This window comes from Eptesicus fuscus, chromosome 4 (assembly GCF_027574615.1).
Source record: "Eptesicus fuscus isolate TK198812 chromosome 4, DD_ASM_mEF_20220401, whole genome shotgun sequence".
NCBI lineage: Eukaryota > Metazoa > Chordata > Mammalia > Chiroptera > Vespertilionidae > Eptesicus > Eptesicus fuscus.
Window position 1 is genome coordinate 96,091,226 of NC_072476.1, and position 144,179 is coordinate 96,235,404.

The 144,179-nt window shown below is 41.3% G+C and overlaps 1 protein-coding gene across 2 annotated transcripts; it reads right to left on the reverse strand.

The window, feature by feature from the left end:
• Positions 1–52,156: 52,156 nt before the first annotated feature.
• On the reverse strand, positions 52,157–96,234 carry BASP1 (brain abundant membrane attached signal protein 1). Of its 2 annotated transcripts, none has more exons than XM_008151671.3 (2): positions 96,037–96,234; positions 52,157–53,728 (listed from the first exon to the last, which is right to left on the reverse strand). In XM_008151671.3, the coding sequence occupies exon 2, from the start codon at positions 53,717–53,719 to the stop codon at positions 53,024–53,026; it is 696 nt and encodes a 231-aa protein (XP_008149893.1). In that variant the 5' UTR covers positions 53,720–53,728; positions 96,037–96,234; the 3' UTR covers positions 52,157–53,023. The 2 variants fall into 2 exon arrangements, with proteins under 2 accessions (XP_008149893.1, XP_054571234.1); XM_054715259.1 differs by lacking the exon at positions 96,037–96,234 and adding an exon at positions 66,218–66,236.
• Positions 96,235–144,179: the final 47,945 nt, after the last annotated feature.

Consider the following 144,179-nt stretch of genomic DNA (forward strand, 5'->3'; position numbering starts at 1 on the left):
TCTGCTTTTGTGGGGAGGTACTGTGTCTTCCATCACCATATGCCCAGTGCCTAATACGATACTCAACATACACAGAAAATCAATGAGTAGAGAGGAAAACATATGAGGATGTGCTGAGCATTTACAAGTGATACCACCAGTAAGAATGCCAAGATAGTAATACTTGCTACCTTTCAAGTAGTGAGAGAGGACTGAAGAACTTACAATCATCATTGATCCCAGGCAGAAGTAACGAGGAAGAAAGGCAGTAAGGTGAGAACAAGCAGGGCTCTAATGTAACCATAGTCCATTCTCAACTAAGTGAAGGGGTTATGCTGCAAAAATAAGAATGCTTGGAGCATGAAGCTAGACCTAAGGGCTCTGGAAACCAGACATATGGATGTAAACTGAGAGTTTTTTAATAGCAAGATAAGAGGAATTTCTTTTAAGAAAGCATGTCTAGCTATTATTCAGCTTGGAACAGAGAAGAAAGAGGAAGAAGCCAATTAGAAGGCTGTTGCACAAGGTAAATAAATCTTGGATAAGGGCATTCACAAAGTTCATGGAAAAGGGAATCTAGATACCAGACATGAAACCGAGGCTCACAAGCTACAGCACTGGAAGCAGACCAAAGAGGAGTTGTCAGACATAACGAGGAGTCTAAGAGAACTGCAAATTCACAAGCCTCTTGATTGGGAAAATAATGATGCCTTTGAGAATCAGGAACACGGCACACAATGGGAGAGAGGAAGGATACGCAGAGTTTGGGGCAGGTTCGGTTTCTTCAAACATTGGGGATATCTAAGTTATGCCTCCGGAAGGCAGTTGAAAATATGGGGGTGATGCTTTGGTGAAATGACAGAAGAAGAGAGATTAAAACAACCACAACATCTCAAGTGCATCCTACAGACCAGACATTGTGCTAGCTGGTCACAAGTGAGATCTCTGTCCGCCTTGCGATGGCAGGAACAGCAGGTGGACACAGCCCTTCCTAGGAGAAAAACTGTACATTCACAGACATGCGAAGAGTGAAGGATGTGGGAAGCATTCTTACCCTTCTCCTAAGGGCATCTTCAGTCTCTGGACAATGGGGCTCACATGGGCCTCAGGATGTGTTCCTGGGGACATCTCACTCCCACTCTTTCTGCCCTTCTCATTTTACTTGAGACAGACAGTGTGTCCCAACATTTGCTCCAGACCAGACCTCTGGGACCCATGTCCCTAATTCTATCTTGGAGTTGGGGTTCTCATCTGTCTCTCATAGGAATAGATGGAAGTCTTCCAGACTCTTCAGCGTGAAGCAGTGACAACATAAGCAAAAATCTTTCTCTGGCTAATCTCGAAGATTCTTAGCACAATTTCATGCTTTATTATGATTTTGAAATACCCTCTTCTTCATAAAAGGCAAGGGGGATAGATGGGAGATAGCACAAAAAGTTGGGACTAGGAAATTTGTTTTTCCATTAATGAAAACATTATTCCCTAAAGTGACTTACTTTTTTTACCAAGGCCTGTTGTTGTTATTGTTGTTGTTGTTGTTGTTGTTGTTGTTGTTAATCCTCACCCGGGGATATTTTCCCATTGATTTTTAGAGAGAGGGGTGTACAGAGAGAAACATCGATGTGAGAGAAACGCATCGATTGGTTGCTTCCTACAGGAGCCCTATCCAGGGCCTGGGCCAGAGAGGAGCCTACAACCAAGGTACGTACCTTCCACTGAAATCAAACCCAGGACCCTTGGGTCCTCAGGCCAATGCTCTATCCACGGAGCCAAACCGGCTAGGGCCTAAGGCCTTTCTTAAGGGTCTCAAATTTCATCCTAAAAAGAAGAAAGCACTTGATCAGGTTAGAGGGGGAGAAAGAGAGAAATGCGAAGGGCAAAGGAAGCAAAACTGATCAGGAAAAGGCAATGTGCTGGAGGGGTAATTCAGCAGAAGCCCCGGGAAATAAAGCAGATGAAAAGCCACCAGACCTGACAGTGAGAGATGGTGACCTTCATAAGAGGCGCGTCAGCAGAAACAGGTCGATTCAAATCACCCAAAAAGCCTCCCGTCTGAGCCTGTGGCTTCCTTGACCTAGCTTGCCTGACTTTTCGTATAATCATAGGGCAGATTCCCCAGATTTTATTGGTTAACTCAAGAAATCAGAATAACACGTTACGTATGTGAGTAATAAAACTGTGGGTTTGGTGGAACTCGTGATCATTTAAAAACCACATATTTTAACACGTGCGCGGAAAATTCACTTTCAAGAAGCACTTGTGGCCAGTGTTCTGTTCTCTGTCACACGGTGGCTCCAAGCGGAGTTTCTTCGTCTAGGAAACCTTGGTTTTTGTTCTTAAGGCCGTCAACGGGTTGGATGACTGTAGATATCAACCACGTCTACAAAATACTTTCACAGCAACCTCTGGGTCGATGTTTGATTAAGTAGCTGCTACTACAGCCTAGCCAAGTTGGACACATAAAACTAACGGTCACAATGTGATAATTCTACAGGTCCACAATAGCATTATAGTTTCAGTACCAGCAAAGACTATATCAGCTGGGGGAGTATGTTACCAAGATCTGAATGGCATGGCTCCTGCTTTGCAAGTAAAGATCATCTAAGTATAGAGACTGACAATCATGGGAAATTGCATAAACATACATGTGCTGTAACCACACAAGCCATAGAGAGACACCCTGTCGGTCTGAAACCCAATGCCAGTTGATTCATTAATTTTAATCCTTTTATATACTTTTATTGTCAAAGGTCTTCACCATTTTTCAAGCAAACTATACCACATTAATAAAAGGCATTAATTATTTTAGCTGAAAAAGCCTCAAATTATATAGACTTTAATTTTATGCAGGATCATTTTCTGTTGTCAAAGTATAAGATTATTTTTTAACTTGACAGCATTATATAAATTAATTACAAATCAAATTCAGATTCCTCAGCTTATTGAATATGCTCCCCTAATGGTTTTACCATATAAAAGTGCTAAAATTAAGGAAATGAAAAAGAAATGAAGACTAAGGAAGTTGCTAGAATGATTAGAATAACTTTTTTTCTAGTTGCCATATTTCTTTTACATCCTAGTTTCACTTCTTTTTTATTCCCTTATATCTGAAAAAAAAAGAAATTTATAAAACTAGAACTGTCAAAATCAAATCTCTTATTTTGAGCTTTCCAATGGGTAATCTTATATGTCAACTTGGCTAAGCTTTGGTGCCCAGTTGTTAGGTCAAACATCAGTCTAGATGTTGCTGTGAAGGTATTTATGGATGTGATTAATGTTTAAATCAACAAACTGAATATAGAAGATTACTTTCCATAATATGATGGCCCACATCCAATCAATTGGAGGTTCCCAGTAATTCTCAAGTCTGTGACATAGAATTCCTGCCTACTTCTTAGCTACTGCCCTTCAGAATTCAGACTCAAGACTGCAGCATAAACTTTTACTGGAGTTTCCAGCCTACCTGTCTGTCCTCCTATATTAGATTTGTCAATCCCAAAAATCATGTAAGCCAATTTCAGTCAATTGATCAATCACTAGATAAAAGATTCTAGATAGATAAGTAAATATATATGTATGTACATGTATATATGTGTGCATATACCTATATATGTATACAGAAATATATAGAGAGATATATACTGATTCTCTAAACTAATACAAACCTTCTTCCTTAAATCACTCACATTTTAGACAAGAAATACAACTATTGTAACAAAAAAGTAGGTTTATATACTTGTTTTTGTTGTAAATTAAATAATTTATTTTAGTGGTATCAGGTCCCTTAAGTTTTAACCGGAAAGATTTAAAATCTATTTATTTTACTTTCTCTTTGTTCTGCCCCTTCAGGAACCCACATATCTGCTTATTCACAGACTGTGATTGGCAAGACTGCATACACTCTTTCTCCTTCCAAACACTGTTTTCTATTCCCTAAAGCTTATGGGGTCTACATGGATGCCAGGTGTTCAACATGGAACCTGCATGCCTATGCCTGGAAGGATAAGAACTGGCCATGATGTGACTAGGAAACCCAAACAATGTGGCAACTTGGAGTTGGCCAGTGTAACTGCTAAGGATCATTCTAATATGATGCTTTCTTAGTGTCTCCTCCCGTGGAGCCATTCGGTCATCTAACATTCACCTAATTAGCAGTCTGAGAATTGTGGTGGATAAGGAATGGACGAAAAGCAAAGCACACATTTAATGATGTAAACATTGGTCTCTTATGAGACTGCTTTATTGATAAGGTTTTACTGAAATGAGTAAGATTTGTCCTGTTGCTAAGGCAACCTGCCTACAGGAATAACCGATCTATATATCATTCCGGCAAGTGGTCCTTGCAATTTAATAAAGGGAAAACTAAATGTAGCTATAGAACCATAACAGAGAGAACAAAGAAAACTGAAACACAAAAGGGAAAAAGATTATATGTGGCTGGTGGGTGTTGGGTTCAACATTAGAGTTAAACATGTTATCTTCCCAGAAGAAAGCCAAATCTGTGAGAAATACAAAAGATATGTCTTACATGATCTTTCACTCCTTCCCTCCCCTCTCTGATCTTATTTCTTCCCACCTTCCTGGCGCTCTCCTCTCCAGCTTCACTGGAGTCCTTGCCATTCTTCAAACATGCCGTGCCAGCGCCAACCTTGTCCCTACATTTGCTCTTTTGTCCTCCTAGGAAACTTTTCCCTTAGATATGCACATGACTCCCTCACTCCCATACCCTCCAGATCCTATCACAGACCCCTCCCCTGGCCACCATTCATAAAATAGCCTCTCCCCATCCCCACCACTGCCCTTCTCCATCACTTTAACCTATTTTATTTTTCTCTGTAGCATTTATTACCATATACTGTTACATATGCATTTGTTTCTTTATTCCCAGCCTCTACTCTTAGAACGGAAGCGCCTTTGGAGCAGATGATGTGTGCTTGTTCAGTGCCCATCATCAGCACCTTGAATGGTACTTTGTTTCTTTACAGAAAATTAATATTTGTTAATAAATAAAGTTATGTTCCCCAAAATCCAGTTAGGGAGCTAAAACTAAGACATGGTCCATTCAATTAAATAGGCTTGGACAAAAAGACAAGAAAGCTGTTAACAAGGAATAAATCTGACAGGAGGAAATGGCGTTACACAAGCCAGGTATCATCTGCGAATTTTGGACTCAACTGTCACATGCCAGGTTTGGCCCTCCAAAGAAAAATATGCTTTGTTAACAACCGAGGTAAAGGTCTGAAAATTTGGAACTATCCTACGCCTGTGTGTGTGTGTGTGTGTTGTGTGTGTGTGAGAGAGAGAGAGAGAGAGAGAGAGAGAGAGAGAGAGAGAGAGGCTCACATCAGAAAATACCTTCCAGCACTTAGCGTATAATTCCAACAGGAATTGATTTGTTATTCAGTGAACAAAGAGAAAGTCAATATCTTCTTATTACTAATAAAACCTTGAATAAGCTACTGATTTGGAACTGGGGACATATCGAAGTGAGGAACTGACAAAGATTTTATTCTTAGATTCTAGAGGATATTAGGGGAGGGTTTTCAGATGAGGTGTTCCTGCTTTATTTCCTTTGTTAAGGCACCACCATGCTGCTCTTTAAACATGGATGCCTGTGGCTTTGGAAGCCAACCAAATTAGATGGTTCTTATTGTGATAAATTACATTATTTGCATTTGTTAGTTGCTAACAATGGCAAATTGGCTATGAGAGCAGAAAATGGGTTTAGTCAAGGATAATAGGTAGCTCTCAGAATCTTCAGATGAGTCAGGAAATAGGTTTATAGGTTGGCAATGCAACCAAGCACAAAACCTAAGTTACACCACCCTGTGACCACAGGCTACCGACATTGTCCCAAAGCAAGGCCCCCACACAGCAGCTCACACCTCTGAGGCCCCCATGCTCTCCACCTCTGCTCTCTCAGTTGACAGCTTCCTAACCAAGCCAGCATGAAAACCACGTGCACAGCCCCCACTTCATTTGGTTGTTCTTTCTAAATCCAAGCCCAGCACCACTGTATAGTCGAGGGCACATCCCTTGGCTTGGCTGCAAAGGATACTGCCAATGCTGAGCCACTCTGGTGCAAAGGGGTAAAAAAAATCTGTCATGTTGATCCTATCTTTTAAATGTTGTCCATCATTGATTCTGGAATGTTTTATTTTTAAAATATTCTATTAAAATATTATTTATCGTGATTGCTGAGTTTTTGTTTCTCCCTTAAATGGTCCCCCCAAGTTGAGTACCTTACGCTCCTCACCTTGGTGCCAGTCCCAACAAAGGAAGCTGTACTGAAAGGTGATGTGGAACTCAGAACAATGGCCTTCAGAGACCCCACATTCTACCCCTGAATGTGTTACCTTATATGGCAAAAAGGACTTTGTAGATTTGAACAAAAATCTTGGATGGGAAAGTTCTCCTGGATGATCCCAGTGAGCCTTATCTAACCATGGGATTGTTTAGGACGGATGGCAGGAGAGTCAGAGTAGAGAGAAGATGTGACGATAGAAGCAGAGGACAGAGAGAGAGATTGGAAGATTCCATATGGCTGGCTTTGAATATGGAGGATGGGGCCTCGAGGTAAGGAATACAGACAGTCTCTAAAAGCTAAAAAAAAAAAAAAGCAAGGAAACAGATTAGAAATTCCAGAAGGACTGCAGCCTTGCCGTCACTTGCATTTTTAAACTAGAGAACCTAATCTAAGAGCTGTAAGAAAATAAATTTGTATTCTTTCAGCCGCTGAGTTGGAGGTAATTTTTAAACAACAGCAATGGAAAACTAACATGGGGTGTTCTCCAGACATCACAAGGATGCTCAAAATGCATGAGGCATCAGACAGGATGAAAGCTGCCCGACCCCTGAAGATTTTACATCTTTCACATTTTTACTCAAACTTCAACACCGACATATGGCTGTGGTTCTTATAATTGGGCTACAGGCAAATGGTAGCTGTCAGGTAAAATGATGATTTCTCCACTGAGCATCTAAGCATCAGTTCACCAGGAATCTGGAGTCACGTGTGCTGATCTGCTCAGTTTTCCTAGGCTGATTTGCAGAGGTTTTGTCTCTACATGTTCCAAACATTCAAGACCAAAACACAGAACCGAGCTTTAGTTTCCTCCCAAGAACAATAGCCACAACATGGCAAAGTAGTTTTTCTCATGCTTTTTCTTTAAAGAAAATAATGCCTTTATATCATTATTAAAAATGTTTTTACCCTTCTCTAATATAAGTCTCCTTATTGGAATAATAACAATAAAACCTACTCTAACTGCTTGCCCCGTGCTTTGTTTTCCATGAAAAACTTAAGTATTGTAACATTATACAAGATAATTTCCCTGTTTCTTAGAAAACAAAATGTGTTCTTCACCCCAGGATAAAAAAGAATCCCCTGGGTTTTCAGCAACTAACTGAAGGTCACATTCTGCATTTAAGAGATAAAGATGGTATCTAAGGATGCCAGATTCTGTTCCAAAATTTGTTTGTGGGTCAGTCATTTGGAATTCATTTTATCGTAGCAACGGTATAATTGTTAACATGTAACAATCATTGCAGTCTCATTATAAGAACACAGAGCAAGTTTTATCTTTGTAGAAGTTGGTACATGAGATTGAGTGCCCTCTCACTGAGGGATGCCCTTTGTTCAGAAGGTCATTTGAAGAGCACATGCCATGACGTGCCCTAAAGAAATAAACAGTAATGTATGACCAAGTGGGCTGAGCGAGGTGAATCCAGGGTCAGGGCTATGGGAGGAAGTTTCTCTTAATGTCTAATGAGAGATGATAGGAAAGGACAAATATCTCCTGAGGACAAAATTATCTATAAGTTTAATATAGTTTATTAATGCTTTTGGCATGGATGAGTTATTGGGGGCGGAAAGGGGGACCAGGATTGCAGGTGTTATATGCCCTTTCAAGCCTGGCAAAGGGCAACAGCAGATCACGTGGGCATCACCACACTGCAGGGTGACATTCTTTCACAGCCACGTTCAGGAAGTACAAGTGAGAGCCTCAGTTCTGGGCTCCGCCTACCACCTGAAATCTGCTTCTCATCCTTGAGACCTGAGCCCCAAACTATTCCTTTGTTTTTACCATCTCAAGTAAAGGCTTTCACTTGGGGGATGGGGTAGTGGATGGGGAGGAATAAACCTAAAGCGTAGTAGCTTTTCTAGAAAAGACTGGTGAAGGTACACACACAGCACTTCCTCCTGATGTAACTCTAAACTGTCTTGTGCTGGAGCACAGCCTCGTAAGACAATACTCCAGGGGATAAATGTTAATGGTGGCCCAGAGTTGTGCAAAGAGGAATGAAAAGAAATGAACACTGAAGGTGGATGGGAGGATGGGAAGAGATCAACCAAAGAATTTATATGCATATATGCATAACCCATGCATACAATAGGATGGTGAAATCCTGGGGCCTAGGGCCTAGGGTGGGGGCAGGTTATAAGGGATCAATGGAAGAAAAAAGGGGACATATGTAATACTTTCAACAATAAAGATTTTTTAAAAAATAAAAATTCTATAAGTAAAAAAAAAAAATGAACATTTTATTTTCTCTTGAGGAAAGGTGAGTATATTGTGTGTGAAAAGGGCAAGTAAACAAAAGCTTGAAAATTGTTCCGTCCTCAGTCCCCAGTCAAGAAAATACTACAGGCTGCAAGGCTCCCTGGGGACTGGGCTGTGTTCTCATGGCCCCACACTGAGTCTAGCACAGCCCAACTTGTCAGCAGGGCTTGTTAATACTACCTTTGAACCTCGTCCCAAATGCAGCTCCTGCTCTCCTTCTCCACTATTTCCACCAAATCCAAGTCACCATCACCTGACACCTAGACCAGTGACTTCCAAACTTTTGGATCACACATTCAATAGAATAGTTGGAGCACACATCCTCCTATTACACATGTTGGCTTATTTATGAATAATCTGTGGATTATGTTGTCCATATATTATGCATGTTATAATATAGAAACAATGTTTTAAAGAAAATTTTAAATATATATGTACATGTGCACATACACATGTATTCATACACTCAGTGTATTTGTATCTCAAATGGGTACCAAAAGTATTCTAGACTTTTGCTGGGGATCAACCACCTATTTGCCCTGAGCTTTCTATCAGCCAGTGCAAAGGGGAAAACTGATCAGGTGCACGATTTATAGTATCTTTGATATCAAATAAATGAGGTACTTAAGAGAAGTACACTCAGTGGCCAGATTATTATGCGTTCAGAGATCATAATAATCTGGCCACTCAGTGTATATGTGTATACAGTATATACATATATACATGCACACACAAACCACTAATGTTTTTTTCTCCATGCTAAGAAATTATTCTGCATACTCTCTGGGCTGTGTATACTCGCATTGGGGCCATTGGCCTAGCCCAGTGGTCGGCATGTGACTCACGAGCCGCAGTTTGCCGCTCTGTTGACAAATGAGTTTGCCGACCACTGGACTAGACTAAATGTTACCATGTAGTTGGAAGCTGTGAGGATTAGGCAATTGTGGCATATTGTGTGCAAAGAGGTAAAGGGTCGTATAGCCTACTATAATTCCCTCCTAACTGATCTCCTTATTTCCATTCTTGTTTCCTATAATCTATTTTCCACAGAAAAAATAAATTATGTCATGCCATTCTTCTGCTGAAATCTCTCTAATGCCTTTTCATTGTGCTTAACATTTAGATTTCTTCCCCTGCCCTGCACAGTTGTCCTTGACCCACTTAAACCAGGCCCACTTCTCTGAACCTCTCCTTCTTGAGCTCTGTGACAAGAAATTTATTTTTATTCCTCCAACACGCCAGGTCCATTCCTAGCTTGGGGCCTTTGAATCAACTCTTCAGTGCTCTTCCCTAGGTCTTCACAAGCCTCACTCCTTCTGCTCATACAGATCTTGGAGAAGTGGCTCCTCCCTAAAGGGGCTCACTCTAGTCCCCTCCAGTAAGGTGTTGACCTGGTCATTATGTAGCCCATCACCTTAGGGGAATTCTCAGCCTGGCACTTGCCTACCATATGGTGTTCATGAGGGTGTACATATTCATGTGTGTTTGTCCACTTGTGTATTGTCAAATAAGAACAGAGAACTTATCTGTTGTGTTGACTGTGACTTTTGACTCAGAGTAAGCCTTCACTGAATACTTGCTAAATATGGGAATTAATGAAGTAATTCATTCATAGAAATTTGATGCATTCTTGATTTGAAGTCAGTTGAATCGAGCAGAGTAGTGTTTTATGAAGCTCATTTTTACTTAATTTCTTCTCAAAAACAACCTATGAGGAGTAATATAGGCAGCTTTTGTAAAAATAGCCTGACAAAGGCTCAGATTTCTTTGAAACACCTACAAGCAAAGGAGTGTGAGGCTAACAAGAGAATCACAGATTTCCAAAAATAAAGATCCCTTTAAAAATAGGCAACCCGCCATGCTTTGTAAGGGAGCTCTAAAACCTCATTACTGAGCCTTTCTAGGAAACCTCAGTGATGTGTGTGTGTGCTGTTCAACTGTCTCTAATTGGCGGTGCTCTTAGGGGCCTTAAACAACTAACAGGCCTTATCTGATTTGAACTCTATCCAAAAGTTGTCATTTGAAGGGGATAATGCTCTAGTGACAGATATCACATTGGGAAAGGAATGTTGAACTTGTCTCTGCTATTTCAACAAGATATTTAAGGGGGGGAAGTTAACTCATGTGCTTATTGGAAAAAATTAAGTTTTGAGAGAACTATCCTCATAGAATCCAGATAAATTGTTAAAATAAATAGTCAAAGACATAAATATTCTGAGAGAGTCTATGTCTGACTCTATGTTATTATTTTGCAGACAGAATTTCCATTCAAAAACGTAAATTGTGCTTGGCATGGAGTAGAATTAGAATTGAATGTTATAATCAGCTGTAGGCAAAATTGCATATTAGGAAGAGTTTAAGGTTCATGTCCCTAACCTAATTCTCTCTCTCTCTCTCTCTCTCTCTCTCTCTCTCTCTCTCTCTCTCTTTCTCTCTCTCTCTCTCTCTCTCTCTCTCTCTCTCTCTCTCTCTCTCTCTCTCTCCCATGCCTCATTCAATTTTTTCATGACTCTTTCATGAATTCACGCCATTTGAGTAACCATGTACTTGTCCTAAGGGTGGCATTTTGGAAGAACAGCTCTCCACATCCACAAGAGAGTTTTGCCCTTGCCATCCAGTTGGATGGAACCATTAACAGAAACACAGACTCAAGAACTTCCACCTGTCGTCTGGAAACACAAACACACCCACACCCTCATCCACCTTCTTTTGACTAACAGTGCAGATAATGGTGCTGAATTCAGTATCAATTTCTTAATTATTCATTCTGACTGTGCTTCAGTGAAAACAAAGACATTTTTATCCCCTTTGCTTTCCCACATTTCCCTTCAAGAAGAGATTCTGTCAGAAACTATTATGACTTGTTATAAAGAAATCTAGTGCTTTGCAGCAAGCTAGGTGCTACTGGGAACACAGCCTCAGAAGAGCTTCTTATGCAAGGAACTGGCATCTTAAAGAAGCAGCTGAGACAGAACTAGGTAGACCCAACTGAATAAAAGGATAGAGGAAAAGAACAGAATTTTGAAATAGATCCACAGCATGCCTCTCACAACCTACAGACTCACCCCCCTGTCATTGTCCTCTGTTACTGTGCAGAACTGCTTGCAGGCAGTGGGTCTTCAGCTTGGGGTTGTTTCAGGCCTACAAATTAGCTCCCTAATTCTCCTGTCCCCTGCTATACCTTTAGCCAAGACTCTGCTTTTTATTTTTGTTTTTGTAACTCCGGCACCCACCCCCAACATGGCACAGTGTCAATGCCTGGTGAGGGTTGGACAAAGGAATGGAAGCTGATTGGTCCAGGCTGAACCAATCAGAGCCCTTCCCTTAAATTTTAGAATTTGAAACTACACACAATTGTTACTTATTACACAGTACAGCTACAAGATGTACACCAGTAGCTGCCAGAAGGTTTAGTGGTCACCATGTGAAAGAAGACAGTCTCAGTGAAATATGCCAACGCAGAAAGAGTAACAGAAATGAGAAAAGGAAGGAAAAGTCCTGGTGAGATTTGTGCCTTCTATCTAGTTCTGTCCACATCCCTGCTCTTCCTTTAGCTTCACAGGTCTTTCAGGACATCCCCATTTTTGCCTAAGCTGTAATTGAGTTCCATTTCTATAGTTAGCCATGAACAGGATTATAAATACTCTAGTGTGTGTTGTCTTCTCCACTGTATCATAAAGGTCTGGAGGATAAGAGGATTGTTTCCAAATCCTCCATGATATATACTATGGCATCAGGTACACAAAAGGCATTCAGTCAACATATTGATGCCTTCCAGAAAATGTGCTCAGGGTCTCTCAGTGTCATGTTGGAGCAAGACAGATGTAAGAAGCATTTAAATAGGCTTGGAGCTGGCAAAGTGTTGAACAACCAAACTGGGGTAAAGATTCCTGTAGTGGCCAGTTCATGGTAGCCTCCAATGGTCCCCACTTCCTGATTTTCATATCTTTTATAGTCCCTTCCTACATTGTACCAGGATTGGTCTATGTGACAAGTAATCTACAGCAGAAGTGATGGGCTGGCTGTTACTTCTAATATTCATTTACAAAAGAGTGCAACTTCCATTTAAGTACTCTCTGGATCACTGGTCCACTTTCTGGGATATCACTGGCTCTGTGGAAAGCCAGTGAGTAACTGGGGCCTGCTGACATCACATGGGTGAGCTTTGACATGAATCCTTTCACCCCGGTCACATCCTCAGATGACTGTGGCCCTGGCCAATATCGTAGCTACAACCTCTTGAGCATCCCTGAGTCAGGACCCCTGAGCTAAGCCACTCCAAGATTTTTTTACCCTCAGAAACTGTGAAATTATAAATGATTTTTATTGTAAACAGCTAGGTTTGGGGGTAATTAATACCTAACACAGCTTCCATGGTTTCAACAGTCCAGAGGGGTCCAAGATGATAATGCAGTATCTAGGGATTTCATTGACCCAGTTGTCAGGGTTGACACAGGAAGCCAGAAAGTAAAAACAAACAAACAAAAAAACACAGCAGAATAGGGAGTTGAGTTGATGGGAGCCAGAGGTCTTGGAGATGAGTGCAAATGGCAAGAAATCTCACTGTCATTTTTGCTATGAGCCAAACAAGTTTTTTGAAACCAATAAATCAATAATACCAAAGTGAGAAAGAGAACTCATATCTCAGTAGCTCAAAATGGCCCTAGAAGGGCAAGAGCAATCAGAATATAGAAAATGCTTCCCCTTACAATGAGAATGGTTTTCCCATTAAACTTTGTATTAAACATGTGTGACTTTGCGCCTCCCAGAAACCATAGCAGAAAGTTACAACTTATGATCAGTGTGTCATCTACTGATAGGGCAGAGGATGTGGACCTTCAAGGCTATTCTTTGACATTTTTTCAGGAATTTACATTTTCTACCTCTCTAGCATTTGTCACCCTCCAAACCTCACCAATCCCATACTTCCTCAGCACAGACACTTCACTCTCATTAGTATATCAACACATTCCCTCTCGTATTTTTTAGGCTTAGACACCCATTTCCTCTTTCTTGACTTCTTCAAACTTTACTACTTGTCTTAGACTCAGTTTAAGCCTCTTTTTACCCATGAAATTTTGGCCAAGTCCACACTGGTCTTTAAGTCTCTAGCATTTTTAATATGAACAACAGAATTTGATGCTTGGTTACATGTTGTATTGTTGACTTTCCCCCAAATGTTTTGTCTTCTCTCAAGACTGAAAGATACAGTTCTTTGGTAGTATCAAGGTCCATATCCAATCACATGTCAAAATCACCATTGATGCCTTTTTAAAGGCTTCTTTAAAAATGCAGCTTTCAAGTCCCATTGTCAGATATATTTACTACACATTTGGAAAACTGAAATCCAGGAGAATATCAAGTTAACAAGCTCCCCAGATCAGTACACCTGCACAGTTCCACAGAATCATTCTGGGAACATCATTAAATGGTCAAGAATAATTTTGGATAAACTGAAATGACTCTTCTAATCTGTCCCATTGGTCTTACTTAGAAGTGATAGTAGATTCTACAGAAACAGGAACATAGATCTAATCGACTGGAGCTCATTGTAAAAAAACAATTTGGTCATTCCTTGCATAGTTAGAATTAAATTCTTTACACATTCATGCCAGAAGGAAGGATAGATATGTGATAAAGCAAGTATATGAAATGTTAATGGTACAGTTTAGCTGATAGGTATATAGATGCTTACTTGAAAGTTTTTTAAATTTTCTGTTTAAAATTTCTCATAATAAAATGTTGAAAAAAGAAAAAATAAATTCCTATGCATTCAGAACATCTGGCCTACCCATATTTAGTCTCACTGGATTAGATTTCTCCTTCCTTCTTTCCTTTATTATTCTCACTCTTGATTATGATCACTAAAAAAAAAATCTTAAAAGAAGGAGCATTGGTCATCAAGAATATATCTCCTTGATATGAGCTTAGTTAAATATTTAATGAAGAAAACATTTTAATCTTGCAAAACATCAACTTTGACATGAGCTATATATGCTGCTTTTGATGCTTTATTATAACAGCCAATCTACATAAAATAATTCCATACTACAGGAAAAAATTATTTTAAGTATTTTGAGTTCAATGAAGGATATGACACAGTAAAGAATATATTAATTATTCAAGTTGTTCAATGATATTTTAGCATCAGCATCCCCCAAAATAATAAACTAAGACAACAGTAGATATATTTAAATAGATAATTACATTTAATGTCATATAAGTTCTATATAGATCTAAGACTGAATATTTTCTACTTCCAGAACAATAAGTATCTCCAATGGGCCTAAAATAGACAGTCCAAAAATTTGAAATATATCAAAACATAACTACTGTATGATATCTGATTAGTTTGTAGGCCCATTCAAAAAATGAGTGAAGCCCAGCTGGTGTGGCTCAGTAGCTCAGCATTGACCTATAAATCAGGAGGTCACAGTTTGATTCCCAGTCAGGGCATATGCTGGGGTTGTGGGCTCAGTCCCCAGTAGGGGGTTGTGCAGGAGGCAGCTGATCAATGATCATTGATATTTCTATCATTCCCTCTCTCTTCCTCTCTGAAATCAATAAAAAATACATTTTTTTAAAACTAGTGAAGATGTGAAGGGATTCTCTGGAGACTTTAGTACATTCTGTAGCTTTATCCTCTCTTGATTCACTCATATTAACGACCATATTGTGACAATAGTAAAGAATCAAATATGTATTCCCAACTAAAATGTTAGTGGTTATATTTTAACTTCACAATATGGTTTTTACAAAATGTATATATGCTAACAAGTTTCTACTCTAAAATGAGTCTAACACTATATATTCACCAGTTGAGTACTTTCCTTCCAACAAACTAAGTTATACACGATTCCTCCAACAGATCTCTTACTTTCTTGCCTCCATATTTCTAGCCTTATTGTTTCCCCTACCTAATACCCTCATAACCCTTGTCCTTCATCTCCACCAACAGTTTTTGTACCCAGCCCAGTGATTGCTCCCTGTGAAGCCTTCCAGACCATTCACAGCAGAGCCACTTCCACTCCTGCAGTTCACTGATACACATGCTCTGCAATGCTTATTTGGCAATGAATGAGAATTTCTTTCTCTTGTATATTTTCTAATTCATCACTTTTTTATTACTTGTCAATTGTTTGTAATCCTTTGAGAGAAGACTATCTTTATTTCTTTGTTAGCCCAACAAGGTCTTACAACTGGGAGAACAATAACTTGCTGCTTGATCATTTGTTTATTTATGGAAAAATGTATAAAAGAGAGAGACATAAAAATAAAAGCTAATATTTATGGTTTACTGTCTTCCAGGTACTTACTCTTCATGCTATGGTTTGCATATCATTTCATCTTCTCAATATCCTATGAGATAGATTCCCTTATCATTCTCTTCCTTTTACAAAAGGAAGCATGTTCTCTAAGGAAAATGTGCTTCCCAGCATCACTAAACTCTCCCCCATCCCCACTCACCCCCAGGGTTGAGTTCAGCTTGCCCTGGGCTTCAGATGAATTCCCTGAGATGCTGTCCTACCTGAAAATCTGGTTGAACTGAAAATGGTCTTATCAGCCTTGTTACTGAGCCATGGGACAAACACAAGCAGCTGGGGCCTACCTGTTCCCATTTAAAGATTTATGGTGAGAGACAATAAAAATATGAATGTTAACAATAGGTAGGCAAACAAATGCAACTTTTAAGAGAAAGAAATATAATATATATAATATTTTTATAAGACAAAACACTTAGAATTACTGAATCCAATTTCCATAATAACCTCAACTTTTTTTTAAAAAAGCAAACATTTATTTGATTGACAAATAATGTGTATTTTCTGTAGTAACTGATATAAAAATGAGAAATTCCAAAGTAATCACAACTTTTGTTCATCTCGTTTTGGGCTACAGCCTAAAAATTCACCCAAGGAGCTTAGACTATTCTAAAAAGCATAGCAATGACCATTAACCATTTCCATCTTAAAAGCAGAGCTATTGGAGGCTTTGGAAAGCCGCATGAGTAAAGCTCAATTGTCACCACCAACATATGGTTACAAGAAAGGACTCTAAAAAATAAACTGCGTTAAATGAATTGATCTCTCCAGTCCTCCTTTAGGGAATATCTAGGACATTCATAACTTATACAGAAATTAATTATGAAATAATGCATCCAGGAATTTTCCTAGATTCGCATAAAAAATTAACGTTAATAATGATAGTGTTCCCTTGCACAGCACCTGCCTCTGATCAGCCCAGTTAATTAAAGCTTACACAGTGGCTTTAGCCTTAGGCAATGCTTTGAATCATATTCCCTACCCTTGTCCTCTGTGCTCAGAGATGTTGTGCTGCCAGTTTTGTTTCCCTGATGAACTGAAGTGGTTGAACTGAAGACTACAAAGCAAGTGTCCTCACCCTGGCATTTTCCCTTACAGTTGTCCTCCGATGAAAATGTAATCACTCTCTCAGACTGGTTTAAAAGAAATTAAGAACCAATAAAAGTACAGATTAACAGGAATATTTGTTGAAGTGACAACTTAGAGAGGGATCTTGAGAAATAATGTTGGAGCCAAAATTTTAGCTTATGCTTAAATAATACATTATGTTGTTGCAGTTTCATAATGGTTAAACTAATTGCAAAGTTGAGGGACGGAGGGAGGAAGAAGAAAGGGAGGGAGAGACCAAGGAGGAACAGTAAGGATTTCTGTTGACCTGACTTCTCAAACTTTGTTCTCATATGATTGTAGTCAACACTTCAGGGCAGCAGGCCTCTGAAGCCAATTCTGCCTCTGATATTTAAGGAGAAAGTAAAAAAGGATCGTGTCTACAACAGAATCTAAGAACTTTAAAAAGCAGGTAGAGAGGGTGAAATAGATCAACCATATACCTAAGAGGAACCAAGTTAGAGATACTTTGTGTGGCACCATTGAGGTTGGTATAATTTCCAGCCTTCCAGTCGAGAAGACTAAACAACAACCATGGTAAATTGACCCCTGACGGCATCACTATATCATCGCCCAGTACTGTGAACTGACTTAAATCAATTCAACTGCTCAGCTGCTACCAGGTTCTTTCCGTTAAAGTTAGGCAGTACTGTGGTAATCGTTAGTGTTATCGTACAAACACTCAGATACCCTCCTCCGGGACACAAGGTAGTATTGTGCTTCCTGGCATACACGTGGTGGGCTGAGTCGTGTGATCAGTTCTAGCCAATGAATTGTGAGTTGTTTAATCGGCAGGGTGATGCCTGCCAGGCCTCTTTCACGTATGTGCCCGAAGCAGTCATGCTTCATCAACCTGGGCCATGATCATTCTCACAGCTTGAAAACAATTACAAGTAGGGACTGACTCTGGATTTATATTCTTTATTCTGAGCATTCAGATAAAACTAAATAACACACAACACTTCTATACAGTTTACCTAGCAAATATTTTCAATTACCTATAACAGAAGTAAAGCCTAGAATGTTAAAAACTAGCCAAATCAGATGTAACACATTTCATTTGCTACATTTCCTCTATTTAACCTCTAGGAGATGATCTCTGTGACTAACCACTCTGTACGATTTAACAAGCTTAGTGATCTAGCCCAGGTAAGATCTGAGGCTGCAGATTCGAAAGCAGGGATTGAGGGGGGATGGCTAAAAGAGGTCTAATTTTAGCAGAAAGAAGTGAGAGATCACAATGTGCCAGCATGAATGAGAGAGAAAAACTCTTCTTAGAAACAGACCCTAGAATTTAGGAACAAAAAAACCGGCAGCAGCTCGGGACCATTTAGTGAAGGATCAACTGGACCTAGAGCATCAGCAGAGGCTCTGGGCACAGAAATGTGTTAGATCACCGTGCACTCTCTTAGGTTTCTCAGAACAAGCCTGAGTTATCAGCATGGCATTCCATCTTACAAAATGCTCAGTATGCTGGAGAAGTATGTCCCAGAGTTGTAAAGATAATTAAATATATGTTTTAACGCTTACCAGGGTAAGGTCCCTCAAGACTTCACTTAACAGGAAGCCCCTCATTCCCCAACTATGCCAAATAAATGAAGTGTTAGAATATTATTAAATTAATTTTATGCTAATTAGTATACTGAGAAATCAGAACTCCTTTTACTCTTTCCCCCCGCCCCTCTCAGGGGTTACAAAGATTGAGAAAACCTTAACACCAAAGGCAAGAACCTGCTCAATTCATCCTGTCCTTGGTGGTACTGCCAACAGCCCCACAGAAGATGATTTGAAGGAGTGGCATCACCGGCAGGATTTTCCTCCTTCTAGAATCTGGAAAATTTACCTGGCAAGCTCTGTATAAGAAGTCTGATCCTGCCTAAGGAATAGGAGAGAAACGTGTAACAAAAAAGCATTTCACGCATCAGTTTGCATTTCCTGATGCACTCAAAGCTTGGAGCCCAAGACGAGGTCATTCAAGGAGTACTCAGGCCCTGGTTGGGCTACTCAGTGGTTAGAGCATCAGCCTGAGGACCCAAGGTTTGTGCGTTCAATTCCCGGGCAAGGGTGTGTACCTCAGTTGCAGTTCAATCCCTGGCCCCGATCCCGGTTGGGGCACGAGCAGGAGGCAACCAGTCCATGTTTCTCTCTCTCTCTCTTTCACTCTCTCTCTCTCTCTCTCTCTCTCTCTCTCTCTCTCTCACTCTCTCTAAAAAAAAAAAAAAATCAATGGAAAAAATATATTCTGGTGAGGATTTAAAAAAAAGATAATATTCAGATATCAGAGTCAAGTTTAAAAAGTCACTTTCAAAACTTCAGCCCTAAGAATAACTTCCTTTTCCAAGTGAAAGTTAAGCCAATTTATGTGACCCTACAAGTTTGCAGATGACCTAAGCCCTTTCAAAGGAGAATATGAAGTCATATTTTTGGCACAGACAGATCTCCACCACCCCCAGCCCTGAGTGTCCTTGGCCAAGAATTAGATCCAGGAACTGATTTGATAACCATCTCTTTGCATATCATAGACACTGGTGTCTTAGGTAAGTACTTAATATTCCCCCAGGGACTCTATTGGAATGAAGAAACTGGGTAACTAAAGGGCACAGCAATAAAACAGAATGTTTCTCATCTCCAGGCTCCAGATATTTCTCCAGTGAACCCAGATGCCAGAAAAAAAAAGTGCTCAGAGTTTCCAAGCTTCAAACTCAGAGGAGAATAGGAGTGAAAATAAGATACAAACCTTGTGTGCAGATGGGGATTTTACTACAGTCCTTCTACTCGAGCTTGAACTCTTCACCATACTGTCATTCCCCAATATGATGCTGTAAAGTCCCTTCTACAGCAATGGGTTTGACATAGCATGCAATATTTTGGATTCTTCTATGCAACCAAAAGCTCTGGTCACCAGGAATACGCCGGTGAATAAGCTCCACATCATCTTTGCCCTCAGAGAGCAGAGAAATTGAGCAAGGAAAGAGGAAATCGCAATAAAATGTGAAATGTGCTCTGACAAGAGTAATATGGGGTCTTGTGGGAGTTTATAGGAGGAGCTGTCGAGAAGGGTAAGTGGGAGAGAGCAGCTGAAGGAGGGAGCTGGGGCAGGAGGACTTACAGGAAGGTGAAACTGCAGAGAACTAGTGATGAGAAAGTGAGCTGGGCCTTGGCAGCGATGAAAGAGGTGAGTTCCCTCATGGGAACCCTTCAAGTTGATCCAAAGAGAACGAGGAACTTTGAAGGGTTATCAGTGTGCAGCGTCATCAGCAGGGCTGTAATGGGGAAGCTACCTCTGTCCGCAGCTTTTAATGGGTCTGGAAAGCCTTAAAAGAGGAGACTTATTAGAAGGCAGTGGAATGTCTCATAAAAGATCCTCATAGCCTCAGAGTGATGGGTAAACACACCCTAGGTAATATGCTGACTTCTCCTGAACTCAGCTTTGTGGCGAAGAGTTTGGTGTATATCTACTAGGCAGGAGTGTCAATCTGACATTCCTGCAGGTTAAACCTAGTGGTAACTGAATTTCCTTGGCCTGAGCAGTGATTATTTTAATAAACTTTAATGTATTTTTTAAAGTAAGACTTGTTCTCTACCACTCTCTATTTTCCTAATGCCAGCCCAATTTATACATTAATGTTACCAACATGGCAACTCTGGACATTTGAGTTTGTGAACCTCTGAGATAAAACAGGAAACTCTTTTTACATTTAATCTATGAAATCATCATCCATTTGGGCATTTGGGCCATCATTTTATGAATGACCTTAGTGAGAGCCAGGCAGATATTTTGGGTTCAAAAAGTATAAGATATTATTGCTATCCCCAGGGAGGGTTTACCTTTTGTGGAAGAATAAAAAGATAACCAGCAAAAATTTAATATACATTTTGCCAATAAAGTTATACATTGAAAAGAGGCTCAACATCTTATTCATTAGGGAAAAGCAAATGACGACCACAATGAAATACCACTTCACACCAGCCAGAATGACTAGCCACAGAAAGGGGATAACAAGTATTGAGGAGGAGAATGTGGAAATGCTGGAACCCTCACACATTGCTGTGGGATGCAGCAAAGTGCAGCCACTTTGCAAAACAATTTGGCTGATGCCTGAAAAGTTGCACGTGAATTTACCATATGACCCAACAATTCCCTCTTAGGAAATTATCCAAGAGAAATAAAAACCTGTGTCCATGTGAATGTTCACAGTAGTTTATCCGTAATAGCTAAAAGAGTGGAGCCAATCCAAATGACCACTCACTGGTAAATGGACAAGCAATCTGTGAAATATGCATGCAGTGGAATACTGTTCTGCAAGTGATATATCAGTACATACCACAACATGGGTAACCTTCAAAATACATGTTAAGTGAAAGGAGCAGTCAGAAAAGACCACATATGATATGATTTCATTTATATTCAAAGTCTAGAAAACGTGAACCTGTAGAATAGAAAGACCATTGATTAGTTGCCTGGGGCTGGGGAGAGGAACAGGGAGTGACTAGAAATGGGCACATAGCATGTTTTGGAGATGACAGAAATGTTCTAAAATTGGATTGTGCTGATGGTCACAAAACTCTGCAAACTCACCAAAAATTATTTAATTATATACTTAAAATGAGTGAATTTTATAGAATATAAATTATACCTCAATAAAGCTGTATAAAATGATAATCACATATTATCAAACATGGTAAATGTCAAATCAATGGTTTAAAAATGATCTTCAAACTCTTTTTTTGTTGTTGTTAATCCTCACCCGAGGATATTTTTCCATTGATTTTTAGAGAGTGGAAGGGACGGGGAGAGACAGAGAGAGAGAGAAACATCTATGTGAGAGAGACACGTCATCAATCAGTTGCCTCCCATGCGTGCCCCAAATGGGGCCAGGGACCGAGCCTGCAACTGAGGTGTGTGACCTTGCCCAGAATCGACCCATCAGTCCATAGGCTGACACTCTATCCACTGAGTCAAACCAGCTAGGGCTGGTCTTCAAACTTTTAATATCATATTATCATGCACCCCTCTCATTTAAAATACAAATGTTCATTTTTAATATATAATGCATTTAGTTCTTTACAAATAATAAAATAATGTGTTAGTATGTTATATAGAGCATAAGATATACTCCCAAAAAATGCATAAATAGATATCCTATATAATAAAAGTCCAGCAACCATAATGGCAGAATGACCATAACAGCAGAACAACCAGAACGACCGCTCGACCAGTCACTATGAGGTGCACTGACCACCACTCAGTCACTTTCCCCAGCCAGCAGGCTCCCATCACCCGATGGCAAACGGGGGCCCGGGGGTGGTTGGCAGGGGATGCCAGTGGCCCCAGGGTCGCCCCACACACAGAAGGTGACCTGCAGCTGGGGTGGGGTCAGCGAGCTGGCGGGAATGGCTGACCTCTTGGTCCCTCCCTCAGGTCAGCAGGCTCCAATCACCCGATGGCAAACTGGGAACCTGGGTGGGGGATGGCAGGGGGCGGGGTTGGCTGCTGGCAGCCAGGGAAGAAGGCTCTGGTCGCAAGCTAGGCCTAGGGACTAAACCTGTGCATGAGTTTCATGTGCTGGGCCTCTAGTTTTAATATAAAATTATTGATTTGATCACAAGGTTTTTTAAAAATAAAGGAATCTAGGGGTTAGAATTAGTGAACAAAATGAATTCCAGAGTAATAAACATGTAATGTGGGGAGCTGCCAAAATAGACTGAGGGTTCTGTTATGGACAAGACCACCCATGCATAATAAACCCTTGGAATATTCATCAATTTGAAAATCATGTCCAAAGAGATGCTGTGTTTGCCTCTTGAACAATGGAACATCCATCAAAATAAGCCCAGCTGTTCGGAGGATGGCAAATACTCAGAAACATAGGGCTGCACACATCATTAATAATGAATGTCTAAGAGGAGAGTTTAAAAGAAGAGGACAGACGAGAAGCTGGAGGAAGGATTACTATGAAGAGGAAGCTTTCTACACAATGTGAACTTTTTAAAAAATATATTTTTATTGATTTCAGAGAGGAAGGGAGAGGGAGAGAGAGAGATAGAAACATCAATGATGAGAGAGAATCATTAATTGGCTGCTTCCTGCATGCCCCACACTGGGGATCAAGCCTGAAACCCCAGGCATGTGACCTGATGGGGAATCAAACCATGACCTTCTGGTTCATAGGTGAATGCTCAACCACTAAGCCATGCCAGCTGGGCTACACAATGTGAACTTTTGCTTCCAGGTGGGACGGATTTAGTCACATCACTCTGTCTTACCATCTATTATGACCTAAGAGTTAATTCTAGGAAAGATTGTACCAGGTTTATGGAGAGTTATAACAGCTATTAAATCTTTAAGTAAGTTTGCTACATCCATTGTGTTTATCCTTAACCTTTTCCTTAAGGTTTAACATTGCACAAATAATGATTTCTGTTGGCTTTGAGGTTTACAATGTGATACTTGCTGCAAGTTACAAATAATAAATGAATATAACCAAGGCAGAGATCTTACTAGTGAGTTGTGAGAAACAGATAAAGTTGGATAAGGAATTAAGGATCTGATTCCAAAGAGCATTTGTACAAAATTATTAGAGGCCCAATGCACAAAATTCGTGCACGGAAGGGGGGGTTCCCTCAGCCCAGCCTGCACCCTCTCCAATCCGGGACCCCTCAAGGGATGTCCAACTGCCAGTTTAGACCCGATCCCAGGGATCGGGCCTAAACTAGCCGTCGGACATCCCTCTCACAATCCTGGACTGCTGGCTCCTAATCACTCATGCCTGCCTGCCTGCTGGCCTGATCACCCCTCACTGCCTCTGCGTGCCAGCCTGATCGCCCCTAACTGCCCCCCCTGCCAGCCTAGTTGCCCCTAAGTGCCCCCCTACTGCCAGCCAGGTGGCCCCCCACTTCCCCCTCCCTGCCGACCTGGTCGCTCCTAACTGCCCCCCCACCAGCCTGGTCACTCTTTACTGCCCCCCTTGCCAGCTTGGTCGCCCCTAACTGCCCCCCTCTGCTGGCCTGGTCACCCCTTACTGCCCCCCCTACCAGCCTGGTTGCCCCCAACTGCCCCCCCTGCCAGCCTGGTTGCCCCTCATGGCCACCCCTGCTGGCCTCGTCACCCCACACAGCCTGCTGTTCAGTCTTTTGGTTGTCCCTCACTAATGGACATGAGGGTCAATTTGCATATTACCTCTTTATTATATAGGATGGAGTTTGGGCTTTTTCTAAGTAACCATCATGGAGGCCACTAGATGTTTTTGAGCACAGAACAGTCTGAACTGTGTAGCTTTTGGAGAAATTAAACAAGTGCCACACAAGGTGGACAGCTGTGTGGAAAGATGAGAGGCAGTATTCTAAGTGATTCGAATTCTAACAAGACACAGCCCAGTATAGGCTGGAGCTGAGAGCATAGACTAAGATGATGGCAATGAGAACAGCAGGAAGAGAACAGCACAAAGTGAGAATTTCTAGATAGTGATGATGATGTAGAGTTTATAAATCTTGGTGCCTAAAACTCTCCAACACCAGGCCAGAGGGCAAGTTCAACTGACGTGCACAAAGGTAATCTACAAGATAATGCTCCACCCAGTTTCTCTGGGCTAGATGTGTGGCCTGGGACACTTTGGAGCAGGCCCAAGACCAGGACCTGCTCTATCTTTTTAAGTTTAAAATGTATCTACATTTCCTGTCCTGCTTCATTGCTTCTCAACAGCACTCTTAAAGAGGCAGGGGAAAGTATGGAAAGACATGTCATCAATATTTTTTAAGTAGTAAATAAAATCAAATTACTTTGGAAAGGGGGACTTCCTCTCCATCCTCAAATATGAGTGATTTTATAATAAGGATTCAAGAAAAAATTTAAAAATCCATAGACCCTTTATCCAGTGACTTGAATGTGAGTGAGTTGTGATTTACAATGGTCTTCAGTCACTCAGGAAGAAACAAGATTATGTTATTTTGGGGATCCTGTTATATACATATCTGTATGTGCATAGAGGCTGTAGCCAAGTGACCAGAATAGGTACCAATAATCCCTACATCTTGTAGAAAAATTATAAAAAGCTGATTGTCCACCCATGTATTTCTATTTTCTTTTTTTTTTTTTTTTTTTTTTTTTTTTTTAATATTTTTATTGAGGTATTATATGTGTACATATCTTACTATTACCCCCCCCACCCCACACCCACACATGCCCTCCCCCCCCAGAGTTTTGCGTCCATTGTTTATGCTTATATGCATGCATACAAGTCCTTCGTTTGATTTCATAACTCCCCCACCTTTCCCAAACTTTCCCCCTGTACTTTGAAAGTCTGTTTGATGCTTTACTGTCTCTGTATCTATCTTTTTGTTCACCACTTTATAATGTTCTTTACTATCCCTAAATGAGTGAGATCATGTGGTATTTTTCTTTCATTGACTGGCTTATTTCACTTAGCATAATGTTCTCCAATTCCATCCAGGTTGCTGCAAATGATGAGAATTCCTTCTTTTTTATGGCAGCATAGTATTCCATTGTGAAGATGTACCACAGTTTTCCGATCCACTCATCTGCTGACGGGCACCTAGGCTGTTTCCAAATCTTAGCTATTGTAAATTGTGCTGCTATGAACATAGGGGTGCATATATCCTTTCTGATTGGTTTTTCTAGTTTCTTCGGATATATTCCCAGGAGTGGGATTACTGGGTCAAATGGGAGTTCCATTTTCAGTTTTTTGAGGAAACTCCATACTGTTCTCCACAGTGGCTGCACCAGTCTGCATTCCCACCAGCAGTGCACGAGGGTTCCTTTTTCTCCGCATCCTCGCCAACACTTGTTGTTTGTTGATTTGTTGATGATAGCCATTCTGACAGGTGTGAGATGGTACCTCATTGTTGTTTTGATTTGCATCTCTCGGATAATAAGTGACTTTGAACATGTTTTCATGTGTCTCTTGGCCTTCCTTCTGTCTTCTTTTGAAAATATTCTGTTTAGGTCTGTTGCCCATTTTTTTATTGGATCATTTATCTTCCTCTTATTGAGTTGCATAAGCTGCCTGTAGATGTTGGAGATTAAACCTTTATCAGTGATAGCATTTGCAAATATGTTTTCCCATGCAGTGGGCTTTCTTGTTGTTTTGTTGATGGTTTCTTTTGCTGTAAAAAAGCTTTTTATTTTGATGTAGTCCCATTTGTTAATTTTCTCTTTAGCTTCCATTGCCCTAGGGGCAGTGTCAGTGAAGAAGTTCTTGTGGCATATGTCTGAGATTTTGTTGCCTGTGGATTCCTCTAGTATTTTTATGGTTTCCCGTCTTATGTTTAAGTCCTGTATCCATTTTGAGTTTATTTTTGTGTATGGTGTAAGTTGGTGATCTAGTTTCATTTTTTTGCATGTATCTGTCCAGTTTTCCCAACACCATTTATTGAAGAGACTGTCTTGACTCCATTGTATGTTCATGCCTCCTTTGTCAAATATTAATTGAGCATAGTGGTTTGGGTCGATATCTGGGTTCTCTATTCTGTTCCATTGATCAATATGTCTGTTCTTGTGCCAGTACCAGGCTGTTTTGAGAACAGTGGCTTTGTAATACAGCTTGAAATCTGGTATTGAGATCCCACCTACTTTATTCTTCTTTCTGAGGATTGCTGAGGCTAGTCGGGGTCTTTTTTTATTCCAGATGAATTTTTGGAGAGTTCTTTCTAGGTCTGTGAAATATGCTGTTGGTATTTTGATGGGGAGTGCATTGAATCTGTAGATTGCTTTGGGTAGTATGGACATTTTAATGATGTTGATTCTACCAATCCAGGAACATGGTATGTTCTTCCATCTGTTTACGTCTTCCTCTATCTCTTTTTTCAGTGTCCTGTAGTTTTCTGCGTATAGGTCTTTTACCTCCTTAGTTAAGTTTATTCCTAGGTATCTTAATTTTTTTGGTGCGATGGTAAATGGGATTGCTTTTTTAGTCTCTCTTTCTGTAAGTTCATTATTGGTGTATAGAAAAGCCATAGATTTCTTGGCGTTAATTTTGTATCCCGCTACATTGCCGAATTCATTTATTAAGTCTATTAGTTTTTTGATGGAATCTTTTGGGTTTTTTATGTACAATATCATGTCATCTGCAAATAAGGACAGCTTCACTTCTTCTTTTCCAATTTGGATGCCTCTTATTTCTTCTTCTTGCCTAATTGCGATAGCTAATACTTCCAGTACTATGTCAAATAGAAGTGGTGAGAGTGGGCATCCCTGTCTTGTTCCTGTTCTTAGGGGAAATGGTTTTAGTTTTTGCCCATTGAGTATGATGTTTGCTGTGGGTTTATCATAAATAGCTTTTATTATGTTGAGGTATGAGCCTTCTATTCCCACCTTGTTGAGAGTTTTTATCAAGAAAGGGTGTTGGATTTTGTCAAATGCTTTTTCTGCATCTATTGATATGACTATGTGATTTTTATCTCTCAATTTGTTTATGTGATGTATCACGTTTATTGATTTGCGGATATTGTACCATCCTTGCATTCCTGGAATAAATCCTACTTGGTCATGGTGTATGATCTTTCTGATGTACTGCTGGAGCCGATTTGCTAGAATTTTGTTGAGGATTTTGGCATCAATGTTCATGAGGGATATTGGCCTGTAATTCTCTTTCATTGAGTTGTCTTTATCTGGTTTTGGTATTAGGGTGATGCTGGCTTCATAGAAGGAGCTTGGAAGTGTTCCTTCCTCTTGAATTTTTTGGAATAGTCTGAGGAGGATAGGTTTTAGTTCTTCCTTGAAAGTTTGATAAAACTCTCCTGTGAAGCCATCTGGCCCCGGGCTTTTGTTTGCCGGAAGCTTTTTGATGACTGCTTCAATTTCTTCCATAGTTACTGGCATGTTGAGCTGTTTAGAATCTTCCTGATTGAGTTTTGGAAGGTTGTATTTTTCTAGGAATATGTCGATTTCCTCTAGGTTGTCCAGTTTGTTGGAATAGAGTTGTTCGTAGTATTTTGTAACAATCCTTTGTATTTCGTCGGGGTCTGTTGTTATTTCACCTCTTTCATTTCTGATTTTGTTTATTTGGGTCCTCTCTCTTTGCTTCTTGGTGAGCCTGGCTAGAGGTCCATCAATCTTGTTTATCCTTTCAAAGAACCAGCTCTTGGTTTTGTTGATCTTTTGTATTGTTTCTTTGGTCTCTATGTCGTTTATCTCCGCTCTGATCTTTATTATTTCTTTCCTTCTGCTTACACTGGGCTTATCTTGTTGCTCTCTCTCTAACTCTTTGAGTTGTTGGGTTAGGTAATTTATTACCATTGTTTCTTGTTTTTTGAAGTAGGCTTGTAGAGCTATGAACTTCCCTCTCAGGACTGCTTTCATTGTGTCCCATAGATTTTGGATTGTTGTGTTTTCATTGTCGTTTGTTGCCATGATGTTTTTTATTTCTTCCTTGATGTCTTTGGTAACCCAGTCATGGTTTAATAACATGCTGTTTAGTCTCCAAGTGTTTGATTTCTTTGGGTTGTTTTTATTGTAGTTGATTTCCAGTTTTATGCCACTGTGATCTGAGAAGATACTTGATATGATTTCTATCTTCTTGAATTTGGAGAGACTTTGCCTATGTCCTAACATATGGTCTATCTTTGAAAATGACCCATGTGCACTTGAGAAGAATGTATATTCTGTGGCTTTGGGGTGAAATGTTCTGAAGATGTCGATTAATTCCATCTGTTCTAGTGAGTCATTTAGGATTGATGTTTCTTTGCTGATTTTTTGTTTAGAGGATTTGTCCAATGGTGATAGTGGGGTATTGAAGTCTCCTACTATGATTGTATTACTGTCAATCTCTCCTTTGATATCTTCCAGGAGTTTTTTAATGTATCTTGGTGCTCCTGTATTGGGTGCATATATGTTTACCAGAGTTATTTCTTCTTGTTGGATTTCTCCCTTTAGTATTATGAAGTGGCCTTCATTATCTCTTGTTATGTCCTTCACTTTGAGATCTAATTTGTCAGATATAAGTATTGCAACCCCAGCTTTTTTTTCATTTCCATTTGCCTGGAAAACCTTTTTCCATCCCTTTACTCTCAGTCTGTATGCATCCTTTTTTTTGAGGTGGGTTTCCTGTAGACAGCAGATATCTGGGTTTTGTTTTCTTATCCAGTCTGTTACCCTGTGTCTTTTGATTGGGGCATTCAATCCATTTACATTTAAAGTTATTATTGATAGGTACTTATTTGACGCCATTTTTATTCTATACCCCTGTGTACCTTCTTTGCTTCCTATTTCTTTCTTTTTTTTACAACAGACCCTTTAGCATTTCTTTCATTGCTGGTTTGGTGGTGATAAACTCCCTTAGTCCTTTTTTGTCTGTGAAGCTCCTGATTTCACCTTCAATTTTGATTGATAGCCTTGCTGGGTACAGTATTCTTGGATTTAGACCCTTCCTTTGCATGACTTGGTATATTTCATTCCATTCCCTTCTGGCCTGATGAGTTTCTGTTGAGAAATCAGTTGCTAGTCTGATGGGGGTTCCTTTGTATGTAACTGTCTGTCTCTCTCTGGCCGCTTGTAAGATTCTTACTTTGTCGTTGGTGTTTGCCAACTTAACTATAATGTGCCTTGGCGTCGGTCTTTTGGGGTTCATTTTGCTTGGAACTCTGTGAGCTTCTTGGATTTGTGTGGGTTTTTTCTTCCCTATATCAGGGAAGTTTTCTGTTATTATTTCTTCAAACAGGTTTTCTATTCCTTGCTCAGTTTCCTTTCCTTCTGGCACCCCTATTATCCTGATGTTGTTTTGTTTTGTATTGTCCCGAAGTTCCCTTACGCTCTCCTCAATCTTTCTAATTTTTGTTTCTAGAAGCTGTTGTAATTGGGTATTTTTTTCCATCTTGTCTTCTAGCTCACTTATGCGGTCCTCTGCTTCATCTAGTCTACTCTTGATGCTTTCTATTGAGTTCTTTACAGCAGCGATGTCACTTTTCATTTCTTCTTGGTTCTTCTTCATTTCTTCTTGGTTCTTACTCATATTGTCGAATTTGTCTTCCATCCTTTTCAGCCACTTTATGACCATTTCTCTGAATTCTTTCTCTGATAGGTTGTTTGCCTCTAAATCGTTTACTTCCTTTTCTGGTGATGCCTGCTTCTCTTTCCTGTGGGGGCTGTTTCTTTGTCTCCCCATGGTCTCTCTTCTCCGGATGTCTGGTTATATAGATTTCTCTCTCTGGCGTTGATTTAAAGGTATAAAATACAACACAACCAGGCACAACAGACAAGGCACTGAACAGAATTGTATTCACGATATTAATAACCTCCAATAAAGGTAACCACCAGAGAAAGACAAATTAGGGAATAGGAGTGGAAGAGGGAGAGTAAAAAGAAATAACAACAACGAAGAAAAAAAACAACAACAAAGAGTGTGAATCTGAAGTTGGGAAAAGAGCAGAAAGAAAGAAAAGAAATAACAGAAAAGAAAAAGAAAAGAAAAAAAAAAGTAAGAGAGACAAGAATGATACTAAGAGAGAAAAGGGGAACAAACTATATATATGGGGAGTAAACTCCACTAGAACAACCACTATTCCCAGCAAATTCCAGCAACACGAGCCTGGAGATTAATACAAACTGCAACAGCAGCTAATATCAAGTGAGGCAAGGGAAAACAAAAGTAAAAAACAAACAAAAACAAAGCAAACAAAAGAACCAACCAAACCAACAAAAAGAATAATCAGAACAATCTCTTAAAAAAGCATAAAAATTCAATCTAATCAACATTCAAGCAAACAACAACAAAAGGCCCGAGAGAAAAATAATTTTTTAAAGGTAGCGTAGAGAGAGGTTTGTATGGATTTGGAGCAGGGGGTTGGGAATTAGATATATAAGTAGGGTGAAGTTTTAGCAGGGAGTAAACTGAAAAAGTAGGGAAAATCTAAAGCCAGAAAGGGTTAAGATAAACTGGGACCAAAAGGGGAAAGGTTAGGAGAGTGATGGCATAATGTTAGCTTTGAGATAGGGTAAAGCGATTGTAAGGGAAAGATGCAAATCGAATGTAGGACACTAATCCAAAAATAAAAGAAAGAGAAAATCAAATGACATTAAAAAAAAAAAAAAAAAAAAAGTCAAATAATAGTAATAATAGTGCTGATTGAAAATAAAAATGTAATAATTAAAAAGGTGAAAATCAAGTGAGGAAAAAGAAAAAAATATTAGTTTCTTAAGTAAAAGATGCAAAAAATGAAAATAAAAAAATATGAGAATAAAAAATTTAAAAAATTGAAAAAAGAATTGAAAATTAAAAAATAGGAAGACTAAAATGTGCAGTAGCGGCTGTCATTCACTTCCTCTATTATTCTGTTTGTTACGCCTTTTTCCCAGTCTGGGCGGTATTTCAGTTCAGCTTCATTCCAGGGCTCCTCAGTGTTGGAAGCCAGTCCTGCTTTTTAAGCCAGCCCTATCTTAATTTCTCGTATTTATTTTTGATTACACCAGAGATAATTAGCGTTTCAGCCCCTGGGTGGCAGTGTTTCTGAATTGACTTCCGGTCCTCTCTAGCTCTTTTTTCTTTTTTTTTGTTTTTCCCCTTCTATGGCACTCACTACCGGTTTGTGGAGATGTGCGCCTCAGAGCTGCCTCTCTGATGGTCACACGCAGCTCTGGCCCCAGGTTCCGAAAAAACACCTTCCCCCTGCAGTCTTTCAGGGTTTCCACCTGGGTTTACCTCTGTATTGGGCTTAGCAATCAGAGTCGGAAAGAGCCCAGGTGTGCGGACCGTGGGTCTGTGCCCCAGACTAAGGAGCCTGCACTCCTTTGAAAATTCTTAGTCTGACCCTCCTCGTCAGATTAAAATGAGTTGCTTTCAAGAGGTCACTTCTGTTAGCAGCTCAGAAGACCCCCCTCCTCATTCACGGATCACGGCAGTTCCAGCTGCCGCTGATTTTTCTAGGCACAGACCTCCCGGCTCCTGCCGGTCCTGCGGCTGCCGCACTTCCCTCACCCAGCGCTTCCCTCACCCACCGCGGGGATCAGAAACCGCAGCTTATTTCAGACAAAATCTGACCTTTCCGTGGTGCAGTGAAGAGTTTCTTCGAATCCAAATGTTTGCGCTGATAGGGGACCGGTGGTCTGGTGCTCCCAGCAGTTCAGTGTTTGCAGTTGTCGCAGAAAGTCAGGTTTCCACTAAAATCCTCCTTTCCTTGCAAGATGGCGAGGCGCCCGGCGAGCCCGCAGCTCCAGGAGGGGACCCAGCCCCTGTGGGTGCTGCGCGGTCAGAGGAACACTGCCCAGCACTCCCCCGCCTTCTCCTGGAGTTTAGCTGTCCCTTGGCTTGCCCACATACACTCCCTCTGCGAGCCTCTGCTGCTCCGACTCTCCGCCCCAGGAACAGACTCCAAACCCGACTCTATTCCGTCGCCATTTTCCTCTTCCTCCTGTATTCCTATTTTCATTATAGAATCATTCTTGGGGAAATTTACTTGGAAGTCTGTCCTAATATTCCCTTTTTTTGCATACATAAAAACTCAAAGATTTGGATTTTGTTAGGTAACATAAAGATAATGTTTCTATATATTTTTTATTTTTTTAAGATATATTTTATTGATTTTTTACAGAGAGGAAGGGAGAGGGATAGAGAGTTAGAAACATTGATGAGAGAGAAACATCAATCAGCTGCTTCCTGCACACCTCCTACTGGGGATGTGCCCGCAACCAAGGTACATGCCCTTGACCGGAATCAAACCTGGGACCTTTCAGTCCGCAGGCCAACGCTCTATCTACTGAGCCAAACCAGTTAGGGCTAATGTTTCTATATTATCTGGTAATATAATTCAAATGTTTAAGATAAAATTATCTACCAGATTTATTCTTCCTCCACCTTCCAACATCATTGTATTTTAGGTTGGTTAATGATGATGGTCACTCAGTCAAATTTTAGAGTTTGGCTTTCTTGATCTGAGTAGGCATCATTGCCAAATTTTTGGCTTCCTATAGAGTCTATCCTAAAGATAACAATCATAAAAGTCACCTTCATCATTCACTTCCCTTAATAAAGTGTCTCTTTGTTGGTCTAAGAAACATTTTCCCACTTGGAAGATCAACAGAAGAAACCACATCTTCTGGTTATTAATCAGGTCATTATTTGGTCTCCCTGGTTTGGAATGGGTAAAGCAACCCTTTTTGATCAATGTATAACCTTTATTGCTGCAAAAAGTTTTGGGCATTTGGTACATGGTCAGATGAAGTCAACGCTTGTTTAACATTTTTTATCTTGAAAAAATTCTTGGCATGCAAGCTTGTATATCATCATTATATAGAGGACTGTTCTGTTTTTTAAAAGATGCATCCTAAAATACTTATGAGTCAAGGCTTATGATGTCTGCAACTTATTTCTAAAAGGCTTAAGAAGAGAGACAAATGGAAAGATAGATCAATGGATGGATGCATGTACGGATGGATGGATAGAATGGAATGGGTAAAGAGATGGAGAGATAGACGGAGGGATAAGAGATGTTTTAAAAGATGGATATATGGATGGATGGATAGATAAAATTAGGGAAATGTTAACTATTTGTTGAACTTATCTGGGTGGATAGATAGGTGTTCATTGAACTGTTCTTCCAACTCTTCTATATCTTGCAATTTTTCATTACAAAAGTTGCAAGAAAATGTAATCTTATAACTCAAACAAAGACCTGCTTCTCAGTCCTGGAGCCTTTTCTCCTTCCAAAAATCCCTATGCTTTCCTTCCTTTTCACCTACTGCTGCCCTATTCGTCTCTTCCCAGACAGCAGGGAAGAAAAAGCAGTTTCCAACCTTCTCAGTGGGAACTTTTGGAAAGCTTCTCTTTATGGGGAAACAGAACTGGACTATCTAAGATGAAACTTTTACTAATAATTAACCATGATTTTTATTAAAATATAGACCCCCTTTTGTATGTGTTACCATTTGGAATGTCCATGATGCTCCTCCCTTACTCTTTAGTGCTGAGCCTAGGACTCAGCCAGCCTTTCCCTCTTTATAAGAAGGCACATGGGCACGTACACACACACACACACACACACACACACACACACACACACACACTCCCTTCCTCCCTCAACACTGAATCAAAGTCCAGCTGGCCCTATTAAAATCAAACAGTGAGGTAATGAAGCAAACCACACAGGTACACTAACAGTGGACCCTTGGCAGGAATTGAGAATTCATTGATATCTCCCCAGGAAAAAGATAAAGTAAAATTGTGTCATTTTCAGACACTCACATAATTAAATTCATGTAAAATTAAAACCAAAATAAAATATTCCTCTTCACGTTCAAAGTAGTTCCCTTATGTAGTCCATGTACAACTGGCTACTTCTTCAGCACATTATTAAGTGATTTAAAAGATTCATTTTAACACAAATTACAGTTTTTGTGATTATTATGCCAGCATTAAGCATCAAACACACTATGTGCCTCAGAAGGAAGCTGATGGTTGCTGGGCAGAGGGAAAGAACAGAATCATCTTGTTTGCCAAAGGCAGTACAATGGGACTCTTATTCCTTGAGTCAGCTTGCAGCAGGCATATGTGTCTTTAACTCATGAAATATTAAGACAGCACCCTTTTCAGGAAGTGAGAGTCTGAACTTGACAGACATATAATCTCATTGAGAATGACAACTGCCACGGTCCTAAACCACAGGTATGCATTTTCATAATTTGTAATAATCAGCCACATGCATGCCAAAGCATTCTCCACCAAGCTAACAGCAGCAGACCTGTCTTCTGCCCCACAGCCTTTTCTACTAAACCCAGATCCATAATCAAATGCTAAGAAAATATATGCCCTAAACCCTGTAACAACAATATGAATGCAAAGGATAAGGAAGTAAAGTTCACCCCAAGCAGATATGTGTAAATCGAGTTTGCTTATGGAAATTGAGGTGGCTTTGCTTCCTTGCACAACAATATGGTAAAAACAAAAGTTAACAGCCCTGGCCATGTGGCTCAGTTGGTTGGGTATCATCCCTGTAGGAAAGTGTTGCTGTTTTGATCGCCAATGTTTCTCTTCTCTCCCCCTCTCACCTTCTTCTCTCTCTAAAAATCAGAGATTTTAAGTTAACAAGCTCTTTGACGCTGAGTTCCACTAGCAGATAGGAGACCATCAATGGCCCGCTAGTCTCAGCCCTGGCCCAAAGAGAAGGTGGTGGAGATGAAGTAAGATGATAAAGGAACAAAGGGTTTAGAGCAGCAGTGAGCAAACTCTTGCTGAAAAGGGTCAGATAGTATATTTTTAGGCTCGATGGGCCATTTGGTCGCTGTTGCAACTTCCCAGCTCTGCCTTTGCAATAGGAAAGCAGCCACAGGCGATCTGCAAGTAAAGGGGCATGACCATGTCAGGATAAAACTGTATTTATAGACAGACAATGAAACTCAAATGCTAGGTAATTTTTACATGTCACAAAATAGAATTCACTTTAACCATTTATAAATATGTAAACCATTGTCTGCTCATCAGCTGTGCAATATCAGGCAACAGGCCAGACCTGGCCCCAGGGACATAGTTTGCAGACTTCTGATTCACAGCATTCATTTTCAAACTTGAGCAGCATCAAAATCACCTGGAGGATGAAAAAAAAACACTGATCCTGGGCCCCACCCCAGAGTTTCTGATTCCCAAAACAAAAACTACTCAAAGTTCTAATGTGCATTTAAAACCAATTTATTTTAAAGGGATTTTTTGCTGTTGTCTGCCTTTCATATGGCGGTGGCCCTGTATTAGAGTGCTTGGATATTGAGAAAAAAGTAAATATACTTTCCAGTACCTCATATTGTTTGGTCCAGGTTAGAGCTGTTTCCTTAGTCCAAGGAAAGATTTCATTAAAAACAGCTTGCACTGTGTAAACATAAATGCACAGCGTTTCCTTCAGAATGTACTCACTCTGACACAGAAGCATGAAATAGCATATTCATAGTGCTCTGCACAAGCACACATGAGCTTTCAGTCAAACACACCAGAGGATGGGGCACCCTTATCAATCTTCAGAGTATTAAGATTCCAGGCCGAATATATTAACTCTTTCCCTCCATCTGGGTAGCACTTTTTTAGCTGGGAGTAAATCATAAAGGAGTGAATTAGAAAGAGGTTAACCTAAAAGAGTTCATTTCCCTCCAGGCCCTGTCAGTCCTTAAAACTGCAGAATTCTTTGGAATTGAATATACTTCATCTAATAGGAAAGCAGACACCACAATGGACTACACAAGCAGCCAGGCTTTCCACATGAGCTAATGTAATGTTCTCGGGGACTTGGTTTCACGAGGAGGACGTGTAACCTTTCTAAGGAACCACCCCAGTTCTGATTGTGTCACACCAGTATGTGTACTGTTCTCATATGGCAATGGCAATCTCAAGTGTTGCTTGTCACCACTCAGCTCCTAATCCTTCACTTCCATTCAAGAGCTGTTCAGTAGGAACTCTCTTATCTTTCCACTTACAAGCTTCTCAAAGAAACATGATCAGAGCAAACGTGACTTCAATGAAGGTGGTTGTATTTTGGGGTTTTGAGGGTTGTCAGAGGTTTTCTAGCAGTTTCTTACTTCTAAACGGTCTTGCTCTCTGTTTGGTGTCACTCAAGATCTTCCAGTGATGTGGCAGTTTTGTTCAGAAGTCGCATAGACCATGGGTGTAGCTTGGTCTCTAATTCAATCTCCAGTGGAAATTATCCCCTTTGTCCATCTCCAATCAGATGTGCTGAAGTCTCTGGATTAGTCCAGTTCATCAGTTTATTCTTAGGGAGTATTCAACCTAGCAAGCAGGCATCTTTAACGCCTTTATTACTGAATAATATGCAAAATGCTGCCCTGATAAACATTTTATCTTAGGCTACCTCAGACCTGTAATTAATCCATGACCTCTATTAAAATCTTTTAGATACATTTTGCATGTTCATGCAACTGAATAAACATTCAATGTATGCTAATATAGGGTCAACTTAATAGACTGGCACCCATCAGCCATCTGTGCCGTATTGCCATCATTCTTCCTGACATGTAGGAATTACAACTCAACCAGGGATTCCAGCAATGAATCTAAGAGGTTACTTTTTCATATTTTACTGCCTTTAAATTTTATAGAAAAGGAAATTGAGGCCTGGAGAATTTAACTAACGTGCACAATTAAACAATAGTTGCAAGAATTATAACCCAGTTCACACTCTCACTCTGCTTATTTGATCAAATTGAAGAACCATATCGAATATTCAGTCAGATTTCATGTAGGTGGGGGATGTGAGAGAGTGGGGAGTAGATTCTAGTCCTGGGGAGAGAGGGAATATATATATATATATTATTATAAATAGTATGAAACAAATTATAAAAGTTAAAGGATGGTAAAAATTATGCATATCTCAAAGAATACAGAAAGATGAAAAAAATTACATTCAATATGAAAATAAGGAAAAATGTTTCCTAAAGGGAGAAAAAAGAACTAAGAACAAGAAATTAGTCATATGCTGGTTGTATTTATACAACGATATTTAGACTTTTTAAAAAAATCCAACCTCATTTTTGTTTTTATTGCAAAACAATATGTGTCCCAGTGTATGTACTCCATAAATGTTTGTTGAATTGAATTTAAATTACTTTCATTTGGCAAGATTATCTATTTTTCACAGTGCTCTGAGGGGAAAAAATCATTAAATGGATTTTTATCCTGCCTTTCATAAATGTCTCTACAATGCAGCCCCAGTTGAGGTTTTTCTTTTGCAAGATTTTGCTTTTTATCTGTTGTAACTCCCTTCTCTGCTCTTGTACTAAAACTGAAAGTAAGAGAGAACTGCCAGGTTCCTATTGTCAAATTTCAAAGATTTCAGCCAACACGTTAAGTGTCTTAAAGCCAAACAGTGTCTTCAAGGAGCCAGCGGAACCCTGACTTTTATTTGCATAATATCTCTGTTGCTGTTCCATTTAAGCACTTGACACAGAGAAGAACAGAACTTTTGCTTGGACTTCAATTCCATGTTTGCATTTATTTAGAGTTTGCAAATGCTTTGTACATTGTTATAAACAAGAGAAATCTTGGGGGGACTTTAGTACTTTAGTTGAACAAATCATTGCAATGACATCTTTCACTGCTGAGTAGATGTAAACATCCATTTAAGAACCTAACAACCGTGAGAATTTTTTTAATGCAGTGTTAAATGCCCTTAAAAAGTTTACATCAGTAAGTCAAACTTCATGAACTCACCACTTTTCCAAATAAGGATTATTGACTCCAAAGGCTTAGACTATGTCTCCAAACTCCTTCTCACCCACCTTTCACAAAATTATAACTAAGCTACACTATTTCACCTTTGAAGGAGGTTTTCTTCAGCTTTCTTCTTTAGACCTGTCATGTGATCAGGGTGCAGGGAGAGTAACTGAAGTGATAACTGTCCCTTTTAGGGCAATTTTCCATTTAGTTAAATGCACAGCACTTGTACCTCTGCCACACATACAATGTGCATAATAATTAAAGTTTAAAATGGGTAGGAGAGGCCATCTGACCCCACCTTCTAAATTTACTGACAAGAAAATTGTGGCCCAGAGAGATTAAAATTCTCTCCTGAGAGAAGGAAAGAGCCAGAATTAGAAATGAAATTTAATGACTCCCAGATGATTCTTTCCTCCACTGTAGCATCATATTGTGCTTCTGCATTGTCATTTAACTTTTTGTTCACCTATGTCTCATCTTGCCTACCAGGTTGTCTTTAGTTCCAAAACTACCCAATGAGCATCATCTCTGTTCTAGGTGTCATCCTAGATGTTAGAAGTAAAAGGTAAGTGACACCTACCCTTCCCCCGTGAATCTGATGCTTTTGTGGAAACCCAAAATGTTGAAGAAAATCAGGAATCAATATTGATGTTAGTTCATGTGTTTATTTGCCAAATATGTATAATCTCTTCTTCAAATATGTGTTATTTTTACTTCTTTTTCCTGTCCCAGGCATTGTTATAGGTACAACAGCAAATAAAAATAATAAAATTCCTGCTCTTGTAGTGATAACATTCAATTGAGAGGAGAAGCAGAAAAAAACTAACAAGTATATGCCAGTTGGTGAAAAGTGCTATATAGACAAACAAAAGGTAAGGGCAACAAAAATGATGAGGGCACTGTTACACCTGGGCCAGAAAGGCCTTTTTGATAATGTGATCTTGACCTTTGAACCCAACTGCTCAGCTCATTTCCAGTGGGCCTGTCAGAAGTGCTGAGAGTTGGGAATGAAAAGAAGTGAGGATACGTGCTATAGGAAATTAGATTCCTTTGGCTTTATTCTAGGTTTAGTCTTTTGAAATTATTATTACTAATATGAAATTCACATAACATAGAATTAACTATGTTAATGTGTACAATTGAGTGGTATTTTGTACATTCACAATGTTGTGCAACCACCACTTATACCTAGTTCTAAAAAATTGTCACCACCCCAAAAGAAACCCCACACCCAGTAGCAGTCACCCCATCCCACCTCCCACAACATCACCACTGGTAACCACTGACTTGCCTTTTGTTTCAATTGATTTATCTACTCTGAATATTTCATATAAATGAAACCAAACAATATGTGAAACCTTTTGTGTTGGATTTTTTTCACTTTCAAAGTTCATTAACATTGTGGCAAATAGCAGTACTTCATTCTTTCTATGGTTGAATAATATTTTATTGTTTGTAAAAACCTCAGTTTATTGACTCATTCATTGATCAATATTGGCCCGTTTCAACCTTTTGACTATCGTGAATAAATGCTCCTATGGATATTTATACAATTGTTTGAGGACCTGTTTTCAAACTTAATTTTTCTTAATCCCCTTCTAAACCTGTTCAAAAGTCATATTTGAAACTTTGAAAAATGTTTCAAATGACCCCACAGTGATAAAGAACCAAATTTATTTAAGCCTTTAAATGATGCCTGGCACATAAAAAGCCCTAAACAAATGGTAGTTGTTATTATCAATAATAATTACAAGAACACTATAACAGCACACAGCTAAATGCAAACTTCGTAGAGCATTGGTCCAATCTGGAGGGCAGAAGTGAGCAGAGGACCAGATCCTTACAAGGAACCAAGCATTTCACAGCCTGCCCTAAACTCTTCATCTCCTCAGAACACTTCCCAGTGGTTGGAGAAAATAGCTGGAATTGTTCCCAGCATTCATGTCTTTTATCTGCCATGCTATAAAATATTCACTAGTCCTCAGATTTGACAGTGGACCTGCTCTGGGTTTTGCCCTGAAGTTACACAAACCTTGTTGTGAAAAGCAAATGGAAAGAGATTGTTGGTTTCTGATTATATACTTGGCATTAAACAAATCTCTAATTTATTTATTTAACATACTACTGCTGACATCACTGACTGAAGCAATGTCAAGCAGGTCTGATCTCAGCTTGTTTGCCACCCAAAGTCAACACCATTTCAATGAATTGTAACAATAAAAATTTCATTTTTATCTGGAGCCAAATATTTGATCCTTGGTGATCATTCACAGTGTTAGGGTTTTTAGAGATGCACTGACCTAGAGTTTAGGAGAATTTGAGATATTCCTCTTCTTTCTGTGACTTGTTCTGTGACCTCTGAGAGCACACTCCCTGCATCATGCTACTTCCCCATTACATTAAGGTTATTTTATCTGACCCTGTGTACCTCTCCAAAGGTTGTAAGACTTATCCTATATTTGTGTCTACTTAATCTGATCAATTCCATCCAAGTGGCTATGAGTTGTACAAGAAACTGCTTAATGAAGGCCATATTTAGATTTCTAATGCCAATATGGCTTTTTTATTTCAGCTAAAGCTTTCCTAGTGTATTATAATATTAATTATGTAGGTGAGAGAGAATTGTGACAACTGCACTAACTCTGCAATTTGCTGAGCCAATGCCAGTTCAATATTAAGGGCCAGTTGTAAGAAATGCATGTCTTCCTCAAGTAAATAAAGCCATTATTTTTATAATCACCCACAACTTTGTTCATATACTTTCACTTAGGGCTCCTCAACTTACAGAAACAAATTCTAGCCATTTGTAGTCTCTGTATGGCTGTCCACCTTCTCAGTGCCTCAGACTGCAGACAAACGAAGGTTTTATAGAACTCGCTCCAAACGTTAAAACTGAAAGATAGCCACAAGGGTCCATCACTACCTCAGAGCTCAATGACCCCACTGAGGGATCGTCACAGTTTAGGCCAAAGTCCAAACCAAACAAATACCATTATAAGCAAACTTTCTCTATAAGAAAAATATTTCCAAACCTTGACACCTTGTTGCCATTGACTCAGTAAACTATACCATGCAGACAACCAGGAGGCCTCTGAGACATTGAGTCTGTGAAGCCCCAACCTCCCCCTTCCAACCAGAAGGTGTTTCAGAGCAAGGATTTGTACTTCTGGTGCCTGCTAATTAATGTTACGATGCTGAATGCATATGGAAATGAGTAGGTGACATGTTAGTTGCTGAGCAAATATGTGTAATAACACCTCCCTCCCCCTTCCTAGAACTTGAAAATTCAAGGAACAGGCAGCTGCCAGCATTGCCAAGACTATCAGAAATATTTCAACCCTTTATTTGAAAATATTGAATAGATTTTTCTGAGGGGAAAAGACCAATCATTTTGTAAGAAGTAGCCATTTTCATTTATTTCAAATCTATTCCACTGTCTGTGTGATTGTCCAAACTATAAATTGTTTCAGAGAAAATACTGTCTTAGTCATTTATATAACTGCACCAGCTAGCACAGCACCTCGTTCTATATTCATTTCTAAAACTGTCTTGTTATTGTTAAACTAAATCTTGAAGGGGTTAATCATGAAATAAATAAGTAAAATTAATTACCTCCTGACTAAAAATTTTGCACAGAAGCAACCACAGTCCCACTGAATCTTTTGTTGAAGGCACTCTTTCCCATCTGGAGTAAGTGGGACAGAGAGGGCCTGGGAGATTTGGGCCACTTTCATTTAGAAAGGCCAAAAGTTTTTTTTTCAAGTTCTGCTTCCATGTTGTGCAAACCCAGAGACGTGATGTCCTATATTGGCTTCTCAATGGAATTGAAGTTTCTCAATGTAATTCCAGTGCTTTCCCTTGAAATAAATATAATCACATTTCCCAGACTGCAAGAGATCTGCTTGGAATCTTTCTAGGCTAGGATTTCTGAGGCAGAGGATGTTGCCTACAGCCATATTTTCAGATACCAATCCACCCCGTCAGCCATTCTCAGGTTAGTATATCTGACTGACCTTAAGGTAGCCAGCCCCTCTGGACCTACTGAGAATGGGTAAGGCCTACAGAGAAAAAGCATAGGCTGAACCCACACCACGAATCCCAAGAAGGGAAGGAGAAGTGGGGGAGCTCCTTTGAAAGTGTGCTGCTATGTATCCATAAACATAGGAAAGGAAGGAAGGAAGGAAGGAAGGAAGGAAGGAAGGAAGGAAGGAAGGAAGGAAGGAAGGAAGGAAGGAAGGAAAGAGGAGGAGTGTTAATAGATCTGGTGCTCATTGAACTGTCATAAATTGTCATAAATAAGGCAAGGCAGGCTATAGTTACTTAAAATTTCTGAGAAGGGTTTATTGACACATGGATGACATGGCATGAGTATAGGGACATTTGCTTTAACAATGTCTGACCTGCTCAGCTGGCATGGCTCAGTGGTTGAGCATCAACCTATGAACCGGGTCATGATTTGATTCCCAGTCGGGGCACATGCCCGGGTTGTAGGCTCGATCCCCAGTGGCAGGCATGCAGGAGGCAGTCGATGAATGATTCTCTCTCATCATTGATGTTTCTGTCTCTCTCCTTCCCTTCCTCTCTGAAATCAATAAAAATATATTTTTAAAAAACACAATGTCTGACCAAAATTTGACAGTTCCTAAAGAGGGGAATGATTAAATAAATTATACCAGGTATTCCTTAAAAGCACGAGACAATCCCCTCATCTGGTGTGATCTCCAAGGTATATTGTTAAGTGTAAGAAAACTGTGATGCATTTCAACCTGCACAGTATCAACCAAAGGTCCCGAGGGTGCAAGCATTTCAATCAAGGAAGGAAAGGTTGTATTGTCTCAGACTCCCTGCAATCCCATGGCCCTTCTGCCCCGCCCTCCAGCCCAGCGAGGGCACAGGGCTGTGACAATCATTCTGTAGTGCTCTCAGAGCAGCTCTCTGCATGAGTCTGGGCTAAATCTCCAGTGTGAGAAGCCCTCTATATAGAATTTCTACGTGGGAGGAGCCCAAAAAGAGTATGTTTCTCCAGGGAACAGTTTACTCCAGGTAAATACCACAGAGCAGTAACAAGAAAAGAGGACTCTTCAGCAAGAAGAGCTAGCTGCAACAATCCAGTGTTGTAAGACTGAACAGAGAAAAGCAGGTTTCATAATAGGAATTTTCTTGGGTTTCTGCTCATGCTCATGAGTTTTCATTAGCCTGACCTTCACCCCCAGATAAGAGGGGTGTACTAATGCATTCACAAATTGTACTGTTTGAACTTCACAAAATATACTTACAATATTTTACTGGTTAAAAAAAAAAAGAAAGCATTTCTTTAGAACAAAAAGCTAATTTTTACTGTTGGAAATGTGCATGGGTATGGCTACCGAAGTGCTTCAGCTCTTAACTGTTTATGATTTTAACTCGGAATGTCTACTTATGAAGGATTTTTCCTCCAGTTATGAGTGATCCAAGATAACAAATACATTTTTCTCAATAGCTAGAAAATTTATAATAAAAACAACTTTGGGAGGTCTAATCTTATTTCCATTCTTAGTGCTACTCTAGTTTTACGGAAAATATGCAAACTCTTTCTTTCAGAAATTACCTTGAGTATAGCAATAATTCTTATTCTCCGCCCTTTCAGGAGATGTCACTCCTGTGCTGCACTGAATGTCATTCAACCCTTTCATAGGACCACTGACGCTTGGTGTTTATTGTCCATTCCTCCAACCTGTTTGTTTTCCACTCCTTATATGCACCTACATTCACATGCAAATGTACTTACAGAGACATGCCCTCCACCAACTGCCACCTGTTTGTCCACTTATGTACTTAAAATAACCTAAAGGTTGAGTCTAAATCTATAATGCCTCAGTCCAATTTTTCTTTGCTCTTCCTATCTCTAATAAATATGGTGTATTAACCATGCCCTTATCTGAATCCATTATCTATAAATAATAGCCCCTCCCAAACCATATTAGTACTTCTCCAGTAATGTTACCCTTTTAGAGGTCTGATTAACTAGACAAACAACACCTGGAACTCCAGCCATATTTCTAGCACACACATACAAATAACCTTTTGTTTTAAGTTACGATTTTTTTCAGTTAAAACAGTGAATATATAAACCTTTGATGACCAAAGCATAATTCCTCAAGGCAATAATTGAGTAGCGTCTCTCTTGTTCTGTAAGTCAGACTTTTGAAAAACCTAGCCTCTTACACATATATATGAAAGCAGAAATTAATTAGGCAATAGTGGAAAAATCCAGACCAGCAAGTCAGAAAGTATGCCTAACATTGTATTCACTTACCAGCTGCTTGCTGAGTGGCCACCAAACATGTTTATGCCCAGTACTCATTGCTTTCCCCTTGCACTAATTCAGACAAGAGGAAAAATTACTTTCGAATAAAATGGCAGCCCTAACCGGTTTGGATAGAGTGTCAGCCTGCGGACTGAAGGGTCCCAGGTTCGATTCTGGTCAAGGGCATGTACCTTGGTTGTGGACACTTCCCCAGTAGGGGGTGTGCAGGAGGCAGCTGATCGATGTTTCTCTCTCATCAATGTTTCTAACTCTCTATTCCTCTTCCTTCCTCTCTGTAAAAAAATCAATAAATAATATATATATATATATTTTTTTAAATGGCAATTTAACCAAAAACAAGTACGATTTTAGGGCAGATTTAAACTAAAATGTTATCCATAAATCCACAGATAATTAGGATATTAGAAAATAGCATTATAAAAACATATGGATGCTGTAAACCATCCATTTAAATTGAGATTTTTATAAAGTAATTTAAAAAAAAAAGAAAAAATGTGAACAACTCTTACCAAAGGCCTGGCCCTATAAACCCATTCGTCCCCACAAGAACCCCCATTTTACAGATGAGACTGAGGGTAAATAAGTCAGGATTATCAACAATTAGAGTCAAAACTCCATCTCAAACCCAGTGAGTGAAACCCCAGCATCTATTATCAATCCCAACATATAACATCTGCTTTCAGAGCAGGAGAAATGTCTTTTCTTTTCACCTGACAATGTATTTTGTTGTAAGGACTTTGAAATGTTAAAATATGGCATGTGGTGCCTTCCTAAAAACACATCTGGCCTTCTGTCCAAGACTTTATATTTTACGTGCAGGCCAGCTTCCCTCCTCTGGTGCATAAGCACACGAGCTGACTACTTATCAGGCAAAGACGTCAGCCATCCCTGCAATAGGATTGTAGCATCTCCACTTCCCAAAGTATCTCTCCCATTCACCAATGACAGTGCCCAACATTGCACTCCCAGAACCCTGTGGAAATGGCCACATGTTCACAGTGTAAGGTAAATGTGTCTTCAAATTGATTTCTCCCATCCCAATTATTCCACAGCAAAGGGCACCAGAATGATGGGATGTCGTGGTGGTGGTGAATCCTAGATGGTCATTTGATCACCCTTCTTTACCCCACTGCTAAGGGAGGGATTCCCAGCCCAGTGTTATGGGGATGGCACCCAGCACTGGACAGATGAGATCAACAACAGTATCTTAGTCACACATACCCACAGCCGAAGGGAGGAGGACACTGCTCCTTGCAGGGCCACACGGGAGTTGAACTTGAAAGCAGAGGGAACAGCAGAGGCTGTGGGAGGTGAACTTTGTAGCAGCAGGTGGAGGAGGTGGTGCCCATGGGAGGACGTGATGGGCTTGTTTGAACAGATCCATGGGCTGGCAGGGAACTGAAGCTGCTACTCAGAGATGAGCAGGACCAATGCCTGGTCCTCATGAGAAGAGGGTAGAGCCAAGAGGGAGGAAAGCATGCTGCTAGGCCATTCAAGACTCCACTCCCCGTTTTCCCTTAGATGTTGAGGCAACACACAGTATTGGGTCCAATTTCCTTCCTTGCCCCAGATTCAGCTGAGCTCCCCTCCCACCTCCCAGATGCTGCCATGTGTGCTCTGGAACCAGTGTCACCTTCTACCTGTGCTTTGCATCCTATCTGCCTGTCCAAATTCCCAAATAACCACTTCTCTTTTATCTCCTTGGTATTCACCTAATCCTTCTCAATTGATTCCTTTCATTGATGTATAGACTGGGTCAAATCTCTCCCATCTAAACAAAGAAACCAAAAACTCCTTTTCTTTCTTGACTCTCAGTCCTATTGCTCTTCTCCATTCAAACCCAGACTTTCAGAAGAGTTTCTAGAAAACGAGGCTCAATCTCCTCACATCCAACTCTTTCCTTGGGTTCCTATAATCTGGTTTCAGCCTCTATCCCTCTAATCTGACAACCTCTATTAAAGTTCCCAATGTTGCATTTTTTTGTCATTTTATTTGACATCTTAGCAACTTTTGTTATTTTTTTCCATTCTCTTTTCCTGAAACATCTGTTCCTATTACTTTGTTGTCCAATGCTCTCCCAGCTTCCCTCCTTCGCTCATGTACAACTTCCCAATCTTTGCAGGCTCAGGATCCTTCCTCTGATCATCAAATAAAAGGCTCAGTCCAGGGTGCACTTCTCATTTCATTATCTCCTTGGTCCCTGCATAGATGATATCAATCAGGCTCATGGTGTCAATTACCTTCTACTAGTAAAGGATATAGACTCCCATTTCTGGTCCAGCTCTATCCTTTGAGATCCATGTGGCTACTCAGTCTGTCAACTTCTATGTCTATAAGACACCTCAAATGGAATATAGCGAAGTATAAAGTCTTGACCTTCCCTCTCAATCCTGATTATTTTTCTCACTCCCAGGGAGAGGAGTGGTGACAATAAAGGTTGGGAAACATTAGGGTATGATGTATGCTGGAGGGTTGAGAGAGAAAGTTTCTCTTAGTTTCTGACTCATCAAAATGAATGGGTAACCTTACCAATCACTTGTTATTCTTACAGATAATGGGGCATGGGGGGTGGGGAGGGAGATAAGCAAAGTATGGGTACATTTCAGGTAAATTATATTTGTTCTTCCTGAACAAATACTAGTAAATAATAAGAGTTCTGCAAAGTCAGAAAGAACAGTACACTTAAAGGGTATTTACGAACTGCACATTAAAATTGCTTGTAGTTTTCATAGTTCTGGTTTGGTATAAGCAGTTTTGCCTCAGTGTGAAGGTGATGGAAGGGAGAAAAAGAAGGCAAAAGGAAGGAAGGGAGATTATCACTTTAAAATTTAATTAACTGACAAAAAAATAGAAGACTTGATGGAAAAGACAAAATGTCGAGGAAACAGAATAAGGAAGGAAGGAAATAAAAGACAAAAACATTGTAATAAAGTTCCATTAACAACAGAAATGTAAGCAGCTATTTTCTGAGGGACTCTAATTAGTTTGCCTCCTAATTATATTACTTTTGGTTTTGTGCTTTTACTATTTTGTGTGTGTGTGTTTTATTTTGAAAAGGTAGAATCTGCTCTGAATATCAGGGCAAGTTCAGCTCCTGCAAGTGAAGGCAGCTGAATAGGAAGCAAGTAAAAATATAGTCTCTATTCTAGACACACACACACACACACACACACACACACACACACACACACACACACACCACCCCGTGGGGGATTTGCATACTAGTCAGACTTGGTGTGCTGCCGGGGGTGGTTCCAGCCCAGAGGCAGCTCTATTCTTAGCCCTGTGTCAGGCAGAGTAGGCTGAAAACTGTTCACTGCTGCTCCAGGACCTTCTCCTCAGCAATTTTAATGGGGTTCACCTGTCAGATCAAATCACCCAATCCTGCGTAACAGGCTCTTATGATCAGACATGCCATCCCCTTCTTTTCATGGCAAATCTCAAAACAGAGCTCTTTCTGTCAGGAACGTGCCGACATGTAGTCTTTCCCTTCCATTAAGAGGATTGCTGTCCTTTTAAGGGTGGAGGGTTTTGGTTTCCATTTTTCTTCCCCATTCTTTTTGTTATCAAAAGTGTATTCGAAGTGAATGTATTTTCCCCAACTTACTCTCTTAAATCCTGGACTATACAAGCAAAAGCATATGTGAAGAAAGCAAATACGCATATTTCTAATTCTAAATTTGTGCGTGTAGCTCCATCATTTTGTCATTTGACCATTTACCTCAGTTAAAACAAAAGAAATGATACATTATATAAGGCCAATTAATTTATAAGTGAATGCTATTAAAGGTGAAATTCCCTGGTCTCAGGGGAAAACTCGGAGGAAACAAAAAACCACCTTTAAAGAAAAATGAGGAACAAATGTGATATTTGGACCTTGGGAAAATCTGATGGTCAAGTGTAGAGGAGATAGAGGTATATGATATTGTTATTTAGTTTTTCTATTTCAATGTGTACAGTTAAACTGAGTATTCTTTTTCAAGATCATAGGTCTTTTTCAAAAAGATATTCGATCTAGGAATTGGCTGAAATATGTATGTGAATGGAAGTGTACAGCTTCAGAAGGCAAATTGCTCTTAAAATGAAGACTGAGAAAACCTGGAGGAATGTACGGGACCCATGGTTCCTGGACTTGGAGATTTCATACACTAATAAAATTTCTATCATTAAAAAGACATGAAACATACAGGCTCATGATAAGGAATAGCTTTTTTAGAAACCAAAGACCTTAGTCAAAAGCTTCCTATATTGCCCTTTTTATATTCCCATTAGCAGAAGGTAAAAAAAAAAAAAAAAGATATCCTCCTGCACGCGTGCGTGCACACACACACACACACACACACACACCCCAAACTGGGGATCAAGCCCACAATCCCGGATGTGCCCTTAACTGGAATCAAACCTGGAACTCTTTAGTCCACAGGCCGACACTCTATCCATTAAGCCAAACTGGCTAGGGCTGATATATTCTTAAAATGACCTTCCAAGCATCCAGTTCTCAATATTGTGCAAATTAGTTTAAAATAAAGCTCAAATAATGCACTGTTACACCCAAAAAGCGAAATAGAAATCAAAAGAATGAAGATTAACCCAACCAATACTGAGACAAGATGTTGGATAACACCAAAATAGTGAATTGTACAAATAGATTCTCCCCCTCATAAATGAAATGAGTGAAATTTGCTGTGCCCTATACGTATAAAGGAACAACAAAAAATACGTGTACCAGAACCATATCTGACAGTGGGTGTGTTTCAATGAGGACATTGTTTCAATATTCCTTGATGTTTCATTTAATGAAAATTAAGGTTCAGGATGCTTTATGAAAACAAACTTTGTGTAGTTGCTGGCACCTAATTTACCCAACTTAGGCAGCTGAAGAATGTCTAGATCAAGTTGCTGTTGTGCACTAGATCTGGGTCTGGAGTCTCTTCAAGAATGGTGAATGGCATGCCTGCATCATGGCCATGTGTGACCTCTCCCTTAATGGCTAGGGACAACTGAAGATGTCTTCTCTTAGGGTTGACGGCAGGTAGGGCCATCCTGGGATGCATGGTGCATCCCAACTCTTAGGGATTTGGATCCATCTCATCATGCAGAGCCAGTGTCAGCTACTGGACAGCACCTTCAAGGTGGAAAAACAAAGCTGGCAACCTTGGACAAGCTCATTCTGATTCCTGTTAATTTCCTCCTCGCGGTATGCTCACAAGCACTTCACAGGTGTTAGACCCTGAAACCCCTTTATTCTTCATAGAGATGTATACTTGTGAGTTAGTCGGTCAAATGTGGTGGGTTCCCAAATAATGCTGACTTGCCTGTTAAACACAGCCTATGTATTGCCTTCCCTTCGTTTTAGGTCATTCATGAGGAGGACACAATCTAGGTTATTCCGAAATTAACCTGAATGCCCAACACTGTTTCCTTCCTGGCTGAATCAATCACCAATCACCCACGCATATGACATTTTCTGCTGAATATACAATTTCAAATTGCATCTGTTTTTCTTAGGTGTGGTAAAATTAAATGTCATGAGCCATGGTTAGGTTAAAATTCTGATTTAAATACTTCGGTGACCACATTTTGTTCTAATAGTTATAAAATATATACATAGCTCAGATTTTAATTCTTTGATACCCAACTCAATAATTCTAAGTGTAAATAAACTGAGAAAAATGTCTTCGTTTCATTCATCCTTAAACAGTCATTTACAGTAATAAATGTTAATCCAGGAGGCTGATTTGATTGTTCTAATCACCAAAATGTCTAGTGAATTTTCAAATTAAAAGAAGTGAATGAAAAGACAGTGGCTATATCACCATTACTTGCACCAAGCACATTTACTTGCAAGAAGTGCATGCTATTTAATGTTAGTAACTGTATGAATGTCCTCCATGGTTTACTGAATCTGTTGTCTTCCTACCACCAACCCACCTCCAAGCTATTTTATATACGCTGGTACATACTGGTAATAATCTGGGCCATCCTCTGCTGTTTTTCATGCCTAAAACAGTTGCTTGGTGGTTTTGTGTTTACATATTTCTCATATGCTGTGCTTTCAAGCATTAAGAGGTCAAATTTATTTCACTATAGAAACAAGAACCAAAAGTTCCAAAAGGTGATCATAGTCATGAATTGCACCCCACAGGTATGTTTCACTTCTGCTTTCCCCGTTATTACACCCTGGCAACGTCTTAGGTATGGTAAGACTGCAGGTCACTCCAAAATTGGAATTTTGTTCCCCTTTATTTAAGCATGTGTAACTTAATGCATAAGAACAATTTCAGATTCATCCTCATCTACTGTATTGCTGAGGTCCCTTTGGGAATAAATTTCTGTATAGTGGCCCTTCTCAAATTCTATAGAAAATTCTCTATGTTCAAGTATGAAAACTTCCCGTGTTAGAATATAAATCATTTGAATTTATCACTGGGCGATTATTGCCTAGAACTACTCTCCCCACAAACCTGACATTTAACTGATTCAAGCATGAGCAATCTTTACAGTGGCTAGGGTTAAGTTCATTTTTAAATGCTTTATATTCAAGACTTGGTTTCTAATATCCAATTAGAAAAGACCAAAACTACTACCAAGATCTAAGTGACCATTCCTTCTTTTCTTACATTAAAGAATTGATGCGCAAGCCTGGCCCCTCCATAAGCCACTGCTCACACCTATTCTCCTACCCTTTCCCCATCTACAGAATCTATGAAACCTGAGAAAACTGAGCAGTGTGGGGGATAAATCAGGGTATGGGGGTGATTATCTGTTAGTACATACATACCCATCATAATATAAAATTGCCAACAGATATACACACAAGCAATTCAGTATTTCAAAAGTTGAAAGGAGTCTTTCCTAAGAGGTCAGAGAGCCTTTGCCCAGTTGTAGATAAGGCAGGGAAGTCTGGAGGTTAAAAGTGACTTAAAGGCCATACAGGAGTGGCAAAACCTGGATAGGAACCTGGTCACCATAAAGGCCAGCTCTGTGCTTGCTTCTACACTGCTGCTTCTCACTGCCTGCTCACACACAGGGCCCCTTTCCAGGCTCTATCAAGAATGAATCTACACTAATAAAAGAGTAAGATGCAAATTGACCATACCTTCACAACACCCACCAGCCAATCGGGAGTGAGTATGCAAATTAACCCAACAAAGCTGGAGGGTTAATTTGTATATGCAGGCACCGAGTAGCCGGGGGCAAGCGTTCTGTACCGCCACAGCTGCTCCGGGCCTCTGGGCAGCGTGGGAAGGCAGAAAGGCAGCGCCAGCAGCCAGGGTAAAGAAGGCCCATTCTTACACAAATCTTTGTGCATCGGGCCTCTAGTATGATGAATAAAGGGATACACCACCACTTACAGTACATACATATGAAGTTTCTGTAAGATCTTAGGACTCTTTTCTTTCCAACCTTCAAGACCAAATCTATTGTCACTTGCTTATTTTATTCAAAATATTTCTTTTGAAATAAATTAATCACACCCATACTTCTATGGGGTACATACCCAAAGACATAGTAGCTTTTCAGTTTAGCCTCTTCCAAGATAACTTACTAACACTGTTGCAACTAATTTTTTAAACAAGTAATGTTCACCAAAATTTGAGGATACTGCCTTATACTTCTATGCAAATATATTCCAAAATGCTGGATACATTGCTCTGTGCTCCACTGAGGTTACTGAGGAGGAAGGGGTGGCAAAAGAAAACCAATAGTCATCATTACTTCTTTTTAATTGTTTAACTTTATTACTGTTGCACCATTTATACAATTACATATAATTTCAATGCATCCATTGTACATTTTTTTGTTATTTTTTTAATTTTTTCCCATTTTCCAATGAGTGGTGTGTTGGTGTCTGTGACACAGGATGGAGGAGGAACTGGAACTGCAATGAACGCAGACGTTTTTATTTTATTTTTTTCATTTCCACTGACCAATAAACAGAACTACAGGTGCACCCAACCACGGACATGCATTAACTCGTCATGAGAAATCTAGGGAGGCTAAGTTGGATGAGAGAATGTGTGTTACTCCCAAAAATACCTGGGGAGGAGGAATGGAGTCTTGGCATGGAGATACATGTGGACAGGCTCAGTGGGCTGTCTGAAAGTTGGCATTCATCCACAAACATTTTAAAAATATCAAAAGAAGAAAGGCTGCAAATTAAAAAAGGAAACACAGAAAATACTGCTTTCATAAAGATCTGATTGCCTTGGAAGGGCCCTGTGGGCAGAATCAAACTCAACACTCCCTACTCCCCTTGCAGAAGACGGTACCCATCTTAGTGGCGGAGTACTTTCAGACACTGACCTCTAAACTCCAGGACTGATTGGTAAAGTTGACTGAAGGTATATTAGATATTTCCCCACAAAAATACTATTTGGATTCTCCCCATCCCCCCTCCCTCCTTTGATGGGACATCTTTTTCATTTCTTTTCTTTCCTTTTTTTTTTTTTTTTTTCTTGGGCAATACATATCATTACTTCCAATTTGAAACAAGTTAGTATAGGAGAGAGACAGAGAGACAGACAGAGAGAGAGAGAAACAGGTTGTTTAAGCTGTGATCTCTTTTCCCATAGGCTGTCCTTGTTACTCTTTCACCGCCACGGTTTGATCGGAATTCATGGCCGGGGCCTCGGCAGGTTTGACCTCGTCTGCGGGGGCTGCGGGAGCTGCGGGGGCCTGGGCCTTGGGCGTGGAGCTGGGTGCTTCCGTGGCTGCTGGGGTCTCCTTGGACGATGGGGCAGCCTCAGTGCTGCTGGGTTTTGAGTCTGAAGCTGGGGCCCCGTCACTTTTCGTTTCCTGCGAGGCAGGAGCCGCGGGAGCCTCAGTCTTTGTGGGTTCCCCTCCCTCCTGGCTCTTGTCATCCACCTTGGTGGCGGTCGCGGGTTCCGCAGGGGCCTCGGCCTCGGGAGCCTTGGGGGCATCGCCTGCGGCGGGGCCCGAGGTGGCCGCCTGCTCCGCATCCTTCGGGGGCTCCGGCTTCCCCTCGGCTGCTCCCTCCGTCTGCTCAGGCTCTGCCTTCGGAGCATCCGCCTTGGCCGCGTCTGTGTCTTTCTCGCCTTCCTTGTCTTCAGGCTTGTTGGCAGCATCCTGGGCATCCTTCTCCGCCTTCTCCTCCTTGCCCTCCTTCACTCCGGGGGTCTCCCCAGCCGCCTGGGTCTCATTCTCCTTCGGGGTCCCCTCCTCTTCCGTCCCCGCTCCTTCGGCCTTCTTGTCTTTGTCCTTGGCCTTCTCATCATTCACATTGTACCCCTTCTTCTTCTTGCTCAGCTTGCCTCCCATCTTGGAGTTCTGTAACAACACAAAATAGAACAGAACGGTGTTACTTTGGCTCTAGACTGAATATCTGTGCCCGCCCCCCCTTCCCCTTCATAGGTTGAAACCCTAACCCTCAACGTGATGGTATTCGGAGCTGAGGGCTTTGGTAGGTGACTAGGCCATGGAGGCGGAGCCCTCATGAAGGGGAGCAGTGCTGGCATAGAAGACACCCCGGAGGGCTCCATGCCGTGTCCCCACGTGAGGACACGGGGAGGAGCCAGCCATCTACAGTCAGGAAGCAGAGTCTGCCCACACCTTGATCTTAGGACTTCCCAGCCTCCAGAACTGTGAGAAATAAATTGCTATTGTTTAAAAGCCACTCGGTATAGGGTGATTTGTTATAGCAGCCAGAACGGACAAAGAAGCCTTTCAAGTATGAAAACTAAAAGGCTTCACCTTACAAAGAGTCCAGAACACTACTGAACAGTACGCTTTCAAGTGATCAGTATGGTGGATTTTTTACATGTACTTTGCTAAAATTATAAATAAGACAGTGAATGGTAAAAAAATAATAACAATAAAAAGAGCTCAGTTATAGAGTGTCTAGTCACAGCAAGTTGAGGAAATAAGCTGAGGTCAAAGATTCAGTGATTAAAGACTAAGCCTGTCAATGATAAAGAAGTGGAACAGTATTTGTTTCTTACCTGCCCCCCATGGCCAACTCAAATACCCAATACTGAACACGGGTACAAAATGACACTAGCAGCCACTTCAGACCATAGCCTAGCCAGTAAAAGACTTAGTAGTTTTAAAATGCTTTCCAGAGAAAGGGTACATTTTAACAAAGCACAGTTCACAAATTTCAAGAAAATAATCTCAAACTACAAACTTCTTTCAAACGCCATTATTCATGTATATCTATATCTATATATCTATATATCTATCTATATATCTATCTATATATATATATAAAAGCCTAAGCGACTGACCGATCGATCAACATGACGTGCACTGACCACCAGGGGGCAGATGCTCAACACAGGAGCTGCCTCCTGGTGGTCAGTGCACTCCCACAGCTAACCTCCCATGGTCCCTCCCCCTAGCCACTCCCACCCCCCATTAGGCCCAATAGCCGGCCAGGCCGAGGGACTCCCCACCCGTGCACAAATTCGTGCACTGGGCCTCTAGTGTTCATATAAGCACACACATCTTCAAAGAACAAAGCAAGCAGGATTTGGTCTAGCTCATTAACTAGGATCAGCTAAAGGAAAACTATCCCCCAAGAAACAAAAAAGTATAGTGTTCCCAGTTACATTTAGATTGTTAGTTGTGTCAGATTTGTATTCATTGTTTTTCAAAGTGTTTTTTTGGATTAAAAGAAATAGTCCCATAGCAATATAAAAGTGTCCTTCATTACCAATGTTCTGATTAGGATTCAAACTAGATATAAAAGTTCAATGGTCATTAACAGCCTTGTTCACTTAAAGTTAAGTCTCCAACTTCTTAGATATATAATGCAATATCCTCTTTCATCCCCACAAATAAGTCTAGAGAGAGAGAGAGAGAGGCACTTTGACCTGGGCCCCAGTGAAGGTCATAGAGTACAGGTGGGACCATCTGATTTGGTTCCAGGTAAGGTTCTACTCCTGACAAAATTATGAAGTACTCTTGGACCAGTCATTTTTTTAAAAAAAGTATTCATTTAAAAGAGGAAATTCGCTGTTTATTCATTATATTCCTTGAAATTATAATTCATGACAGTTAAATAACCTACATTTATTCTAAAAGTCAAATGTTGGGTAAGAGAGTGCTAACTGAAGAATTCTGACTTTAGTCGAGACTTGTCTCCCCACTCTATATGCTAATTTCCTGTCTGGAGAGACTTTAATAGTTGGGAGAGGGGGAAAAAAGCAATAAACCAAAAGATGTCTAAAATACTAGTTTCTATTCCCAAGAAAGACCTTTATTACGGTATCAAAGAAAGAATTTCCCTTACATATCTCTTTTTTAAAAGGAGTGATTTTTGGTCATAAGTGAGATATGCAGTGGGCTCTGTTTGACTTAATCTTTAGCAATTTCTCCCTCAGAAGTGGGAAAATCAGATGTAGAAACAACACAATTAAATCTATCTTTATCCTATAAGCCATCACAAAGGTAAATTGGTATTTTACATTATAATTAGAACTCTTTTATTGAATTCTTAATTAGCCAATATGCACAAATGGTGTTATGTCAAAATAATTTCAGCTCTTATATGTCACAATACCTAAGAAATAGAAACCCTGACAGGCCTGCCTTTAGGATGGCCTACCAATTCCATAACAGAAGCCCATACACCAACTTAAGATATCACAGAATGGCAGACAAAGTGTACATTGTGAATGTAACAGGAGCACCGCGTTATGACACACACAGCATGAAATTCTATATAGCTATCCCAGAGGCTGAAAGTCATGCTGGTTTACAAACCTAAAATCTGCGTTACTAAAATTGGTTTTCTGAAACACAGTTAGGGCCACTTTCTATTCTTTGTTTCAAGCCCATCTGTGATTCCTTTCTGGGTAGGAAATGATTGTATATAATCCAGTTGTAAGTAAGAAAGTGTGTTTCCATTCCTGTTTGCTTTTCAAACACAAAAAGTTAACCAACCCTTCTACCTTTTGCTAGTTTTTGTGTGTTATAGTGAGGTATGGGGGGGGGGGCGGTTATAGAATTCACCAGAACCCTGGAAAGGCAAGATAGCTGGTTATTTCCCAAGACATTATAGGTGAAAACCTTGCCTACACCCAAAGGTAAATTAAAATTATAATTTCAAATTTATTAACTGTTTCATGGGTTTAGGCACCATCCTAACCCTAAACACAGTTATTTTATTTAATCTTCTCAACAGTACCATAAGGTAGTAAATATCCCAGTAGCATCTTCCTTTTACCCAAATGGAAATTCTAGCTGATTTCATGGAGCAGTACAAGCAAAAGGCCGAGTCCAACAGAATTAGGTGAGGCAGAAAGGCCTCTTGGAGGTCAAAGGGAACTCCACTCAGAAGCTTGCAAATGGGCAGAGTTCTCATCTCAGGAATGTTACCCACCCGGGGTCACAGGGTTGGTACAGATCTGGGATGACTCAGAACTCCAGATATTGACAAGATAATGATAAAATTCAGAACCTCAGGTGTTCTCTATCCCTAAACATTTTATCACCCATTTGCCAGTGCAGCTTTGTATCGTGATCCTTAAGCAATTACAGTGCGTGATGGGCACATTTTAATTATTGTTCTCTTTTTATGACTTCTAATTTTGAAAGAAATCAGTTGGTGTAGAAAGTTGGAAGTTCTAAGTTAAAAAAAAAAAAAAAAAAAAAGACACACAGCAACTAGTAATCCACCCTGGAAATCCCTTAAACCTAAATCTGAGCGACAGGGAAACAACAATCTTTGCATCTCTCCGCATTTTGGTCATTCACTAGCCACAAACACCCAGATGGACACTGACGCACTGAGTTCTGTGTTGATATAATAACTAAAGTAGGAAATATCACCATTTTTACAGAGCTGTTGCATGTGACATTTTAGAAGATTTTATTTTTCAAGGAGTTCATAAATTGGAAGAGAGCTTCAGGCCAGTTATAGGTTTGAAATGCCAACAGCTTAGCTTTGGGAATATCAACACAAGGTCATGGTGACTTTTAAGCACAGTAAGAACAAAGATTCATTAGCCTCACATAAAGGGGAGAGAGAGAGCTTCCCATTTTTAATAAAGTCTCCCCACCTTCCCTATATTGCTTCTTCTGAAAATCTACTTCTCCTCTGGATACAATCTTTTTTTTTTTTACTTATCGAAACTGAAGCCAATCAATAGTCTACCCCACAAGCTTATTTTACACCCACAGCGGCACACAAGAATGACATTATCCAGCAGAGTAGGATTGACACCTTGACCCCATTCTGCACCAAAGCTCAAGCAACTGTATTATGAATTAGGAGGTCCACCCGAATAATCCCCCTTTCTCCAGTGCTAAGAGAGGAGCCCAATTTGGCAGACACCAATTGCTATGGTGAGTGGAGCCATTGCGCTGAATTGGTCCTAAGTAGTCTCTTGAAAGGACAGACAGTTCTGCCCCTTCCAGGGACAGAGGTTCTCAAATCCTATGACTGCTACCAAGTGAAAACACATGGCCTTCGGTTTCAGTCAAGAAAACTGCCAGTATTTTAAGATATAGGAAGGCACAGCCCTACATACCCAGATAGTGTCTAATCAATATTTTAACCATTATAGACGTTATTCTTATGGCTTTTCAATGAAATGTGAGGTTTCTGGAAGCTATCACTTACTGTTTCCTTTCTTTAGCCCCTGAAATATAACACTTACTAAATAGTCCAGTTGCGTGTAGGTGAGAGAGAAGAGGGGACACAGTGGGTCAAAAGGAGGTTGAGTAGGAGAAACAAGAGCATTGTCGTCACCAATGTTAAGATTTCAGTCCTTTGAGGCAGGGCTGAGTAGTAGCATGCCACCAGGCATCCCAGAGATCTGGGTCATCGGGATAGCTTTAAAGAACCATTCTGCCTCTTGGTAGCAAGCAAAACTATTGGTAACTAACAGCCCACATACAGAATTTTAAATGTTTTGATATGTAAGCAATCACCACTTGTAATTGTTAAATCTTCATTTTGATAGCACTTTTTTGGTTATATCCATTAGTTAGTGTTACCCAAGTCTTTGGATGAAAAACGCAAACCCCCGCTATAGCATTTAACCCCCTTCAGAAAAATGCAGCATTGCATAATTACAGTTTGCAGGCATTAACTATTCCAAAACCACGAGGGCTTATCCTCACTGTATTCTGCCTACAATTATTACGTACTCCATAACACCTCTCCATTCTACAGTATTATAGTGAGTATGCAACAACAAGATTTTGTGACAATGAAAATTATTGGTGTGCATTAACTGGTGTAGAAAACAAAACAAGAAAATGACTGATACAGAATTTCTCCTATGACCCCATAGTTACTATGTTTATGGCTTCACAAGCTATTTTTATGTCTTCTGTCTCTCACTAATAATTTCTAGGTACTTACTATGCAGGACAGTTTGAATTACACCAAGATCCAATCCATTGCCAAATTCCCACTTTGAAAATACAAACCCGGATTAATTATTTCAACTAGAAACAAGAGAATACAGTTCTTAAGGATGATATCAAACAGATGATAATAAAGATGACTGCAAGTTTATAGAAAAACCCAACATGAATATGCAACAGTGTGTGTCAGAGACTAGAGTGTTATTTCTGGTTTGATTGTTGCTTCATGATGTGATCAAGACAAGAAATAGTCTCCTTTTGCTTCTGTTTCCATATTACAATCAGAAGAAAACATACCTGCCTCACAAGGATGCTAAGAATGAATCAATGTTTCTGGAAAGTTAAATATGTGGCTGCAGCATATTAACTGTACCTTGAAAAAGCAATTGTTGCTGCCAATTCAGGGCTGCAAAGCTTCATGAGTTTATATACAAGGCAATCTATATTGATCTTTTAAAGATAACATACAAAGTTAAAACTGACTCCTGAGTTACATCTACAGACCAACTCATCACAGACGAACTGGGTTTATTAATTACTCAGGCCAAAAGAACCCAAGTTATTGATCAAACCTAGCTGAAGCACATGTTGCGATAAGACATAGAGAATGAATCTCTTTTTTTAACCTTAAGGAAAGAATTTACACAGATTCTTTTCACAAAGGAAAATAAATTCAAGAAATATTTTCAATAAGAACGGAGGAAAAATTAAAACATTTGGTTATGTCCAACCATTTCTATTTTCAACAAATGGCTGGCTTTTCTTCTTTTAAATGGTCAAGACTTTTATTCTAAAGGAGGAAAATGAAATAAAGATAATGTAGCCTGTCTGTATTTTTGGTATTCCTACAGGGATGTGTTCAGTCACAATGATTTGCTGTCAAGTTTCCTCAATGCCTGGTGGTAATTTTCATTGTTCTCAGCATCTGATTCAGTCAAAGCTTCTATTCAGCAATTGTAACATCACCAACATTTAGATGAGAATGTCCTTTGGGGAGAGAATTGTCAATCCTGAGTTTCTGAGGCACACCTATTAAATACCATGAGTAAAATTGTAGAGAAAACATTCTCAAGATAATTTATTCCCTTGTCACAATAAAAATGTTCACTCAGCATTGTAAAAGAAAGTGCTTTAAAAATGTGTAAGATATATTTAAAAAAAGAGAGAGCACATACACTCACACTTCTATAACCCAATTTTCCCAAAAAAGTTCCATTAAGTTGACTTGAATCTTCAAGGTCAGAAAGCCCTCAAATGCAATAGAAGGTTAATCATGGTGACCCCTCCATCTTTCTCCTTCAAGAAAGCCCAGGTTAGCCCTAGAGAAACACTGTCAGAGTGTCTTTGGGGATCTCTCATCAAAATCTAACATGCAGAGTGACCCCAAGAACTTCAGATGTTCACAAATTATTCTAGAAAAATAGACTTGATCTTAGTGGGAAAAGAACCTTTTTGAAGTGGGTACTAAATGTAAGCAACGACAGGGGATATAAGTGAGCAAAAAACTTACTCCCGTTTAGCAGGAGGGATAAGATGTACAGAGACAATTAAAATTAGTCAGTTAAGTGTCATAATAGAGTGAAAAACAAAAGAGTTTTCCCAGAAGAGATGGCCTTTTATTGGATTCATGGGATGTGGGAAAAGTTTTATAAAGAAGGTGAACTTTGAGATGGTAAGAATATCAACAGTGCTTATACCCACAGTACTTATTCTGCCTAGGACTGTCTTACTATTTAGTCTTTACATTTTTTGGCCCATTAACAGTCTCATCAATCCTACAAGGAAGGAATTATCATTATCTCCACTTTACCATGAGGAAACTAGGGCATGTTGGAGATAAATAATTTACCCAAGACCATTCAACTAGTTGCCTGGAGATGTGGGGTGAACCAAGGCACTCTGCCTCTTGAGTGAGGTCTGTTAACCATCATGGTAAAGTGCCTTAAAAATGGCTAAGCTATCTACAAATGAAGATGGGGAAGTGGAAAAGTGTTTATGTCAGGGTGAACCAACAGAAAGGGTCTAATCAGGATTATAAGAACATCCTGTTTACATTTAGGAGACAGTTGAGGGCACATTGACCTGGAGGAAGAAATGATGGAAGATCCATCTATAAAGTTTGCCTAATAGAATGCATTAAGGTGGTAGAAAGCAGAAAAACAGCTCTTAAAGGAGTTAAAGGGAAAAAAAGATGTTTCAGAAATCAAGAGAGAATTTTAGAAGCATCTTGAAGAAGTTATATGCTGCTGCCATAAGGTTAAGAAAGATAAGAACAGAAATTGTGCAATTTGATCTTGTGATGAGTTGTCCACTACTGACCCTGTAGTGACACAGGTGGAGGGGTGAAGACATATGCCTCCCTTTGGAATGGCTCAGAGAGCATATGAAGAGCCAGAAAAGAGATCCACATAAAAGACTGACATAAATGATTGTAAGCAAAGTGAAGGCAAAAGTCAAGGTTCTGGAAGACTCAGAAAGTACACCAAAATTAAGTTTGGTAAAGAGGGACATACATTTACTATACCGATGGTGGGAGGGAGAGAAAGGAGGGATGTAAATTCCAAATCCACTGGTTGTTCCCAGACTCCATGTCGGCATCACACTCTTTCACGTGAATATGGTCATATCTGAATTATTCCAGACCAAAGACTCGCTATAGTGAATGTTAGGTCATGTGTCTTTGAAATAGTCCTTTATCTTTTAGTACTTTATGTCTTTATTTGTCCAGTTGTGTATCATCTCAGTTTCTTTCATATTACAACACTTAGGATTTCTCAAGTACTGGGAGGAAAAATACAGACATTTCATAAACTAAAATGTTAGAGAATTAGCATAGTGACCCAGAGTGAACCTGGAGAGGTCTTCTTGTGAGACGGTTTGATGTGCAAAAGTAAAGCAGATAGGCTCATCACTATACAAGGGATTTAAGAGACAAGGGAATGCACAGGTACTCGCCATGGATGCTCAGTGTAAATAGAAAAAGAGCCCCACTTCTGAAGAACTCCTTTACTCTCCTTGTTCCTTTCCTTATTATGCAATCTGGTGTTGTCTTAGACAAGCCATCCAGCTCGGGTTGTTTATCTACATCTTTATTGCTTAACCCTCGTATATTCTGTTGTATTGTACTGGGAGTTTTAGCAGTAAAATAAACCTAGCCTCACTCAAACATTGACCAAAAGCCTTTCTTCAGATTTAGTCAACATACATCTGATGACCTCAGAACAAGAATTTTGCTTTATGGTTATTCATGCACAATGGGTTCTTGATAAACACTGCAGACTCTGAAACATGCAATTTCCAAATTATAAACTTGTAAGAGTCAATACAACCAGGACTGTAAACTAAGTTATGTAAACTCAGCTTTCAGTTAGCAGCAGAAATAAGCAGGCTAAATTATAACTGAAATTTCCATTCCATTGAATGAGACATGGCCAAGTTCCAGGGATCATCATGATGGCCAAGTCTATGGCATGGGACCCATCCCATAAAGATGAGAAAGCAGACATTGCTATAGTCATATTGACAAGATATTTTTCCTTGAAGTTATTATGTGCATATTGTAGAAACCAATTTTTCAAAGTCTATCTCCTGATTGGTTCTTCAGGTTTTAACCATAAAACTCTGAATTGATGCTGCGGCTTTAAATCAGGCATGTGACAGTTAAGCTTGTCTTTGACTATAAAAGAAGACTGAATGCAGACCTTATGTAGAGGGGAGATTTGCCCCATTTAAAACATCCTGCCACATGATGCAAACACTATCAGAAAACATGTATTATTCATTCTCATCAATAGTCTAATATGCTTTTAGATTCTTCTGTCCGTTCACATCATTATTTATTTGTACTTAACGGGTAGCCCTTTCAAAAGCCCTGGCTGCAGCATTCTAACATATGACTTTGTGTGAATCATCTGCTCTTTTAGTCAATAAAGTGAGTAGATGAACCGCAACCAGCCCAGGAAATGCAAGCTGCCAAGATCACCTCTGAACCTTCCTCTCTTCCACAGACCCAGGAAACTAATGTCTTATCACCGCAACTAATTTAGAACTCTTAAGACAGAATTAAAATAAAGCACAGTGGAAAAACTTCTAGCAATTGAGATATTTTTGCTGCTTATACTAATGGACTAGACAGACCATCATGGGACTGGAGCCATAACAGACCTGCACAGTGAACCCCTGGCTGTGTGGGACCTGGAAGTAACAGTGAGCAGAACCCCAATGGAACCTTATCAACTAAGGCACCATTTAGTCTGAGTTCTCTGCACCAGAATCACAAACACGTTAGAATTACCTGGGCTTGTTCTTCCTCCCAGACACTCCCCAACATCCAACTGCCCCCACTACCTCTCTACCACCCTCCTTGCCTCTCCCCGCCACCCAGCCCTCTCACTAGTGAAATTATTTAGCTAAGGAAGGGGCATCACACAAGCAGCCTGCATAGAAGAGCAAGTCCCCTTACCAAAGAGCAATTCTACCAGCTGCCGAGAAGCCCCATGCCTACATCAGGTCTGAGGTGACCTCCTTACTCCAGCAACTTTGGCCACTGGTAGGGAAACACAGTATAGTGGCTATTCGCCTCTATAAACTCCCTTTTTACATAATGTGGGGCTTCAATTGTTCAAGATTTACAGCCAGCCCTGTGAGACAATACTGTTTTCAAAAGCATCCATTTTATGTAATTAGAGTTCACATTTCAGAAAACAGGTTTTTCTCTTTCAGTTCAAATGGAACTTTGATGGCTTGCCAATGAGTTTTGAGCCCTGCTCTAATATACTCTGTGGGAGAAAGCATATGGGCAATGGGGCCAGCAGGCCAAGTTCAGCTATGTGAACTTGGTCAGGGAAGTGAGCCTCAGCAATTCAACTTCACCTATAAAAGAAAAAGGAGTGGAAAGAGTTTGTTAATAGCATTAAATGGAGTATTTTCAGGAAAGGCTATTGTTCAGCTCATGACATAATATTCGGTAAATTTTCATTGACCTTTCTTTACCTAAAATCATTTTTCTCAGTCCTATTAATATGTAATAGAGAGTAAATCTGAATTTTAAGATTAAGTAAACATATAGGTGGAACAAATTACTGTATTCAAATGGGCAAACAAATGGAAATTGATTCAATTATATTCAAAATAATATTTTCCCTACATATCAAAATCCTAGATTAGGTTAAAAATTATAATAGCCAGCTCTAGCCAGTTTGGCTCAGTGGATAGAGCATCAGCCTGCGAACTGAAGGGTCCTGGGTTCAATTCTAGTCAAGGGCACATGCTCAGGTTGTGGGCGCAATCCCCAGTAGGGGGCATACAGAAGACAGCTAATAAATTATTCTCTCTCATCATTGATGTTTCTATCTCTCTCTCCCTCTCCCTTCCTCTCTGAAAGCAATAAAAATATTATTTTTAAAAAATTATAATATCTATTATATAATCTGTAGATTTTTAAAGGGAAGTAAATATTACTAAATGGGCAAGTCCTTAAAATAGTATGAACAGAGGGCAAAGATGAATGATAATCAGAAACACCAAATGCTGAGTGAGCTCAGCATATATGAAAAAACATTACATAAAACATCAAAAGGGAGAACACACCTTTAAAGCAACCTTTTGGGAAAGAGAGTCTTTTCCAAACTCTATTTCCATCTTATTTGCTTCAGGTAAATTGCGAGGTTGTGGTAAAAGGCCATCCACAATAATACTCTGTTCTGCCCATTCCACCTGTTTGGAGTTCAATCATAGTTTTAAAATTAAAAAAGACCAATAGACCCTTTCCCTGAGGATATTTTATTTTTTATCTACAACTATTTAAATAGTATGTTCAAACACGAAGTAAAGAATTACCAGCCAGCCTTCCTCAATTTTAGCATAAAATTCAGGTGAGAAGTCAGCCACATCTCTATTTATTCCCATAGGCTTAGAAAAAGCAAGTCAAGTAAACCACAATCTATGAGCACTTTTCTTGGAATCAGGGAACCAGCCACTAGGGAATGTGGCATTACATTCCAAGCCACACCAATATCACCTTGGTACTGCAGTCTGGTGACAAAGTGCTAAATACCATCCCAACATGTGGAATTTAAAACAGGGTACCCAGCCAAAGCCGGTTTGGCTCAGTGGATAGAGCGTCAGTCTGCGGACTGAAAGGTCCCAGGTTCGATTCCGGTCAGGGGCATGTACATTGGTTGCGGGCACATCCCCGGTGGGGGGTGTGCAGGAGGCAGCTGGTTGATGTATCTCTCTCATCGATGTTTCTAGCTCTCTATCCCTCTCCCTTTCTCTCTGTGAAAAATCAATAAAATATATTTTAAAAAATAAAAATAAAAAAAAAAAATTAAATAAAACAGGGTACCCACTTAAGGCCCTAACGGCATCCCTCTCAGGGTACTCAGCCACTCAATACCTTACCTGAATTACTCTACTTAGAAAAAGAATTAATACCATTCATTGGCCATGCTTTTGTGAATTTTAATCTTTAAATAATATCTATTAAACTTAGACTTGAATCTCACCATAGCCATTATCAGCTGCTTATGTTAATCAAGCCACTTTTTAACTTCCCAATGCTTGGTTATTTCATTTGTATATAAATTGCTATAATTCTGTTGCTTTGGTCTATAATTTTTAGCCTTCATACAAATCTGCAGTAATAATTTATATATTTAACTAGATTGTATTGAGCACTAAAATTAATTCATGCATTTATTTCAGAAAGGCCACAAACGTCCAGGCACTGTGTTAGACCCAGGGCGCACAATGTAATACAAGGTTGACTCTGACTTACCCACAGACCTTTCAGGTCTAAAGTGCAGGAAAACAATACCCCTCAATAATGTCAAAAGTAACAGCAAATACTAGCCTGTAGGCTAAATTCTGATAACATGGCTGAAACTATTTTAACAAGTACACTACAACAGAAACTCAATTTATTTTGCAAGAGTTAGAGCAGAAAACACTTAGGTAGGGGCCCAAATCTTTCCTAATAAGGCCTTTTGGGTTCTCTTTGATGTCCTCAAATGCTTTATGTACCTTTTGAAATGAGGACCAAGAGTGGAGCTGCTAAGAGTGGGGTGCTGAATGGCAAGGGTGGAAAGTCATGCTAATACCAGATAAATAAGGAAGAAGTGGAACCTCAGGTGTCAATAATAGACACCTCAAAATGCACTTAATCAGGTACAAATTTACTCTGCTTGGTAGATCAAGGGTCCTATCCTATGCACTCAAACATGTGGGTGCCTTCAGCTTACTGTATATAAATGTACTCTGATATGTAGGACATTGCCAAATGGAATATACCAGTGACAGCATGAGTTTTGCATAATCCTGGAGTTGTGACAGACACATGAGAAAAGGTGCATTTCTTAATAAGAAAGGTGAAGGCAAATACATCGACCATGTAAAACAGAAGGTGGAAGTGAAAGATGTGTTTAATATGACAAACTTTACCTGACTTATCCAAGCTGGCAAATTCAACCTCAGTAGAGATTCTGAGGGTTCCACTCCTTCCCGCCACCAACCTCGCAGTCCCACAACTTCCTGTTACAAATTACATTTCCTGGCTGACACTAGGCATCGGTGTGGGGCAAGAGATTTCAAAACACACAGCAGCCTCAGACTGGCCAAGATACCACAGGTTCCATATGACTCTTAGATGTAAGGCGAGAATAGAATAAAAGCGTGGAAGGCAATACTAAGCTATGACTCATGAGTCTTTTACTGGTAATGGAAAAAAAAAAACCCTAGTGAACTTATTTTGGTATCAGGTGAGTAAATTGTTTTACTATGTCATTCCCACCAGTCCTAATACAGATTAAGTTGAACCAAAGGGGAAAAGCATCTTTGTTAGAACAGCATCCCCTAGCTTTTATGACTGTACACCTGTCCCTCACATCTCTGGATCTACAAGGATTTCCTACAAAACAAAGGAATTGAGCTATTTCATCTCAAAAATTTCATGAGTCTAAAACACTAATACAATACATGCCAACATAGAAAATTGCATGTCCCAAGCTATTTACATGTTAGCAACAATGGGTTCAAATAAATAGATATGTCGTTTGTCAGAACAAATCAAAGCTGTCCCTTAAGTCAGTTGGAAGGTTAAAAAGCAGCAGAGAGTAAACTGAAATTACAGAAAACCACCCATAAAAGAGGGCACATTTATTAAGATAAAGATCAGTTACTTCCTTTGATGTCAAGGTGTTATCTAATGAAATGAGGAAATCCAATATAGTGCTTTAAATTGTATTCTTTCCATTTTTATGTTGGGTCTCTTACTAATTTAAGCCTAAAATGTCTTAGGGAGCACTACCAAGCACAGCGGATAGTAAATATTCTTTATTCTAAATCACATGATTCAGTTTGTGGTAACTTGAACATGGGATCTGCAATTCATATCGAATTAAAATCTGAGAAATAAATATAATTACCCAAAACTCTCATTGAGTTTATTACATCCTGAAGATCCATGGCAAATTGAACGTTTTATCGACTGAGCTCACTTTCCTCATGCACACGATTTATTCCATTTATAACGTAGCTTTGAAAGGAGATCATCCTAAAATCCTAACCATCCTCTCAGTCAGGCAAAAGTGGCTCTTTTTACCTGGGAATTAGTGAAACTTGACTGTCGTAGATGACTACCATAGATTCATAGGGTTCCCCAAACCCAGCCAGGTCTTCTCAGCTCCCCCAGTCAATCTACCTTCAAAAGACCTTTTGCAGAAGCAGAAGTATTTTATTTCCTGTAAGTCATGAGGAGAGCTAAAGGTCAAACAGATAAACACCACTCAGCAGCAGTGAGGGGTCCACTCGCTAAAGGTGCATCCTGTGTTATGGCAGCCTCCCCGGGAGGGAAAGGCGCTTCTAAATGAACACAAAGGAGGAATTACAGTTATTTTAGCAAACATTTGCTTTTTCCATGCAAATGAGAACTGCCAAAATGAAGACAGAACCTGCTTATGGTTCTTCCACAAATTAATTATGCTCATTTGTCATCATCTGCACTTATTTGCACACCAGATGCTGAAGTCCTCCTAGTTTGTTCTTTTATGAGATAAAAGGTATTGCCCCCAAAAATCCAATCTAATTCCTATTACCCAAAACTCAATTACAGTACAAATGCAGATTTGCAATTTGAACATACCAGGAAACTAGAAACATGAAAATTCCACTTAGCATGCTTTTCTAAGATTGCTATATGTATCTATATAACACAAATAATAAACACCAGATAGTCACTAATATTGAAGGATTTTTCTACTCCATAAAGCCTCCTGAATGTGCTATGTCTTATCACTGGTGAATAAGCTATGAAACTTCTCTGATAATTCGAGCAGCTAAGCTTTCTCTGAGCCACAGATTCCAGTCTGTAAACCCCACAGCCGTGTGAATTCATAGTGATCAAAGCAAACACACAGCTCTGCTTAGAAATCAAGGCTCGCTGTGATTTCAGGGCTGGTTTGAAAGATACAGATTATGTTGAGACCTTTGGGAGAATCTTGATAACTCAGAATTCCATCCAGACTACACAGGAGAAAATAAAATAGAAATGGAGAATCAAAGTTGATAGTTGGCCACTGTTCTCCAGAAAGTGTCCTTACACTCATAAAAAAAAAATTATTGTACAAATAAGTCGATGTTAAAAACAATATTAGCTAGATGTTTTTAGTCCTGAAAAAGAAAAAGAAAAATGGGCTATTCTCACAATTTTGTCAGATGATTTTCTTGCAGGATTAAAAGCAGAAATTCTAGAATCTAGCTTTCTTTTGGACCAGGGTGTCAGCAAACTGGGCCACCAGTTTTTGAAAACAAAGCCTAATTGGGACACAGCCAGGCCCTTTCATTTACATAATGCAGCTGCTTTCATGCCAGAGTTGAGCAGTTGTGACAGAAATTGTCTGGCTGGCAAAGCCTACCATAGTTTCTACCTGGTCCTTCAAGGAAGGTTGCTGACCCCGGCTAGAACCCTAGATGGACATACTTAGCCAGCGACTCATTTCCTACTGTCAGATGACTGTCTGATTCAAATCTAAACGATGCTGCAAAGATTAGTCAGGCTCTTTTTGGTTTGCAGCAATATCATCAGTAAAAAAGAATGTCACATGGGAATGTTTTAAGATTAGGAACAAGATAGTTTTTTTTTTTTAATTCTTATCACCTACTCTGTGTATTCTGACTGCCTGAGAGCAAAGAGACTTAGGTTGTTGTAGTATCAACACAGCACTTACCACGACAAAAACTCTAATCTCTCAGGAGACATGATGCCATAGCACAAAATCCAGACCAGACCCAAAAAAAATGTCGCTTGGGTTCCAAGCCAGCATTCCATCCCTTTCTGCTGCATGGCAGCGACTGGGTTGCCTAACCTATGTGCGCCTGTGTGTTGTTGTTTCTTTCATAAGCATAAAATGGGGATGATAATAACTTTACATGAGACAGAATTTATAGCAGTTGGATAAGATAATGAAGACTACTTCAATGCTCCTCTTGAGCCAAGGGTGTGCTCTTATGGCATCCTTCAGATTAGACTGTGCCTGACCTTTTCTGAAGTTAAAATGCTCATCTTTGTGACACTTGCATAATATCAACAGTCCAATGGTGAAAGGGAAGCTAAAGAAAACACAGCTGTTCCTTCCCTGTAACTATCCCCAGACCTGTCATTTTCAAGCCCAACCTAAGCTCACTCTTCTGTCCATGACTTCCTTCAAAGGTTCCTGGGGCATCACCCTCACGACCACATCAATTCAGTCACCTTGCTTTTCCTAGGACATACACCCACTTGCAGTTTTAGGAGCCTTGTAAGATGCTGAACATCCCTTTGTCTAATGTCAACAGCTTACTTATAGTCATTTCCTAAGCTTCAGACTTCTACAGTGTGTAATACCACTGACCCAGCATGGACATCCCTTGGGTAGTTCAAATTCAAGGTTTTCCCAGGTGGGCTCATTGCTGCCTTTCCCACCTACCTAAATCTATTCTTTGCTGTATTACCATCCAAGAGACCAGAATCACCACCCGCCCCATTGCCTAGGCAGGAATATGAGGGTCTTTTGTGGACCAACCTGCACAACCACCACCACCACCACCAACCACCACCACCACCACCACTACTCTCTCATCCAATTGCTTATTCCTTCTTCCACTTAAAATCTGTTCATAACTCTAGGTGCTGGCAAATATGATCTAATGTGTTGTATGTGCTTCTAAAGGAAGACGGCTTGAAGCTCCAGCAGCCATTTGAACCAGAAGGACAGACATCAATACTGAGAATGGAAAGATAGGAGCCTGGTTCCTTGACAACACCAGAGAACTGCCACATCAAGCCCTGGAGCCCATTTCTGGGATGGTAGGTAAAAGAGAATTACATTTCTCACTCATTTAAGCCTTTAAATTTTGGATTTTTTTGTTCTGTCTACACAGCAACAATACTATCAGAGAGTAAATTTCTCAAAACCCCTCCTCAAGCACCAAAAATTTCAGGCTCAAATGTCTCAATACAATAAGCCATTTTTATGAATTCCCCCAGCTCCATGACCATCTCTCAAACACATACATTTCTCAATTATTAGTGTTCAGACTATGATACTACTTAAAAATACCAAGTCTGCTCAGTGATTTTTCCATATAAAATATTATTGATGCTGTAAAAGATTTAAGTTGATTTTTAATACTGACTGTAAAGTCAATGCAGCTAATCTCACAAAAGAATAGACAAGTTAATCAAAGAACACACTTTCTATAAAGCCCAACATTTTTATAAAGAACAAAGTGACTTTTTATAGTCAAGGAGAACACCAATTAAAAGAGGCATATTTTAGTATAGGTGGGCAAAACAGCTCTAGCAAGAGCCTTAGCAATTAAAAACAAAACAGACCCTAAAAACACATTTGAATGAGAGGCCTTAGGGATGGTCAAGAAAAAAGACTTGGATCAAGCTGTGAGCTGAAGAAAAATGAATGAGGTAGGAAGCACAAAGCAAGCAAAGATATAGAAATGTTAGTATATGAAAAAGGAGCCATTCAAAGAGAACATAATAGAGTCTAAATCTGGGGTGGGGAACATCTGGCCCCCGGGCCCTATAAGGCCCTCGATTTCATTTGACCTGGCCCTGCCAAGGCATTAGGGGTGAGTTAATTGCATATTTGACCAAATATAGCAGGCTAATTTTTAAGTTGGTAATTTTGTATGGCACATAAATGATATTATAAATATCCAAATGGCCCTTGGCAGAAAAAAGGTTCCCCACCCCTGGTCTAAATTGAAGTTTAAAAAGGGAGAGAGGCTATGTGTAACAAGTGATTTTATGTAGGATTAGAAAAATGTCTGATGCGAAAGTGCTTCAACATTGGTAGAATGAGACGAAAGGTCTTGTGGAAGTAGTAACTGAATCTGGCTATTCAAATTCTGAGTCAGATAATCACATCCTCTAGACCAGGGGTCCTCAAACTTTTTAAACAGGGGGCCAGTTCACTGTCCCTCAGACCGTTGGAGGGCCGGACTATAGTTAAAAAAAAAACTAGGAACAAATTCCTATGCACACTGCACATATCTTATTTTGAAGTAAAAAAACAAAACGGCAAAAACACCCGCATGTGGCCCTCGGGCCGTAGCTTGAGGACGCCTGCTCTAGACTGTTGCTAGCCCCACAGCTCAGGAGGGAAGTCCCAGCGGAAGGTCCTGAACAAGGCGATAGCTAGGGCTAGCTGCTGCAGGGATGCACAAAAGGAGCACGTGGCTTCTCACCTTGGACCAAATTTTCTTCTGAGTTAAGAACGAGGCTTGGGGAAGGCTGACATGTACTGCACCCCATCCAGGTCTGACCTGCCCATCCAGAGCTGAAGGACTGCAAGCCCAGCAACAGGAATAGTTCCTGGTGCAGGCCCAACAGGCCTGGGGCAATGGTCTCTGCGCTGGGAAAGTCTAAAAGTTTGGGATCTTCTAAATAAAACAGTGCTTCCAAAATACAAAAAGAAAACCTCCAGATTTTAATTAGCAGTGTTGCAACAGACTGAATGTTTGCAAACCAGCCCCCCCTCCTCCCAGTTTATATGTTGAAACCTAATCCCCAATGTGATGGTATTTGGAGACAGGGCCTTTGCAAGGTGTTAGGTCATGAGGGCAGAGCCTTGATGAGTGGGATTAGTGCTCAAATAAAATAAAACAGGCCCCAGAGAGCTCCCTGCCCTTTTCACCACCACTGACATTACAGCAATACTCAGTCCTCCAGGAACCGGAGAGGCCTCACCAGACACCCGAGCTGCTGATGTCTTGATCCTGGACTTCTCGGCCTCCGAAGCTCAGTAAAATTAATATTTATTGTGTAAGCCACCCACTGTATGGTATTTTGTTAAAACAGCATGAATGGACTGAGGTATGTGTCTATAGTAGTAGTTATGCCAATGAGCTTCTACAGCTCAACACCTACAGATTTCTAGTTATGCAAGTTCTCTTTAACTTGTGATTTCAGTGTTTTAATGTTTAACGTGACCACAAGGAAGGCCTCCATAATTAAGAGACGCCAGAGTCCATGGAATGGTGGTATGTGAATAGGAAAGGGTAACCGAGGAGACCTAGAGCAAGAGCAACAACGTGTAAAAGTGCTTTAAAACCTACAACAAAGCGCAACTGCAATGTGACATGTATTTTTATTAATGATTTTTATCGACATCATGGTGTTAAGAGATATCCAGCCCCCATAAATATGCTTCGTTTAGGATGGCGTGCTATACTGCGGACTGAAAACTAGTCCCACCCTACAGTGGACACGTTGCCTCCTTCTTCCGAGTTTGAAAGAACACTGCTGTGTCTGAACTTGGTCAGCAGCTGAACTTGGTTTTATTAGTCCTCAAGTTTATGCAACGAGAATGTTCAGTTGTGGAATAAACATCGAACTGCCCTTATGGTGATGATTACCAAACACCACCATACCCCCAGAGTCACGCCAGCTCGAGCTGAAGCAGATCTTTTTTTATTGGTTCTGCTGAAGTGTCCTCCCATTTAAATTTACACGTCAGACTCAATCACAGAATTAATGCCACATATGCACCAACATTCAGAAATAATTTTTAGTTGCAAAATCCTCATCTAGCACACACAGCAATAGTTTATGATGAAATAAAACAACCCAATCTTTTATTTTTTATTTTAAAGTATGACACAATTGTTTTCACATCAAATCAGCAGATTCAGTTCACAACGGAGGCTGCCCTGACATGCACACTTATTGGTCACTTTCTCCAGATAATAGACACTGGATGTGAACTTGGTCCTTTCGTTGCAACAGTTTACAAACAGCAGCTCAATGTAAGTGAGTGCCAGAGAGATGGCTGCAGTTAGAGCTGGAGCGAGAATTCAGAGAATATGACTACAAGCAACCATATAAACTATATTTACTAGAATAGTATGAAACCATCTGTTCCCGATTCCACAGCTGGAGTATTTGGGTGTTCGGACTGAAATCATCATAAGCAACAAAGACAGAGGAAGCCTCATGACCCTGGGGCGGCAGACCAGTAAATGCCTAAGAGCTTCATGGTGGCCCAGAAGAGGAGATTTCTCTGCTCACTGGTTCCCCCTTTTCCAGGAAACAGTGGGGAGCCGCTAAAGAGACTATGCTCGATATTTCCCAAATCCTCTGCAATACATTTATCCCCCAATTCCCATAGTACGAAGCCCACCACGTCTTGTGAGTTAAATCTGAAACATCTGAATTACCAAATCCATCTACTTTACTCCTGCCACTGTCTTATACTAAAAGGGATCCGATTTCTTAAGTTTGACTGGGGGTTGGTCCATCAAAGGCAGACTTCGTGCTGGCCCAGGAACTGTATATGGGCCACATCAAAGGTGATTCCCAATCACTGGTGCTGTTTGAAACAGCATTCGTGTTAAGAATTACAGCTTCGTAGATCTAGAAGTGAATAGAAGTTGTGAGAAGTAGTAAGGATGTTAAGAAGTTGTAGGGGTGCAGTGGGGGACATCTTTTCCTGTTTCAGACTAAAACTTTTCTGCTTAAGGGCATGTGTAAATGGCCCTAAGACATGTCTCCATGTTCCTGTATTTCAGACTCCACTGGGGAGGGGTTGAGGTCCTTATATTATAGCTAGAAGTGGGGTGAGTGCAGTCATATTGCTTGTGATGGCTGCAGAATGGATCGGCTGACCATGGTGGACCCATCAATTGTGAGGGATTGGATCTTGTGTACACTGTCTCTGGTCTTGCTTTAAGTAAATGCTGTACCATTTGAAATAAAAAAAGAATTACAGCTTCGGATCCATTTCAAAAGTCTGAAAGTATATGGCACACACATCCATTCGGCAGTCTGGTATTCAACTGATTTCTACTGTAGTTGAAAAAACACATGGTAACATTTATGCCTTCCTATCCCCTAAACTAAATGAAAACATCACAGTAACATAACATAGCTGTATATGTAAAGTCAGGAGCCACAACCTTTACCACCTATCTCATGGAAGGGTGGAGGCAGTATGCTACAGGTGTTCCAGAATGTTCTTTCTTCATTTACACACATGATCCACTTTCTCATACTTCCGTTTTAAGAAAGGTGCAAATTTATGGGGATGGGAAGGTTTATAAAAACATCACTTATTTAAAGATATGCCCTCCTCTCTCAGCCTCCCTTCCCTGCAATATTTCTTTTAGAAGGAAAAAGGTGCTTGCCTTTTGTTTAAGTTGTTTTTCCTAAAGTTCCAGTCCACAGGGTATTAAAAAGCTGAGCAAATATGTACTATTACAAATAATGTTAGTCATTTTTTTTGCTGTTTATAGGTTTTTAAACATCTTATTGATAGTCATAGAGACATAATAAATATTTACAATCTCTTAATCGCTCTTAAATTAGAAGTGCTGACTTGAGCATCTATTAAGAGAAAAAGTTATCACACTATAATTGTCAATGTCATTATAAATTTTTCCAAACCCATAGAATGTACAAGACCAAGAGTGAGTCCCAATATAAACTATGGACTTGGGGCAATTATGTGTCAATGTGGGTTCATGAATTGCAACAATTTCCCAATCTGGTGGGGGGTGTTTTTGGGGGGGAGGGGGGCGGGGAAGCTGTGTACCTGTGGGGCAGAGGGTGTATGGGAAATCACTTTCTTCTGTTCAGTTTTGCTGTGCATCCAAAACTACTTTTTAAAGTCTATTAAAAGAAAGAGAGAGAGAGGGAGAACACCACAGAATCATTTTCACCCCCATACATTGCAGATATGGGTGTATATTCAAGTTTCTCCCTCTCCTGCTTTTCTATTAACTGAGTAATAATCACATTTAAAAGGAAAAAAAAGAAACTACGATTACACTGTGGTTGATAGTAATCACTAAAACTATGAATGGCGCATCAAAGGATGCCTTCTTACGCTTTGGGAGCAGCAGAGTGAGGTAGTGCCTTACTGCGATGTTAGTCCTTTCTGTCACTCAAGAACCATAGAGTGTGAGTGAATGAGGGAGGCCTTTTCTTCCAAGCAACCAACCACTCAGCCTGAAAATGCAGCACACCTCAAATGTTGTGAGGAAATCACAGTATGGTTCAATATCTCAGTCAAGAGTCCCCTGACTTAATATTTTCAAAAAGCTTCAGTTTGAATCTCAGAAAACCCCAACTTTGCATGCTGTCTCCATGTAGTAGTTTTGGACAGCCTTGTCTGTCCCCAAATCCATCAGCTCCTGGTGGGTCAGTGGGCCAGGAGGCTTTGTTTTGCTTTGGTGAATTGACCCACAGCCTGACACCCACCCAGCGCAGTCCAAGGGACTGGAGAAGAAGGCGTCTGGGAGCCTGTGGCCCTGGGGAGCTCACAGGAAGAGCGATCGCTGTGCACGCTGGCTCTGCTCCAGTTCTGGAACGGACCCTATGAAAGCTTCAGAATCTCATTCATTTCCAACAAACACAGCTAATGCACGGCACTTCTTTTTAAAAGTCAAAGAAAAGTTACCCTAATTGGAAGCCATAAAGTAAGCTTTTTTATTAACTGGGAACAATTCAAACAAGTTAAGAGCATGGAATGTGGACCAAGAAGGGCTGTGTCACACTGGTTACGTGACCTGTTGCTTATTTCCCTGTGCCAAAGCTTCCTCATTTGCACAATGGGGTAACAGCTGTACCTACCTCATCAGCTTGCTGCATCTCAAAATGTTAATCTTTGTAAAGCTCAAGAACCCCGCTTAGTACAGGGTAAGCCTGTGTTCAGTAAACTAAAAGATAGGGTTTTCTGCAATTTATAATTAAAAGAGATTACAAAAATGCTGTGAAATGTCATTTTAAAAATAAATCTTTGCACAGTTTCGCCTTCCTTGTAATGATGGTTTTGTTTTCAACGTAGTTCAAAATCACAACCATCCAGGCTTTTTATTTGGTAGAGTCTTTGAAAACAGTATCTCTTAACAGTTCCAACTGCAGGACTGTAGATTGAAAAATGAAAGGCAAATACCAGTACCCTACAGGGCTGGCATTTCCAAAGACCTGACTACCGCCGGCGGCAGTTACCAGTAAAGAGGACTTTGAATAAGCACAAGTTCACAGATTTGGGAGAAATCCGGACTAGAAGAGTTTTGCTTCACTATTTGAAGCTTGTGCTTTCAACCACAAGAGGACATTATCAGATGCAGATGTGCCACACATGTAAATTCCTAACTGGGTACCAACTAGGATCCACCTGACATTGCAAGGCCCTGGGAAGATCATGGAAGCTGTAACTAAGATCAATAACTCGGGCTGTCTCAACACATCTTGCAGGACACTGAGGCCCCGACCCCAGGGGAGGGGGGCGGGGTCCATGTTATCATCAAATATACAGCCTTCTGTTACCTGTACAGTAGTCCCCACTTATCCACGGTTTCACTTCCCCAGTCAATAGTGGTCTGAATGTATTAAATGGAAAACTTCAGAAATAAACAATTCGTAAGTTAGAAATTGTAGCATAATAAAATCTCACTGTCCAGCTCAGCCCTACCCAAGACGTGAATCATCCCTTTGACCAGCATCTCCCCGACCCATTAGTCACTCAGTAGCCCTCAGGTTATCAGATCAACCATCTGAGTATCGCAGTGCAGTGCTTGCGTTCAAGTAACCTTTACTTTACTGAATAGCCGGAAGCACAGTGCGGTGATGCTGGCTGGCACTTTGGATCTGCCAAAGAGAAGTCATAACGTGCTTCCTTAATGTGAAAAGGTATAGGTGCTCTCTGAAGTCTCAGGCATCTGCTAGGATGGAACATATCCCCTGAGGATGGGGAAGGAGGTGGGGATGACTACTGCACTAACGTTGACCTATTTTACTTGGACCCTGATTTTGGTGACTTCAAAAAATGGTTGACAAAGAAAAAAAAAACGAAGTGAATGAGGGGACTTTTCATATATGCCATGCCTTCTTTCAGAAAGAGCTAAAGACAGTGTGTGCTATTTAGTCGAGTTTGATTGATTATTCAGGGAGGGATAAGGATTTGTGTAGCTTTACTCCCCAACTCATTTATGTGTTCTATTGAATGAGCCAGCTAAAGTGGTTTCTTAGAGGGCTAAAAGGAGCAAACACTAAATCAATACTCATTTTCTAGGCACTTACGAGGGAGCTGGGCAGTCCTCAATTGAGTGGAAAGATACTTAAAAGCTTACCAAAGATAATCACATTTGAATAGAAAGCAGGAGATTAATAGCTTACCCTCCAAAAGAAATTTACACATATTCTTTGAAAAGTCATTGTCATATCAATATTTAAATACGATCCATAATGAGTCCTATTTAAATAGTCATAGCATTCCACACTTCAGATGTTGACCAGGAATTAGGAACAGTTCACAGTGCTGGGCAATAGGATGACAAACTGAAGATGGTGTGATGCAGGAAGAACAGGTGGCAGCAGGTGAAGAAGAAAAGATGGGTCAAGTTCAGGTGCTACGATGGCGGTGGCTACACTTTGGTACATTCAGTGGAGACTATTTGGGGGCCAGGCAAGCATTTTTACTCCAGGCTTCCACGGTTTCTATAGAAACCCTGACCTTAGAGTATCAAATGCTCAACACAGACTAATAAAGGTTTCTGCACACGGTTCTGAGGCTTGACATTAGTCTCCATTAACACTTAACTACATGTTTCATCAAATAAACATCAAATTAGTTCCAAGATAAACATCGGTAGGTGTGAGTTGAAAGGGAGAGCAGGGAGGCTCAAGCTTCTTCGGTTTCTTTGAAGTTTTATTTTGGTTTCAATAAAAACTCAGCTAGCCAGCTGTGGAAATCGAGTGGGTTGAAAATAGTGACCAGTTTTCCTGGACAGGAGACTAAGATGATGGGGAGATCCAAACGAGGCTGGGATGACTGCAGGGAGACAGTCCAGTGCTGTTCTGAACGAAGAGGGCAATTTAAATGGAGAAGAAATAGAAAGGCACCTGGGCAATAGGGTAGGTATAATTCACAAAAATATTTCAAGTTCCAAACCAAAGAAAGTGTCTGTGGACGTGTCAAACGTCCCAAGGAAAATGTGACAGTTAAAGACAAGAATCCCCCAAATAAGCGCCTGCAAAATTAAATACCCTCCACACACACATCATGGTCCACACTACTTTGGTGACACTATAAGGAGCCTGACTTTAGAAAGCAACACCAGGGAACATGTAAGGCCCAGGGAACAGGATCCTCATTTACACCCCTCACTTCCAGAGCTCCACACCTGGAATGCCTGTAAGTCCATTCAACCACAGGCTGAGGCAGTCTTCCTTCTTCAAAATAAAAACCATTCAAGCCACTGGTGTTAAGAACAGATGTTTTGTCTGTGTTCTCATCCCAACAGCAGTCCAGATGAGCTCCAGGAGGGTTCTTGATGTCCCTGTCAGACAGCCTTCCTGACATCTGTCTTCCTTACACCTCCATGAAGAGTTCTTGGTTGTTTACCACAGCCTGGGCTGGAAGATTCCACTAACAAACTTTCAAGATACACAGAAAAATTCCAGCTTTTGAAAATTTCAGGGGAATTACACAGCAACACAAGCAGCTCCTTTGATACACAGAATTGTGCTGGATTAACATCAAGACTGCCTACTGAGAATTTTTTCTTAAGATATGGATCAAATTAAAACTGTATTACTCACCACACTTGAACTACTCAACTTCTAGATATTGGGGTCTATGAGAACTTGATAGAAATATTTAATTCCTATTATTAAAATATTTGTTTTATAAACATTGAATGAAAACTAAACTCTGAGGGTATGCTCTCAATCATGAATTCCATATTCTCAAAAGTGTTATGTACATAAAACTAAATAATAGCCCACTGAACTTAGAATATCTCACATTGCTTAGTCAAGTCAAAGAGGTGGATCTGACAGCAAAACAGAGAAAGAACAGAGGTAATGACTGATGATCCAAGTAGTTAATTTAATGACTATCTGCTGGTTAATACCTCTATCCCACGTTATCTACAGACTAACACTTGTCTCACTGTAATTACTGGTGTACTTGTTTGCCTTCACTGACCATAAGCTCCTTAAAAGGAAGGAAAACAGGTCTTGGCATCTATCTCCCAGCTCATTCAATAAACAAACATTAATTGTGTAATATCTTAATGTGGTTTGTGTCTCCCCACATTGCATTTAACAGGGAAGAAAACCCCCACATTGTTTGCTCACTGGAGCTGCTCTTAAAAAGCTTAGTCCTAGAAATATGCTTACAAAAGCCACTGATCTTTAAATAAAGAATGAATTCATCGCAAAAGCAATACTTGTACCTTTTAACTATATAAAATGATTATTTAGTTATGACTTCAAATGAATAAGTGTACATCATGAGTGTCCAACCCAATGATGAATTTATAGAGCAGAAGTAATGTCAGAATCTAAATATCTACACCAATTATGCCTCCGGCCACAGCAACGATTCTGATTATATCTTCCAATTTCAAAACCAAAATAATACCTTCGCCCTAGCAAGTCACATCAGAGGGTTTAAAAATAATAATAAAGGAAAATATCCTCTAGTAAATTGCTTGGAAATACACATCAAAAAGCGTATCAGTCACCCAGTTATTCATTTGTGTCATAAATGGCTGCTCAACCATCGATACCATGTCATTCCAGCTAATTACATATTCTAAGGACGCAATCTACGATCTGAGCCAAGGCTTCAAAACAAAACATGAAGTTTGGTATGTGAAAGATCAGCAGTCAGTATGGCGAGTTAGGGAGGCTGAATAGTACATAAAATAAAAAATTGCCAATCTATTGCCTATCTATTCTACTTAAATCACACTGACTTGACCCTATGGAGTAGATGACCCACCCCTGTCCTGATGGCCAGCTCCTTTAGATCCTATGGAAGTATCATCCTGTATGTTGGGAGAGGGGGATCAGGGGAAGGAGGAGGGGCTAAAGGAGTCACAGCTGCAGACAATGCCATTCATAAAGTGATTTCATTTTAAAATGAGACCACTTTAGGTACTGATTTAACAATAAAAGTAGCAAGTGTTTATAGTACATATGGTAAGAGATTGTCTTATACCCCAACACAGCTCACAGATGTAGACAATAAAGACCCTTCAACCACCTCAACTATAACTAGTTTTAATATGTACAAAAGATGCCTACTAAAATAAAACTTTTACAAATAAAGCATCAATATCTAGAAATGTTTTAGAATGAATCAATTGTATTGCCAAATTAGACTTGCTTACTGGAACTCTGCATTATTATTTAACTACAGGTTACTTTAGAAACCAATTCCATATTATAGTTAAAAAAAAACTACATTTTTTAAAAATGTAATAAGAATTCCATCAATAAGAGCTGGCTTTAGAAAACTAGACACTGATCTGTGAAGGCCAGTAACGTCAAGGGTGAGACAATGAAAGTTGAATACTGACCACCAGGAAGTACATGAGCCCTAGCCGGTTTGGCTCAGTGGATAGAGCATCGGCCTTCGGACCAAAGGGTCCCAGGTTCAATTCTGGTCAAGGGCATGTACCTTGGTTGCAGGCTCCTCTCCAGCCTGGGACCCGGACAGGGCTCGTGCAGGAGGCAACCAATCAACATGTTTCTCTCACATCCACGTTTCCATCTGTCTTTCCCTCTCTCTTCCACACTCCCTAAAAATCAATGGGAAAATATCCTCAAGTGAGGATTAACAACAACAACAAATAAAAGTACATGAAAACATGGGACAAGATGGTGGGGAGGGTGGATCACAAATGTTGTTTTAGTTGTGTTCTTCTCTCCCTCCCCCCGCAAAACACTGTGATGTTTGTAAAAGGTTTATTACAAGCTGGTTCCTGGATATGAAAATAAAGGACAACACTCGGTCACATGCATTATTTGTATAGCATGATGCCAACGGTCACTATGAAAAACATGTCGTTCTGTACCTTCATCTGATACTGGACCACAGGTTCTCTCTGGAAACTGACATCCAAACATGAACAAAGCACGGTCCTGGCCTGCAGGAACTCACAATTTAGAGTAATTGTCACAGCACAGAACCAGGACTAGATTCCTAATTATTTGGTTAGGCTTGTAATTGACTAATGCATAAATTAGATTTTAAACCATATGCTCATCTGGGGGCTGAATACTCCCGACTTCACAAATGCTGTCATAAAAATGCACTGGTCTGCAGAGGACCCACAGTGTTCAATGACTTGGAAGAGGGATGAGGGATGTTAGGACAATGAGCCCAGCTTTCATTCCTTGTGGCTTACTTCTGAAAAGATTCCACAGTGCAATACTATTTGTTTCCCACAAATAATATACAATTCATTCTTCCTTTGAGACTCTACCTTGGGAGGAAGCTTAGATGCATGAGCCATTAGTACTAATTACTCATAATGTCTCAGGGATTTAGAACAATTACTACTAAGGTTATGGCCTGAAAACAGAATAATTACACTAATTGGAATTCATCAGATATCCATCTTCATAGTAAGCACAACTGATGAGGTGAAATTTACTATCCATAAATGGAAATCATCTAAACTTCCAAAGGTGACTTTCAAAAGACATGAGCCCTCCATGAATATAATGTACTGTAGGCAACCTTTGACACTGAACAAATGTGGAGAGCTTGGCATGTATCAGAACTGTTACAAAGCACAGTCATGGGTCAACAAAACTAACACATCCCTGCCTCCTGAGTCTTTTTATCTAGAGACATTAAATAATCACATCAGTTTTGATAAATGTAAGGACAAAAAATAAAATGGCAAGTGCTATGGGAGGTGTGGGGACAGTCAGGAAAGGCATCTCTGAGAAAAGTGTCATTTAAGCTGTGGAGTACTTGGACAGTGGGAAAAAGAATATTCCAGGCAGAAGGAACAGTAGGAAAGACCTTGGAGCATTGTGCAGGTGGTGTGGCTAGAGAACAGAAGGTGGGTGAGAGAGTAAGAATGAAAGGGGGTGCAAGAGGGAAACAGGTGGTGAACATGCAAGACCTTGCAGGTCAGTGAAGGATTTTATTATTTTATTCTAAGGGTATTATATAAAGTCTTAGGCACAGGAATGTCAGGCTTAGATTTAGATGAGTATTGGGCTGTAATCGAGGACAGGAATAGAGGCTTTGACAAGATTCATGGCTTAGAGGGTGGGTGAAGGGGAGCAAAGTCCACCAGCCCAAATGCCTCTTTAGGGTACTGGTTATTTTATGCTGGTTAATTTTAAGAAATAGCAGGTCTGGGAGAAGCTCTAAAAGTCAAGTAGAGCCCTAACCGGTTTGGCTCAGTAGATAGAGTGTCGGCCTGCAGACTGAAGGGTCCCAGGTTCGATTCTGGTCAAGGACATGTACCTTGGTTGTGGGCACACCCCCAGTAGGGGGTGTGCAGGAGGCAGCTGATCAATGTTTCTCTCTCATCAGTGTTCCTAGCTCTCCCTCTCCCTTCCTCTCTGTAAAAAAATCAATAAAATATATATTTTTTAAAAAATAAAAATAAAAGTCAAGTAGAAGTTATCCTTTGTAAAAGGGCCTTTTTGAAGGAATCTCCATTTGTAAGGGTGTTTTCCTTATTGTATCAGGAAGATATCTAAATCCCTAGAAACTGTTATCAATCAAAAAGGCATAGACTTAAATCTGAATAACAATTTTGCCCTTGTTACTGGTACTTTTTCTGGTAACTTCCCATAACTCACTCTCTACACCCAACATCTTCTTTTGTCTTTAGTTGAAGGTGGTATACCTATTATTAAAATTGAATTTTAATCTGTCTCAACTTGATTATCAGATGAGCTAGAAGAACCTTGAAAGGTGTAGGAAAAATTTTCCTCCCCAACAAGGGAAATGGGCATATGTGTGAAATAATTACAAAGTAGATTTGATAGACCTTTGTTACCAGGAAGAACCCTTCTTTCTGGAATAAATGGAAGAAAGTGCTATTGACCGAGACAGTGAGTATTGAAAGTAGACCGTGGGCATTGGCTTGAAAATAAAGGCCATATAAATTAAAGAGCTAAAATAAGATGTTCTATAGTAACTCACATGTCTCATGCAGAAAATTTGCCAGTGAAAATTTTTATGAAAGATATTGATCAGTATCAACTTTCCATTATCTTTAGGGCCAGTGGTTTATCTGGTCTAGTGAAATTGAATGATTATATTCAATTAGACTGTGGAATAATGAAGCAATATTTTTATTGTCATAGTTAACACAATGTGACACAATCTGAAATTTGAAACAGAAAGCAGTAATTGCATCATTTGAGAGGGCACCCTCAAAAGTTATAAATTGCTTTTTTTAAAAGGGCCTCTCTAAAGAGTTAAGTGTGGACATACCCACATCCACATTTGTCGAGAATGCCCCTCAAAGAATCCCTTAAGTATCACTATTTGTTTTATTGCCTGGAAAAACCCCAAAATTCATTAGCCTTGACTTTTATGTCATCAAAGACTCCTGACACATGTGATTCCTGACACACCTTCCTTCCCAATACTTAGTGTCCCGCTATATAGAAACCTAGACCTCCACCCATTCCTCCTACATGTGCTTTTGTTAGTCTCCATCCATTAAGACTAGCCCCCTAGTAACATTCTGAATGGCAAATCCCTACCAATAAGCATGGATGCTAGAACAGAATTTGAAACAGGCCTGCACATATGGTCAATTCTTCCATTATTGGATGGGAGATTTTAAAGTGGGCTTTCTCAGAACAACTCTATTTACTCAAGACTAGATGGTTCTTTACACTATATGTGCTAAGTCAATCCTTCTCTCTTCCTTTATGCACTCTCTTGTAAAATTCAGGTATATATATTAAAAAAAAAAAACTAATGAAAAAGCTTTCAGGCAGAGGAAAAGCATGGTAATATACTATATAGTACTAGAGTGAAAACTAGGTTTCACTATGTTATTGCCTATTGAATAGTGGTGGCTACCTAACGTACTGTGTTGAGAAGGATCCTCAGGCTTCATCCGTGTCCCCATGTCCATCATGAGTACAACAGAGGGAATGACGCCTGCACACCCCCTTTGCACCTCTGGGGGACACTGGAGCCACAGAAACATGGCTTTGAATCCCATGCCAGGCTCTAGCTCTTCTAGCAATGTGAACCTTAGCGAGATTACCCTCTCTGCATCTAATGTGTCAGATGAGGTCACCTATGCTTGCCCCACCTGGATTCATGAGCATTAAACCAGGGGCTCAAGGGTTGGGAGTTCCCCTACTTCCTTCGTGAAGCAGGAAGGCATGAAGCAGCAGTTTGCACAAGAAGCTTGAAATTGTTCTTCAGTGTAAAATACCTTCCTTGGCATAAAACATAAATTGTGATGAGCTGAGTGGTATCCCCCCAAAATTCCTTTGTTGAAGCCCTAAACTCCAGCACCTCAACATGTGCCTGTATTTGGAAATATGGCCTCGAAAGAGATGATTAAGTTAAAATGAGGCCATTAGGGCAAACCTTTCATCCAATAGCATGGTGTCCTTATAAAAAAAAAAAAAATTAGGACACACTGGAAGAGACACCAGGGATGCAAGTGCACAGATGAAAGATCGTGAGAACAGAGCAAGCAAGAGGCCATCTGCAAGCCAAGGAGAGAACCCGGAAGAAATCACACTGTCAACGCCTTGATTTGGGGTTTCTAGCCTCCATAACTGTGAGAAAATCAATTTCTGTCATGTACGCCACCCAGGCAGGGGTATTTGTAATGGCAGCACCAACAGACTAACAGGGGAACAAAGCGCCAGTGTCTTCCACCAACTCTATTACTGCATATGCATCTGAACCCTCTCCTACCCATTGGCTTCCTCCTCTTGCCGGGCTATGTTCTTTTCACCCTGGGAACACAGGAAGGGAGCCCTGGGGCTCAGAAACAAGAGGTAACGTTGACTGCTGACCTAGAATAATGTAGTTTTGCTTCCTGTATTGTACTTACCAGAAACCCTGCCCACACAAGGGGAATACAGACACTCCTGGGAACAGAAAGGAACGGTGTTCCCCTCTCTCCATCCAAACACATGGCTGCAAAATTACCATGCTGAACTTCCCTCAAGCACGGCCATTTCCTCCTTTTCAGGGGTTTTTTTAAATAAGAAATTCTGTTGCTCACAGGTGCCCCTCCCTCCCTCAAGACTGAACTGTTTAATTAGGTAGGGAGGTAGTTTAATGTGCTATCAGAATCCAATTTAAATGGAAATACGTCCCGGCCAATTAAACCTCACACTAACCAGTGCATGCATATTAGTGCTCTAAAACATTTGTTCTAGCAGTTAGATATTTTCTCTACCAGGTAAACTATGCAAACCACTGCCAGCGTGTCAGGGCCTGCTGGTTTGCCACGCGGCGCGCTGCTCATGTTAAAGACCCTAAGCGTTTGGATGTCATCTTGCCTTTTAGATACATCTCCTCCAGTTCACACCCTCTTCCAACAGGAATCATGCCCAGCTCAAATTCGGCTTGAGTTTTTTCACTCCCCTGGGAAACAGCAGTAACATTTCTTGCAGCCTGACATCATCCTGGACTTCTTTGCCCTTTATCTGAGCGTCCTGGCTCCCACTACAGAAGTGACAAAGGATCCTCCTTTGGTCATCCGCCCAGCCAAGGGGGATCAACACAAGAACGAGACCCACAAGTAGTGTCTCTTGGTCTAAAGAAGGCAAGTGAAAGGGCTTAGCATGAGGGCATTTGTCCTGATTTGCCAACTGTTCCCTCTAACCACCACTTCTCCCCTGAACGTTCTAATATTTGTTGCTGGGAGCAAGGATACAGGTTTTTGTGTGTTTTTTTTAAAAAGTGTTAGTATTGACAGCATTAAAATTTTAAATACAAAAAAGCAAAAAAGTGATATTTTTAAGTAGAAAGGGCTAATTAATTAACATGCTTATTTGGATGAGGGGGAGAGATGTGAAGACTCCTGAAAATTCTCTCTTTTTTGTTGAATTCACTTTTTTTATTACATTCTCTACATTCAGAGTTAGTAGTCAATTAAACATAGTATCTTAGAAATATTACTAGACTGCTTTTTCCACTGAGAGTGCATTGCATTTAAAACTACAACTCTTACCTTAGTGAAATCTTGTGCTGTGATTCCATTGTGTAGTTACTCCTCTCAGCATCGTGGCCAGTTGCAGTCTCCTAAGACAACCACCTACCCAGGAAACCCTAGTACAGCTGAAATCAACCCTAAGCTCTCCGGATGGTGGGAACAAAACCAGTTTGAATAGAAAGGATAGAGGTGAAGGAGGTGAGCTACTAATGTTTGTCTCTTACACCAATGAAACCTTCAAGGAAACTATTAGTCAACCATTGGACTGGATTTGGGAGAAGAGTAACATTCAGATGTGAGTCACACGAAGAAACACACACCTGGGAAACCATTATCCATCTTGTCTTGACAACGTTTTCGAGAACATTGGGACAAACACTTGTTGCTATTTGTCTGAAAACCAACACTGAAATTTCTGGAACCTGGTTTCTGAAGTCCAGTTGGGTGAGGTCTCGACAAAAGATCACCAGGACTACTGAGGAAATGCTTTTGCCACAATAATCCTCCTGTCAACGGGGGTGGTCTCCACCAGACTGGGTTACCGCAAGACCCAGGAACTACTTGTAACTTCCAATTGTTAACTAAGATCCTTTCTTTTCTCCTCAGGAAAATGAGTCATTCAGAGAAGATTCCAGAACACCTTGCTTAACCAAAACAATGTATTTAGTAAATACCCTAGCAGTCACAGAACCTTACTCTACCTTCTTGATGAAATGCAGGATAAAGGGAGAAAATCGCCTCAAATCTCCCCACCTGGAAATCACTGATTTCTCTAGATTTTCCTTTCCCCCAGTCATCTTAAATATGCCCAAGGCAAATACAGGAGCTCTTTATCCTCTGTTGAAACAGCTGAGAACATTTTGTAAAGGTCAAAGACAGCAAATATTCCTACTGCCACGACTGTTTCCGAGATAGCTCAGAGAAGCTTAAGACAGTGTTCTGTGAAGACCCAACAATTCTAAGGAGAACTTTTTCTATATATCCTGAAGAAATAGGAATGTTCTGACAGTTACTGAATGGTTGCTATTGTTTTCCCTTTTAATATACTACTTCCACAATTAGATTTTGTTACTATTTGATTTGGCTATTACATTAACCTAGGTAGTAATGGTGTTTTGAAGGGCTGTCAACGGGTAAATGATGTGGGTCTTTTCAAAATCACTTTGCCAAGCAATTCAGGAAACTTGTAATGTAGAAATTTCAACCAGGAAAAACTATTCTCTAGCACCTATTCTTCAGAGACTTAAAAAAGAGGTTTTAATTTGAACTTATTTTAGGAATACATCTTTTTCTGAACCTGCAAAATTATAAGAACTTAAAGCATTATAAAAACTGTGAGGTCATCAAAGCTTATTCTCTATTGAAATGTCTAAAGATGATCATTTAAAAATATGAATTGAACTTGTGTCTTTTCTAAACTTCACTATCAGTTTCACTAAATACAAATGTAAACACTTAACATTGCTAACATCAGTTTCAAACATCTAAAATAACAAGGTTTGAAAAATTTTTTAACATGTACCTCAGTTCCATATTTTAATGACTACTTCAGAAACTTAGAGCCCTTTAAATCCTCTAAATCAGCCCAAATATTATAAATGATCATTCTAAAGAAAAAAAAGATTAAACCTCCTGTATTATGCAGCTCTCAAACCCAGAAGCCAGATAACACTGGTAATCAGCATAAAAGCTCATGTCCACCCATCACCTCCCACAACGCTGCAGCTGCATGCTGGATTTCCCTGAAGCATTTCTAGGGCCCCAAGTTTGATGATCCCACTTGCTCTGTAGTCCCCTAATTAGTCTAAAACCAACTGGCTTATTTTCAAACATGTAGCCTCCATTTACAGCTCCCAACCTTGTACCACTATTAATTTTAGGTGGAAAACAAAAGACATGGCACTAAGATTTCGTTTTATGAGCCAATTTATTGAATACATGCCATGAATTCTTTGGCAGATGAAGGAAGTCGGGGGCCTATACTGTAAGAAGCAAAGGTCGGTGGAGAAGAAAAATGGAGCACAGATAAAGCGGCAGGTGGGCGCTGGAGACAAGGGGCACAGCGATGTATCAACAAGTAGTTCTTTCTGCGGGGCGGGGAGGGGGGGCGGGCACGGCTGCGGCAGAGGGAGACACATAGACTCCAATTTGGATTTTCAAAAAAGGGGGAGGAATGCCTTTTTTTATGTTGCAGACAGTGAGTAAGAGGTTGACCCAAATTGAAAGGGAGGGACAGTAGGAGCGCGACTTTCTTGGGAAATAACCTGGGTGTCCACTGGGCCACTAAGCAGCTCACGGGACCGTGAGTAAGCCACTAACTTTCCTAAGGGCCTTCTAAGTTCCCAAATAAGTGTTTTAGTCATGAGTTTTCAAATCTTTTGTTATGATGACATGAGTATTTACAAAGGACTTCAGTTGCAGTTAGGATAGGCTTCAGTTGAAAACAGCCACCGACTTCTGCAAATGAATCCTGCCCGCACCTGGGCAGAATGAAAACCAGTGAACCAACTTAGGGCTTGGTTTATTCCACTCAGGCAACTCTACTACATAGAGGGTTGACTGGTATCCGATTGGTATCTCAAAGTTAGAATTACAGCTATTTGAGTGATTGCCTCCACCTATGAGGTGTAAAGGGAAAAGTGAAGGGAGTCAAGCAAATGCGCGACATTCACCCACAGTCTTTATTGGGAGCAGCCATCATCATCAGACTCAAAAAAGTGTGACTTAAGGATATTAGCCTATGTTCACCGTGACAAGAGCACATCTAATCTACAAGTGACTTAATGTACCTACTGATCAAATATTGACTCTTCCCTGCATCTTCTCTATAAGACATAGTTATTCATTGAAGAACTTAGCACAACTCTCTGTAAATAATATTAAAGATGTTAATACATTAGAAAGTTGTCCATATTACATAAGGTAAAATGGCCAAGGCTTATGGAAGTCCAATATAGCATTGTGGAGAGGAATAGGGCCATCAGACAAATATTTGAATTATATCTCTTTCTATTAGCTCTAGAATATTATGAACATTATTTAACCCTTATGGATGAAAAAGGGGCCACATACTAATCCTGATAAGCTCAGGGGTGGCCTGCATGGGATAAAATTCAATGAGAGCATATCAGCCAACAAATGTTCAATTCCATCCCTTAACTTCTCCAGATTTAAAAAAAAAAAAAAAACACAAAACCAAACTCATCAATGGAGGAAGTTTTAAAAAAGATGCAACCACCATGTCCCAAACCTATTTTCTACAGTGAACACCTGACAGGTAAGTAAAATGTCATTTCCCTCCCAAATCCATACGATTCAAAACATGTTTAAAGAAACTATTAAAAATGACTTAATCAAAATAAGAATGACTTTACCTTCCCTCAACAGCATAAGCCAGTGTCCAGAAGGCCAAAAACAAACCACGTGGACAGATCCCTGAATTAAATGCCTGAAAGGCTGGAACTTACTGGAGAAGGACGGATCAACCCCAAATATCTGAAATTCCAAAGAAACAGGTTTGTTTGTTTTTAAGGGACCATAGTGACCAAAGTCTCCATGCAGATATTTACTTGCAAAGATTTTGTCACCAGGAGACAACACCTTTCCATTCCTACCTAATACAGTTTCACTCCTAGAATGGAGATAGTGGGGATGTGGGAAAGTGGAAGGGTATTACCATGTGCGTCTTTAGAATTTTAAATATATAAATTGGTTTATATCAATCTTAATACTAATGACTACGACACTCCTTTCAAATGCCAATTAATGCACCTTGATTCAAAACACAACAAAAGCCAGTACTTTGAGGAATTTTTAATTCTATCCCTAACATCATACAGCAAGCCTTTCTCTGAGCTCTCTCAAGTTCCAAGGACTTTCACCTTTTTTTTTCTTTATTTTAATGCCAATTCAGTGTGGAGGCTGGGGTTGTATTAACCTACCCACTTTAGACTTTTGAAACTAGGACAAGTGTCCTGGCCGCATATTCAAGGTATCATAGGACTTGACTATGCGACCAGGATTATCCTAAACCTCAGACTTTAATGTCCTACCAACTATTCTCTTCAAGTCACCACCATGGCCTTGTCTGGCAATAGGACCTCAGAAGCAAGCCTATGAACAGCTCCAGAGGTGGAGGATAAAGCAAAGCTGGGCTTCTCCCACTTTATGGTGAATGTGCTAAATAAGATGCACTGAATAGGTGTGAGGCACTGTCCTAAAGTGTTTGAGGATTTCACGTAATCCTTAACAATAGCTCCGTATTGTAACCCCAGTTTTACAGCTGGGGACTGAGGCACAGAGAAGCTAAGCAATTGGCCAAAATTCACACAAACAGAAAATGGCTGAGGCAAGATACTTAAATTAACCCAGTGAATCTGGCTCCAGAGGACAACTCCACACACTCCACCCTCCAGCCCATGCTTTCTAGATATCATTCTCCCTTCATAATGTACAAATAATAGCTGAAATACACATTTCAGAGAGACATCCAGAAAACAAACCAATAAATCCTCCCTCACCCAAAATGAACAACCACCACAACAAAATCAATTCAACAAAGTTCAAAAAATGTTTACGTGGTGAGGTGGAAATACTGTGTAAATGCTTTGCTTCCCCACTGAACACCATTTTCCTATATTATCTTGAAGTGTTTCCTTATTATGCCCTGTGTCCCTGTGGTGCTAGCAGATGGTTCTATTTCTCAATATCTAAAGCTTTCAGGAATTTATTCCTAGACTACGAAGCCTGCTCAATCACAACCTCCCCTCACTGATGGACTTGACTCGGCAAGAAATCTCTTTTCCCTGTGTGTGTTTAAAAAAAAAAATAAAAATCAAATGCCTTTGGAAAGCCTGTTTGTTTGTTTTTTTAACGTTATTTAAATCCTTAGGGTTCAGAAGGAAAACACCCTATGAGACTCTCTCAGCATCCTACTTCACCCCATGTCTGACCCCCAGAGTGCTTTTTGGGCTTGTGTCTCCTGAAAATTACAACTTAACCATATCCTGGTAAGAAATCCTGGTAAGAATTTGGCTCTATGGTTGTATTTTACTCTTGATAAGGCTCACTGGACAAGTTTTCTCACGTGACACTTACCTAGATGTCTCTCTTATCAGCTGTGGAGGAAATGGCATTTAACAGAATGGCATTTCCTTTGGCAGGCAGGGAATTTCCGTGATTTTAAGACTACCCCTGTATTTTCTCAAAAGAACTCAAATGCCATCTCTTGAGTTAATAAGCAGCCATGGGGAATTCAATGGGAGTGGTCATCCTGGCTCCATTCAACCCACTTTCGGCAAACTCCCATGCAGTGTCTCAGAATTTCCAATATGTACATCCATAAGGCCAGAAATTCCGGATTAGGATATATTAGCATCTATGAGAATGAGATCCTGTTTCTGACTGAATACACCCAGAGCCCTCAGGTCTTGATTAAACAGCAGGAAACAAAAACACAGCTCAATATACAGAAATTAGTTAGTGATGTCAATCACACAAAGTATGTTGAAATGTAGACTGAGAGGTCCAGGGGCCCCTAAGAGCCAGCTATTGTACTTATGCACTTTTTACACATATGTGTGGTCCTTAGTATAGCCTGAAAATAGAAATTACTATTCTAGTTTTAAAACAAAAGAAAGTAAAATCCAGAGTGGTTTGAAGTAATTTGCCCAAAGTGGCCTAGCCAGTACTAAGAGATTTTTTTAAAACCCAGTTGCTTTCCACTATTCCCTAGGAAACCTAAATAAGTAAGTAAATAAATAAATAAACATCTCCCCAAAACACATCAAGAGTGTACTCTTTTTTAACATTCTGACTATTCACAACTTCAAAGTCATTTATTGATATTAATCCACAATAATTAAGCCAAAGAGTAAAGTTCATGTTGCATTAGGTTATCTTAAGTCTTAAGAGACAATAAATTATAAAGATTCAGTAAATTGAGAAAACTTGATAAAATGAAGGTTACACATCATCTCCCCGTGTCTATATGTGTAAGTTGTTTTACCTGGTTTCCAGTTTACCAGCTAAGACTATCATTAAGAAGATGTTAATCTTCTGATAAAGAAGGTGCAGCAATGAGAAGGTCAAAACTACACATAAGAAAAACAAAAGCCTAAGCAAACCAAGGCATGTCTTTCAACGAAATCTTACACCAAAGGCAAATGCTTTTAGCAAATAATAACTGACAGGCCTTTTGGGAACATTTTCCAAACAAAGATGTACAAGAGATCACAAAAATAAGACAAGACAATTTATATAAATCCTTTATTTAGAAGGCGTTGTTTATTACAGTTTTTAAAATTCAGTAAGGTTTAATATGAGTTTTTAAGCCTCTAAGTGAACATCTTAATGTTAGATGTTCAATAAAACCCATTTGTTTAGGGTTACACTGGTAGAAATTGGAAATGAGCGTCTTAGTAGACTAGCTAGTCTCTCTCCCTTTTACATACATATTTAGAAAGAAAATTATTTTCCAAAGACAAATATGAAGCACTATAATATTCTAAACCAACTGGTTTAATTTCATATCATTAATAAGATTTACTTTATTATATACCTGGCACCTTAATTGCTTTAAAAATGGTTTTGGGGTTTGCAATTTTTTTTATAAAACTACAATAAAAATCCAAGACATCTATTTTACAGTGATCAAGTCTCACCCAAATGTAAGTTTTTCATACTCCACTTATTTTGACCATGGAAGGAAAATAGTTTTAAATTGTTCTTAATGGGAATTAAACACACATACACACACACACGCACACACACACGCACACGCACACGCACACGCACACGCACACGCACACGCACACGCACGAACAGTGACATCTCCAAGAACACGGAGCTGAGCTCTTCCATTACGTTTTCATTCAAGTGATCTGGGGAGAGAAAGGGCTCTCTTCCACAGGCCACAATGAAAGCACGAGCACTAGTTAAAGAGAAAAATGCCGCTGTCCATATAGTCACTATTGAATTTTTGTCAAAAGGCCCAATTAGCTCCTTTCTCCACCTGCTAAGGCTTGGCAAAAATCGAGCTAGTTACAAAGTAAGACAACTGATCTTTTTGAAAAATTCTATTTTAAAATGATTTTGCTCAGAAAACTAAGACTCATTGAATTTGGGTTTTATTGGTATATACTTGCTATTGAATTTGGTCTATATTTCAACTCACCTCTCCCTTAAAAACACAATCTACAGGGGGGGAAAAAAGAGAAAACGTACAGATAGCCATCTAAATCATAATCAATCATTCAATACTAAGGAATAGACCAGGTACCAGGTAGCTAAACTACCAGCATAGGCTCTTTTACATAAGGTCCAAGTTCTTATTAGAAGGAACAAAAGAGGTGATTTCCATTTTCCTGCCACGTGTTATCTTATCAGGGTGTGCTGAAGTATAAAATTCCTATAAGTATATGTATCTGCAAAAATATACTTAGCTCTATTTTATGATACACAATGTCTCCTTTTGGATGGTAAACAAAGTAGCCCAAAGAGAAATTTAAAATGTCATAACCTGGATAATTCATATTGGAAAGAAAATCAGCCAAAGGTATATGTATTATGGCTTCCGTTAAATACTGCCAAAAAAAAAAAAGAAGAAGAAGAAGAAGAAGAAAAGAAAGAAAGGAATGAAGGAAGAAAGAGAAATGAACTTAACCACATTCACCCCACCAGCTGGACTGCCTTCTTCCTCCCCATGAGTGGATTTCCATCACCATGGGGTTTGCCTTTGGGGATTCCTACTGAAACAATGAGGTAGGAAGCAAGAGAAAAATAAAATGGTTAGGATCCTGACAAGGTAACCATTTTCTCTGCTCTGGGTTTTGTAGGCCATCTTGTTCCTATAAAAGCCAAGATGTCTCAATTTTTCCTAACTAGTGAGACCAATTGTCCCTTAATCAAACGACCAGCAGCAAAAAAAAAAAAAAAATGTCAGTGAATTGATGCAAATTAAGAGTGACCATCACTGCAGTGCTATGTTATTGGAAAAAGAACAATGGACAGTACTAGAAAGTAAAATAATAGTGTTCTATTTTAAAAAACTTTAATCCACAATTTGCTCTCATTATAAACGCTAAGCTTAATTTTTTGGTCATTTTAAATCACTAAGAAAGAAAAGGTGAGAGATAGCCTGATAAACAAGAAACATACACACGGGGGAAGGGGTGGAGGGGAGACTGTCATTTTTACCCAAGGGTTTCATGCAACATTTAGGGCAAACGCCTTTGTTCCTCCACCTCGTAAGGGAGTGGGTGGGTGGGTGATGGAGAGATCAGACGCGGCTGCCGGCTGCCGGGGCCCTCCACACCCAGCTCTCGCGCGCATGCGCGAGGCCAAGACAAAGGAATAGGTAATTACAGTCCGGATTCATTCATTTTGCCTGCAGCACTGGGGATCTGTTAGCCCCGGCTGTAATCCCACGGGAGAGGGGCTGAGGGTGTCGGTCCACACCCCTTTGGTGGGAAGACCACCTCGATGCCGCTAGGGTTTGACTGTAACCTGCCGCCTACGTGCTGCTGGCCTCGCGGGAGCCCGAGGTGTGTCAACCCGGTTCAGGGTACTACCACTGCGCCCATGTGCGCTGTGCTCATTTCAGCAGGGTGGAAATTACACACGCTAGGGCTGTCCACCGAGTCCCGGCTCAAGGCGGAAATATCTCTGGGGAAGCAGATAAGGAGCCGAGCCAAGCATTCGATGAATATTCATGAAAAGAATGCGGTTGGTCGGTAGCCGGTGGCCGCACGTAGTGGGTGCCATCCGATCCAGGGATTCTGCAATTTCCATTTTTCGGAGGTGGGGGTTGGGGGGGAGGAACGGGAACCGGGGCGTCGGGTTTCAGGGTTCGTGCTTGAGGCAAAACCTGCTAAACCCCAAATCTGTGCTCACAGAGGGGCTGGGCCCGTTAGGGGGCCAAGCTCGGTCAGGTTCAAGCTCACACCCTCCGGCCGGGGCTGAAGACTCCAAACATGTAAATGCTCCGAGGGGCCCACGGGTTAGTGGGAAAGCAGTTCAGCCGCGTCCGAGGCCGGGGCTTTGATCCACTCAGATGTGCTTCTGGAGGCACGCTGTCCTGGGACCCTCGCATTCCTTGGCCACTCGGAGCCAAGATTTCAGGCGTCCCCACTGGCCAAGGAAACCCACTTGATAAAGCCAAAAGCCACCTCCTTCCTCCGATCAGACCAGATTCCCCATGTTCTCTCCCCGCTCGCTCCCGCCCCACCCCACCCCCACCCTCCATTTTTACTGCTGCGCCCCTCGCACCAGGCGCTTTCTGCCCGCTGTGGACGGTTCCGATGACAGATACGCTCCCTGCAGCCCCACAGACCCGGCTCTTTGGGGCTCAGTGCGCTAAAAGGGTTTCGCATTCGGCAGTTTTGTCAATGAGCAGCTTCTCTCCCGCTACCCACCATTCCCCATCCCCCGCCCAACTCCGTTTATCAGACTCGCCACCCCCCCCACCCCCCACCCCCGCCGCCCCCATCCTCTCCACCAAGTGAGTGGCTGAAGTCTCACCTCGGGCGGGGGAGCTTCACCCCAGATCCCCGAAGTGCGATGGAGCCCTCGTGGAGGGACCCCATGCCCGTGGAGGGATCCCATGCCCGGCGTTGTCTAACCCGGCCCTGCACCCCCACCACCCACCCACCCACCCACCCCAGCTGCAGCGCGGAGCGGGGAGGAAGGGCCTGGGGAGCCGGGCGTGGTGCAGCAGGAGAAACAGAGACCCCAGGGGTGCCGGCACCTTGGGTCTGCGGTGGCCACGGGGCCAGGGCCACCCGGACGCGCCTCCTTACCGGCTCTGGGTGCCTGTGCCGCCCCTGGGTGAACGCGGTGCCGCCGAGGGGCCCGGGTCGCTGGCGTCGTCCGGCCGGGTGGCTGGCCGCTGGCGGAGGCTCTCTCTCCCGCTGGACGGCGGAGTCCGAAGCGAGGAGCAAGTTGGAGCGCTGCCGCCGCCGCCGTCGCCGCTGCCGCTACTGCCGCCGCCGCTGCAGCCACTGCATTTCTTGCGCTCGCGCTCCCCCTCCCCTTCCTGCCCAGCGCCCTCCCCCGCCGCGTCCGCCAGCCCAGCCTCCCTCTCCCGCTACCCCGCCCGCCGCCCTCCCCCTTCCCCTCCATCTCGGTGCCCCGCCCGCCTCCCCTCCACTCCCCTCCACTTCTGTGCGCTCCCTAAGTCCCCTCCCCTCCCCCTAGCCCCTTCTCCATCCCCATCCCGGTGGTCCCCCCTTTCCCCCTCCTCTCCATCCCTGCACCCCTCCTGCTTCTCTGGATCTGCCCTCTGTCTGGGTTTCCCACTCGCTCCCCACCACTCTCCATTCTGGGGCCCACCGCCCGGGTGCCTCCCCTCCCCCCCTGCGCTGGGCTGCCCGTGGGTGGGTGGGTGGGTCTCTCTCTCTCTCTCTCTCTCTCTCTCTCTCTCTCTCTCTCTCTCAAAGGCTGGATAGAAGTGCTCCGGCTATCGCTCAGACTTAAGGGGCTGCCTGAGGAGGTGATGAATAATGCCCCCTGCCACCTGCTACCCTGCTCTGCACCCCATTCCCCTCAGCTCCCGACATCGGGCTGAGATTCTTATACCCTGGCAGACAGTGAAGTTGGGGGTGACCTGGTGGCTTCCCCTCCGCCCTTAAAGACAGATGTCCGCGAGGTGGAGGGTGACCCCCATCGCTGGCACCTCTGGGAGGCGCCCGGCCGACCAGGCGCCCTGGGTGGGCGGCTCCCGCACGCCCCAGGTTGAGCCAGGACGGCTGCCGCTTCTGACCAGCCAGCGCCGCGGCTGGAAGGTCCCGCTGGCGGGGCGGGCTTCGTCGCCCTGCGAGGATGCTCTCTAGACTTGAGAGAGAATGGGGAAGACAAGACCCCGAGGAAAGGAACCGTGGGCATTTGGTGTGTCTGTGTGTCTGTGATTTAATGGAGGCAACCGGTTCTGGGGAAGACTGGGTGAGCCGAGGCAAGGCGCACAGGAGCGCACAAGTCAAAACGGGGCCAAGTGAGGCGCGTCCGGAGTCCTGGGGACTGCCACCCGGTTGAACAGCAACCAGGACACAAAATTACCACCAGGGTGGGGAGAGGTGCTCACCTTGCTTATCTGTTGGCAAGAAGCAAACACAAAAGATAACATGATATCGCTTCCAACGGTGGCTCCTGCGTTCGACAGCCAGTGTTACCTTCCCGCAAACCCCAGTGCGAACCCTGGAAACTTTCATTTGCGGCATTTTGGCGCCCTCTGGCAGTGTTGGGATTGCTCTCATGCTCTCGCCTGTATCCCAGCAAAGAAAGGACTGAGTTGCAGGTGTTCCTCCCCGGTGGATCTGCCCTCCTGACCTGAGCCTCCATTCCATCCAGGGGCAGGGTTGTCCTCCAAAACTGGGACGACCAAACGCATGTTTAGGGGGACAGACGCCAAAGGCAAGTGCATCCGCATTCAACTTGGAAAAGGTAAGCCTATTTTTGATGAACAGGAAAAAAAACGTACCTGAACTCAACTGCATTTCAGTGGGGTGGCCATGTCAACCCAGGACTATGCCAGAGGTTTGCAGTGGAAATACCCAACTGAGCAGGTATTTACAGCTTACATGCGGCTGCACCAAATGAGACACATGCATGCAAGCTGGGAATGTTCATATTTTTAACCAAAGGGCGGTAAGAAAAAAGTAGGGATTTTGTTGGTTTGGTTTTTTCCATTTTTTCCTCTTTTTGCCATTTAAATGAATAACAAATAAATATCATACAAGAACAGGAAAGCAAATCGCAACTAGGGTTGCCTCCAAGCTATTTTACTTATTTGAATGTAAATATTTATTCAATAAGTTAATACGTTCAATATGTGTCCCTCATTCCAGCACACCATCTATGAAGCTAGATGCAGGGTTTCTCAACCTCCTGCTTTGGGCTGATCATCTTCTCCTGTTGGGGGGCTGTCCTGTGCACTGTGGGGTGTTTAACATCATTGCTGTCCTACCCACTAGTTACCAGTAACACACACCGCCACCACATACGTTCCACAGTTATGATAACCAAAAATGTCTCCTGACATTGCTAACTGTCCCCTGGGAGGCAAAAATCACCCCAAGTCGAAAACTACTGGGCTAAAAAGTTTTAAACCTTCGTGAGCAAGTCTCTAAGATTTTACCCTGTCCTATTAGATGAGCATTTGCAATTTTATACTCAAGGCATTTATTGAGTGTATTTGTTAGGGTATCAGCGTAGTTAGTTATTTCATTTAGCATTCCGTTTTTAGCCCTGTGATCTTCCAGGCACGTAAATCTCCTTAAAATTAGTAAATATATATGGTCTTACTGTGTTTGCATGATAAGCCACCGGATGTTATGTTCTGTTTTCTCCTTTACCAATTTTTCAAAAAAAAGACAACATAAAAATTAATGTTTGGTGTACCTTCGGGGCTTCTGGCTAACTTTTCATGATGGAGAAAACAAGCCTTTCAAGGGTGTGAGTGGACTACAGATCACGGGTTTCCATTGAAATGAGAGGCAAAAGCTTACACCAGTGACTCTGTGGTCTCCTCAATTTTGTATTCCATCAAATTTAGCTGTTCTCTTAAAATATTTTTAAGGCATTCTGCTTTAATTAAATAATGACGAAACTGGCTGACAATGCTATTAGCTTAAAGAATGGGACCTTTTCCAGAACTTATAAACATGTATCAAATGGTAGCCAAAATGTTTCCTTACAGTACAGTACTCTATAAAGTCCAATTTGGTGATATTTTTAGTTGCTCATCTAAGATTTTTTGAAACACACACCTAAGGAATTAATGACTAAGCATTTGAAGCTCTGCAGTCTAGAAAATTGTTAATATTAACTATTGTGGATGTCACTGGCTGTTGAGATTATGGACTTGGGAGCATATATTAAAGATGCAAATTCTAATAAATTGAATTACCTTTCAACATTACATCATGAAAATAAAAACTGTTTTACTCTCCAAATGAAATCAATACATTTTTCATAAACAAAGCTGGACATTCTGGGTTGTGAAATTAATTCCATTGTTATTTTCAATTACCTACATAATTGATTTCAGTGAATCCTAGCCTGCACTATGAAAATATTTATCAAAAGGATACATTATTCAGTGACTACTGATTTTCGCTAAAGTATTCGCCATATAATTACTTGCAATATAATGGACTCATCACCTACGCTACTAGTCAGTTTAGCAAAACTTTGGTGTGTGTTCGCCTTTTCAAATAGTCCCTGTTATGTGTCAATTGAGAGTCCACAATAATCCTTTAGAGCTCATCTCACCTCCAAAACTCACCCACAACTCCCCTTTCCTATCTCCCATATCACCCACTTAGGCCTGGCATCCTCCCCAGTTCCCCATACTGTCCTCCTAAATAGTAAAAAGAGGATTAAAGTCCCCAATAAAAGATGCAGACCAACATGAATGAAGCAAAAGCCTAATGACAGCATTGTCACCCCAGTGTTAACCACGGCCACCTTTGCTGGGCGTCATCCCGGCTGGCTCCTGTTTAAGGCCCCTGAATTAGCCGGAACACCCCAAGACCCATGCAGAGAATTTAATAGATGTAGCTCTACTGGTAAGTGTTGGCTAGAGGACTGAATTGCTACAGTTTGCTCACAAGATCTCATCTACAAATTGAAAGCTCAAGGCCAGATAGCCGTCATTATAGTGTGAAAATGTATAGCTTTTCCCCACTAAATATATTTATAATTTTTAATCAAAGACCAATATTGAAATCTGTATAGTCTTTTTTTTTAAAAAATATATATTTTATTGATTTTTTACAGAGAGGAGAGAGGGATAGAGAGTTAGAAACATCGATGAAAGAGAAACATCGATCAGCTGCCTCTTGCACACCCCCTACTGGGGATGTGCCTGCAACCAAGGTACATGCCCTTGACCGGAATCGAACCTGGGACCCTTGAGTCCGCAAGCCGACGCTCTATCCACTGAGCCAAACTGGTTTCGGCAAAATCTGTATAGTCTTTATGTCATCTTTTCCCTTCTTACAACCACCTTCCCTCCTCCCCCCGCCCCATTATTACAGCCTCACCATTCACATAGCCAAGAGAAAGGACTTCCTTGGGTTCACTCAGCCGTTCCCAAGCAGGACAGTGGTAACATCTGGAGGCATTTGGAAGGAAGGGAGCATAAGAGGGCAAAGTACCACTGGCCTCTGATGGATAAAGATCAGGATGGCTACGAAGCATCCTACAATGCACACAGAACAGCCCCACATCGGGCAGTTACCCAGTCCAAAATGTCAAAATGAGTGGGAGAAACCTTCGTTCCAAAGCCCATGCAGTGGGGAAACGCCTGGTTTTTGTGCAGTGCTGTCAGGGGAATCGCCTCTTGCTGTGGTTCAGGTGTCTTCAGCAGGCAGCTGGTTTGGAGGCACAAAGATAGAGCAGAAGAGTTCTCCTCTGGGCAGGGGCCTGCTTGGTGCCCTGAGCTCTCTACTGGGCCTGCTGTGCGCCCTGAGCCCTTTACTGACCACCTTCCTGGACTGGAGCCCAAATCCACGCAGTCACTGGAGAGCAGTGCCAAAGATTAACACCAGGGATTGTGAATTCCGCTCTCTGTTACTACACGCTGAGCCACTGGAGGAAAACAAATTAACTTGGGTTCCCTGTTTCACGTTCCTCTTTGTGTTCTGTGAAAGGAACCTGAGCAAACATGTGTTTACTACGAAGCACTGGCCTTGAAATGGAAGGAGCAACCTGGCCTTGGCACGAACACTAGGAACATTTTTGCCCAGGATAAAAGGCGGATAAAGAGCAACCTTAGACTCTGCCTGAATAGTTCTCATTCCCAACTCCATTCTCCCTGTCATCGACCTCAATTTCCCCACCTATGCCTTCAGTCCCAAAGTACTTTCTCCACTCTCCAGCGCTTTCCATTAAGAAAACCACACAAAACCAGTGATGGACGGATGTTCGCCTCACTAACCAGCAAGGGCTCTTTCCAGGCAGTGCCTACCTGTTTCTATAGACACAGGGCCTGGGATTAGAGGGAGTTCAGTGTTGGGAAAACAGTCCTTAATACTTTGGCTGCCCTTCCCCCGTAATCCCCCACTAAACCCTTCAAAGAACAAGTTACTTTACAGTGGCTAAAGAATGTTGTAGAACAATTGTTCACGTGGCTCTCGTCCTGAATACAGGAGATTGTAGAGGCTCTGGTGCTCGATAGCGCTGTCTTCCCCCATTCCTTGTTTGCTACCCTATTCTTCTATCAGATCAGCCCCTGCTGGTCATTAAAATGGTTGAAACTGAACTCCAATGCAGGGAATGGCGCCCAAAATAAATTGGTAAATGCACGAGCATGTTGCCAAACAGAATGCAGAGGATGCATAATTTTTGCTGTGAATTAGTGAGGGGTGCTGTTTCTCCCGATGACTCCGCGTGCAAATGCTGTCCAAACCCCCACATCTGCTTAGCTCTGCTCTGTGGATAGACGCCCAAAGACCCGCAGATGCCAGAACCCAACTGCCCGCCAAGCCCAGGAGCCTCCTCAGGTAAGCTCAGCTCAATGTCAGAAAGAAGGACTTCTCGCCAAACCAAAAGAAGTGAGACAGTGAGAAAGGAGAGAGCCAAGCTTAAAGTGTTCTAAGGGACAAGCTGGCATGAACAGTTGAGGATATCTACACAAACAAAACCAAAAAAGAAACAAGCAAAGCAGCTACTGTGCCAGCAGTTTTTAGGGTAACCCAATGCCATCTATGAAGAGGAGGCAGCCTGTCACAGCGATGGACCATGGTATTTGACACAACAAGAAAATCATGGTTCTTGTCCCTGTTCCCGAAGGACTTGGAACAAAATTTTAAAAATAATAGTAAAGCAATTTCATTGCAATGAAAATATTTATTTGATCAAAATCGAACAACAAAGAAAGATGTCAAAAACAACTTTTTAGGTGCCTAGAGCAAGTTGGTGAACAGGTGGTATGGAACTGTCCCATTGTGCTCTAAATCAACACACGGGGAAGTGTTTGCAGGGTTTTAGCCCCAACTGTCGCTCTCACTGAGAACTGGAGTCATGTCAGAGGTGGGGTGGAGGTTGCTCAGCTTTCCAACACCATGAACGAGTGTTTTTGCAATGACCATTCATTACTTTCATAAGAATATATAATTGTGTGCGTTGTTCAGGAGACCTGTTCCAGGCTGAGCAATCACTGCTTAGAGATTGCCTCCTCGTCAGCTTTCTCTGCACTCTGTATTTGGACTCTACACTTCTGTTTCTTGCATTTTCTGCTGCTTCACCTTTAAATGAGTGGATGAAGAATGTGGCCCTAGCCCTGGCACCCTTTTGGCTGTTGGCCCAGGTCTCTGAGGCATCCCACTCTCATCCACTTCTAATGCAAAAGACCTCTCCCACTCTTGATGGCAAGAGCAAGATGTTAGCCTATAATTAGCACCTATTGTACCATCCATATGTTAACTTACTTTTTGCATTGATGGGCCAGTAATCAACACAAAGTTCTGTTCTCTATACAACATTGGTTTTTGTCTTTCTCGATCTATCTGAATGATCTAATACACAGCATTGCTGCTGAATCAAAGTCACTTAAGCATTTTATCTTCTATTGAAGGCCAATTAACTTCCTTTATGTTTTTCTTTTACTTCTAATCACGCTGCTGTGACAGCTTTAAACACATAGTTCTCATCTTTTAAAATATTTTCTCAGTTTAAGTTTCTAGCAGTGGGATCCATCAATCATTGCTATGCTGATTTTTATGGTTTCTGTCCTCCACTGAGATTTTAAAATTCAGTGTAACCAGAAAAATTTAACAAAACCTGTTTCCCCAGCAACAACACCAGTACATTTCACATAAATGTTTAGGTGCAAAATGGTTTTAAGCTGCATGTATTTAATTACCGACAAGAATTGACTTTGTTTTTCCAATCCTGATTCACTGTTTGGGTTTCGTCTGGGAAAACTGATTCCGTTCTTACAGATTAGTTCTCTTTGACATCTGTTGAACTCCATTGGACTATGACCATGGGAGATAGAACATCTTAGTGGCTGAATTGACAAGCTTGGTTTTTAGTTAGTAATGGTTTCAAACCCTAATTTTGCTTCCACTTTCTAGCTTTTTTTATTTTGAACATAATCCTTCCTGATTTTTAGCCTTAGTCTTTTTCATCTGGAAAATGGGAAAATTCCAACCTCCCTGCGTTGTTCTGAGGATTCTATAAGAAAATGTGTTTAAAGCTCTTAGCCAATTCATAAAACACATTCAGCAAATGTGTCCTATGAACCTGATTGTAGAACGCCACCAGAAGGACCATTAAGGAAGAGATAAAATGAGAGTTGAGTATTGTATCAGGGATTGCAGGAGGGCACAGCTAGTTATAATGAAACACCTGAATAATACAGCTACGTTTGCTCAAGGAATTTAGCTCCAAGCTTCCTGGCAGCCAAAAGAAAAGATGAAAATATTATGGACTATTAATTTATCTAATAAAAGCAAACATTTTCGTGTATCAGGAGGGGCAAGTCTTCCCAGCAATCAGCTTTAAGAGGAATGTGTTGCTAGATTCCTTTATGTAAAGGATACCGAATTTCATAAAGGACAAATTTTCAATGATTATTTTTACTGCCACTGACTTCTTCAAGTACTGTGTTGACATAAAAATAATAAGAAATATTTTTATTTTAAGGTCTTCTTCTTCTCCCTCTCCTCCTCCTCCACCTCCTCCTAAACTTAACTTGTGTTTTGGCCCAAGTAAAGGGTTCCCCCATTTGTGTCTGAAGGGTGCCATGGGAGTCTGGCAGTGGACACCCCACATCTTGTTAGCAGCTGCTTAAAATCAGTTCAAGGGCCTGCAGAAGGGAAGCCCCAGGGGCGGGAATCAAAGGAGCCATAACTGGCTCCTGGGGAACAAGGTGGGAGGAGGGAGGGAGGTGCTAGGCCTGAGGTCCTGCTGTGCACAGCTCCCTCTGGGGTGGAGGGCGGACAGCGCTTCTGAAGTACCAGGTCTGGGAGAGAAGCTGACACAAACCTTTTGCCAAAAGCTGAGAGAAATAGGCTTGGCCTGAAGGACAAATGTAACAACAAGTAGAAAGTTTAAAAATACTACCCACTGCATAAAGCTATTTTCATACTATATTTCTTAAAGTTGTTATTCCCTGATCATCTCAAAGGTAGTGATACTTTTTTTAAAAAAGAAATTTTAAACTAAGGATAAACATACAGCCCCTGCCTTCAAAAATATACAATCTAATGAGACACTTATAACTTAGAAAGGCCAAATAGTGACTAGTTTAGGTTTTGCAAGCCATGTGATTTCTGTCGGGCACTAGGCAACTCTGCCATTATCTGAAGAAAGCGGCCATAGATCATGTGAAAACCAGTGGACATGGCTGTGTTCCAATAAAGCTTTATTTACAAAACAACACGTGGCAGGTCAGCTTTGACACAGAGCTACCGTTTGCCCACCGCTGGTCTAGATTAATAACAATTTCCTCCTGCTAAAATCACCAATCCCTATCTTTTCTTTTCACTAAGCTAAATTCTATACCTTCTTTCAATTCTTCAAATCCATTCAGATTTTTTTTAATCCCTTCAAAACATTTATGACTGCCTGACACAAAAGGTGATGAAAATTTTGTATTTAATCTCAATTTCCTTTAAAAGAAGCTTATGCTTTCTTCTGAGCTTTATTTTATTTAAAACTCATAATTTCACACTTATTATCCCATAAATGAAAGCTAGCTTGAAATATTTGTCAGTCTGGTCTGGAATTACCTTTTTGTAAAGAAACAAAATAGGGGTGCGGGGTGCAAATGAAGTCAGCCAATCAGAAGAGAAGAAGCCATAACACATCTTAGAGGGAAATATTACGCATAATAAGTACCAGGCTTGGTGCAGACACTTTTCTGAAAGGATCAGTTTTAAATATTATACAATAAAAAGCTTTTCCTTCATGATACAGGATATCGGATGAACTCTGGGTAAATACATAGACACAGATCTGTTTCCATTTATCTTAGACTCTTTCCTGGAGATTGTGGTTTATAATTTTGAATCTGAGTTTAATTCCTGCTCTATTATTAAATGTTGAGAACTGTTCAGAGGTTAAGCTTACTTCAAATCTAAAATGCTGTTGAAACAACTTTTTAAGACTGCCTTTTTTAATCTCTGACATTTAGAGCAGGAGGAAACCACGTGACCCAGGAATGCATAGCCAGTACCACCTCCCACGTCCAGGGTGGACATCACTAATCAATCAATAAATATCATTCAATACAGCATTTTTTGTAGCCAACAAATTCTTTGTAATATTATATACCCAAGATACCTCTGCCAATTAGATATCCCCCAAGATATCTTATGTGACATTGAACTTTCATTTCCAGTGTAGTCGAATCCTCCTTTTACAAACTGGAAGATCATAGGTTAAAGATTCTTCCCAAGTACTAAGCACAATTCTCATCAATTTAATGCCCTCTCTACCTCTACTTTCCAAATACCAGATTACCCATAGACCATGGTGGGGTGGGTGTCACCATTATTGCAATATGAATTCATATGCAAACTAAACATACTTATGGAGCACCTGCTAAATGCCAGAAACTGTTTCTGAGTGCCAGGGATTCAGCAATCAACAAAGCAGATGAGGTTCTTGTGGGCATGAGGGATAAAAATAAAACTTTAGAGAAGTTTTATTGTGATGGGAAGCAAAGAAAGAATTGGGGATTAATGAAATTTTTTTGTTGATTTTTTAAAAATAAAAGCCATTGGTACAAATATTTATGTCTAATGAAATGTGCAAGGGGAGGAAGCCTTTGAGAATGTAGGAGAAAGAGGGGGGATCATTACAGATGCAAAGTCCTTGAGCCCTTGAAGCAGAAGAGAGAGGAGCTGGCCTCTCTAGGAGCAGGGATATTTCACTCACATGTAGCCTACAGGGGAGATGGGCACACAGCGTGGGAGGATATTAGGTTAACAGGTTATGAAGGTGAACCAGGTTTCCAAATTTTAACTTATATACATGGTCCTTCTGTTATAAAACATAAGTTCCAGGAGGTTTGGGATTCTTGTCCACTTTGTTCACTGTTATAAGCTAGAATATTAGGCGCTCAAAAAATATTTATTGAAGAAAAAGCACTGTAGAGTAACTAGTTTTGCCAAGTCTGATTTTCCAAATAACCACTAGGTGGCAGGCTCGTTCAAGAAAAGTGTCACCTGGTTGGCTAATTTCTGTAGTGAGATAAATGCTAAATCCTGAGAAGTGACTTTTTAATGAAGTCTTATAAACTAGGAACAAATGAATTAAAGCATTGGGATGTGTATGTACTTACTTGTCTTGTGACAGACAAGACTTTATGCAACCATGAGAAAGAAAATAAAATGCAAAGACTGGCTAGGTATCCATGCTTCTTATGATATGAAATTATTTCCTCTTAAAATTATGTACCCTTAAAACAATCACTCTTACTGCTTCAAGCTATTTCTCACATGTGGTGAGTTTCAGAGTCACAAGATGAATGTAAAATGCTAAAGGAGCCCCAAAGTGAAACAGGATCCTCTTTGAGGCCACCTGAACTTGAATTTCCTTTTTATAAACAACCTTAGAATAGCCCTTTTGTAAGGCAATCTTTCTCGGTATTTCTCATAAGATATTATCTTTTTTGTTTGTTCATTTGTTAATCCTCACCCAAGGATATTTTTCCATTGATTTTTTTTAAATATATTTTATTGATTTTTTACAGAGAGGAAGGGAGAGGGATAGAGAGCTAGAAACATCGATGAGAAAGAAAAATCGACCAGCTGCCTCCTGCACACCCCCCACCAGGGATGTGCCTGCAACCAAGGTACATGCCCTTGACCGGAATCAAACCTGGGACCCTTGAGTCCACAGACCGACACTCTATCCACTGAGCCAAACCGGTTTCGGCTTTCCATTGATTTTTAGAGAGACTGGAAGAAAGGGACGGGGGTGGTGGGGGTGGGGACATCAATGAGAGACATCAACTATTTGCCCTTCTGGGGCTGGGGTCAAACCTGCAACCCAGGTACATGCCCTTGATTGGGAATCAAACTCTGGACCCTTTGGTGCATGGGCAGACATTCTAACCACTGAGTACACAGGCCAGGGCAAGATAATATCAATGTTTTCTTTCTTTTTTTTTTTCTTTTTCAATTACACCCTGGGATAAAAAAAAAAAAAAATGCAGTGAAGGTTAATTCTTTCTCTTTTTAAAAAAAGTGGCATACAAAGTTTGAATTTAACATTTCTGCATAATTAAACCCTTGACACTGTTTTGTTTTGTTTTGCTGGTTTTGCTTTGTTTATGGTAGATTGCATTATTCAAAGCCTTTGCTGCCCTCCCTGGTGAAGGATTGTACTTCCCCACCCACTGATACCAGACTGGCTGCCTAATTTGAGAGGATCCTCCCTGGCTCACTGAGGTCAGGAGTGACCATGTGACCTGCTTTGCCAGACAAGACGTGCATCCCTTATGAACAGAAGTTTTAAGAACGAGCTCCTGGTTCGCCATCTCTCCTATCCCTTCACCTGAGACTACCAATTTCCACCCAAGGGCTGCTCTCCCTTCTAGCTATGCGGTTGTGCAGCCCATGATGGACATGTCGTGTGGGTGAGAAATGAGTGTGTTGTCATTAGCCTCTGAGATCTGAGGGCTCTTTTTTATTGCAGCATAACTTACTTAGTCTAGGGTGACTGACATAATATCTTATGTGGTGGTTGTAAAAATAAGTGAACTAAAGCCTATAAAATACTTAGCCCTGTGGGTGGCATAGATTAAGCAACAAGTTATTAATGTCCTTGATCATTGTTGCATCATTCTTTTTACCTCCCATATTCATGACAAAACATATTTAGGCTTTATCTAATTTGCATAACAAGGTGTTGACATCATTAAAAGGTTTAAAATGGGATTTAGAGTTCAATAAAGAGGCTTAGATAGCTTGTACATGGAAAGTTCTGGAAAGTGCAGGTGATCAAGTGCCATCATTGGAACACATACTCATGAATATTTATTGAACAATTAGTATTAATTTCCCTGGTGCCAGTACTTGGCTTATACAGCCTCTGTTATTCTGAAGGTACAACTTCCTTTAACTGTTAAATACAACCAATAAAAATAAATGACTTAACCTAAACTTTTCTAACTTTTATATGCCAATTTCATGAAATAATTTCCCACTTCTGATAGTGAGTTCTTGGCGTCAAGGAAAAGAAAGTACACTCCCCTCTCATCCTGGGGCAGATTAACAAAGCCAAGTTTCTTTGGTACCAAAATAGAATTATTTTTACATCCCTTGATGTTTCTGCAGAAATGCATTAGAATGTCCCAAAGAATACAAATTTCCTTTCAAACTGATGACAACTCAATGTTCTTAATACAGATTTGAATATCTGCCAGTTACCAGCTAACTTCCTGAGTGACATAGGTTCTGACCTGCAGTTCCTGCTGATTCTTTCAACCCAGATCAGGTGTCACGAATTCCACCCCATCAGACAATTCACAACACTACTTCTTCAATTGGCCCCTTTAATGAAAAAGAAAATGGTTTTAAACTGTAATTCTTCCCTGAGAGGGTTTGAAAGCTTTGCCCTGCAAAACCTTCTGAGGTCCAGGACTTAAAGGTAGGAGATACCCAAAGGCAGAGGGCAGTGCCAGGGATTGGTGGAAGGTTTCTATGTAGAATGAATGTACCTCCAGATTTACCCCAGCCATTCAATAGAGGCCACCACCTCCATGCTCTCTGGCCCCACCCTTGGCTGGAAATGTGCCTTAGAGAAACTGACTCCAGGCAGCGCCAGTCTAATTGTTACTGATGAGCACGGAGAGGAGAGACACAGGCCTGAAGATAAGGGAATTAACTGGAAGTTGGCCTAAAGATGGTAGATTCCCCAGCCCATTTCTGAGAACCTGATGCCAGAAGGCCTTAGCCAGGAAAATAGCCCCCAACAAGAGATTGGAAGCTTCTCTGGAGAAGTGGATCCCTAATGAAAAGGCCAGTTGGCCCCCTAGTCAACATTTTAATTGGGCACTTAGTGTGAAGCCCACTTGTCCACAGCTCTACCCTCACACAGAGAGCTTGTAAATTGCTTTCAAGTGGTTAAGTCTTAATTATAAAAGGACAACCAGGGATTGTCAGGTATTTAAGAAAATTTGCAACCTGAATTAATGGAGATTGGTAGGAAGGACTCCAAAGCAAACAGGTGGTGCAGGACCAGGTTTTTTTGTTTGTTTGTTTGTTTTGTATGTGTGTCGTGTGTGTGTGTGTGTGTGTGTGTGTGTGTGTGTGTGTGTGTGTGTGTGTGTGTGTGTAATGGGGAATGTAGTCAATTATATTGTAACTAGAGGCCTGGGGAATGTAGTCAATTAAATTGTAACTAGAGGCCTGGTGCACAGATTTGTGCACAGGTGGGGTCCCTTGGCCTGGCCTGCAGGGATCAGGCTGAAACCAGCTCTCCAACATCCCCCAAGGGGTCCCAGATTGCGAGAGGGTGGTTCTCGGGTGACGCACCCCGGAATTGGGCTCCCTCCTCTCTGGTTCCAGGTGTGTCACCTGAGAACCACAGCTGCCAAGTCACCGCAGCTCAGCAGCTCCTGCGCTAAGCATCTGCCCCCTGGTGGTCAGTGCACATCATTGCTACTGGTCAAACGGTCAGACGGTCACTTAGGCTTTTACATATATAGATAACTATATATGGTGTCAGATGGGTACTAGACCTACAAGGTTGATCACTTTGTAAGTTATATAAATGTCTAATCATTATGTTCTACATCCAAAAATAATATATTGTAAATTGAAGAATAAATTTTGTAAAAAGACACAAGCATGTAAAAATAGAATAATTATAATGAAAGTTTCAATAGTAGGTAAAGACAGTAATTGACAATAGCTCACCAGGCAATTTGACTAATTGCCAAAAGACTATTTTAAGAGTCAGAGCGGACTGCTCACTGTAGCCCCAAGATTATAAGGGAAGAGTGGAGAGGTGAGATCTGCCTGAGTTTTTCTTGGAAAAATAGACTCGTCTATTCTTGAGTTGGGGAGGGAAGTCCAAAGACTCTTTAGAGGCATAAAGAAGGTGTGCTGGGGGGGGCGGGGGGGACAGTGAGCGATCGTTTAGACTAAAGTCTAACTGACTCATCCAGTTGGGGTCATGCAGGAGACATGCAAGCATCAGACCAGGAGAGGCCAGTGAACACCAGGCTGCAAAGGGCTAGGAAGCCTGGATAAAAAGTCTGGGCTTTTTTATTTGCTATCGACAGTGGTCCCCAAGAGATGCATGTGCATCATGAAGGGACACAAAATGGGAGGCAACAAGAACATATGGAGTCTTCTCTTTGTCAGCATGAGATATAGAAATGAACACCTATGTCCTCACTCAGCCGTCTGTCACATTGCCAGTGAGTGGTGTCGATGACAGAAGGAGGCTTCTCGCCCTGTCTTCACTGCCCATTCATTGACATGTTTTGGAGCACAGAGGCTTGTGTTTTCGCTTAATGAACCCTCCAAAAACGGACACATGGCTAAAAAACATTCCTGGAACAAAATGGCATATTGAACATACTACGAATTAAACAAGCACCAACAAGCAACAAGAAAATCAGAGCACACACACTGACACTTCCCCCCAGAGGTCAAAGCAACAGTAATTGAGTCACCACTGACAATTAGCTGGCCAAATGTTTTAAAGGACCAGGAAGATGCATTGTCCTGAGGGTTTGCACCCACCGTTATTAAAGAGCAACCACTCCCTAAACGCAAAACATGCCTTTAAATGGCAGCTAATGACGCGATTGGGCATCATGACTAGCAAGACATCTCACAATAATTTCTCTTTCAGTTCAAACTCATCTTTTAAATTTTTCCATAGTCGTGTCTCTTATCATATACATATGTTGAGTATGTTGGTATTTGTGTATTATTTATATAACATGTTTTTTCCCCTTTCATTGTCTGTAGGACTAAAAAAGCTTTGAGGCCACTGCTGTAGACAATGGGAATTTCATAAGGATTGGGGACTGTGGAATGCTGTACTCAAAATTCTTCCGGAGGGAAAAGGCATAATTAATCATATGGGGTGGGACTCCATGAATATTTACAGCAACGCAGGCATGAAGCAATAATGAGCTAGATGAGATTAGTCTATGAGCCCTTGAATTAAAATGATTGGATAAATTTGAAAAATAGTACAAAGGATCAAGAAAAGAGACTGAGTGGCTGGTGTAATAGAGGGCATTTGTCCTTACACTTTCTGCTAAATAGGGTTATCAACAGCACGAAGCAGAACAGTTAGCACTAGCTTGTGAGTATGTTGTTCCTTGTTCACCACTTGGTGGGTATATATAATTCTGCTCAGAACCCTATTTTCAGGGTCACACAGGGTTATGTACCCAGGAGCACTTTCTTGATGCTCTTATTAAATTATTAATAACCTCTCTATTTAGTACCTCCCTATTTTTAAGGGGCTTTTGTACTAATTGGATGTTTAAGGTATCTATCTCTATAAAAGCCTAAGGGACCATTTGACCATTCGACCAGTAGCTATGATGTGCACTGACCACCAGGGGCATACGCTCAATGCACAGGCATGGAAACATGGAACAGACTGATGAATCTTAGAGGGAAGTGGGGATGGGGGAGGGCAGGAATAGATTAACCAAAGATCTTATATGCATACTAGAGGCCCAGTGCATGGATTCATGCACCAGTGGGGTCCCTCGGCCTGGCCTGCGGGGATCGGGTCAAAACCGGCAGTCCGACATCCCCCAAGGGGTCCCAAATTGCAAGAGGGCACAGGCCAAGCCGAGGGACCCCACTGGTGCATGAATCCGTGCACTGGGCCTCTAGTAAAACGTAAACAATAGTTAACACTTTTGTGGCTCTTAACATGCTCCTGGTGCTGTGCTAAGAACTTTACACATGTTACCTCCTTAATCCTCACTGAAAAATCCTATGAGTTGGTATCATTATTAGACCTATTACACAGATGAGAAAATTGAGGCCCAGAGAGGATAAATAACTTGCCCAAAAGTAATTGGCAAAGCTGGGTTCCAACCCAGGGAGGCTAGCTCTAAACCATACACTAACTATGATAGTATAATTAGTGTAATTGCTCTAGACACCTTCACATGACTCACATTTTCTTTTGAGTTATCAAACCATTCAATTCTATAAATTTCTCAGGCTTCTGCTCCCAAATTTGTGAATTAGAAAAAGAAAAAAAAAAAGCCAATTTACTTTTGGTTGATTAATAGAGAAAAAAAAAAGCCTTCCAATCCAGACACAGCCCATAAATTGACAAATAAATTGTGTTGATTGAAATATACAGAGTGACTGAGATCAGTGACCTAAGGTGCAGTAAAATGTTGACAAATAACATGAAATGTGGGAATACTGACTGAATAGCCCTGTTTGGGAAATGTTTTAAATATAATCGTAGGATACTGGAGACTATTAGTTTTCTGTGGCTACCTTAACAAATTTGGTGGCTTAAAACAACAAAAATGTATTCTCTCCCAGTGCTGGAGGCCAGGAGTTCAGAACCGAGGTGTTGGCAGGGCTGTTCTCCCAGGAGGCTCTTCCTCTTTGCCTCTTTCAGTTGCTGGTGGCTGTCAACATTCCCTGGCTTGTGGCCGCATCACTCCAATCTCTGCCTCCATCATCACATCACCTTCCCTGTGTGTCGCTCCCATGTGTGTCTTTTATAAAGACACCTGTCCTTGGAGTTAGAGCCCACTGTAATAATTCAGGACAGGCTCCCCATCTCAAGATCTGTAACTTAATATATCTGCAAAGTCCCTGTTTTTAAATAATGTAGTATTTACCTGTTCCAGGAATTAGGAAGTGGACATATCTTGTGAGGGAGCCATCATTCCCCTCACTACAGAGACACCATCAAAAACCAACAATTTTAACTGACTTGAAATATACAATTAATTCAAAGGTTAGGAATACAAAACAAAGCAAATTGAGAGATACACAGCAAATAAAAATACAAGATAGAGTATGTAATGTACAGACCCTCAAATGCACAGGAGACTGCATTAAATTGTGTAAATGTCAGTGTCGATTGGACATTGGGATATTGTAGCCCATTTGGAAAAACACTTGTGAAAAGGAAAGTAAATCTGAAAAAAAAATCAAGCAAATATGTGTGAAATAAGGCCTTTAAAGAAGGGATTAAAAGTTTGAGCATGGCTACGAGAAAGCTTAGGAGATAAAATAACAGATCCCAGTCTAGCAGGTGAAGGCTTTCAAGAAAAGACTCTGATGTTGGCTTTTGTTCAGCTCACGGGGTTACTGGTGGGTTAAGGGAGCAGCCTGGAGGTTGGGGGAAGGTGTGAGATACGAGTCTGGAGCCCACAGCCAGCCCACCCCCATCTGAGAGGTGCGTCCCTGTTCCAGGCCGATGTTGGGCTGTGTGGAGCATATGGAATAGTGTCAGACTCTGCAAAGACAGTTCGAGTGAATCTCTGCTTGTCCTTTGCCTCCTTCAGGTGAATCAGTGACTTTGTATTATGGGGACATTCAACTATGTGATTTAAGGCCCATTCTGGCTCTGAAGTTCTGTGAACTCTTTTGAGAGTGAGCATGCCTGAGCGTTGGAATGCAATAGCCAGGGATGCACAGGAGTCCTTTTCTGAGGCACTAGATGAGAGTTCTTGCCCATATGCCAGCAATGATTCACACATAGGTCCACACCAAACTGGGAGGGTCACCAGACCATCTCTTTATTTAGATCCTGTTGTGTCTCAAGTGTCTCTGAGCTCTGACATTCTCCCATAGCCTCCACAGCAAGCAGAAGCCAGCGGCACCAAGTTCTGTAACCCTGGAGGGCAAGCTAACTTCTATCTCTGAGTTCATCTCTACTTACACAACAGTGGGTGGGGGACTGAGTCCTGATTTCGAAGAAATAACACAGAGCAGGTGATGCACAAGTCATGCAGGGAAGGTCAAAGTTCAGCAGGGAAGTTCTCACAGGGTCCCCAAAGCCAGTCATAGATAGGTGTCAGTTCAGGACAGACTTATCCCTGTTCCATGGTGAAATGAAAAGAAAGGACAATTGTGTGACTGTGACTGTGTGTGTGTGTGTGTGTGTGTGTATGTGTGTGTGTCTAAAACACATTTATTCCTGGGAAGAAATGTGTTTTAACTAACTTTTGTATTAAATTGTTCTTTCTTTTATGAGCTGAGGGTGATAGGTGGTGATAGTTTTATTATTAATGAATTTATGTTCAGTGTCATTACATGAACGTTTTTATTATCAATTTTCAATTCCCCATTAAAAACTTTTTGGGGGGTTTGTTTGTAAGATCTAAAAACCTGGGAGTTGCAACAATCTTATATAATAAAAGCCTAATATGCAAATCGACCGAACAGCGGAACGACCAGTTGCTATGATGTGTACTGACCACCAGGGAGCAGACGCTCAATGCAGGAGCTGCCCCTAGCCTGCAGGCCCCAGGCCAACCAAGGCAGGTGCCAGCGGGGGACCCCCAATCGCCCTGCTGGTCGCCTCACAGATCAGCCCTGATCGCTGGCCAGGCCTAGGGACCCTACCCATGCATGAATTTCATGCACCGGGCCTCTAGTAGTTTTATAATTACTTTAGAGAAATCTTGAGCACACCCTCCAATCTGTGCCCCGGACAAGACAATCCTTACTGGGATCCCTGGAGTTGGCCGCCCTGCCGTCTCCTGGAAGCCACGAAGTGAGGAAGTGAGGCCAGGACCTTCACCTCTACCCCAGTTATGGACCAGGATGAGAGAGAGCATGCAGGGCAGTCGGAGGTCCTGGTCTTCGCTGAATCAGTTGGGGATAAAGTCACTGGCAGGACATCCTTATGCAAAGAAGTAAGGAAGTGGCCTTTAACTGGGGACCTGCTGTTTCCTCCCCACCCACTTGTCACAAGCCCTCTGGCACCCAATGGATGTCAGACTCTCACCAAACGAATTCATATCCCTGTCCTGCTTTAAAAGGTTCTAGATCATAATAAGCTCAGTTTTAAAGCTTTGCTATAGTCATGTGTTCAGCACTTTAGTTTTCTAGATACATGTAGCAAGTTACCAACCACAGTTCAATAGCCCTTATGGTAACTTTCTTCTGTGCCCCTTTTATTCCATCTGCTTTCTCTCCCCTGTTTCCTAAAACAAGGAGAGCGGATGTGTAGAAAATTTCATGTGAACAGTCAGAGGATTATATATATACACATGATTTGGTCATATGTTGAAATGAACTATAGTTGGAAGCATAATACAAACCCACTTTAGAAAACAATGAGTTTGTTAAAATGCTTTCTTAGAGGTCTGTGAAAACGGTACAACACATCAAAATATCCACTAGGGGGCGCTGCAGTCAAAGCACAAAGAATGGATGCAAAACCTTGACTCAACCCTGGGTAAACTCGGGTCGTTTGTTTCATTATTATCAAAAGTGAATTGTTTTCACAAAATGAAAAGCCACTAATTTCACTTTTGGCTAAAGGGAAAAAAAAAAAAACAAACAATTTTCTGGCAGCAGAAGCTAAAAAGTAGCTGACTCTCGGCATCCAGAATTGGCCCTACTCTAAGGTCAATATACATGTGTTCAGGAAAGCTGAACCCACTGGAGATCGTGAACCAAGCAGGTCAGGACAGAGGTAACACCCGGGTCTTGTAAATGTCACACTGATGAAAATGTCCTCCCTCCCACCTTACTCTTCCCAACCCTCCTCCCAACCCATGCTGGTAATCACAGACAAGAAAATGTAGGTGACTCACAGAAGCTTTAGAATAAAATTTAGGAGGGGAGGGCCTTAAATTTCATAATGCATCTGATATCACCAGCTGACTCCGGCTTAGTGAGGGCCTAATCTCCAGAGAGCCAGGGTCCTGTGCCACAGAAGGTCCAGAGGAGGCCTCATTGCCACAGCAGCAAATACAGAGGAATCAAAATAGGGTAGAGCGTGAGCGGCTAGAAACATATATTCTGATGCATTTTTAAAAACCATTTGATTTTTGTATTAAAGTAAATCCATTTCTTAAAAGCATTTATTTGTTAAACTAAAAATAAATGTTTTGGGCTGAGAGTTGAAGAACAACTGAGGGTTAGGAGAGGGAATGGTGGGGACCCAGGAAAGAAGATAAGGCGCATACAGCACAGTTCAGGTCCCTAGAACTCCTGCCTGCCCTGTGAGACCACCACCAAGCAGCCTTACCCACACAGAGACGCTGCCAGAGCCTGGGTCTCCCTGGCAAAGTGAAGATTGTTTTTTTAGTTGGTCAGCATTGTGGGTTGCATCCCCCACAAAATATAATGACGTCCCAACCCCCTTATGTGTGAATGAGACCTTATTTGGAAAGGTCTTCCCAGATGAATCAAGATGAGGTCATTAGGGTGGGCCCTAATCCAATATGACTGTATAAGAAAAGGAAGTCTTGACATCAAGATGGAGACAATGAGGTGTGACCACAAAGGCAGAAATTGGGGTCATACATCTACAAGCCAAGGCACACCAAGGATTGCCGACAGCCAACCATGGCTGGGGAGAGAGGGGGACTGGATCCTCCCTCAGAGCCTGCAGAAGAAGCCAGCCCTGCTCACACCTGGATTCCATGCTTCCAGCTTCCAGCTGCCAGAACTGTGAGAAAATCAATCAATTTCTGTTGTTTTAAGCCACCCAGTGTGTGGTACTTTGTTACTGCATCCCTTGGAAACTCATTATTATGACCAAATTCAGAAACAGTAGGATGGAATTCTGGGAATGGCGATGAAGAAATACTTAACTGACTAAGCACAAGGTTTTAAAGAATTTTTTTTCTCCTTTCTCTCCCTTGTTTTCTGTCTACCCAATACCAATATTCCAATATTTTAAATATAAAATATTATTTTAATTTATCTTTAAAATGCATAGCTCTTAATTATTTCTAGAAATATGGTCATTGTTTTCCCAAGTCCCCTCAAATACCCAAAAACTTTACAGTCCAATTGGCATTTTTTTTCCTAGTTGGCATTTTTAAAGCTCTTTGCTCCCTTTGAGTTGCTCAAAGTATTAGACATAAATGTTCCTTATTCTTCATGACATCTTAAAGAAAAAAATTTTTAAATAGAACAGTTTTTTTAAACCTCAGAAAATATAGAGCCAAGTTAATCATATTGCCCAAGTCACACAGCCTTTCAGTGGATGAATAGGATTTGGAAGACAGATCTCCCAATTTCTCCTACAGTGTGTCTTTTAAACATCACCCAACTATATTTCATTCTTAATTATCCATCTATAATAGAAGAGTGAATAAATCCTCCAAAATTATGGTCAATTAACAGTTGCCTATTGAATACCTTTTCTATACTTTGAATAGAAATGTCTCTGACACTCTTGGAATTTATAAAACCTCAAACTAAATGGTACAAATTGTCATGTTCTAATTTCCCAATCTCCACAGGAATTTTTCCTCCCTTCCTTCCCATTCCATTCTGAGAAAGTCCCTCCACCCCTTGGGATGATAGGAAAGATCAGGCACAAGCCGAGCTAAACCTTCTCCCCACCTTTCCTGGCTCCAAATGTCCTGGGACAAGAAGATCAGGAGTTTTCTGACTCCAAGTGCCAAGGTCATTCAGGATGCCTCAGAGAGCCCTCAGTCTGGTTCCCTCTGCCATCACCATTGTGCCTCCCAAAGAGGAGTGTCATCTTAAAGGTCTGGCCCAATATTAGACAAAATCCCTACTCTTTCTGTGACTCAGCAGAATTGACAAAAGCCTGGAATCTCCAAAAGAACCAACAACATTTTTTCCCCAAAGAAAACCATGGAAGCACAGAAACACAGCTGAGTTTGTCCCACAGCTCACAGGGTTTGTCCCATTCCTCATCAGACACCAAGTTCAGATGATAAAGACCACCTGTAGGAAGCACTACATTCGCATTTTATAGAAGAGCTAACAACACTAAAAACATTCAGTAACTTGGCCAAAGTCACACAAACTAGTAAGTACAAAGCAGAAATTAGTATCCAAGCCATCAGATATTGTAGCCAGGGTGTTGACACTATATATGCACACACACACACACACACACACACACACACACACACACTTACACACATACACTCATGTCTTAATTGCATTGGAGAGGTGGGGGGAAGCAGCCACCAGCAGATCCCTTGGAGCTCAGCAAGGAGGAAAGGATGGGGAGAGGAATCACAAAATGTCAAGGACTTAACAGAGAGGGGATATTTTCCAAAAGGAAGAGTAATAGATTGCAAGCGATCATGGAACATTGGTAGAATGCTGAATCCCCAGTTGATGAAATGCAGAAAAGGGGGAAACCAGGATACTCTGGAGAGAGCCAGACTTCAGTAGGGTGAGGTCCTTCGAAGACTCTGAGGAACAAGGACCCCAGACAGCCCAGTGAAAAGGGTTGCCATGGGGGCAGAAGAGGCCAGGAGTTCTCAGAAAAGACCCATGAGTACAGAAGGAGACATTACCGAAGGGGCCAGGACCTGAGTGATCCCTGGAGATGACAGAACGCCAGGCAAGATGGGACTCGCCAGCCTCCGGGAGCCCCACAAGTATCCGCTTGTCTCCTGTCCTCTGAGCCCCCAGGACACCGGGGCTGTGGTCAGCTGGTGGCCGCCCAGGTGGAAATGGACTCTTCGAGCCACGGATATGGTGAAGGAGGAAGGAGCTGGGTTTCACCCAGCTGGGAGCTGCCAGTCCTTGCAGGAGAATTAGCTGGGCTAGGAGGCTTACCCCAACGTGACAGCGGGAAGGTAAGTAATCTGCCTAACACACATTCCTTTTTCCACTGGGAACCTGAAACAGAGAACGGTTTGCTCTAAGCATGTACCTTCTGCTTGCCTAGAAGGGTGGTGATTATCACGATTAAGAGCCTAGAACTGCAGCCCCATATATCAGCCCCAGGTAAAGTGGAAGTACGTGGCTGATGGGTGGCTGATCTCAGGTCACTGGTTTCAGTCTGTTATTCTAACCTTCCAGTCAGATTTCTATTTGGAAACTATCTCAACCAGCTTCTAACTGTATGTCAGAGGCTTTCTCTACTGTGTCTTGTACTCTTGCCATCTGACCCCTGGCAGCCTGGAACAAGTTGAAACGGTTTTTGAGTGTGTTCTCAAGGTTCTAGGAAAACACGAAAAACAAGTCTCCTTAGAAAATGAGTTTGAACTAAATGTCATTCCTGCTTCTGTTTAGCTCAATGGCTCTTGCAAGCAGAGAACAGCCTGACACAAGAGCCAGGACCATTTGTCTTGGCCTCCGTTTCCTTTTCCCTTTTTGATTATGGAAAGTTTCAAACATACACACCCAGCTTCCATGATTATCAACTCATTTTGGCCATTATGTTCAATAGACCGTGTTCCTTAAAAAAAATAAAAAAATAAAAAATTTGTTAAAATGTTGCACCAAATTTGGAGCACGTTTCCCACTCCCTCCATATTTCCTCTTGCATTGGAACCCAGAGTGAAATAGCTCTCCATATAAATTACAATCAATCTGTTTTCGCAAACTCTCCCCAGATTCCAAATTTCAACTCAATTTCAGGTTATAAGAATTAGGAGCCTCCTTAAAAAGGAATTTACCTCATCATAACTTCTTTTTCTGAATGCGACTCTAAAACAAAACTGGTTATTCTTACCAAGCTCACATTTTACTTGTTGGGGATTTTAACCACATGCAGTAAATTCCAGTAAGAAGCTTAAGAAATTTCCCAGCTAAAGAAACACTGGTGGTGGCAGGATTGGGAGTGGAGATCAGGCACGTTTCAGACTGTTTAAAGGAAAAGAATCCGTGGGAAGTTTGCCATTTTGGGGTGAGTCAATGGTGACTGTTCTAGGACTGAGAACTCTCCGCTATTTTCTGATCAGGAGGAGGCGACCTATTGGTTGGGGGGTTTCTCAAAGGTGGCTGTGATTCCCTTCCTTTATCCTTGTCTTCCTTTTTATGGTGTTTGCTTGTTAGTTAGTTTGTTTGTTTTTAGAGAGCATGGCCTTATTGAGAATTTGTATCGTCAGTAATAGCCATCACACAGTCATTCTCCAAGATCTTCTGTCTTCTGTCAGCAGAAGTGAGAAGAAAACATGAACACTAGATACAAATTCCAGCTCCAGATCTAGCCATGTTATTTATTCCCAGAGTCATTTGAAACCTCGCATTGTGGGATTTGGTGAACTCAAAGGACTGCCCCAAAATAGCGACCACATATATCATAGCAAGGAAGAGGTTTGGCAGGAAATAGAACAGGGCCTAAAGTCTTGGCTGAAACATCTCCCCTTCTATATGGGTTTGTCCCTGGGACAAAATGCTCAAGGCAGATATGTCTCTAAATGCAGTCCCATGGAGGTGACGGGGGATCTATAGCATACACATACACACACACACACACACACACACACACACACACACACACACGCACAGGCACCTGCACCATACACAAATAGAAATGAGACCCATGAGACCCATCCCTTGGGGCATGAGCACCCTGGCAAGTCGCTCTCCATCAATCAAACATCCTAGGATGGAAGATTTTTCCTCAAGGACTCCAGAGGTGACTTGATCCACCTGGGACAACTTTGCTTGTTCTTGGCCATCTGCACAAGTGCAAGGGACAAGAACACTCTTGGGAGAGTGGTGGCCTGGTTTTGTCTGCACTCCACTGGGGATGGACAAGTACTTGGATTTGGTGAACTCAAAGGACTGCCCCAAAATATTGGCCACATATATCACAGCAAACAAGAGGCTTGACATGACATAGATCAGGACCTGAGAAAAAGAAGATTTATATCATCAGTATTAGCAAATACCAGGGTTGGAGTTTGGGGGCCTCATTTCTTCAGCTCTGATGTAAGAGGAGGAGGTGAGCCAGCTGATGGCGAAAGTCTGAAGCAGCTCTAAACCTGTGGTAAACCATGAACGCATGCAGGCGCTTAGCATCTGCCGTGTCAAACCTGAACTCCACACTTCTCAGCTGTGTGACTGTGGGAACGCCACTTCATTTCTTTTATCAACTAGAGAGAGGAATACCTATGTCACAGGTTAGGACAGAATTCCTTAAATATATATAAAGCACTTGACTTATGGGATATGTCATGATGCTAGAACCTTCCTTTCTAAAATGCTATGATTTCAAACATGAAGGAATCTGGGAAGTTTGCCTTTCTGGAACACAACTAGATCATTCAGTCCAAAATATTTCCCACTCTAACTTATTACTCATCAGAGGACAAAAATTACACAAATCTGGGTCAGTCCTACTGGAAAATACTCATGAGATAAAGTGTTGCATAGTCCCTGTCTTACGTGAGATAGTTTACTTTTTTTCCCCCTTAGTTGTTCCAAGTCCCTTGGAAATCAAAGAAACGGTATACATTAAACCAAGCTGGAAAAGTGAAGCCTTCACAGAGTTTATATTGTTAATTAAATTAAGGTTTCTAGCAGATCAAGGACAAATGACTACGTTCAGCAAAATATTTCCTTTGATCTCAAAATTTTTTACTTCAAAGCCTAGCCAGCGGGACCTGGCTCATGGCTGTCAGGGGGCCCTCCCCTCCCTACAATGAGGGGCTCATGGTGAAAGAACTTTCAAGGGTCTGCTTCAGAGCTGTGTGAACACCTGCAGTGGTTGGCCCTGTCCAGGCCAGACTGGGCATGAGGTTTCTTAGGAGAAAATAAATGACTCAGGAGATGTGGCTTTGAGGCTTGGGGGCAGCCACTTACCCACATGCCATGACCTCCTTACTTGACCTCAGTCTTCATGTCCTTCCATGTGAAATAGGAGCATAATACCTCACCTATTTCTCTCATGGGTTTGACATATTGATAATATTGGGCCTTTGGTATGCTAAATACTGGGGGGGGGGGGGAATAAGAAATAAAACCCCTGTAGGATCCTATGGCAGTTCTTTTTTCTCCCAGGAATGGTTTTTCCTCCATTGTGTTTCTAGTGCTTTTAGTAACCAGCGCTCAATAATTCCTTGCTGAATGAGTGAAGGGATAAATGAAGAGTGTGGTGAGGAATGGACTTCCCTCTTGATGCACCCCATTCATTCTGCCATTGCAGCCCTGCTTAAACTTAGGATGTAGTAAAAAAGAAGGACCAGGGTTGGAGGTAGCAGAAGACAATGAAGAGGGTCAGGGACAGTAGCTAGGAAGGAAGGAGGGTGGCTCTGGGGATGGAAGGGGATTTCCTGCAACATCTGCAAACAGGAGCCTGTGCTGCCCTCGCCTGGTGTGTTGCATACCTTCATGGACAACACATTTTCAGTATTATCCCCTCAAGTTCATGCTTGCTTCTGACTGAATGGATCAAACACTCACATATCATCAAATATTCCTACATCTGAAAAGTCAAATATTGTACTTATCAGGGAAATACAATGTCAAGTTGGCCTTAATTCTTAGTCCCAAAGAGAGCTGGGGAGACTTGAGTAACCCAGACATTGACTCCATGATGACAACATAATGAATAAACTTTAAGAATATGCACTGCAGCCTTTCACAGACGTTTTCCAAGTCTCCCTGTCTCTTTGAGCTTCTCATTCCCATAAAACCTCTGGACACTTTATCTATCAGAATCAGAGAAAATGGGCAGATACTTGAAGGCTAGGCTTTGCTGTAATCTCTGGTCTGGGCCTGGGTGGACTCACCCATGGGTGACTCTGTCTAGGTATTTCAACATCAGCATTCCCAGGACTTAGATTATTCTTCCTCTGATGATGGGACTGTTTCCTAATCCATAAGTGCTGTGAATCAGCCCTTGAGGGAGGAGTGATTCAATTGACTAGCATGGCTGGGGCTCCAGATGAAAGAGACCCACTCAAAGATACGGCAGCTGTTCAGATGTTTGAGGTTGCAAGTCACAGGAAACTCAACCTAAAGTGGCCTTAAACATAAGGATGTGTATTCATTTCACATAATAAGTCTAGAGATAGGTGGTTCCGGGGCTATGCAATTCTCTTGGTTCTAGAATGACAGTATGGTGCAGTGATGAGGGACCCAGCCCCCGCCATTAGTTCCCCTGGATTCAGCTCCCAGCTTTGGTGCTTTTCGGCTATGTGACTCACATTACTTAACTTCTCTGAGCCTCAGTTCTCTCCTCTGTGAAACTGAAGATAACAATAGCACTTTCTTCCCTGGGTCCTTGTGAGCATTAAATTAATTAGCATAATGTTGGCTGCTTAGCCAGGGCCCATATGAGCATTAGTTCTTATCTTTGTTTATTAATATCACCCTCTCATTGCCATGAGAGTTCCCAAGGCAACAAGTGTCACACTGCACATGACAGTATGAGGGCAGGAAGGGAAGTATGGGAGGGGGACAGGACAGAGGGTGAGAATGACACAAACTCCTCTTGTGCATCTCTATCCTTCTGCAAGGAGAAAAATCTTCCCAGATGCCTCTACCCCTTTACATTGGAGCCTATGGATCAGGACGGGGCCACATTGGGCAATACTTGGCAAAGAGGACAAGAATTATCATGGTTTAGAGTCTTTGTGCTATCTAACATGGTAGCCACTAGCCACAGGAAGTGATTTAGAGTTCAATTAAAATTAGCCCTGGCTGGGTGGCTCAGTTGGTTGCAGGTTCAATTCCTGGTCAGAGCACATACCTAGGTTGTAGATTCCATCCCCAGTCAGAGCATGTACTGGAAGCAACAGATCAATGTTTCTTTCTCACATCAATGTTTCTCTCTCTCTCTCTCTCTCTCAAGTCAATAAACATATCCTTGGGGGAGGATAAATAAATAAATAAGATTAATTAAAATTCAGTTACTCAGTCACACAAGCCACATTTCAAGTGCTCAATAGCCACATAGAGCTGGTGGTCTCCATAACAGACAGTGCAGATATAGACCTTTCCCATCCTCACAGAAAGTTCTGTGGATAGCGCTGCAATCAGAGTTCATGCATGAGAGACCCACCTTCCCTGAGCACATTTCCTCCAGGTGCCTGAACAAATTTAGGGCTCTGTTCCCAAGGAAGAGGTGGCTGTTGGGTTGGTAATCAACAAGGGAGGAGGAGCAGGAAGAAGGACCATCATAGATGCTGGTGAGACCAGCACAGTGGGTGTGAATGTGGTATTGAGGGAGAGACACAGAGAAGTTAAACAAGTCACATTAGACTTCAAGTTCACCATGCTGGCTTCTCTGCCCACTAGGCCCCCTACACACAGGACTCTGGGTATCTGACTGTGGTGGAAATTGGAATTATCAGGAAGGATGTTTTTAGAGCCCCATCTGAATAACTTCAGTGCCTACATCCTGAACACCAACCTAAAGTTACAGCAAGGCCCTGAAAATCACCACACAGATGTTGGCTATTTTTATGATTGTCCTGTAGTGAAAAACATTTTCCACTTCGCATAATCACCACGAGGCATAACATGATATATCAGAGCCCTCCTGAAAGTCCTGCCAATCTACCACAGAGCCCTGCACCAAGCTTGTCACTGGCCCTGGGGACCAGTGAAAGTCCTCTGAGCTCCTCTCCGTGTTAGAGAAGGTGTCAGTTGACTGCGGCAAGAATGCAGTGGAGTCATAATAATAACAACTGTGCATTTATGCTGAACTATATGCCAGGTACTTGCCTAAGGTCAGGAAATGGTAGAGTGGGATTCACGCCCAGATATTTTACTGCCAACGCCAGGCACCCTGCCAAACTTTCTCCCCAGAACTCTAGATGACAAAGCTCTTTGGGGATCAGTCAGAGCAACGGTTCTCAAATTCCAGCGAGCATCAGAATCATCCAGGAAGCCGGTTAAAACCCAGATCTCTGGGCCAGCCATGCGCTCAGCAGATTCTGCCTCTCAGCAAGGGAGAGCTGAGTGCGTGCATCTCTTTACAACTCCATGTTCAAGAACATCCCGTTGGTAACTTGAAATCAGTCACAGTGGGAGAATTTAAACCTCGGGAACCAGCAAACTCTGGAGACTCAGCGTTTCAACCTTCGCCAGCACACCACTGGCGAGGCCCCATCCGCAAATTCTCTGATTTGGAAAACTGGGATGGGGCCTGAGAATTTACATTTTTAATACGTTCCCAGGTGTCTGCTGGTCCAGGGGCCACACTTTGAGAACCACTTAGAAAATCATTTCAGAGAGCCCTGAAATGGACAACAGATTCTTGTCCAGACACAAGCCATCATTGGCAGGAATGCTGGTGGTATCATCGAGGAATGTTGCCTGTAGATGACTCTATATCAGATCAATACTAGTAAGCGCTAATATTTACAGTGTTGGCTATAGTCGGCTGCTGTCCTCGTCACCTCCTGCATTAGCTCACCCAATCCTCCCAACAACCCTAGCCATCAGGTTTTATTATTATAGCTGAGACGGAAGCACGGAGCAGTCCAATGCCTCGTCCAAGGTTGTTCAGGGAACAGGTGGTGTCATTGAGATGTGAACCCGGGCAGTCTGGCTCCAGAGTCCAGGAGTTGAACTGCTACACCGCAAATCACAGATGAAACCTGACTGTAGTTCTGCCAAATATAAATCTAGTAACAGTTCCCTTAAAAAAAAAAAAAAAAAAAAAACACTTCAAAGAACATACTCAGAAAAGGGAATTCGAATTTGTTCCTCCCAACTAGACTTTCCTGACTTAAAAGAAAATGAAGAAGTTTTCATTCCTCTCCTTGTCCTCCCTCCAACATCCTGAATGTGCTGGACCACACTACCAGCTGATGAGAAAGTCGTTCTCCTGGGTCAGGGGTCAGTGCACTTTTTCTGTACAGGACAAGGTAGTAAGCAAATGCTTTAGGCTTTGCAGGTCATACAGTCTCTGTTGCAACTACTCAACTCTGCATTGTAGTTTGAAAGCAGCTGTACAGGGTATGTAAGAATGAGAGTGGCTCTGACCCAGTAAAACTTTGTTTACAAAAACAGGCAACGGGCCCTATTCAGCTGTGATGACCTGTCCTAGATTCATCTTGTTCCTAATTAACTAGCAGGAACTCCGCCTTCATTAAGTTCCGGCAGAATTTTAGCAAAAAACAAACACACAGAACTATAAAAACACTATGTACAAACATAGAGCATTGGTTCCAGACAGCAACCTGCAGATAATACCACCCTGTGTTCAGTCTCTCACCAAGCCTTCTTCCAAGGGTGAGAGGAGGGTGGTGTTGATGTGTGGGTGCTGATGGTCATGGATGTGGAGGTTCATGGGATTAAACATGAGTGTCCAGGAGAGAGAGTTAATAGCTACAGACGTGCAAGAACAGACAAGAGGGCAGAGGTGGGAGTAATTCAACGTCCCTCCTTGTAACCCAAAAGTGGCCCGCAGTGCCAGCGAAAGTACCACCCTCCTTCCTAGGAGAAGATGCCAACAAGATGAGAAGGGAGCTCTGGTTTCTAGAAGCCTGACTCTTTCCTCATCCCCGTGTGAAAGAGGCATGAAGATTGATACCACCTGGAAGAGAATGGGGAGACCTGTCGTTCATGTCCAGCTCTTTGGCACTTAGGGCTCAGGAAAGAAAATGAGGCATGATTCACAGCACGGAGGAGATCAGAGTGGTGACAAAACTTCCTCCCGGAGCACCTTCCTAAACAGCGCCTCAATTTGCACCCTGGTGCAAAATACTACTTTTATCAGAAGTGGGGGTTGGGAAACAACTGAAATAAGTTTCTAAGGACATGACATTTCCTCTTCAGATCTGAATCCTGGGTGTCCAGATGAGGTTTCTTTCTACCACTGAGCCTTCCACTCTATGCTCCTTGCATTAAAAAATCGATGTCTTGCCCTAGCTAGGGCCTAGCCAGTTTGGCTCAGTGGACAGAGTGTCGGACTGCAGACCAAAGGGTCCCGGGTTCAATCCCAGTCAAGGGCACATACCTCGGTTGGATGTGTTTCTCTCACATCGCTATTTCTGTCTTTCCCTCTCTCTTCCACTCTCTCTAAAAATCAATGGATGAGGATTTTTTTTTTTAAAGTCGATGTCTTTGTGGTTGCTGCCAAGAAATTTGGGTTCACTTGTAGCATTTTTATCCTAAGAAAATGTATTTCCATATGTAGTTGAGATGAAAACTATATGGCATCCATTAAAAAATAGGTGCTTTATAATAACGCTATTTGAAGTTACAATTGTGTTTCTGCCCTTAGTGTGTCTTGTCTTAAGCCATATGCTGTTGTGAATTAAAAGGAAGGGACTTTCAAACCAAATGGTTTCTCTGAATAGCATGAATCCTGTCAAGAATAGTTTGTGACAAAAGCTAAAGGTTGTGCTGTTGCCTTTTAAGCACAACCAAGTTAAACATCTGAACTATTTCTGCTGTCTCTTAAATATTAGGATGTAACACATTTGGGATATTTGTTGACATTTGTTATACTTTTGATGAACAATTAGCCTGCAAGACTATTAACAGGAAATTCCATTCATGAGATAAGCAGCTGTTCCTGCAAACCTTCAGCCAGATCATGGGACCAAAAATCTTCTTTATGCAACTAATGTTTGTTGAATAGTCAGCATTCCTTAGGTATCCAAAAGGAAATGCTTTGAAAATAACTTTTATGGCTAATTTTGACTCCTATGTTCATAAGGAAAAAATAAGTCTTCTGACTCATTTGGACTCTTGTATGTTTGTAAAATGTGAATATTTAATAGTGTCCCTAATCACCATATACATGTCAAATAGCAGGTACCAAGAAACGACAGACCCTAGTAATTTCCAACCTGTAATACAGAATCATAAAGCCAGTCTTAACAACCCTAACTCCACAGCATATAATGGTGGATTCTTATTTCACTTCTGAAGCACAGGCTTAGAGTGCCTAGCATTATATGGAACACTCTCTTATTCAAAAATATACATCTCTTCCATTTTTTTACTACAGTTATTAAAACACTTCATGTAATATTCCCATTATAACATTTATTTAGGATCCACTAAATAAGTGCTAGGAATACAGCTTCAAAATAGTGAGAGGCAAATGACTGGTAAGTAACTAGTGAGATTCCAATGCCATAAGAGAAATGATGGCCGTTCTGTGAAAGTACTAGAAAGGCAATACATTCTCCACTGGGGGGAAGGGTTTGATCAAAGATTCACTCCCCAGCCATCAGTCACCAAATTCTAAATACCATTGCCACCCCCCTCCTCTTCCTCTTTCTCTCCAACTGCCTCATCTCCACCTCCTCTCTGCCCCACCACGGACAAAAAAGGAAATCTGAAAGGGCCTGCCATTTATTTTAGAGTCAAAGCAAAAGACCATAATTGTGTCCCCATCAGTAAAATATTTCTGAGCGGGCGTTCCCACTGTGTGTGCATTTATTTATAAATTACACACATGTCCTACTCGGGAGTAGCATATTAAATATCGGTAAAGTTTTTCAGATTAAAGACCACATCTGCATCAAATTTTCTCCTAATATTTTCTTGCATCTTTTTTGGGGGTACCAGCCTCCCCTGCAACTTGTGAGACCACTACTCAAAACAGCCACCAGAACAAACTTTCTGAAAAGCTATCACATCATAATTATGACCCAGTCTAAAGTTCTGCAATTTATGGTCTGTAGCTTTCACTTAGGTTTTTTGGGTTTTTTTTAAATAACCAAAGTCCCTTCTGGATTTCTTTTCTTGCCCATTATAGCCTCAGATCTGGCTGTAAGGATAAACAGGTACCTGCTCAGATCATCAAACCCCACACTCCCTCATCGTCACCCTCAGCTTCATCCCCTCCTAGCCAGCTCCCTGCTCCAGTCCTGCTGAACTTTTGGCAGCAAATGAATTAAGATAGAAAAGACGCTGCCTGCTCCTGGGGGTTCATGACCACCAGATGCCAACTGAGGTTTAATTGGCTGGAAGTCCAAACTACAACTTTTCAGGAGGGTTATGGAGTGTCCCTTTTAGTAAAGGTGGCCGAAAGATACAAACTTCCAGTTATAAGATAAGTAAGTCCTAGAGACGTAATGAACAGCATGGTAATACAGTTAATAATACTGTATTGTAAATTTGAAAGTTAAGACAGTTAATCTTAAAAGTTCTCATCATAAGAAAAAAATTGTTAACTAAATTTATTGTGGTGATCATTTTGCAATATATATGTATATCAAGTGGTACACCTAAAACAATACAATGTGGTATATCAATTATATCTCCATTTAAAAAATAAATATTAAGAAATAATAATTAGCCCTAGACGGTTTGGCTCAATGGATAGAATGTTGGCCTGTGGACTGAAGGGTCCCAGGTTCAATTCCTGTCAAGGGAACATGCCCAGGTTGCAGGCTCCATCCCAAGTATGGGGAGTGCAGGAGGCAGCCGATCAATTATTCTCTCTCATCATTGATGTTTCCATCTCTCTCTCTCTCCCTCTCCCTTCCTCTCTGAAATCAATAAAAATATTTTTTAAAATATTAAAAAAGAAATAATAATAATTTTAATATTAATAAAAGAAGAGTCCCCTTTAAAGCATTTTAAAATCCTAAAGTGTGAGGTGAGTCCCGTTACATGACAGAAAATGAGCCCATGTATGTTCTGGCTCCATCTGCTGTAACGATTAACAATATAAATCTAAAATGTATCCCACTCTGCACCCAAGACCTTCCCCATTCCACATTATTCATGTCATTTCCATCAGTTTCTCTCTCCCTGTAGAGGCTAGTCCTTCATTCAGCAACAGAGAGTGTCACCCTGAGGCTACTCCCTCTAGAATGGGGGTATGGGGGAATTCCCTTTCACCCCGAGACCCTTCCCAAAGTCACCTCCTCCTGTAACAAGGTTCTAACACTTGTAGTCAAAGTTAGTTACATCTTTTCCTAAATTTTCGCAGAATGTGTACAAATCTCTATTACTTAAATGCCAACATTCAATCTGTTTTCATGAGTATCAGGGTGTGAAAACTCATCATTGCCCTGACCAGGTGGCTCAGTTGGTTGGAGCTTCATCCCATACACCAAAGGGTTGTGAGTTTGGTTCCCAGTACAGGCACATACGTAGGTTTCGGATTCCATCCCTGGTCAGAGCATGTATGGGATGCGGCCTCTGGGATGCGGCCTCTCTCGCATTGATCATCATCTCCTCCTCCTCCTCCTCCTCCTCCTCCTCCTCCTCCTCCTCCTCCTCCTCCTCCTCCTCCTCCTCCTCCTTCTTCTTCTTCTTCTTCTTCTTCTTCTCTCTCTCTCTCTCTCTCTCTCTCTCTCTCTCTCTCTCTCTCTCTCTCTCTCATCATTAAGCATATCCTCAGGTAAGGATAAAAAGAAAACTCATTATTCCCATTAGCTCATTTTGGGGATGGAACTGTTTATAAGAGAAAATACTTGATGCTAGTTAGGATCGAAGGTGAAGCCCTGAGGTTATAATTTTGAAGCAAACGACAGAAAGATAGTTCAACTGCTCTGCTCATTTAATGACATAGAATTAGATGGATGGAGTGAGTGAAGTAGGGAGAGCAGAAAAGTGAGGCAGATAAGGAGAGAAGGAAAGGAGAACAAGAAAGAACAGAAAGGAGTTCAGCAAATGAGTGGAGGGATGGAATTAGATTTGGTGGAAATGCCCAAGAAACATCTGAAGAACAGGGGGTCTAGTATTCAATTTTAAAGTGACCACTCCATGGCTGTGCAAGATAACCATCCTTGTCATCAAATCACCAGCAGAAATCTACTGCATACAGCTGCATCGTGTGTGCTGTATTTTAATGCAAGGAGCAAATTTTTTGAAAATGGAAGGTTTATGTCCTATGTTTGTGTTGACGCCAAGGAAAAGACAAAGTAACAGCTGTAAGACATAGAGTGGAGGATAAGAAGGCAGTAGAAGCTGGAAGCTGAAAGCAGACGTGACTGGGTGTGTGACACAGGAATGTACAGGAGTTTGGGCAACAGCACTGAACTTCCAATTGTCTGGTGGACAAGGGATTTGAGCAGATCTGACCTAGATCTAAGAAGTGCACAGTGGGTAGCCCAGCTGATACGTGGCTTACTCAAATATGTGACTCTGTTGTATCTGAAATCTTTGAGATCCTAAACTATGAACTCTTCCAGGACAGGAGGGTGAAGTATTCATTTTCTCATAGCAGAGCCAGGTGCCTGCTTAAGTAATAGCTGATGAAAGATTATTGCATCACTTTATAAACTTCAACTAATTGATAAGTACTGAGATGTCATTTATCATAGTTGGTGATCTAAGATTCTGGGATTGCTAGCTTAAGCTATTTTTTATTTAAAGGCTCTTTGGGGTTTTTCTATGTATTATATAATAATAATATACTTATATTGTTATACTTTGGGGGTGATTTAAAATTTCTGTATTGTTTGATGGTATCAAGCAGTGTGTCAACCCCTTAAAGTCTCCATCATTCTTCAGTGTTGTAATGACTATGAAGAAGTTCAGGTCACAAGAACCTACCAGAGGCCAGAAGATGATGACTAATCCTATAGGGACTGTTGTGGGGTTGAATTGTGCCCTCCCCCCACAATTCGTATGTTGAAGTCCTAATACTGAGTACTTCAAAATATGTTTGTTTTGGAGATACAGATGTGTTCACACCCAGAGGAAAGACCAGGTGAAGACACAGTGAAAAGGTGGCCTTCTAGGAGCCAAGGAGAGAGACTTCAGAAGAAAGCAAACCTGCCAACAGCTTGATCTTGGAGTTCCAGCCTCTAGAACTGTGAGAAAATTAATATTCTGTTGTTTAACACCCAGCCTGTGGTCATTTGTTTTGGCAGTCCTAGAAAGCAAAGATAGGGACCATATTTTCCAAACTAAAATCACATGACCTTACAATACAAGTGATTTATAGAAGCAATCGACTGAAATACCTTATATTTGAAATCCAGCCATATGTAACCCATAGTCTTACTTCCAAATAGGACTTGACTTAATCCTAGAAAAATACTTTTATTCAATTCTTTTTTTAAAAAAAATCACCACTGGAAATGTACCAAATCTCAATTTTGAAAGTGAGGTTTTACTATCATGCATTATTTTGGCGCCATTTAAAAACCAAATCAAATGTAATTTAGAGAGAATTAAGGGCAGAAATCCATGGACTTTTTTCCCTTAACATGTACTAGTAAGTGTAGTCTAAATTACTGTAAGCACACGCCATTCTATTTTTAGGAGAAAGGAAATGGAAGAACCCTGAATACCTTCAGGAGGACAAATCCTATAAGAGGAACAGCACAGGCCAGCATCGGCAGCCTCTTAGGCCAACTGACTACATAATTAGAAAACACCCAGGGGGTTAGGGGTGGTGGAGAGTGGGAAGGAATTTGTTTAAACTAAATATTCTTTAAGATCTAAATCAAGGAATGAATTGGACTCTCGCCATGGTTGTTGGTACGGTGCATATTAAACACAATGTCTGTTTTCTCCCTTAGAGCAAGAATAAAAAGGCAACACTCTTATTTATTAATATGATCTAACAAAAATGCTAACTTCTATATGTTTAAAAGCCCATTGGGGATCCCAAGAACATAATGAAGCATATGGAATCCTCATCAAATGGAAGCCAGGTGTGATTTTTTTTTCTTTTTTGCCTTTCACCAGAAAACTTCAGACTCACAGACCTCATAAGTCTGCATTTCTGTTTTTTCCACAAGTTAGAGAAATGCAGCTAAGTAAAAAGGAAAATTAAATTATGAATATTTCTGGAAGAAATACAATTATTTGACTTCTGGGGTCAGATGACAAAATGGACCCAAATTATAAAATTGCTCAATTTACAAATGCCAATGAAGAAAATTAAGATTCATAGCTAGAAAAAAATAAATTGTATCAACTCTTCTTAAACAAATGAGGAGGAAAAACTCATATTGAAAAGTTTTACTCATTTCCTCAAAAAATTAAAAATGGAACTCCCATTTGACCTAGTAATCCCACTTCTAGGAATATATCCCAAGAAACCAGAAACACTAATCAGAAAGGACATATGCACCCCTATGTTCATAGCAGCACAATTCACCATAGCTAAGATTTGGAAACAATCTAAGTGCCCATCAGCAGATGAGTGCATTAAAAAGCTGTGATACATCTACACAATGGAATACTACACTGCTGTAAAAAAGAAAGAACTCTTACCATTCACAACAGCATGGATGGACCTGGAGAGCATTAGGCTAAGCGAAATAAGCCAGTCAGAGAAAGATAAATATCACATGATCTCACTCATTTGTGGAATATAATGAACAACATAAACTGATGAACAAAAATAGAGACAGAGAAGCATCGAACAGCCTGTCAAACTTCAGTGGGAAGACAGGGGAGGGCATGGGGGAGGGTAAGAGATCAACCAAAGGACTTGTATGCATGCATATAAGCATAACCAATGGACACAGACACTAGGGGGGTGAGGGCATGTGCCAAGGGGTGGGGGGGTGGTTGGGGAGAGGTCAATGTGGGGAAAAGGAGACCTAGGTAATACTATATGTAATACTTTAAACAATAAAAAAGAAGAAGAAGAAACAGCTCTTATTTCTGAATAAAACATTGAGCAATTTTGAAAGTTTGTAAATGACCAGCTATGGAGAAGCATATTTTAAAAACATAAATAAATAGTGATTTTTCCCAACAACAACAAAAAAGAAAAGTGTTACCCAGAGAAATGTGTGTGTTTCCAAAGATGGGAAGGTAGCTCCAAGCCTCATATCCCCAGAAGCAATATCAAAACCAAAAAGATGAGTGAGGAAAATGTTGGGAGAAAAATCTCCCTAATTTCTCCCCGCCGGAGGGCATGGGTAGGCAGCGACAGGAGACATGAGAAGTTTCACCCTCTCTGCTCGATGACTCCCCCGCCAGGACTATTCAGGGAAAAGAGTATGTGCATGAGGGCCCAGAGATGATTGTCTCCATTTACAAACGGGTTTCCAAGGGTGAAAGACAAAACAGAAAATACGTAACACAAAACTACTGAGATTTTGGGGGCCCAAGGCATGAAACTGCACAGAAGCCTCATTTAAAATCCTCAACTTCTCTTCAGATTAAAACTGCCATCACAATAGTGGGATATAGAAGACCCTCCACTACTTATTAGCTGTGTGACCTTGGCCAGGTTACTTAATGTCTCTTAGCTTCCGTTTCCTCATCTGTAAAATTAAAGTTATTATAATAGCTAAATACAAGGATAAAATGAGTTAATATATATATGAAGCACTTAGAAAAGTGTGGGGCACATGGTAAACACTCTGTTAGTGTTACCTATTACTATTATTACTGTAATTGTTGCAGTCCACAAGCCTTCCTTTTCTTTTCTCTCTCTGGCTAGAATGGGTGTGGGAGGTATTCATCGTGGTCCAGGTACCACCTATGTTACTGCTGATTTAAAATAAAAAGATTCAATGTCTGGCCGAATAAAGTTCTCAATCTATTGGGGAGGGGAAGGGCAAATGTATCAACAAATGAGCCACCCAAGCTCCCTCAGTGCTTGCTCCAGTCTGTGCATGGCAGGGTACTCAAGCCTGGGGAAAATTTATTTGCAAGATCCCTACTATTAACACCAGTCATCAACTCCATGAAGAGACGGGGAATCCCCACTTCTCTTTCAGTGGCCAATTGTATTTCAATCATTTTACCATAAAATAGTCTATATTCTTGCCTGGTTGGTGTGACTCAGTGATTGAGCATCAACCTATGAACCAGGAGGTCACGGTTCAATTCCCGGTCTAGGCACATGCCCAGATTGTGGGCTCCATCCATCTCCAATGCGGGGGGCGTGCAGGAAGCAGCCGATCAATGATTCTCTTTCACCATTGATGTTTCTCTCTCTCTCTCTCTCTCTCTCTCTCTCTCCCTCTCCCTTCCCCTCTGAAATCAATAAAGATCCTCTATAATAAAAGGGTAATATGCAAATCGACCAAACAGCGGAACCACCAGTCACTATGACACACACTGACCACCAGGGGCAGACGCTCAACACAAGAGCCGGGCTCACAGCTGGCCAGCGCAGGGGAGGTGGCAGGAGCCTCTCCCACCTCCGCAGCAGTGCTAAGGATGTCCAGGGAGGCGGGCCTAAGCCATCAGTTGGACATCTCCCGAGGGCTCCCAGACTATGAGAGGGCGCAGGCCGGGCTGAGGCGCCCCCCTCCCCCAGTGCACGAATCTCATGCACCAGGCCTCTAGTGTGTGTGTGTGTGTGTGTGTGTGTGTGTGTTGTGTGTCTTTTTTTTTTTAAAGAGCATTAACTTTTAACCAAAAAAATAGTCTATGTTCTTCCAACTCTTTCTGTTCTGGTGTTGTGCACAAACATCATCACCCTGAGTCAGCCCCCTCTTGTCATACCTCTTGCACAATTTGCTACATAAGCATGGCACATCAAAGCACAACAAAACTTATCTCTTAATTCCCTGCATTACATGTCTAAGTATCCTGACTTGGCATGTAACCCAGGTCCTGTCCTTCATTCCTCTGGAATTAACACAGCACCCAGTGCATGTATAGTCCACATACTACATTCTTAATCTTCTTTTTATCTCTTCTTCTCCATTCCTTTGATCCTTAAGAACAAAGAATGGAAAAACAGCTCAAAAGCAGAGCCATGGTGTATGGCTGCACTAACTGTGCACCATTTTGTGAACAAGGACCCTAGAGTTGGTCAGTCTACAATCTGAACAACCCTATGTGGCCTCTCCACCAGCACACATTCTAACAGAACGTGCACGTAGCACATTGGGAGCACAACAGATAGAGTGCTCAGCTCCCTTTGGGAAGGTCAGGGAAAGCTGTATAAAACAAGTAGTTATTGACCATTCTTCCAAAAGTCTGGGTAGGGAGAAGAAGCAGTATATGAAGAGGCACAGATGCATAAAACAGTGCAACATTCAGGCATTACAAGATTAGCAAGGACTGAGGAATATCTAGAGCAGAGAGGATAATGGGAGGAACAGCTGGAAATACAGCTGAAGATACAATCATGTGGGGACTTGCTTGTTATGCCAATGAAGTGAGAGTATAGGGGTGCCTGTAGGTAGGGGTGGTCTTAGAATTAAGGGAATGGGTTACACATGATCAGATTTGTGCTTTAGAAAGATCACTATATCTTTGGGGTCAGCTAATCTGGGAGACCACTTGGAGCCTCTCATCATAATCTGAGAACTAAAGATGGGTATCAATACTGATTAATGCAGAGATTTCAGGAGCATTTAACAAACTAACAGATTAGATAAGACATAATGACTAATTGGGATGGAGAGTAAGTTGAAGAAGACTAGTATAACTTTCAGAACCCTAGTTCTAATAACTGGGTGAAGGATAGTACTTTTGGCCAGTGCTAACAGAGTAGGGGAAGAGCAGGCTTGAAAGAGTTGATATAGGTTCAAGTAGAAGAGCCCTTGAGACATGCAGGTAAATAAATATATCAAGTCCCCAGTTGGTAATTTGGGTCTGAAGTTCAAGAGAAAGATTTGAGTTTCATTTCAAAGTCACGACAGAAGATGACAGCATATGGAAGTGAGAAGTAGAGATTGCTAGTGCAGGGTATTATATGGGGACTTTGTAAAGAAAAGTAGACAAAACTCAAGGTTGAGGAGGGTACTTTTTTTCTAATGGGACTTGAAAATATTAATGGATGCAAGAAAGGAATAAGGCAAAAGGGAGCAATAGAAACATGAGAAAGACGGAATAACTGGAACTAGATGGGGAAGGGCATTGATTAAGAGCACAGTTTAGGGTGTCATTTGAACAGAGACCTTTCTGAGACTCCAGGTTCATTGAGATGTAGGTTGGAAAATGAGGGCTTTCACATCTAAGAACTCTATATTCTCTAGTAAATAGGAAAGTAGTCATTAATTAATTGTCATTCTTTTCAATAACAATTTTCTGAACACCTACCAAGTACCCTGGCACCATAGTAGGCATTCTCCCTGTCCTCTTGGAGCCTAAAATCTGGTGGTGTGGCAGGCATTATTTTAAAAATCATTTAAATAAGTGTAAAATGGCAACTGTGATAGATGCTATGAAGATTTACATGCTATAATAAGAGTTTATAGTGAGAGGAATTGACCTATTAAGGTATCACTGAAGCCTTCCTTGCTGAAGTAACACAATTAGGACATGTCCCTTGAGGAAGAGACATGACTCCAAGCTACAAGTTGGAGTCAACTGGAAAAGAGACAGGAGGAGGGTCAGCATGTGCAAAACTCCAAGCTAGGATGAAAAAATAGTTGATGTGGACGGAGCAGAAAGAGTGAGGGAAAGTGTGACGAAAGATGAAGCTGGAGACATAAGTAAGACCAGACCAGGTAGGACCTTGCAAGACATTGCAGGAAGATATTTTTAAACTGTAAAGTACTAGGAAGACATTGAAGAATTTGAAGAAGGACTGGGGGTAGAGGTCACATGATCACATTTGTATTTTATAAAGTTGATTTTAGCTGCAGCTCACAGAAGGGATTAGAGAAATCAGGAGAGGACAAGATAGACCCATTTCTGAAATCCTGGGAAGAAAATCTTATAGCTCATAAAAGGTGGTGGTGGTAAAATAGAGAGAGATGATTTCAAAGATTTTTATGAAGTGAAATTCAATAAGATAAGGTGAAAAGTGTATTGAGGTTGGCTCCTAGATTTTCAGTCCACACACATTTGGGTGAGTTGCTAAAGTGAAGAACACTGGAAGTAAACTGGGATTGAGGGAGGATCATGAGTTTTTTCCTAAATATATTGATTTTAATGTATCCTTGAGACATTCAAGAGTAAATGTCAAGTAGAATGCTGGACACCTGAGCCTGGATCTCAAAGGAGAAGTCTGAACTGTAGATACAAAGAGTAGGCATCACTAGAGTAAGATTGTTTATGAAAATAATATAGAGGAAAGGACAGGGCCCAAGACTGACCCTTAAGGAGCTCAGACATTCAGTGGATAGATAGAAGATGATGAGACTGTGAAGAGAAAGAAGAAATGGCCAGAAATGTAAGAGAGATTTTAAAAACAAACGAACAAACAAACAAAACAAAAAACTAAGGCAGTTTCATGGCATAGAAAATGAGAGATGAGAAAGTTCCAGAAAGAGGAAATATCCAAGAATGTTCCTAAGAAGAAAGATGAGAGTAGAAACGTTCATTCAGCCCTAACTGGTTTGGCTCAGTGGATAGAGCATCGGCCTGCAGACTAAAGGGTTACGGGTTAGATTTCAATCAAGGGCATGTACCTTGGTTGCGGGCACATCCCCAGTAGGGGGTCTGCAGGAGGCAGCTGATCAATGTTTCTCTCTCATCTTTGTTTCTAACTCTCTATCCCTCTCCCTTCCTCTCTGTAAAAAATCAATAAAATACATTAAAAAAAAAAAAAGAAATGTCCGTTCAGTTAACATGAATCCCATGGGGGTAATAAAGCCAGAAATCACAGTAGGAGGAGAAAATGGAGACAGTAAATATAAACAATGCTACTAAGAAATTTATCTTGAGTCATGGACTGGGACTAAAAGGGATAAAAATTGAGAAGGTGCCTTGAGGAGAGAGGGAGGACAGTTAAGACAAGCAGCTGCGAGTTATTAAAGAGAGAACTGACCTAGAACAAGTGAAAAAATATAATGAACTGGGAAGACAGACTTCCCTTAATTTGTAGTGGCACCAGTTTGCCTGGGTGGGCAATTCTTTCTAGCTATCAAAGTCTAAACTGAGGAAATACCAAATTGTGGTTAAAGAAGAAGAAGAAAAGAGAGAAATAAACAACCAATGAGGAGACAATGAAGTAGAGAGGCTTGAGAGAATGAAGTTCAAATTGGCCATGGGACTCAGGCTCCATATGGAAGGAATTGTGGTTCCCAGGAGCCTGATCATTTAGCGGAAAATGAATAAGTCAAGGGATTAGGGACCTCAATAAAGACGAAAGACATATTTAGGGGAAATGCAGGGTTAAGAAAGCTGAGACGGTAGGTGAAGCAGATGCTGTTGAAGGCCCCCAAATCTCTGTGGTCATCCTTATTTCTATGCCTCTACTCTGGCCAGGATGTTACTTACTTTTGGCTCAGGGACTTTTCAGGCCAGAAATTCTGGGCAGTTTATGTCCCCTAGAAGCAGCCTCAGCCAATGACTGGTGGAAATCAGCAGATAACTCCCCAGCTCCCCAGGGTGAGCATTCGGAGGGATGTTCTATTTCCTTCTCTGCCTTGTCTCAGCCTCACTCCCCACTACCTCACTGAGATTAGCTCCCAATAAACTACTTGTACCAGAATCTCTCCTCAGGGTCTGCTGCTTGAGATGTAGGTTGGAAAAGTGAGACTCAAACCAAAATAGTAGGCGATTGCTGTTGCAGTTTTTAGAGGCGATGCTGGGGATAAAAAGGGCACAGAATGTGCTAGTGAGCGAGGCCTGCTCAAATGCCGTGGAAGTGAAAGCTGTTGGTTCTGAAATCTCAGATAACCATATTTTGGGTTACCTATAGGGATGTCAAGTTGACCCTAGATGTTTTAGATGGTGACTTAGACAAAACCATGCACCAAGTACCAATTTTCCATACTGTTGGAGAGAGATTAGAAGGCTAGTAGATGAGAGTGATCCACAGGGGTGTAGGGTAGGTTAGGTGGATGGCATGACCCCAAACAAAGAGGATTTTTAACCAAGGGAAATGGAGTAATGTCTAGCCCCAGGAGAGGGGAGTGAGGACAATGTTGACTCCCTCTCCTGGATTAAGGATATGTATACTGTAAGAGAAAGAGCAGCCCCCACTGCAGAGAGCCTAACTGAAGGAAAGCAATGTCCCTATGAGAGAACAACAGATTCATCGGCAATGGGTTGAAGATACAGAGAAAGTCTTTACAGGAGGTTCCAGATGGTTTAGGATGGAGGTCAACAGATAGGGGATAAGTCAAAGAGGATGGAATACAGGAGGTATGGGTTAAGGGGGGGAACAGAGGTTGTCCATTTTGATCAGTGCCTTGGATCACTCCCCTCCTGAGGCAGGATCCCATGGAGCCAGTGTCCACAGTCACACGCCCGTGTGTGGTGGAATTGAAGAAGCTGAACCAGGCAGTTGGGCTCTAGAGACCACTAGCCACCATTCAGTGCTGCCCCTGAGGTTCAGGGCTCCAAGGCCTCTCTCAAAAGCACGGGCAGGAATCTGTACTTACATCGTGCAATGCTTACACTTTAAAAAAATGGTGGTATGCAAAACATGATTATGTGGAAATATGCAAAGTAATAAAAACAATCAATTAATAATAACTATGCTTGTACTCTGGCACCACTGTCTTTCTTTTTTTTAAATCCAGGCTTCTGTTTTTACCACCCGTCTCTATCACAGTAAACAGAGTTAGCATCCAGGAGACTGACATTAAAAGAATTATTATCTGTTCAGAGTTCATTCCAAAAAGGAATCTGCTATACAGCAACTTCTGAATTGGGTTCAGTCTATGCTCTTTGATGCACTACAGATGTTACTGCAGAACAGCTAATCTAATAATCTCCTGTCCAGCAGGAAGCAAGACTCCTGGAAAGCTGGGCTGAGTCACATGGCTCAGAGCCCCCTCAGGAATGAAAGCTCTCCCCCAGCTGCTGACAATGCTGCAGGCCCAAACCCTCAGTGTGTCACCTCCTATGGAAAGTGCCATGGCTCAAAAGAGTTTCTCCGCTCAAGGTCACTGCCCTTCCCTGGATGCCGCATCTAACGCGAGTGGGGACAGGGGGAGTGTATATAAAGGCCAAGCCCTCTATCCCAAGACAAGTCAACTCTGAAGTGACACCTCAGTTGCAGAGCTCCTAGTGGGGTCGGAAGAAACCTTTATCGGGACTGCATCACAGCTAGACTTCCCTTACTTCATCTTGCTTCCTTCCTCTCTTTTTTTATAGGTGCCAATCTCAAAAACATGCCCTAATAAACATCCTTCATCTAATCTCCATCACAGAGTCTGAAAAAGGTAAAACTCCAGGAATCGGATCTGACAGTGCAATGTTGGTTTATAGAAAATGTGCCATTTGCCAGGTATTAAACAGGGGAGGGGAAAGAGCTTATGCTAAGTCATATGGACTGGGAATTGAATCCTCACCTTATATTTTCTCAGGGGAAGTTTATAAAATTCTTTGACTACAGAACTATTTTGTGCTTGGTATTTCTCTTAGAGCTCAGGGTAGGATAACAACCCTGATTTGCTCAGGTCTGGGGAGGGGTGGGTTCCGGGAGGGATGACTTTTAGGACTATAACTGGGACAGCTCTGGTCAAACCAGGGTGTTGGTCAAGGTCAGTAACTTTGGGGATACTTAGAATTGAGAAATGAGTCTTGTTGACCTCCTGGAGAGAGAGAGAGAGAATGGCTGGAATCTGCTACTCCCATCCCTGCTACCCCATCCACTGCCAATTTCTATGTATGGGCTGGGCTTTAGTCCAGCATCCATAGACTAGGATGTGGTGGGCCTGTTGTGTAATATTGATGAGTTGATATAAGAAGGAAATCCATGCTTTTCTGCCAGAGAAACTGAAGCTTAAGAAATCTCTGACCTACCCAAAGTTCCTAAAGAAGAATGTTAGAGCCAGAATCAATATTAAATCAGAAGCATCCCTTAATTCCCTAGTTAACTTCTATTATGATGACTGAAATATCTAGAAGAAAGCAAAAGACCAACTTAGATAACAACTCTGTCTCAAACCACTCAGAGCTCTATACCCTGATTAGCTTTGGAAAGTGTTGCCGGAAGCCAATTCCAGCATGTCATAATTACAAGAGTTTCATCAAAAAGTTGATGAAACTTGGGGGCTCAACAAGGGCTGAGTCACATATGTAATCACCTGTTGGAACGGCTGAAAAGGCACTTCGCCCAAACCTGAATAGGATGATTGTTTGCTGCCAGACAGCTCACGACATCTTAATCTAGATGTTATTGCCTCCTGTTGGCCAAACACCTGAACAGCTGTAGGCTATTCCCCAGTATGACAATGCTTCTGTAAACCCTACACTTTGAAGTGTATTATCTCCACCTTGCCTTAGGACAAATCCTATCTAATAAAAGAGCAATATGCAAATTGACTGTACCTCTGCTATACCCACAAGCCACGCCCACCAGCCAATCAGGAGCAAGTATGCAAATTAACCCAACCAAGATGGCTGAGGCCATGGAGAGAGCAGGAGGCTTGGGTTTCCCCGGCAATGGAGGAAGCCAAGCTTTCCTCCTGGCCTGCCTTGGCCTCCGCTTAAGGCTACAAAGTTTCAATTATAGAAGATAAATAAATCCCAGATACCAGGGCCTCCACTTGGGTCGCCGGGGGGCGTGGCCAGCCTGCAAACCACCACAGGCCCCTCGTCCAGGCCACCCCACGCCCCAAGGGAACCCCCACCCTGATCCGGGACACCCTTCAGGGCAAACCAGCCGGCCCCCACCCATGCACCAGGCCTCTATCCTATCTAATTCTATCTAATAAAAGAATAATATGCAAATTGACCATCACTCCAACACATAAGATGGCTGCCCCATGTGGTCAAAAATGACTGCTCCCATGTGGACATAAGATGGCCGCCACAAGATGGCCAGCAGGGGAGGGCAGTTGTGGGCGATCAGGCCAGCAGGGGAGAGTAGTTGGGAGGGACCAGGCCTGCAGGGGAGGGCAGTTAGGGGTGACCAGGCCGGCAGAGGAGGGAAGTTGGGGATGACCGGGCCTGCAGGGGAGGGCAGTTGGGGGGGGACCCAGGCCTGCATGGGAGAGCAGTTAGGGGTGACCAGGCCTGTAGGGGAGGGAAGTTAGGGGTGACCAGGCCTGCAGGGGAGGGTAGTTAGGGGCAAACAGGCTGGCAGGGGAGCAGTTAGGCATCAATCAGGCTGGCAGGGGAGTGGTTAGGGGGTTATCAGGTTGGCAAGCAGAAGCAGTTAGGGGCAATTAGGAAGGCAGGCAGGCGAGCATTTGGGAGCCAGCAGTCCTGGATTGTGAGAGGGATGTCCGACTGCCCGTTTAGACCTGATCCTACCAGGATCAGGTCTAAACGGGCAGTCGGACATCCCTCGAGGGGTCCCAGATTGGAGAGGGTGCAGGCTAGGCTGAGGGACACACACCCCTGTGCATGAATTTCGTGCACCAGGCTTCTAGTTGTGTTAATAAAAAGCAAGGGTCCTGAGACAAGGAAAACCTTTAGCTCCTTTAGCTGAAGCTCCTCTGACCCCCAATGCCTTTCAAAATTATCTTTCATCTCTGGACTCTTATTTAATCTATGAACAGCCTTTCTCCAGATTGCTGAACCTTTTGTAATGCTGGAACAAGAACCCCGGCAAAGTGTCTCACTGTACTCTGGCATGACTTGACAGGCTGAGCCCCAAGACTGATTCCACAGCAGTCCCCAACACTCGTGTACATTTCATGTTGTCAGGTCTGGAATATCAAGTTGGAATACATGTGCAGCCAGGGTGTCCCTAAATTGTAACTTGCATCCCCAAGTAAGGACTTTTTAACTCCCTGTGCAGATGTTGTGACTCTCAGGCCAGTGGGCACCTGCCTCTGTGTGTAGACACAAGCACACACTGACTCAGAGAACTTGGGCTCCAAGTATGGCATGCAAAGCCCACACTTTACATTCAGGACCCAAGACAAAGCCTTTCAGGCCACTGGCCTGAATAAATAAATATTTTCTGCAATCAATGTAGCCGCCTACTTTGTTCTTGGGCTTGTCATGATGAACTTCATAGATGTTTATATGATCAGTGGCTAGCTACCAAGAATAGATTTAAACAGGGGGAAATGCAGACAGCTCAAAAAAGAATGTTGGATTGGGGGATCCTGTTTTCTGTTTGTCCACCAAAACGGGAATTCTTCAGTAGCTGAGAGGTGTCCCAGGGGCCCAGAGGAAACGCTTTGTGAAAAAAGTCTCCCCAGATGAGTAATCATATCAGCAGCCTTATTTGTTGCAAGCATTCCATCATCTGCTTATGTTAACTTATCTAAACTGTGGGAAATTAAAATTTAGGGCAACAATGGGTGCCCATGACTTTGAATAAGTCACATCTTACATACATTGACCATAGGCTGTTGGCAAGCAGCCATTAGCCAAAAGGACATAAACACCCATAAACTGAGAATAGTTCCCATTTTATTTCCACTCAGATGTGTAATACCCACAATTTCCATTGCTGTTTGTTA

Excerpts from the sequence above, each read along its gene's own strand:
- BASP1 (XM_008151671.3), bottom strand. The coding sequence starts at position 53,719 with ATGGGAGGCAAGCTGAGCAAGAAGAAGAAGGGGTACAATGTGAATGAT.